General features: G+C 34.4%; 13 protein-coding genes, 1 long non-coding RNA gene and 1 pseudogene across 18 annotated transcripts; 4 read left to right on the top strand and 11 right to left on the bottom strand.

The window, feature by feature from the left end:
• Positions 1-3,795: 3,795 nt before the first annotated feature.
• LOC104888445 (inactive protein RESTRICTED TEV MOVEMENT 1) lies at positions 3,796-6,082 on the bottom strand. Its single transcript, XM_010673421.4, has 3 exons — positions 5,930-6,082; positions 4,865-5,143; positions 3,796-4,249 (listed from the first exon to the last, which is right to left on the bottom strand). The coding sequence occupies exons 2-3, from the start codon at positions 5,096-5,098 to the stop codon at positions 3,926-3,928; spliced, it is 558 nt and encodes a 185-aa protein (XP_010671723.2). The 5' UTR covers positions 5,099-5,143; positions 5,930-6,082; the 3' UTR covers positions 3,796-3,925.
• A 3,188-nt stretch (positions 6,083-9,270) lies between these two features.
• LOC104888444 (inactive protein RESTRICTED TEV MOVEMENT 1) lies at positions 9,271-15,231 on the bottom strand. Of its 2 annotated transcripts, none has more exons than XM_010673420.4 (3): positions 15,056-15,216; positions 13,497-13,714; positions 9,271-9,842 (listed from the first exon to the last, which is right to left on the bottom strand). In XM_010673420.4, exons 1-3 carry the CDS (start codon positions 15,096-15,098, stop codon positions 9,513-9,515), a joined length of 591 nt encoding a protein of 196 aa, XP_010671722.2. In that variant the 5' UTR covers positions 15,099-15,216; the 3' UTR covers positions 9,271-9,512. The 2 variants fall into 2 exon arrangements, with proteins under 2 accessions (XP_010671722.2, XP_048496905.1); XM_048640948.2 differs by lacking the exon at positions 9,271-9,842 and adding an exon at positions 9,849-10,037 and having other exon boundaries at positions 15,056-15,231.
• Positions 15,232-25,834: 10,603 nt separating this feature from the next.
• On the top strand, positions 25,835-26,921 carry LOC125495449 (uncharacterized; annotated as a pseudogene).
• Positions 26,922-32,921: 6,000 nt separating this feature from the next.
• On the top strand, positions 32,922-34,657 carry LOC104888443 (UDP-glycosyltransferase 88B1). Its single transcript, XM_010673419.4, has one exon. It carries the CDS (start codon positions 33,032-33,034, stop codon positions 34,481-34,483), a length of 1,452 nt encoding a protein of 483 aa, XP_010671721.2. The 5' UTR covers positions 32,922-33,031; the 3' UTR covers positions 34,484-34,657.
• Positions 34,658-38,243: 3,586 nt separating this feature from the next.
• LOC104888441 (probable N-acetyltransferase HLS1-like) lies at positions 38,244-44,529 on the bottom strand. 2 transcript variants are annotated; one of them, XM_010673417.4, is made up of 6 exons: positions 44,304-44,529; positions 44,155-44,205; positions 42,012-44,060; positions 40,638-40,771; positions 38,815-39,334; positions 38,543-38,707 (listed from the first exon to the last, which is right to left on the bottom strand). In XM_010673417.4, exons 3-6 carry the CDS (start codon positions 42,210-42,212, stop codon positions 38,693-38,695), a joined length of 870 nt encoding a protein of 289 aa, XP_010671719.1. In that variant the 5' UTR covers positions 42,213-44,060; positions 44,155-44,205; positions 44,304-44,529; the 3' UTR covers positions 38,543-38,692. The 2 variants fall into 2 exon arrangements, with proteins under 2 accessions (XP_010671715.1, XP_010671719.1); XM_010673413.3 differs by having other exon boundaries at positions 38,244-39,334; positions 44,304-44,528.
• A 2,797-nt stretch (positions 44,530-47,326) lies between these two features.
• Positions 47,327-48,599, bottom strand: LOC104888440 (uncharacterized). The gene is made up of 3 exons (XM_010673412.4): positions 48,103-48,599; positions 47,963-48,013; positions 47,327-47,854 (listed from the first exon to the last, which is right to left on the bottom strand). The coding sequence occupies exons 1-3, from the start codon at positions 48,229-48,231 to the stop codon at positions 47,498-47,500; spliced, it is 537 nt and encodes a 178-aa protein (XP_010671714.1). The 5' UTR covers positions 48,232-48,599; the 3' UTR covers positions 47,327-47,497.
• Positions 48,600-54,465: 5,866 nt separating this feature from the next.
• On the top strand, positions 54,466-62,539 carry LOC104888439 (uncharacterized). Its single transcript, XM_010673411.4, has 13 exons — positions 54,466-54,926; positions 56,011-56,197; positions 56,480-56,552; positions 57,671-57,818; positions 58,890-58,999; positions 59,688-59,828; positions 59,907-60,048; positions 60,126-60,269; positions 60,727-60,887; positions 60,987-61,061; positions 61,223-61,361; positions 61,649-61,918; positions 62,171-62,539. Exons 1-13 carry the CDS (start codon positions 54,576-54,578, stop codon positions 62,321-62,323), a joined length of 2,094 nt encoding a protein of 697 aa, XP_010671713.1. The 5' UTR covers positions 54,466-54,575; the 3' UTR covers positions 62,324-62,539.
• Positions 62,540-62,604: 65 nt separating this feature from the next.
• Positions 62,605-66,370, bottom strand: LOC104888610 (UPF0481 protein At3g47200). 2 transcript variants are annotated; one of them, XM_019248547.2, is made up of 3 exons: positions 64,960-66,370; positions 63,866-64,693; positions 62,605-63,241 (listed from the first exon to the last, which is right to left on the bottom strand). In XM_019248547.2, the coding sequence occupies exons 2-3, from the start codon at positions 64,688-64,690 to the stop codon at positions 62,735-62,737; spliced, it is 1,332 nt and encodes a 443-aa protein (XP_019104092.1). In that variant the 5' UTR covers positions 64,691-64,693; positions 64,960-66,370; the 3' UTR covers positions 62,605-62,734. The 2 variants fall into 2 exon arrangements, with proteins under 2 accessions (XP_019104092.1, XP_019104091.1); XM_019248546.3 differs by lacking the exon at positions 64,960-66,370 and having other exon boundaries at positions 63,866-64,952.
• A 139-nt stretch (positions 66,371-66,509) lies between these two features.
• On the bottom strand, positions 66,510-74,625 carry LOC104888438 (aldehyde dehydrogenase 22A1). Its single transcript, XM_010673410.4, has 14 exons — positions 74,297-74,625; positions 74,158-74,201; positions 73,562-73,657; positions 73,122-73,249; positions 72,138-72,260; positions 71,587-71,740; positions 70,054-70,157; positions 69,900-69,978; positions 69,415-69,510; positions 69,169-69,306; positions 68,694-68,909; positions 68,248-68,439; positions 67,323-67,466; positions 66,510-67,241 (listed from the first exon to the last, which is right to left on the bottom strand). The coding sequence occupies exons 1-14, from the start codon at positions 74,406-74,408 to the stop codon at positions 67,083-67,085; spliced, it is 1,785 nt and encodes a 594-aa protein (XP_010671712.1). The 5' UTR covers positions 74,409-74,625; the 3' UTR covers positions 66,510-67,082.
• A 3,258-nt stretch (positions 74,626-77,883) lies between these two features.
• LOC104888437 (universal stress protein PHOS32) lies at positions 77,884-79,901 on the top strand. Its single transcript, XM_010673409.4, has 4 exons — positions 77,884-78,338; positions 78,996-79,105; positions 79,211-79,329; positions 79,602-79,901. Exons 1-4 carry the CDS (start codon positions 78,158-78,160, stop codon positions 79,669-79,671), a joined length of 480 nt encoding a protein of 159 aa, XP_010671711.1. The 5' UTR covers positions 77,884-78,157; the 3' UTR covers positions 79,672-79,901.
• A 591-nt stretch (positions 79,902-80,492) lies between these two features.
• LOC104888436 (mitochondrial import inner membrane translocase subunit PAM16 like 2) lies at positions 80,493-91,057 on the bottom strand. The gene is made up of 4 exons (XM_010673408.4): positions 90,797-91,057; positions 90,601-90,688; positions 81,036-81,169; positions 80,493-80,913 (listed from the first exon to the last, which is right to left on the bottom strand). The coding sequence occupies exons 1-4, from the start codon at positions 90,797-90,799 to the stop codon at positions 80,788-80,790; spliced, it is 351 nt and encodes a 116-aa protein (XP_010671710.1). The 5' UTR covers positions 90,800-91,057; the 3' UTR covers positions 80,493-80,787.
• A 2,494-nt stretch (positions 91,058-93,551) lies between these two features.
• On the bottom strand, positions 93,552-96,081 carry LOC104888435 (hypothetical protein). Its single transcript, XM_010673407.4, has 4 exons — positions 95,718-96,081; positions 95,375-95,484; positions 95,164-95,282; positions 93,552-93,942 (listed from the first exon to the last, which is right to left on the bottom strand). The coding sequence occupies exons 1-4, from the start codon at positions 95,890-95,892 to the stop codon at positions 93,852-93,854; spliced, it is 495 nt and encodes a 164-aa protein (XP_010671709.1). The 5' UTR covers positions 95,893-96,081; the 3' UTR covers positions 93,552-93,851.
• A 2,389-nt stretch (positions 96,082-98,470) lies between these two features.
• Positions 98,471-99,569, bottom strand: LOC130590690 (uncharacterized). Its single transcript, XR_008968538.1, has 3 exons — positions 99,330-99,569; positions 99,198-99,243; positions 98,471-98,607 (listed from the first exon to the last, which is right to left on the bottom strand). It is a non-coding gene; the product is annotated as an uncharacterized LOC130590690 (long non-coding RNA).
• A 15,619-nt stretch (positions 99,570-115,188) lies between these two features.
• On the bottom strand, positions 115,189-117,575 carry LOC104888434 (albumin-2). The gene is made up of 2 exons (XM_010673405.4): positions 117,451-117,575; positions 115,189-116,193 (listed from the first exon to the last, which is right to left on the bottom strand). The coding sequence occupies exon 2, from the start codon at positions 116,162-116,164 to the stop codon at positions 115,448-115,450; it is 717 nt and encodes a 238-aa protein (XP_010671707.1). The 5' UTR covers positions 116,165-116,193; positions 117,451-117,575; the 3' UTR covers positions 115,189-115,447.
• Positions 117,576-121,182: 3,607 nt separating this feature from the next.
• On the bottom strand, positions 121,183-125,756 carry LOC104888433 (jasmonate-induced protein homolog). 2 transcript variants are annotated; one of them, XM_010673404.4, is made up of 3 exons: positions 125,600-125,756; positions 124,622-125,008; positions 121,183-121,518 (listed from the first exon to the last, which is right to left on the bottom strand). In XM_010673404.4, exons 2-3 carry the CDS (start codon positions 124,994-124,996, stop codon positions 121,357-121,359), a joined length of 537 nt encoding a protein of 178 aa, XP_010671706.1. In that variant the 5' UTR covers positions 124,997-125,008; positions 125,600-125,756; the 3' UTR covers positions 121,183-121,356. The 2 variants fall into 2 exon arrangements, with proteins under 2 accessions (XP_010671706.1, XP_010671705.1); XM_010673403.3 differs by lacking the exon at positions 125,600-125,756 and having other exon boundaries at positions 124,622-125,082.
• Between the last annotated feature and the right edge of the window lie 1,824 nt (positions 125,757-127,580).

Here is a 127,580-nt window from a genome sequence, read left to right as displayed (position 1 = left end):
TTTTTTTTGGGTCAAAAGGGCTGCGTTTTTTACTAAAAACGCTGCCCTTCATGCTTAGAAGGGCTGCGCTTTTACCTAAAAACGCAGTCATTCACTTGTAGAAGGGCTGCGCTTTTAGGTAAAAAGCGCAGCCCTTTTAAGCATGAAGGGCTGCGTTTTTTGTTAAAAGCGCAGCCCTTCGTTGTGAACGGCTGTGTTTGAAAAACGCAGCCTTGCTTAAAAAGTGAAGGGCTGCTATGAAAAGGGCTGCTGTCAAAAAGCCAGCCCTAAGGGTCTTTTTTAGCGTAGCCCTTCCTTATTTTTCCACTAGTGTTATGACCTATTTAACCGGTTAAAAGAAAGGAAAAAGATCCAATTTTTTTTTTTCGTTTTTAATATTTCTCATCTCTTCTCTCTCCTCCCTCATGTCCTCCTTCTCTCATCACCTCCTTCCATGGACAACCACCTAACCCCAACTAGCCTTAACCACCACACAACACCAAACCCTCGACCCACAGCTTCGCCCAACCCCACGTTTGCCCAACCCCCGTAGCCCCCACCCCCACCCTGATGTCGCCTTCAGTGCACCAACCACCAATGCTCTTACTTGCAGCTCCGCCGATGAGCATCACGGCTGCCGCCATCAACTAGCTATACGCACCTGAGAACAGCCGCAACCTCGTTGCTCCTACTTCCTTTCTTCTCTCTCTTGCTCTGCTCCTCTGCTTCGTGTCGCGCTGCACCACCATGTTGCGCCACCACCCTGTTGCTAGCTCTGCTCCAATCACGCATGAGATTCAAATCACGCTATTCCAGTCACATTGGCGGGACTAAGAGGGAGAGGGAGGGGGTTTCGGGGCTGAGAGGGAGGGGGAGGGGGAGGGGGTTGCAGGGGATGGGGGAAGGGATGGAATAGGTGTTTGTAGGGAGTAGGGAGATGGGATGAGGAGGTGTTTTCAGGAGGTGAGGGGGGAGTTGGTGGCCGGCAAATGGGGTGGGGGACTGGGGGAGAGGTGGTTGCAGCAAGGTGGGGAGGTGTTCACAGGTAGGTAGAAAGTGTTTGCAAGGGTGGGGTAGAATAACCGGTTGTTCCCTGCAGTAGCAGGTCACATTGTAGTCCAACTTGTTTGATGCTTAAATATACAACGCGGCCTAAAAAAATAGTGTAAATTCTCCAAACACAAGCTATCAATGTCTGGTGAATTAATTAATGTTTAGTTATATATATTTTGAAGGATTAAATTAGGTTACTATATTTACATATCTTAGTGTATATTGAAACTTCAATGAGATCACTTTGTCTTGCGATGAACAACGTAAATATTTAACTCTTTGTTTTGTACTACTCTTTTGAAATCTTGTTGTCATATACTCATATACTCCCTCCGTCCCAAAATATAGTTCCCATTTTCATTTTGGGTGTCCCAAAATATAGTTCTCATTTTCATATTTAATTCCACATTTTTCCGTAATTTGTCTAGAAAAATCGTGTCCCATCATTTATTTGCTTCTTGAATTTTGTTTTTTCCTTTGTTTATTCAACCAAAATGTTACAATCAATGCTCTTTCACCAATCATCTCCATTCTCTCTCCTAAAATCATCTTTTTCCATACAACATTTATTTAAATAAACAAAAAATCTTTATTATCCCAACTTGCATAAATTACCGTGAAAAAAAGGAAATGAGAACTATATTTTGGGACGGAGAGAGTACTATAATCATACTAAAGAGGTAGTGTCTACTTGTCTCGGTTATATGTGAAATTATTAATTTATTCCTTGGATAATGCAAAAGTGGGTTTTAATTCCCAATATATGCCCAAAAAAAATAAAAATTCTCTGCGTACCGTCCACGTACGACGGCACGCGAGAATTTTTTTTTTCCAACTTAAGTAAAATCGCTACTTGAAGTAGCGGTTTACAAGTGCCGAGAAATTTTTTTTTTCAACTTAAGTAAAACCGCTACTTCAAGTAGCGGTTTACAAAAAAAAAATTATGTTGTGTAAACCGCTACTTCAAGTAGCGGTTCATTAATCAAGTTGAGTTTGATATGTGCTTGGAATATTTTGCCCAAGTAAACTGCTACTCAGAGTAGCGGTTTATTACTTTGAGTAGCGGTTTATATTTATAAACTGCTACTCTGAGTAGCTGTTTACCTGGGATAAAACAAAAAAAAACAGTTTCTCGCGTGCCGTCCTATGTGAACGGTACGCAGGGAATTTTTATTTTTTTGGACATATTTTGGGAATTAAAACCCACTTTTACATTATCCAAGGAAAAAATTCAAATATGTAGCTACATCAAAATTCTTGTACGATATCGATACACCCCCGTTACTTTCTTTTTGTTCGCAATCCCTATGCTGATATTTTTTTTTGAGAGATCAAGAGTCTAGCTATAACGATATCCATGTATAGCTAATAAGTTCATATAATTTTTAAAAGGGAAAAGCTAAATGCAGCCCTTAGGGCTGCATATAAGAACCTATAAATGAAAATTATTTTGTAAAACAAGCATTAATGACCTTGATAAATGCATGCTCTTTGTCATAAATAACCAACTTTATACTAGTTTAGGAAAGGTATTTAATGCTTATATGCAGCCCTAAGGGCTGCATTTAGCATTACCCTTTTTAAAATGTGGAGGAATTATAACAAATTAATTTAAAATAAATATAATTTCTAAGAGAAGGTATTGTGTCAGACTCGCCTGACACAATACAACTGGTCGGACCACATCAGTTAGTCTTAATTTTTTTCAGTTAGTCTTAATTTTTTTCCAGTTAGTCTTAATTTCTTTTTCAGTTAGTCTTTATTTTTTCAGTTAGTCTTCATTTTTTTCAGTTAGTCTTCATTTTTTTTTCAGTTAGTCTTAATTTTTTTTTCAGTTAGTCTTTATTTTTTTCAGTTCAATTTTTTTTCAGTTGGTTTCAATTTTTTTCAGTTGGTTTTAAATTTTTTTTCAGTTGGATGTAACTTAGGTCTAAATGAAAGTAACTTAGGTCTAAATGAAAGTAAATTACCTCTAGGCTCTAAATGAGAAATGAAAGTAACTCACCTCTAAATGAAAGTAACCTACCTCTAAATATTTCTGAAAAGAGGATTTCACATAAATCATCTAAAAAAAACCCCTCAGTTTCTTCAAATTCAAAACTACTCTTCTCTTGCTTATTGCCAAAAAAACCGATACTTTGCGGCAAAATTTCATCAACTTCGATCAAATTTCTAGGACCTCCACCCTTTCTTCCTGCTGCACCTTTCTTTCCTTTACCACCTGCTGTATCCATTGTTGTTTTTTCTCTCTCCTTAATGAAGTTTATATTATCTGGAAAAATTGTATGTATGTATGTTTAAGAATTTTGAGTGTGATGGAAGATGAATGAAAATGGATGATGATGAATGGTTTGCTTTTATAGCGGGCTTGCTTTTTTTGGGGGTTGTGCTCAGTTTTGGGTTTTCACCGTTGGATTGGATATTGGAGTTTCTAAATCTACGGTTTTGAATGTGTTTGTTTGCGGCAAAATTTCATCAACTTCGATCAAATTTCTACATATTTCCAGTTAATTTGCAACTGTGAAGCTTCTTCTTCGCACAAATTCAATCATTTGTAACAGGTCTGACAATTTCTAGGCTTCAAATTTTGAGTATTTTGAGCGAGAAATTTTAGTATTGGGTTGGGCTCGTCCGACCATAACTTATGGTCAGACGGTCTGACCCAATACTTTCACAATTTCAAAACATAACAGCATTATTACAAAGTAAAAATTCAGGATATCGTCCGAGCTGTACACTAGTTTTTTTGTGATACATAATGCATATCTTAGCTCATTTTCTTTGGCCTTTGAATAGAAGGAGAGAATACAAATTAAATTCTCTATATCATTGTTTGTGCAAGTTTCCTAACATGTTGCCATTGATACCTTACACATTCATTTGGTATAAAATTTCAATCAACAGATATGTTAGTCTTGTTTAAAATGGCACCCAAATCTTGGACAGGCTTCACATAAACTCCAATGGATGTTATAATGTGAGATGAAGAAGTGCCATGAAATCCCCCAAATTGATCTTCAAGTCCCAAGCTAATACTGAATAATCCGTCCTGAAATTGTGGCTGTTTTGCACATCCAAACGGCCCGTAGGTTGCTTTATCCGTTTCAATTGTCAATGTTGTCAACCCAAGTTTCATAGTAGGGCCTCTCTTACCCCACACACCGCTAATTTTCGTGATATAAGAATACTCTTTATCACTTCCGCCCATGAATGTCACCTGTTTACGGTGATGTAATCAGGACTTTTATAATATATATATACCAGTCTCGTATGCACGTGATGCGTGCGAAAATAAATAAAAGGTCAATTGTGTAATAATATATACAAAAAATTTTATTCATAAAGTTCATATTTTTTAAAAACCAACAAATCAAGGATGATGTAAATATTTTGTTAATTGAGGATATAATGGTAAAAGATGATGAATTTGTATTATGATTACTTAAGATATAAAAGGGTTTACCATTTTTGGTATCCCATCTTCTTCCCTTGTATAATAGAGATAGATATATTTTTTAATAAAAAATATATAAATTGTGGTCCGATCGGTTCAAAATCGGATCGGAATATTCCGGTCCGGTCCCGTCTAAAAAAAATCGAATTTTTGGACCATTGCACACCCTTACAGAAGACAACAAGCCTAAAGACTCACTGCCACTAGAAATAAATGTGAATTCTGACATATTATTGGGATGAGGATTCAAAATGTCCTAAAATTCGAGGTTGAAACCACGAAAATTATCATTAAAAAATCATCACAAAAAGTAAAGAAAAGTAGAAATAAGAAAACTAAAATGAAAAAAAAGAAGAAAAGCATTAGAGAGATACATACAGTATCAAATGTGGGACTGTCGAGATGTTGGGAACCAAAAACAGGAGAAAGCGTCAATTTGCCATCTTCAATGTATTGAAATGCAAGGGAGTTGATGTAATCTTCGTCGTAAGATATAAACATTTGTGTAAGTTTGGTTTTACCTTTCTCATCCCAAACCACTATTTTGTTGCTTTCCTTGGCTTCTTGAGATGGTTTATGATTAGGACTAGGAAATGGACCCACTTTTAACATTACGCTTTTGCTTTTCTTCCTTTTTATGATTAATCTATAGCTTCACTGAACATGGAAAAAAAGGAAATCACAATAATATACAACCGGAATCACCAACAAAAATTTTAAATATAATACGCGCTTAGAATACTCAATGAATTTGGTTATTTTGAAAGTATATATCGAGACGAAAATAATAAAATCCCTACATGATCGACTACAATTTTCCTTGCGTAAAAATTAGAAAAGATAGTGAAAGCAGTTTGGTGGATGAACTGAATAGTGTAAAAGTTCCATTGTTGCAATAGATGGAGGATGTATATAATTATTTGTTTAGAGGTATTATGTTAAGATCCTCTCACTTTCTTTTCATCAATTCATATATGTACTAAGACTAATAATGAGATATTGAGACCAACATACTTCCTCCGTTTCTAAATAAGTGCAACACTTCTCGTTTTCATGTTTGTCAATGCATTATTTTAACCATTAATATCTTCAATTATCAATAAGTAAAAATTATAAAAAGTTAATATTAAAAAAAATTCACATTCAAACGAATCTAACAAAATCCCACATGACTATGTTTTTCTTAAAATGTAAATCACCAAAGCTAATTAAAGTTTAAACTGTGAATAGTAAACACTATGCAAATATTGCACTTATTTAGAAACGGAGGAAATATATAATACCTCTTAACAAAAGCGTACTAGATAATAGTATATACTATATAGTTCTAGCGAAATAATACGATCAAACTATAAAATTCAACACCTAAGAAGCAAACTCTCTATGACAGGAAGTATTAGTTTATGAAGATAGATTCAACATAATTTGGGAAAGAGATTGCACCTTTGATGTAAGATTGGAATGAACCTGAGCTACATGCGTAAGATTGTAATATTGATCGACGATAAGACGTATTATATAGAGGGTTGAGCAACCGTTTAGCTCCATGCACTAATGATATAAAAAAAAAAAAAGAACGAAAGTTTCAAGTAAGAGTAATTCAAGTAAAGCATAATTCGTTCCCTTAAGAGCAACTCCAATGGTATAGCAAAATGAAAATTGGCTTAGAGTGCCACATAGATTTTTCTAGCTAACTTCAATTTAAGCCAAAACTTCCCCAATGGTTAGCTAATATGAGTAGGTCCCACTTGAAGTAAGATAGTTTTTTTTCTAGAGAAAAGTATAGAAATTGCTCACTAAAATTCCCACATGGGCCCACAATTTTAGCTCAAGCCAATTGGCTTAGTTAAGCTACATTGGCTAGCAAATGAAATTCTAGCTACTCACTCCAATGGTTGGGCTAATTGCTTAACTTTTTATTTATTTGCTAGCAAGTCCCTAGTGTTCACCATTGGAGTTGCTCTAACAAGACGGTATGTACGAGATTTTGTGATGAATCGAACCATTTTTAAAACTATATAGGCTATAGCTTTTGAACTATCTTTTCCAACAATACAAGAATTCACAACATTCTCATATAATAAATACAAAGATATCAAAAAAATTAAAGCAACAACCTCATTATCTACTTTAAGATCAATATTACCAAGATCTAATAATAAGAAAATATTTAATTGATTTAGATAGTCCCTAAGATACATACCTTCCAGTATATGCAAGTTGGACAGATATTATATTTCAGAAGCAGCTTATTGATTGGTTAAAGATTTCGTCATATACAAACTTTCAAGCTTTAACTAGAATAATGACATCATTAGCCAAACATAGAAGTGCATGAAAATCTATTCCATTAAATTCCTAAATTGGCCATGCCTGCTAACTGGTCTCGGGAAACCCACTATGCGATAGACATTGTCCTTGATTTTTAATACTGCCAAAAAAACTGCCTTTTTTGAAACATCATAGAAAATTTTGTTTCATTTGACGAAATATCATACGGGATATAAATACCTTATTCCCCGTTGCTATCTAAAATGATCACCACTTGGATGATTCGATTTTTTACATGCTTGATTACCAACCTAGTATTGTTACATAAACTAGATGTTGGTCGGGTCAATATTTCTCAGTGTCATCACTGGTGTACAAACCTTTAGTCTTATATTGTGATTCAATAGACCGGAACATCTAATGGTATTTAGGAATTCAATGGAATAGATTTTCATGCACTTCTAAGTTGCATTTTTCCTTAGAAATTGCATTTTCAAACTTAAATATACTCTATTAATATCCCGAGTAATTTGGACAACACATGATCATTCACAATCTCCATTATCTTATGAGTCGAAGCAACAATCTGTACTATATCGATACTTTGATTTATGGAGTTGTAATGGGGTTGATTTTGCACACCAGTTGGGTTGGGTTGATTTTATTAATTTTGTTGATATGGAACAATATCTAGCATATATGATTATGTAATGGCTTAATGCGAAGTTGATGCGTACCTACTATTGCTTTGTGTAATGACTTAATTTTTGTTGTTTTACTTTTTTTTTTGAAAAAACACGAAAAAAATAAACGGATCAAATTGAAGGTTGGCACATTTATCATAATAAGGTTGGGTTGGGTTGTAATTTCCAACTCGTTTAAGTTAACAGGTCGGGTTGGGACAAGGGGTTCTCAACCCGTTAACCTACCAACCCAACCTGCTCTTGGCCCAACTCGACCCATTGCCAGTCCTAAGTGTAACTCATTCAATTTTGATGATCTAAGGGCCCATTTTGATGATTATTTTTCATTTTAAAATGTGGTTAGTTCTCATCAGATCTTGATCATATTTATATATTTATTTATTAGGAAGCATAAATTTTCATTTATTAGGATGAAATAAGAAAAATCTAATAATGAGAAGGATGATGACCTTTTAAATTTTTTTTTAAATAATGAATGAAGATTCTGTTTTTTTTTTTACTAAATATGCAACTTTTTTTTATCATGCATGCCATTTTTCAAAACTGAATGTGAATTTTTTTTCAAGAGCATATATTTTTATTTATGAAGGGACTAGAACATACAAAAAATATGCACATAAATTCTTGTTACCCTTCTCATTTTATTACCTTCTCATTGGATCTGAACGCAGTTTTCATCAAATTGCAAATTTGTCTTGAAAAAAATAATAAAGATGACTTGATGATCCGTGAACACAATTTTTTTTTGTCTTACACTCTTTTCAATTATTCTAGTTTGACTTTTGTAATATTTACTACACGGATTTAACCATATGGTATGATGGTAGGGATGATAATCCAATTCTAGTCCGACTCTGATTTGCTCCGAGCCAACACTGGAAAAAAAATCCAAATCCGACTTTGAGTTGGAGGAGTGTCAGAGTCGGATACCATAAAAAAACCCGACATTTGGATCTGACTCCGACTTTACGGCAATTAGCCTTTTTTTTTATATTAATGTATTGTTTGACACCAACTTTGAGACAATCATATTATATAAGATATTTCTATCGAAAAGATTATTGTTAAAAAAATATAGTAATAATTAGATTATTATATTGTATAAGATTTTCATATGATTGTTAAAAAAATAGTAATGATTAGATTATTTGAAATATATTAAATATTCTATTTATAAAAAATAGTGAGGAAAAAAAGTCAAGTCAGGTCAGGTCAAAATTGGATGTTATGACTTATTTTAAGTCAGATTGGATACGAATTTTTGGAGTCGAATGTAAAGTCCGACTTCATGTACGGTCGGACTCACATCATTCGAGTCTAGAGATGGCAGAAGCCTATGGATGCAATTGAGGCTTGTTTATTTATGGTAATTGAGTACAATCTTGGGAATGAGTATTTAAGGGGGGGACGAGTCTAGCCAATAATCTTCTCAAAAAAGAGTATTTTCTCCATTGTCATTTGGCATTATATAAAGGAAGAACGTCATTCCAATAAGAAATTGTGTATCTTTAGAAGGGTGACATGTATATGTCATTTTTAGAATTGTTCGTCATTTATGAATAGATTGGGTCATTTATTTTCATAAACTTAATCTCATTTTAACTTGAAGTAAGTTATATCAGTTATTAGATATTCAAAATCATTTCTACACAAACCTATACATGTAAGTACTTAAATTTTAGTTTTGGATCCATTGTAACATAAACCTATATATGTTAGTTTTCAAATGTTCCATGTAATTTTAAAATAAACATGCAAGTGACTGGAAACAAAATTTTAACTAAAAGAAGACTATTATGAGACACTAAATTAAACAAACATGATAACATCTTTTATAAAGATTGGTTGAAGTTGGTTCATAACATCAAAAGCACTTAAAAACTCTAAACCGTTCTTAATCTTCATGAACATAAACAAGTAAAACTACTTGAAAAACAGTTCTCCATAGAACATATAAAAAAGCTACACTGCCTACTTTTTGGTAAAGATCAAGTTCTCCGTTTAGCTTTTTTACGTAATAAGATAACCTAGCTAGCCATTCTCGTCTCTTGTCATCCCGACTTAAGATATACTCCTATGGACCCGAGCACATTAGAAGGAGGATTATCCCATCCCCAGGATGCTGGGTTATGGAAAGTACCATAAAATCCACCGAATTCGTTGCCTGGACCAAACTGAAAGCTGAACTCTCGTTCACGGCAGGTCGGTCCAACACGTCCAAAAGGTCCAAATGTGTTTTTGTTGGTTTCAATTGTTAATGAAGTGATTACTGAAATGTCCATAGTTTCACCTTCCAATAATGTATTAAAATCTTCATATGCAGCATGCTTCCAGCAACCACTAATCCCGGTGATGTACTCGTTATCACTGTCGAGTGTTATCTGTCCATTTGCTCATTTGAACACAATTGTAAGTTTGATGAAGTTGACAAGTTCACAAGTAGCATACTCACAAAGAATTGGATAATGACTTAATGGCGGTAATCTATACAATATATTAAAAGGTATTCCTAGACAAGGAACGGCACCACGTGAGTCGTGACACTCTTCCTTAGATGTTTTACAACATGTAATACACTGTACACATACAATAAAAAAAATAAGAAAATGTCATGTATAAGATTTGATCTTGTCACTTCAAGTTTATATACTACAATCATAACCACTAAACTAATTTATATTTGATGTTATCATTTCAAAATAAAATATTAATAAATGAAAAATATAATTATTTGAGACATAACCCGAGTCTAAAAACTAGTTAACTAATTAATGTGTGATTCTCTTATGTACCTACGGCTATATATGTAGGCTCAAAGCCTTCGTACTGCTCTCTTTTTTGCAAAATTAATATTTGCACATTCACATTTTGCTCATTTCTGTAACAAATGTATAAAAAAAATGTTTGTGCACCGGAAGCACCTAAGAAAACATGGTGTAGGCTTGTAAAGAAATAAGTTGGCTACTACTCCCTCCGTCCCATAATATAAGTCTTGATTCTGTTTTTACGCGGGAATTAAGGTTAAATGTAATCTTGTTTTATTTGAATAAAAAATTTATTTTTGTTGAGAAACACTTGCATTGTTTTTTTCTTTTTAACAAAAAAATAAAAACTGTCATTTAATGTTGCATGGTTTATTGTGTAGAGTAGTTCAATGGGGTAAAAGATTCCATTTTGTCATTAATAATGGTGCATTGGAAGCTGAAATTATGATGACATTTTGGGAATTAAACTATTTTCATGACGGTATTTTGGGAATAATTATTGATTAAAAATATAAATAAGACTTATATTTTAGGACACCTTATAAGGAAACAGGACTTATATTATGGGACGGAGGGAGTATTAATTGATAAAAAAATCAATCGGAATCGACTTACAATAATAAAAGATTATGAAAAGAGAGGATAAATGCACTTTAATATTTAAAGTTACCATCAGATTGACAAAGTCAGACCAATTGGTCAATTGGATCAAGCCGTATATGCATATTTAATCAAATTCATGAAAAATTGGTTAAATTGTTTGATTGATAATGGGGAAGTTAAATTTTCATGAGAATTTCTACTTAATTAGAAAAACCTAGGTAAGTAACTTTCTCCATTTTGTAGGAACTCAAAATTCAATTAGTTATTTTGCTATTTTATTGTCAACCAAATAACTCATCAGATTTTAAATTCCTAGGACATTCTATTTCTCAAGTTTTCTCATATCAACCAAACAATTAATTGAAAATACTTTTACTATTTGTTTTCTTTCCTAAGAAATTAAGAATTTCTTTTTCCTAATACGTTTATGAAAATCAATATGGGTAATGTTATATGTAGCCCTTAGGGCTATATGTAAGCATTAAATACATTTCTTAAAATGGAAATAATTTAAGAATTCAAGACAAAACTTCACATCATTTGAGATAATAAATGCTTAATTTGATTATTTATTTTTATTTTTAACACCTTATACTAACATAGTCCTAAGGGCTATGTATATCATTTTCGCACCTTATATCGACTCTATTTCAAAGTAGATGTGTTTACTAACATCACATCTATACTAGTACTCAGTATTTTAACGAAGGAAAAGTTTAATTCATTATATGGATTTAATTCAAAATTTCAATTTTCTTAAAACCAGCGATTTATTGTCTCTAGGTTGTAATTCAATTTCTCAATTATGGTACTTTAATTAAAATTTTAATAATAACATAATGGACAATAATACAAATATTTATTGAACATGAATTATTTAGACCTTATTTGACCTTATATTATTGGACCTTATTAGACCTGATTGACACTTATTGCACGTGATTGACACTTATTGCACCTGATTGGAACTTATTAGACCTAATTAGACCTTATTGCAACTTATCTAAGCTTATCTAAACTTATCTGAACTTATCTAAACTTATTGGACTTGAAACTTAATTTTTTAAAATTGAGGAAAAAAACCTAAATGGAGCTTAGAAATTCCATAATTTTTGATTTTTTTTTTCAGATTAAAACAACTCCAATGGTGAGTATTAGGTACTTCCTCTATTTTTTTTATCTTTCTCACTTAGAATCTTGGCACTATTCATACTTAGAGAGAATCTCCTCAATTGTTTTCAATCTATAAGAAAAAGTATAGTCATGTAGGGTCTTGTTTCATTCATCTCAATTAATACATTATTAATATTCAATTGTTATACTTCCTCCGTTTCCTTTTACTCGCTACACTTCTCATTTCACGGACTCCTAGGCAATTTTTGGAGAAGAGAGAGGTAGAGAGTAAAAAGAAAAGGAACCCATGTGGGAGGAGAGAGAGAGAGTTTATTGCCCAAAAAAGAAGTGTAGCAAATAATGTGAAACTTCCCATAACGAAAAGTGTAGCGAGTAAAAAGAAACGAAGGAAGTATAATTTTTACTAATATATAAGAATTTTTTCCTTGGATAATGCAAAAGTGGGTTTTAATTCCCAAAATGTGTCCAAAAAAATTAAAATTCCCTGCATACCGTCCACGTAGGACGGCACGCGAGATTTTTTCTTTTTTAGTAAAACCGCTACTCGGAGTAGCGATTTGCAAGTGCCCAGAAATTTTTTTTTTTCAACTTAGGTAAAATCGCTACTCGGAGTAGCAGTTTATAAAAAAAAAAAAAAAAAATTTTTTTTTTTTATGCAAACCGATATCTGCTTACCATATTTTGCGCAGGTAAACCGCTACTCAGAGTAGCGGTTTATATTTATACACCGCTACTCAGAGTAGCGGTTTATATTTATAAACCGCTATTCAGAGTAGCGGTTTATATTTATAAACCGCTACTCAGAGTAGCGGTTTATTTTAAAATTAAACCGCTACTTTGAGTAGCGGTTTCCGTGGGTTAAAACAAAAAAAAAACAATTTTCTCGCGTGCCGTCCTACGTGAACGGTACGCAGGGAATTTTAATTTTTTTGGGCATATTTTGGAAATTAAAACCCACTTTTGCATTATTCAAGGAAAAAAATTCTAATATATAATGAAAGATATTTAAGTTCAAAGAAATACATTGGAAGATGTGCATAAAGTGAGAATGATAAAAAAAAAAAAAAAAAAAGAGGGAGTACTTGCTAGCAAATAAAAAAAAATTAAGCAATTAACCCAACTATTAAAGTGAGTAGCTAAAATTTTATTTGCTCGTCAATCTAAGCTGTGGACCCACGTGAGAATTCTGATAAACAATTTCTATATTCTTCTCTATAAAAAAATTTACCTTATTTCAAGTGGAACCTACTCGAGCATCAAATATAGTAAGCTCAATACTTAAAATACAATTTAGTCCAATAATGATTAGATTATTTTTTTCAATGACTAGTTTAATTCATTCAGTTGACTAGATCTACTCTTGTATTAAAATTAAACCGTATCTTTTAATAATTTTTGTTAACCATTATGAGAATTTTAGCTTAAAGTTGAATCAACTCCAAAACCCTAGGTGACATTCTAAGCCAACCTACATTTTACTCTACTATAAGAGTATTACTTTAAGATGGGTAAAAGTGTGAGGAAGAAGAGTACCTGTCTAAATTTTGATCCACCAAGTCGTTCAATATACACCGGAGAAAGCACAAAATTTCCATCTTCCACATATTGAAACTGGATGGACGTTATAGACTCCGGTTCATACGATATATATATTCGACTGATCTTCGTATGCCCTTTCTCATCCCAGGCTGTAGGGTGATCATTCGTTTCAGTAAGTCCAGCTGGACCTACTTTTATATATTTTGTACTGTCTTCATTACCAGATAAAAAATTAAGCATAAGTCAATAAGTTGCAATTAAAAATTTAAAAGACAAAATTAGCATAAGGTAATTCAATCCAAAAACATTATGATAACATTGTCCTCATGTAAGCTAGGGTTTTTGTTATTTTTCTTTAAGCTTTTTTTCGAGCATAAAAAATTAGAATTCCTAAAAAGTAAATATATATACTTCCTCCGTTTCTACATAAGTGCAACATTTACATAGGATTTACTATTTACAGCTTAAACTTTAATCAGCTTTGATGATTTAGGGTTTAGGAAAACCTTAGTCATGTAGAATCTTGTTAGATTCGTCTGAATGTGAATTTTTTTAATATCAACTTTTTATAATTTTTACTTATTGATAATTGAAGATATTAATGGTTAAAATAATGCATTAGCAAAAGTGAAAAACAAGAAGTGTTACACTTATTTAGAAACGGAGGAAGTATATTGTTGTTTAATTGGTAAAAACAATAGAACTTCTCAAAAAGTTTTATTTCCTACTATAAAACGAAGAAAATAACTTACTTAGGCCCTAAATTATAGAAATTCTCATGAAAAATAGAAATTTCCATATTCAACCAAACAACACTCCCTCGAACATAAAATTTCATGGACAATGTAAATTTATGAAAAATAGAACTTCCTATAAAGTTTTATTTCCTACAAAACGAAGGAAATAACTTACTTAGACCCTAGATTGTGAAAATTTTCGTGAAAAATAGAAATTTTCATGTTCAACCAAACAATACTCCTCGAAAATAAGATTTCATGGACAATATAAATTCATGATACTTTTCAATTTCGGCCAAACGAACCCTTTATTTCCTATATTTGGTATGATACTCTAGACATTTCTTTTTAATTTACTCATTTCACTTTAGAGGAAAAATAAAAAGGAAAGTCCAAAATTATGAAAAAAGGGAAAAGTGAGAAAAATAAACTAAAAAGTGGAAAAAAAAAAATAGATAAGATATGTTACTAATGATAAAAAAAGTAACAATATGTAGACTAATAAAAAAATGTTTGTAGATCTAGAAGAAATGGAAAAAGTACATGATGTATATTATTTGTTTGGGGTAATTGATCTGAAAGTTGATTGAAAGTCTTATGATATGCAAACTAATTCCATGAAAAAATGGAAACAGAAGAGAATTAAACACAGGGCTTTTATGATAGAAAGATGTAATTTTCTGAACTTATTTTTATAAAGATTGAAAATTATGTGAAAGGAACATTTAGGCATTTAGCCTATTAACAATATGTTAAAACCCTAACATATCCTAAATTCCCAAAATAAAATTTTGAAAAAGACAAAGCTTCACTTACCTGAATCTACGCGACTCATGATAGTGGTTTCTTCGGTCGCCATTACAAACCTTTCGAAGTCTCTGACAGGAGGTAAAATAGAAGAGGGTTTTACTTTACTCGTCTTTACTCATCTTTATCCTTTTCTTTTCGTTGCTTTTTCTTGTTCTTTTTACTTTTTCATTAATTTTTTTCCTTTTTTATCCATTTATGGAAACAACCTAAAAATCCTAACTTATTTCACAGCTAAAAAAAATAGATTAGTCTAAATAGAAAGTTACTCCTAACTCATTACCATTAATGTTGATCAATTGATTATGAAATTTGTAATGGTGTTGATTTTGAACACTAGTTGGGTTGAGCTGGTTTTATTAATTTTGAAGATATGGAACAATATCTAGCATATGATTATGTAATGACTTAATGCTAAGTTGATGCCATTATTGTTTTGTTTAATGGCTTAATTTTTGTTCTTTTACTTTTTTTTTTTGAAAAAACATGAAAAAAAATTAAACGAGTTGAGCTGAAGGTTGCCCCATTTATCATAAGGTAGGGTTGGGTTGTAATTCCCAACCTGTTTGAGTTAACAGGTTGGGTTGGGTCCAGGGTTCTCAACCCGTTAACCAGCCAACCCAACCTGATCTTTGACCCAACCCGACCCATTACTAGCCCTAAGTGTAAGTCATCCGATTTTGATGATCTAAGAGACCATTTTGGTTTTTGGTTCTTATTTTAGAGTGTGATTTTCACCAGATTTTGATCAAATTTATATATTTATTTATTAGGAAGCATAAATTTTCATTGATTAGGATGAAATAAGAAATATCTAAAAATAAGAAAAGTGATGACCTTTTTAATTTTTTTTAAATTAATGAAGATTATTTTTTACTAAATATGCAACTTTTTTTTTCATCCATATCATTTTTTAAAATTGAATCTGAATTTTTTTTCAAGACCATATACTTTTATTTATGAGGGACTAGGGAGCTTTAAGCTATGTTTAGTGCACCTGAAATAATTTTCTTATCTGAACTTATCTGATCTAATTAGATCTAAACTTATTTTTTCTGATCTGATCTGATCTGATTTACGAGATCTTATCTCTTATATTTTCTCAATATATAAGAAAAATTATAGTCATGTGAAGTCTTGTTTGATTCGTCTCAATGAGTACTTTATTAATGTTCAATTATTATAATTTTTACTAATATGTAATGAAAGATATTTAATAGTAATAATGATTTTTAAATATAAGCATGATCTGAATTCATCTGATCTGAACTTATTTTTTCCAATCTAATCTGATTAAATCTGAAATAAGCAAAAATAAAGTAAACTGAAGATAGTCTTACACTACTAAAAGATGATGCATCTGGCGGTGCTTACAACCTAGTACTAATTTCCAAAGTTTGTTCTTCACAGTTTATAGGTTTTTCAAGCAAAGAAACCAAAAGTAGGATAGGGTTAGAGTTTTCAATTATACTACCAATAAAGTTCTGATTTACAAGATATAAGAGAATCTTGAAAATCTTCGCTTTTCTCACAGCTCTTGCCAAGTTGTCTACTGCAGTCTGCACTCTGCAGTCTCCTTTATTTGCATGATTCCATCTAACTAGTACATGCATGAGCAATGATATGCCCATATCTGATATGGGTTCAATATCATAGCATTTATGTAATTTTTATGACAAAAATAATGTTAAAAAATTATAATTTTTTAGTTTTTTTTTTTTTTGGGAGCTTGTTAGTTGAAATCTTATACCATATTACCTCCGTTCTTTTTTAGTTGCAACGTTTGACAAATTGCACTATTCATGTTCTCTTATTTGACCACATTTATTGATTTATATGTTAAACAAAATATAGTCATGTGGGGTCTTGTTTGATTCGTCTCAATGAGTACTTTATTAATATTCAATTATTATAATTCTTACTAATATGTAATGAAAGATATTTAATAGTATAATGATTTTTATATATAAGCATGATCTGAACTTATTTTTTCTAATCTGATCTGATCTGATTAGATCTGAAATAAGTAAAAATAAGGTGAACTGAACATAGCCTAAGATTAGCTAAAAATAAAAGATCTTTAGAACAACTTTAATGGTTAGTTAAAATAATACTTGGCTAAAAATATCACATTATTTTCCTTAGCTAATTCTATCTTTAGCCAACTTTCCTTTAGTTACTTAGCTAAATTATTTTGTTACTTAGGTAGGTCCCACAATCACCTTTTCTTTTTTTTTATATATAAATTATCACTTATTGAAAAGTTATTGTTGTGTGGGACCCAACATTTTGGCTAAGACAATTTGCTCTATAGATCCAATTTTCTATTTTATGATGACGTAGCGGAGGTTAGCAGCATGATTTGCTCTACAGATCCAATCTGCTTTTTCTATTTCTCATGTCAAGCGTGCGGGGAATTGTGTAGCTCATTTAGTTGTTAGATGGGAGATCGATATGGACTTTGAATATGTATAGTTTGGTTCGTTTCCCCAAAGCATTTTAGCTTTGGCGGAAATAGATTTAATATATTTCTAATCCGCTTTTCCCCTAAAAAAAAAACCTCTGCTACGTCACATTAGTAAGAGCTTGAGCTTACGTGAATAAGAGAAAGAGAAAGAAATATAATTTTGTCATTACTTTCTCCGTCTCATAATATAGTGTTCACATTTCTTTTAGGGTGTCCCAAAATATTGTACATGTTTTATTTTTTATCAATTTATCTAAACTAAATTATCCTTCATTTCTACATAAACTTTTCAAAATACCTTTATATATTTTTTAAATATGTGTCTTTATTTATTGTTTTACACCATTCCATTGAACATTTATTGCTTTTTTATTTTAATTTAAATGAAAAAGAAAGTAAAGAGTTAGTTCCAAGACAGAGGTATCAAGAAAGCACTTACTCTTTACATTTTCCTTAATTCTTGTGAAAAAATGGGAAGATGAGATGGAGGAAGCATTTTAATTGCCCAAATACAATCATTATGTAAGCTATTTATATCACTATAACTCTACTTAATAACTAACTACAATGTATGCATACTCCAACATGTATATGTATAATTCCTAAGATCAGTGGGTATCATTTCAATAAGAAGATAATTATTGTATATGTGTTTATGTATACAAAGGAAAAAATTAAGTGATTTGTCATTTCAGAGAGGGGATGTGTCATTTTATGATCGAACAACAATTTATATATAAATCTTATGTGTCATTTGTGAGCGAAAATTATCATCTATATCTATATAATCTATACAAAGATATTAAAAGGCATGCATAAACAAGAAACTGTGGCACGTGGTACTCTTCCTAAGGAGTTTTAGTTCATGTAATCCATGTACAATAAAAAAAATTTAGAAATTGCGTAATATAGGGTTTAATCCCGAGACATATACTGAAGTTTTAACCATTAGACTAAGTTGTATTTAGTATTATTATCATAAAGTATTATAGGGTTTAGTTTCTGTCACTTAAGTCTCTCACCATTATTTTTGTCTTTTTGTTTTTTACTTTTCAAAGTTAAATTCTATGAACAAAATTGAAATTTTATTGAATTTATTTATGATTTATAATATTATAATTTTTTAGTTGATTTTTGAATTAAGTACAATACTAAATTCTAAACACCATAAAAAAGTAAATATTTTTTTCCTTGTCTAACTTCTAAATTCTGATTTCACTACAAATACACCTCTATTTTTATCATGACCCACCGTTAATTGTGAATGGTTCTAGAGAATAGTGATTTGTAAGTAAATTTTTGTAAATGTGTTTGTATGTATTGACATTCTAGGTTATTAGTTTTAGTTTGTATGTTAATTTTAAGTTTTAATAAAGTTTCTCGATTATTTGAGTGATTTGCGTGATTTTTATAATGTGATTTTCTCAATTGTATGAGTGATTTGTAAAGTTTCTTCTTTTAAGTGATTTGTGAATAAGTGTTGTAAATTAATTTTCGGTAGTTTTCTTAGAGTGTCGATTTTGATTTTTGACATTCCTTTTGTAATTTAGAAAGGGAAGGGGGGCAAAATAGGCATTTCAAAAGAGGACACCATTGCTCACCCATTCCCTTATATAATAGAGATGTGTAATTGTTTTTTTTTTTTTTTAGGGGAATGTGTGATTGTCATTTCATAAAACATAATATAAAGAAGAAAATGTCTATTTCTATAGAAAGTAATATGTATGTCATTCATCATAGAATTTTATGTCATCTTTATGAAGAGATTGGACCATTTTTGCATAAATTTATTGTCGTTCTAAAGTGAAATAATTACTTATTTCAGTTTTTAAATGATTCAAATCATTTTACTACACTAAATGATCTAGTTTTTAGAAGGTTGGATTCATTGTAACATAAACCTATGTTAACTTTCAAATGTTCCATGCCATTTTAAAATAAACATGTGACTGTAATGACTAATGAGACACTAATTAAACAAACATCAATAACATTAATCTTTTATAGAAATTTGTTGAAGTTAATTGGGAAACATAAAAAACACTAGAAAACTTTAAAAATTTCTTAATCTTCATGAAAATAAAATAGTAACACTACTTGAAAAATTGTTCTTCATCGAACATATAAGAAAAGTACACCACATCTTCCTCGATCAAGTTCTCCATTTAGCTTTTTTCTTGCAACGACATAACTTAGTCATTCCTACTTGACATATACTCCTATGGACCCGAGCATACTAGGAGGAGGATCATTCAAGCCCAAGGAAGAAGTTTTATGGAAAGTGCCATAAAATCCACCAAATTGATTGGTTGGCCCAAACTGAAAGCTAAACTTTTGATGGGGATGATTGTAGGTCTCTCCTCCTGAACATTTAAAAGGTCCATATATCCTTTGATTGGTTTCAATTGTCAATGCAGTGATTACTGACAACATGTTCAAATTATAACCTTCACTTAAATCCGATGTACAAGATGGGGAATTAGGGATCCTGTTTTTATAATGGGCAAAATTTGAACTATTGTCATAATAATCGATGGAGAGCATCCAACCAATTAGACCAATCTTAGCTTCATTTTTAACTAAGCCAAACTAATTGTATCAAGTCAAATGTATAATAATCTAAATAATATATACTATGTTTAATTTCAAAGTAGATATGTTTAGGGTCTTGCTATTTGACGCCCTGATATTTCCTACTAACGACCTAAAGATAGTATTTTTATACTGTATATTTATACCTCCATTATTTTCTCTCTTCTTTACTTCCCCTCCCCTCTCCCTTCACCACCATTGGAGCCGCCACCACCAACACCTCCGCCACCAACACCACACGGCAAACCAACACCGCTGCAGATTATGAACACTTGTATTTTCAATTCCCATGTACTGTGTTCGCCATATGTTCATAGTACAAGTGCTGAATTGAAATCTGCATAAAGTTGCAAAATAAGTGCTCATATGTGGTGTGGTTTTCATAGTACATAAGTTACTGAACATAGTGAAGAATTTTTCAGCGGAAAATTTTATAAAATGCAGATTTTATAACTTATGTAATATGAACACTACACCCACATATGAACACTTGCGTATTTTCCGCCAGAAAAACTAATTTTATAACTTTCTGTAGATTTCAATTCAATAAATCCATATTCCTCTGCAGAATAATGAAAACAGAAGCTTTATGAGCACTTGTATGAACATAACTTTGCAAACTCAACAGTACTCACCAAATTAGGAGATGAAGAAACCACCAGGAGGCTGATTTTTTTTAAAAAAAAAATTATATACAGGCGTCCACCATGGACGCCCCACCATCGGTGGAGGCGCCCATGGCAGGCGCTCCACCACATGGTGAGGCGCCTGCCATGGGCGCCTCCACCGGTGGTGGGGCGTCCATGGTGGACGCCTCCTTAATTTTTTTTGAATTTAAAAAAAAATTAAGGAGGCGTCCACCATGGACGCCCCACCACCGGTGGAGGCGTCCACCATGGACGCCCCACCACCGGTGGAGGCGCCCATGGCAGGCGCCTCACCATGTGGTGGAGCGCCTGCCATGGGCGCCTCCACCGGTGGTGGGGCGTCCATGGTGGACGCCTACCTATTTTTTTTTTTAAAAAAAAAAATCAGAAAAGGAATAAAAGAGGAGAAGATGGTGTGTGCTGTGTCGGTGGTGGTGCAGTGGTGTGGCGGCAGAGGTACGGCGGTGGTGGTGCGGCGCTGGTGGTGCGGCAGCGGTGGTGAGCTTTGTCAACTTGTTTGGTTTTTTTTTTCTTTTTTTAAAAAAATAAATTATGAGAGGTAGTAGTGTTGGTGGTGGTGGAGGGGCATGAAGGTGATGGTGTGGAAGAAGAAGGGGGAAGTGAGGAAAGAGGAGAAAATGGAAAAAAAAAATACAAAAATACAGTATTTTATACAAATACAGGGCGATACCAGGAAATTTTAGGGCGTGATTTAGCAAATGAGTATGTTTATGATCATAACATTTAGTAATTTACTTCATATTAGTAGTATTTTACCGCAGGATGATAAGTTTAATATATCATATTGATGATTATTAGATCATTAGATGTAAATGTAATAATATAACCATTCTTTTAATTTCTTTGTAATTCAAATTTTTAATCTTCCACCTCTGATTTGTCGTCCCCTGGTTGTAATCCAATTTTTCAATTCTTATGTTTTCTGCATTTTAATTTGAACCCTACGTGTTGCTCTTAAAGTAGGTTATCCTTCCTCCAAAATTATGAATCTTTTCTCACCATGTAATCATGCACATATTATATCAAGATAGTAAACAATGTAAAAGCATTAACTAATTTTAATTTGGAGGAAGGATAACCTTTGCTACATTATTGATTTCCATGTAGTTTATAGTTAATTATTGGTTTACTGACTTAAAACTTTCCTACTCCCTCCGTACCAAAATATAGTTTCATTTCATTTTGCATAGTCTCCAAGACGTACCTTTGACCTACGATATCTTCTATTTCTTATTAGTAAAAAAATATAAAAAGTTGATATTACGAAATTACACATTGAGACGAATCTAACAAGACCCCTCATGAATATATTTTTTGTATACATTAGTGATTAGTAAGAATATTTGGTCAAAGTTTTTAAAATTTGACTTCTAAAATAGAAATGGAAACTATATTTTGGGACGGAGAAAGTAGGCTCTGTTTGGGGAGGCATTTTAGGTGCCTAAAGTGATAAGTTGCTAAAACTTTTAGGTGCTAAAATGAATTAGGTGTGTTTGGGAAATATCTAAAATAAAATTTCAGTTCCTAAAATGACTGATTTTGACAAGGTAAAAAATATAACGTTTGAAAATCAGGTACCTAAAATCCGGTACCTAAAATCGTGGAATATAACGTTATTAGAGAAATATTACGTTCACAACCAAATTCTCATTCTCTCTTGTGTTCTCTACTCTACTGTCTTCGTCTCTTCGATTCTACTGCATCTTTCACAATTTCTGCAGCAGGTACATCCAATTTCATTCTTCATCTCCTTGAAATCTCCATGTTAATTTTCTTGCAATTGTATGCAAATCTGTTGTTTTTTTTTTTGAATCGAATGCAAATCTGTTGTTTATTTCTCTGGGTTTTTTTAATGATTTTGGTTTTATGTTTCCTCTGTAGTTCGATGTAGAGAGGAGTAGACAACATTCAATTGAATGTTCAGATTTGCGTGTTATCTGCTGCTTTTGACCATGTTATATGAAGGATTCCTTCATTCTATTAATTAAAAAATCATTATGTTATAAATAAATTAAGTGCAATGATGCTAAGATCAGTAAAATCAAATTTTATCCTTAGTTGTTTCATGGGTGAGGGTGACGCAAGATAATGTATGGCATATGATTGTGTGAGTAATGACTTTGCAAGGTGTCATCTTCCTATTTTTGTTGTCAATCTTCATGTTCTTATTTTGACTTCTTAAGTGGTATTATGTTATTCATCTAATCACCTCATCTGTGTATGAGTATATAACACTTTGTATATGATTATTTGAATATATATTTGAAGGGGAGAAAGAATTGACTGCCAATGAATATGATATAAGCATTGTGAATATAATACCATGTTTTGTGGTTTGTGATGCTTGTAACTTGAGAACCTTATATGTAATTGTCTTTATTTCGGAAGATTTGAATTTTTATTTTTGGTTCTTAGTTTTTTTTTATATATATAGATGACATGACGCCAACAAATGATAAAAAAGAGGGGAATTTCATATGGACAGATGATGACATGATAACTTTTTGTGACATTTTGATCGCCTCAACGGATGAAAAAGTAAAAGGACGTGCAATAAAGTGGGTATTAGTTCAGGGTGAGTTTGAGAAAAGAATTAAACGGAAATGTCCAATAAAAAGTATGAAGAATAAGGGCCTGTTCTTTTCGGCATAAAACAGCTGAACTGAACTGAAATGAACTGAAATGAACTTATTAGAGCTGATCTGATCTGAACTGAACTGAACTTATCAGAGCTGAACTGAACTGAACTGAACTGAACTGAACTGAATTGAATTGAATTGAATTAAATTGAAATAAACTGAATGTAATAAATATATTAATAATATTTTAAACAATAATAATATGAATATTAAATAATAATTATAATGATAAGTAATAATAATGAATAATAATAATAATAGTATTTTGGATATTTTAAATGATAGTTATAAATAAATAATATTAATAATCATAAATTAATAATAATAATAATAATTAATGATAATAATGATAATTAATAATAATTATTTTATATTATTTGTATTAATATATTAATACTTGATGATGATATATATAACAATAATATTAAGAAGTAAATTAATATTACTATTTTAATAATTAGATTTAATAATATAAAAATATTTAGTAATAAAAATAATGATTGGGTTGGACCGCAAAAATTACATCATAAACCGTCTTGACGCGATTTGATTGGTTTATGGGCTAAAAAAAGTGGGTTTATTTGTGCTTTAACCTAAACCATATTCCTCCTAATAATAATAGTAATAATAATGAGTAAAGATATAATAAACAAAATAATATATAGAAACAACAACAACAACAACAACAATAATAATAATAATAATAATAATAATAATAATAATAATAAAAATAATAATAATAATAATAATAATAATAATAATAATACTTAATAGTAATGATATATATTTAAATAATAATAATCGTAAGAGTAATTAGTAAAATAAATTATACCAACATAATAATAATATTTAACAAAATGGTTATAAAAGAATGGAGCTGAACTGAACTGAACTGAACTGAATTGATCTGATCTGAACTGAACTGAACTGAACTGATTGGAGCTGAACTGAACTGAAGAGAGCTGAACTGAACTGAACTGAACTGAAAATAAGCTGGGGAGAACAGGCCCTAAGTATGATTGGATGAGGAGAGATTGGCAGCTTTGGAAATTCTTAAAAACAGGGGAAACTGGGCTTGGGTGGGACCCTACTACAGGAAAGATCAAAGCTTCAATTGAATAGTGGGAAAAGAAAATTATGGTGAGTATCATATTACTACATCATATTAATTTTTTGAATAAATTTATTTTGTATAAGTTAAATTTATAATACTACCTTTGCATTTTGTAGGAGAAACCTGAAGTAAAAAAGTTCCGAAATAAAGGAATAGCTCCCGAGATAGAAGATTTATGGAATAGGTTGTATCAAGATGGATATGCTACTGGTGAACATGTTGTGTCAACAAGTATTGACCCGTCGAGTGTGATTGTGGTTAATGTAGAAGATGAAAGAAGTGGTCAGGATAATGATGAGGGTGTTAATGAAAATGATAAGAGCACTCAAGATGGTATTTACCCTGAATATTATCCTGAATTAGATAATGTGGATAGTCAAGGGCCAAATTTTTATAGCAATTTACTAAAAGATGTCTCATCCCAAGTACCTAGTTTTTCTGTTAGTGGTGATTGGGGTATGCAAGCATCTGATTTAGGTGTTAGTGGTAGTTCCAACACTCACATTCCAAATGCTGATTGTCAGGATACTACTGCAGGAAGTGAGCCCTCCAACCTAAAGGGTAGAAATGGTACTAGATGCTCTAAGCAACCTCAAAAATGTAGTACAAGAACTACAAAACTCATACCAATGAAACGTAAGGGAAGACAATCTAGTGGATCGTCTATGTTATCTAGTCACATTAACACTATGGTAAACACTTGTAGTCGAGCATTGGAATTAATGGAGTCAGATGTTGATCATCTTGGTAGTGTAAAAGCACAACGCACTTATAATGATACTAGTATTGCTACAGCAATGACTATTATTAATGACATGTGTCTTCTGAATGTGGCCTTAAAAAAAATAGTGAGTTATGGCGTTGTTTAGTTCGTTTGATCGAGGACGGTGCGAGAAGAGAAATTTTCATAAAAATGGATGACGATGAATCAAGGATGACTTGGTTGGGTTACATGCATACTCAAGGCATATGAATGGTTTTCTGTTAGACTCATTTAGTTGCTTTTATGTTTTAGTTTCATTTCGAGATTAATAAATTAATGTAGTCAATATGACTGGTAGTTTGTATTAAATGTTTTTTTTATTAGCGAATGTGAATGACAAAAATTGAATTATGTTTTTGTGTGTTATAAAATTATATTTAAGTTTGATTAAATTTTTGCAGTTTTATTATTATATGGTTACTAGGTATACAGATGGACATTGAAAGGAGAAAGAAGAAACGACAAAAATTATTTTGGGTGCTCATGACATGTAATACATGTGCTATAGAACATATTTTTGTAAGTATATCTACAAAGAACCATGCATGACTTCCAACCAAACAGGAGAAGACTGGATGAATGACGTTTTAAACGGACATTACATACGATGCATCAATGCTTTTAGGATGGAGTCAAGTGTGTTTAGACAATTATGTGAAGAACTACATCTTACATATGGACTGGAACCGAGTAAGAAAATGACTGTTGTTGAAAAAGTCGGTATATTTATCTACACTCTTGCATTGGGTATATCTAATAGAGAGGTAGCAGAACGATTTCAACGTTCTGGTGAGACTATTAGTAGAGCATTTCATGAAGTTCTAGAAGCAATTAGTGGCCGAAGTAGGGCTTATATGGGTCTTGCACGTGATATAATAAAACCAAAGGATAGAAGCTTTTCAGATATACCATCCCAAATTGAACATGACTCAAGATACATGCCATATTTTAAGGTATGACTTCATAAACTCATGTTGAGATTTTATAATTATACAATGTAATTAAATATTGGCATAATATTACACCCTTTATCATATCACTTAAGCTTATTTATCTTTCATTATTTCTAAATATAATAGGATGCTATTGGGTGCATTGATGGCACTCATATTGATGCATGCATTCCTGAAGCAGAGCAACTGCGTTATAGAGGAAGGAAAGGGATCCCTACTTTCAATGTCATGGCTACATGTGATTTTGATATGTGTTTCACTTTCATTTCTGTTGGATGGGAAGGATCTGCTCATGACACTCGTATTTTTCTTCATGCACTTCACACACCAGAATTAAACTTTCCAAAACCACCTGAAGGTATATAGGATTTTTTTTTATAATTATTACTTGAAGTTATATATTTTTTAACCCATTGTTTTATTAATCTATTACAGGTAAGTATTATTTGGTTGATAAGGGATATCCAGATAGAAAAGGCTATTTGGTACCATATCCAAAGACAAGGTATCATAAGGATGAATATCAACATGAGCCACCAACTAATGAAAAAGAAGCTTTCAACCGCTCCATTCTTCCCTTCGAAGTTGTATCGAGAGATCATTTGGAGTTTTGAAAAAAAGATGGAAAATATTACGGCAAATGCCACAGTTAGTATCAATACTCAAATTGATGTCATAATGGCCACCTTTGCCTTACACAACTACATACGAAAAAGTTCAACAAATGACCTTATGTTTAGTATGCTCGACAATAATCCGGATTATATGCCAAATGAAGAAATCCCGGACGTTGCTGATTACAGAAGTAGCGAAACATCAAGAGAGACTTCTAAAGAGATGGATTTGGTTCGTGACGGTATTGCTAATCAAATATGGAGTAGAAAATAATCTGTTATTATATTTTACAAGTATCGTATTTTTTTTGTATTATGACGATTTTTACGCATAATATGATAGTATAAATTTAGAGAAATGTGTTGCATAATTGCTTATGGAGAATTAGCGAAATATTTTTTGTTCAAGTGAGGTACGATTTCAAATATTTATATTGTTTTTTAAAATTCAATTACATTGAAATAAATTAGTGTTGAATAAATATATATATATATATATATATATATATATATATATATATATATATATATATATATATATATATATATAATAAAAGAATTACAAAATCTAAATAATGAATCAACTTATGCAACTAGTTCTGCCAAACAGTTAAACTAATCAGCTACCTTATCAGTTTCAGCACCTTATCAGTTTCAGTTGTACCTTATCAGTTTCAGCTACATTTCAGGTAGTATTGCCAAACAGAGGAGCTTATAAATTCCTTTATGGCCCGGTTAGTAGTTGGTCACAATGGGAATGAATTTCTGTGTATATTTGTGAAAAATATCATTATTCATTCTCATGGTAATGCTAATTTATCCTAAAGTGTCCACTTTTATTCCTGAATTTTCATTCCCATCCAATACCACCTTGTAGGTGGTAATGAGTGGTAATGAAAATTGCTTCTCCTTGGAGACAAAAACACAAGTTTAGGGGTGAGATTGCTTACCCATGGAGAAAAAATGTCTTCTCATAGAGATTTTAAGAATGCTTCCCTATTAAAATTACACTTAAAATTCATTTCCCTTATCGCAATTTATTAACGACTATCAAACAAGCCGTTAATGTTTAAGAGTGTAAGGAAGAAGAAAAAAACCTGTGAAAATTTTGATCCACCAAGTTGTCCATACACCGGAGAAAGCACCAACCGTCCATGTTCAAAATATTGAAACTGGATGGACCGTATATATTCGAGTTCGTACGATATATATATTCGAGTGATATTCGTATGCTCTTTCTCATCCCAGGTTATAGACATATCAGCCTCTGGAGTGACTCCAGCTGGACCTACTTTCATGTAATCTGACATTATGTATAACAACAAACTTATTTGATTAGAACCAAGGATATCTTGGCCTAGTGGTTAAGATTGAGGTGCTGTGAACGATAGGTCACAGGTTCGAATTCCCCTCCCCTTCTTTGTACTTTGTACTGCCTTCGTGGCTCATATGGATCAAAAAAAACAAACTTATTTGATTAGCAAAATGTATCAACTTTTGCATTAGAGAGAGTATACTGTCTGTGTTATAAAATATAAAAAAACTAATATGAACCCGGTGCACACTAATTAGTGTGCACCCGATCCATATCACGTGAGTTTATGATAGTGTATATTGATATGATATAGTGTATGTTAAAATGATATAGTGTATATTAAAATGATATAGTGTATGTTACAGTGATATAGTGTATGTTAAAATGATATAGTGTATGTTAAAGTGATATAGTATATGTTAAAGTGATATAGTGTATGTTAAAGTGATATAGTGTATGTTAAAGTGATATAGTGTATGTTAAAGTGATATAGTGTATGTTAAAGTGATATAGGGTATGTTAAAGTGATATAGGGTATGTTAAAGTGATATAGGGTGTGTTAAAGTGATATAGTGTATGTTATAATGATATAGTGTATGTTAAAATGATATAGTGTATGTTAAAATGATATAACGGGTCACGTGCTTGGACCTGGTCCACACTATTCTAGTGTGAACCGGGTCCACGCAAGTCGGATGACTATATCTATTTTTATATTAAAATTAGTCCGTCTCTTCTAATAATTGTTCTAAATTGAAAACGCTGCTTTAAAAAAGTTTGCTCTCAATTATAATAGATAAGCATTTTGTTTATTTAAAAATAGAAGTATATAAATTTAATTTAAAAGAGATAAAATTAGCATACGGTAACACAATTTCCACATTTAAAAAAGAGAACGTATTGTGTCGGACTCGTCCGACCATAATCTTTGGTCAGGCGACTTTCAGGTGGTTCCAATTTTTTTTCAGTTAGTCTTAATTTTTTTTCAGGTAGTCTTCATTTCTTTTCAGGCAGTCTTCATTTTGTTTTCAGTTAGTCTTCTTTTTTTTTCAGTTGGTTTTTGTACTTTAGTTAGACTTACTTTGGGTTTCAGTTGGTCTTTATTCTTTTTCAGGTAGTCTTCATTTTTTTTCAGGTAGTCTTCTTTCTTTTTAGGTAGTCTTCATTTTTTTTCAGGTAGTCCAACTGAAAAAAAACAAAGTTCAACTGAAACAAAACAAAGTCCAACTGAAAGAAACACAAAGTCCAACTGAAAGAAAACAAAGTCCAACTGAAAGAAAACAAAGTCCAACTGAAAAAAAAACAAAACACTAACCTCTGCTTTCTCTCACTTTCTCCTTCTTCTTCATTCCTCTTAGCTGATACTCCATACTCATGTTCAGAACACCACCAGTCCACCACCATGTCGCCTCCAAGAACAGCTGGCCCATTGTTTATCCTCTGATTTCCATAATAAAACCTCATCACTTTCTTGGATATAGAAGGAACCCAAAATTGCAGTTTCGTTTACTATTGTAAGTTATCGCTATTGAATTTTATAGTTCCGAAGTTTATAGTTTTGAAGAAGTTTATAATTATGGGAGCTAAAAAAGAGGGAGATAACGAGGGTTCAAGAGATGGGAGAAGAAGTTATTTATCCTCCTTGATCAACTCTTCTCTATGGGGATTCCTATGTATTATATACTGATATTTTGAATGAGAAGACATCAGATTTTGCCGTGCTATTATCATTTTGTCATGGTATCAAGAGCAAGTTAAGTTCTTGGGGTTTCTCAATTTTTTTCTCTCCTGTCGGTGGGGGTGGATGTCTGGTTTATTACCCCCACCGGCCGGATATTCCGCTGCGTTCTTCTGTTTGAATCTCTTGGCCATTTTTTTTCCTTTCACCAAAAGAAAATCCTTTGGAAGTTTGTTTTTGTGATGATGTTCATTCCATCACAAAATTTAAAAAGTTTGTTTATGTGATGATGTTCATTCCATCACAAAATTTGAAAGTTCATTTCTTGATGATGTTCATTCCATCAAAATTGTTACTTTGTTCGTCTCAATTTCAGATCTGTTCCAAAACAGATTGTGAGTCATGTTTCGGGTCTCCCTATGTCGTGAGATAGGGTTTATTGGTTCTCCTTGTACCGTGAGACAAGGCATATTGGTTCTCCTTGTGCCGTGAGACAAGGTTTTTTTTTAACTGATTTTAGTGTGGTTTGCTCTGAAAACCAATATTTGATTGGACCACGTTTTTGCTCCGGAAAAACCAAAATACGACGAGTTCGAGAAGAAGAGCTGTTTTCGTTGTAATGTTATATTTGCAGGATCGAAAAGAATGACGTTCCTGTTTGATCGATGATTGATGGATCGTTCGAAAAAGATGAACGTTCTCATCATTTAAAAAAAAAAAAAAATGAAGATGACATTACCAGATTTGTGCATCTCGATTCTCGACTTCAACCAAGAGCAGAATTTCCAATCGTAACGTTCGTCTTACTGTCGTTACGATTGTGGGAGGGTGTTAGAGATATTTTAGGTATCTTGACATATTCTTGTCGATAATCCTTCCTATCTTTTAGGGAAGTTATTTATCCTCCTTGATTAACTCTTCTCTATGGAGATTCCTATGTATTATATAGTGATATTGTGAATGAGAAGACATCAAATTTTGCCGTGCTATTATCATTTTGTCAGAGAGTGATGTTTTAAAAACGCAAACACTACATCATACATCAACACAAAGGATATATATCAATTTATGCACACTATTTATATTTCTATCTACCATACCATAGCGGCATTAGCTTGTTAGGCTGTTAACAATACATTAAAACCTCAAATTGCTGTCAACCAAACAAAAATCAGAATCAAAGACGAGTAGTTGTATTGTATATTATCACCTCAAGTCGTTGTCAAACAAAAAAAATCTGGATCAAGTAGTTGTAATCAACTAGGATCTAATGCCACTTGGATCACACAATTAATTCACACCACCGGCCATCTTATCCTAGGACCTCAAATCTCAATAGGCAAATAATCTTACTTATACTTTGATTAAGACCACCAATTTTAGTGTGGTCACTCATCACAACCTCACAAACATTAACAAACCTTACAAAAATATATGGGATTTGGGCTCGGACATTGCTCCGAGTTAATACTATTTTACAAATTTGATACTATATATTTTTTTCCATTCCTATTAAAATATATTAGGGAAAACTCAACATTAAAAAGGTACATATATTCTTTCAAAAAAAAAAAAAAAAAAGGTACATATATAATAACGTGGACACTAAAAACATGATTAAAAGTTGATTGAGATGGTAATTGTGTCATATATAATTGCAAGAGGTTATGGGTTCAAATCTTGTTGGAAGCAAGCTAATTTTAATTTTGTTAATTAACATAACTTGTCACTTGTGTACACATTGGACAATTCCAGTGGAGTAACAGAGGTGTCACTCAGCGTGTATGCATTGCGTGGAGGTGCCACGTGACGTGTATACATTGTCACGCACGCCTTTGAATATATTTGTATAGATACTCCTTCCGTTACTAAACTATATTTCATTGCATTTGCCAAGCAAGCTTGGCCTAGTAGTTGAATTATGGCACTCAATTTTAAGATTGGAGATTCATTTTCCACTTGAGGGTAGGGATTTTCCTTACCCTCCTCCCTTACTTCTAGTGTCTAGCCCCCTAACCCGGTTCGGGTTGACATGTACGAGGTTCCATCTCGATTGATAGGGCGATTTATGATAGAAATTTGGAGGTCACGCAAAAGTTTTAATGGATTCTTCATAATATAATATAACAAAATTACATTTTATTGATTACATTCATAAGAATTGTACAAATATATTTGTGAGAGTCCATATCTCTCACTATTTATTTGGTAGAACCATTGTTTTCACCCCTAAATTATTTTGTAACAGGTCTCTTGATTAGTTCACCTTTCAACTCATGCACATACAACATATTTATAGTTGTTGTATCCTAATTTCTAGATTTCTCTACACTTGTCTACTTGTCTAATATATTTGATTTGTGCAAGATGTTTCTAAATACATCAAACTTGATGTTTCATTACACATTTAGATTTTTCTAAATTAAACTCTAACAATTAATCTTAAAAAAAATATTTTATTGCATTTTTGAGGTTAAAGTAAAAAAACTTCGCCATATGAAAAAATATAATCAGATATAATTTTATTAGGATGATTTAATATATTAAGAATATTGTTCTTTAATTTATAACCTTAGAGACAGAATAAGTCTTGTGTGACCAAAGCCATACATGTACCTTTGCTTATAAATATAGTCCCTCTTTTACAATTTTAAGTACTCTAATCTACTATTTTCTCTATTCTTCTATATAGTGAGTAGTGCCAAAAAAAAAAATCATACAGTCACCATTTTTTACATTAGTTTATTACTTTAATAAAAAGTTATACGTTATAAAATAGTAAATTTTTTTCTCTTATAATTAATCACCCTTTACAACATATAATTACTTTTTCTATATCTACAACATTTTTTATAAATCATAAATACTACTACTAACATTAGGTGTACATTATCAAAGATGTATTGGCCTAGTCGTTAAGATTGAGGTGCCGTGAACAATAGGTCACAGGTTCGAATCCCTCCTCCACTTCTTTATACTTTGTAATGTCTTCGTGGCTCATATGGATCAAAAAAGAACATTAGATCTACACTAAATTTAGATTGCTTGAAAAATGCCTCTTTAGTGAACAACTTTAAAACATGAGGCAATACTCCTAATTTCTCACACTTACTTTTCCCCTTTCTATTCCCAACTAAACTTGTTCCTCCATCTTTTCTCACCACATACTAAACTTCACAACAATGGAGAAAGTAATCCTCTATCCATCACCATTCATAGGCCATATAATCTCCATGGTTGAGCTTGGCAAACTCTTAATAACACAATCTCCTACACTTTCTTCCATAACCATCATCATCCCAAGTTCCCCCTTCAACAACAATGACTCTTATTCCTCATATATCTCCTCTGTTTCTTCATCTTTCCCTTCCATCACCTTCCTCTTTCACCCTTCTATTCCTCTTCTTCTCGGCGATCTTTCGAATTACGACGATCAAGAACATATTACGTACGAAACACTTCGCAATAATAACAATAATGTTCTTGAATCTCTACAATCAATATCTATATCCTCCACTATTACTGCTTTTATTATTGACTTCTTTTGTTACTCTGCTCTTGAAGTTTCTCAATCTCTTAATATACCCACGTACTTTTTCATGCCATCTGGTGCTTCTGTTCTTGCTTTTTTCCTTAATCTTCCTGTTTATGATAGAAAATTTACTGGTTCTTTTAGAAATCTTGATGTTTTGCTGGAAATTCCTGGATTGTTTTCTCTTCCTACTGATCATATGATTGAATGTATGCTTGATCGTGGGGTGAGTTTTAATGAGTTTGTTAAATTGGGTGAAACTTTTCTTAAATCAAATGGGATTATAATCAATACTTTTGATTCATTAGAGGTTAAAGCTGTTATGGGTTTGAAGCAAGGGGGTTGTCTTCCTGGAACTCCAATTCCTCCTGTTTATTGCATTGGTCCTTTGATTGCGCCAAGAGGTGGTAGTAATGGTGGCGAAGGTGAAGGCGAAAGCGAAAGAGGAGGAGAAAGACATGAGTGTCTAAGATGGCTTGATGATCAACCAAGTGGAAGTGTGGTGTACTTGTGTTTTGGGAGTGAAGGTGTGTTTTCTAAGGAGCAAGTTTGTGAGATAGCTATTGGGTTGGAGAGGAGTGGGGTGAGGTTTTTGTGGGTGGTTCGAGCCCCACCTAGTGAGAATAAGGTTGATGTGTTCTTTCCCTCTTTGCACGAACCGGATTTGGACTCACTCCTTCCTGAAGGATTTTTGGATAGGACTAAAGATAGGGGTCATGTGGTCAAGTCATGGGTTCCACAAATTGAAGTATTAGGGCATGTGTCAATAGGTGCGTTCGTAACTCATTGTGGATGGAACTCGACTTTAGAGGCGGTTTGTGCTGGTTTGCCTATGGTTGCTTGGCCACTCTATGCCGAGCAAAAGTTCAATAAGATATTGCTTGTCGAAGAAATTAAAATTGCGTTACCAATGGAGGAGTCTGAGGATCGGTTTGTGAATTCGAATGAGATTGAGAAACGGGTTAAGCAAATCATGAACTCGAAAGAAGGTGATTATGTAAGGAAACGAGTACTAGAGATGAAAGACAAGGCGAAAATTGCCCTCAATGAAGGAGGCTCATCTAATGTAGCACTAAAAATGTTAATTGAATCATGGCAATGAAGACCTACCTACAAACATTAGGGTTACCTTGAACTATATTTTTAGTTGCTATAATTGGTTTTAAGATTGGTAGCTAAGTATGGGGCCAATCTCACCATTGGAAATATATATTGTGTTAATCAATTTATAAGTTCATTATTAGAATATATAATAAAAATATGTTTGAATGATTAAGATTTTTGTCTAAATAGGCATTGTATAGTAAGAATGATATATTGATGTGTGCCGCATGATTTGGATGTTCGCAATCATGCCAAGAGCAGAACCTAATCGCTGTTGTTTTGTTCTCTTATTCTTTCTGATTGGAAACCAAGGTATGCATTTTGTCAACTAAGGAAAAACGTAGCAAGAGTGGGCTACAATTGTTGAACTTTAAGAACATTTGTTTGTGTAATGTATGGTTGGACCACCAAATTTTTTCATATTATTGGACAAATTGACAGTTTCTGTCTACATAGACATTAGTAAATTTTGTCTACAATTTAAATTGGAAGTACTTGTTGGAAGTTATAATAAATGCTTTTAAAGGAAATTCAAGAGTTGCTTCAAAAGAGAATGTGAAGAGTCCCACATTGATAGAATAATAGGTAGTGTAAGGGGTTTATATACATTACACTTTCTATACCCATTGAGTTGTGTGACAAAAGGACTTTTAGTGGGCATGTGATGAGTGGAGTTACCACACGCGCCCGGTCCGGGCCAGGGCCATGGAAGGCCCATTTTGGGTCAAAAATTTGTTGTTTTTAGCCAGTAATTTTTCGTAATATTGAAATTGTAGAGAGCTAATATGGTCAAATCGAAAGGTGATAAAAATATGGACTATGTTCACCCGATCTTTCTCATCCCAGAGGTTATGATTCTTGTCATCAAACAAGGTGCCTGCTGGACCTAATTTCACAAACGACGCCATACTCGTACCTGTATCACTGTGTGACATGAGAAATCTAGAAAATATCGAATGAAACATTCTTACTTTATAGCTTATTAAACCATACAATTTTAATCATACACACGACTACACAGAATACATTATGAGTATGGCACATTCAAGAGTATTTTTTTTTTTGCTCATTGCCTATTTAAAACCTGTAAATAACCTTTCAAACAATTTGAAAAGCTCCAGGTTAGCAAATAAGCAAATAATATACTATACGCATGGTAAATTAGGATGTACAACAATTTTAATCATACGAGTATACTATGATTTGATCATGATTGAAAGGAACAATCACATATAACATTGTTGCGCCTATATACTTCATTCGCTTCCATTTAATTGCAACACTTTCACTTTTGACATTATACACATTTTACAATCACTCGTATAAACTAGCTTTTGTGTTTTATATACATGAAAAAATATAGTCATGTTCGATCCCATGTAAGTGGTGGATTCTTCTTAATGTGTACTTTATTCATATCTAATTTTTATAAATTTTACCAAAACATAATTGAAGTCCAAAGAGATAATCTAAATTATGCATTGGTAAGCATGAAATTAGAAGTGTTATAATTTAATAGGCGTGAAGGAAGTCTATACTTGATACGAGAGTTATCCTTTGAATTAATCAACAATATTTAAGATTATCGTTCTAGTAGTGTTTAGTAGTTTTTAATAAGATTATCAAATTTTCTAATAGAGCAAAAACTTAATATTTACTGATGGAGAAACAGAAGTACAGAACTCTTATAGATTTTTCATACTCTTCATATGACAGGTAACTGTATGATGATTCTAAATAACACATGTTCATAGTTTGGAATAATAGAGTACATAAAACATTACAATTAGTGGCACATAAACGTTTTTAATCTCCTTTTTTAGAAATTTCCACAACATATTTTTATATCCCAACGAAAAATTAACAAATATATAAAACTTAAATATTGTTTTAGAAGAAAACATAAAACAAAAATTATTAAAAGAAACGGTCTAATTTTAATATAAAAGTAGACCTAATCACTAAATGGATTCAACTAGTCACTGGAAGAAATTAACCTAGTCTATTGGGCTAATTTTTTTTTAATATTGAACTTACTATTGCCTAATTTTAATTTAAAAGTAATAGTAAACTCTAAATAAAATGAAACAAATAAGTTGTAGTGAGCTTACCACGTCGCGTACTCTGAAGAAATTGAAGAGACCTCTAACTCTCAAAGAGAAGCTTTTTTTTTTTTAGGACTGAAAGTCTTAATCCTCTTACATAAGTAGTGAATATGGAGACTTTTGGAATATCATGATTTTATGATAGTATCGTAAATGATGGATTAATGGAATGTAATTACGTAAACATTAAAGTTAATTAAATATATCTCTAGTTTCAACTTTCTGCCTTCTGGGGACTAAAAGCTTGAAACTTGACCTTTTACCATCTTTGACCTATCGCTTGGACTAATGCGATGTAATTTTTATTTACGTCGCAACATCATTTTGTGGTAAACATGGTTTCTCCTGCTTTACATACTTCTACATCGACGTAGTTCTAAATATTTCATACTTTCTCGATTTCGTTTTAAATGCAACAAAAGAATATTATATATTTCAAAAAAAAAAAAAATACTCCTTTATTACATTTAAAATAAAACAGGGGAATTATACATATTAATTTTTGGACAACGAAACCTACTTGGTAAAACTAGTTAGTGATTATCCATGTGGTCAAAAATTATTTTGACCGTGTTGGCGTGTTTTGTAATTATATATACATGATATATAAAATCATATGTTTTCTCAGTTTCATATGCATTTTATTTTATCATTATTTCACAATTTTTACTAAGTACTAGAGGTGATCATTTTGGCCCGGCCCGGCCCGCTTTTTGGCCGGGTTTTGGGTAGAATTTTTGGGCCCGCGAGCCGGGCCAGGCCCGCTCGGATTTTTTTTGTCTTTGGGCGGGCTTTGGGCAAGCCAAAAACGACTTTTTAGTCTATTTTTTGGCCCGCAAAAGCCTGCTAATTTAGGCCCGAAATAGCGGGCTTTGGACACAAAAAATTCGGCCCGAATTTAGGCTCGGCCTGGCCCGACCCGACCATTGGGCAAATTTTTTTGGCCGCGGCCCGGCCCGAACCCGGCCCGGCCCATGATCACCTCTACTAAGTACGTCATTAGATATATTACTGGATAAAGTTGTGCAGCATAGACACTTAAAAATAAGTGACTAGTTTTTTTTTTATGAAACGGAGGATGTACTTCCTCCGTTTCTTTTTACTCGCTACACTTCTCATTTCACGGACTCCTAGGCAATTTTCAGGAAAAGAAGAATAGAGAGTAAAAAGAAAAGGACCCATGTAGGAGGAGAGAGATAGAGAGAGTTTATTGCCCAAAAAAGAAGTGTAGCAAGTAATGTGAAACTTTCCATAATGGAAAGTGTAGCGAGTAAAAAGAAACGGAGTAAGTAGTTAACATTTAGCAACTCAGCTGTACCTCACGCGCAATGGTGAGAGTTTTTGGTCATATTATAATTGAAGGCCGCAAAACTAGTTAGTGAGCAGTGATGAAATATATGCACATTGAGGTGTAGTTAGTTTTTGGAAGTTTTTTGAGTGGTTACAATAAAATTATAGTCTACAATTACTTAATCCGAACCCTCTATTTTTAGTGACTCGTTTTACCCATTGGTTTTGCTATCCTTCAAAAAAATTGTCGGAAACCAGGTGAACTTTTGTTATGGATCTATTAATGTATAGACATATAGTAGTTACTATTTAGTTTTAGTTTTTGGTTTGATTGTAACAATTTGACTCGGACGATACGGTAAGTTACAATAAACGAATATGTTATTATACTTTTCATAATTGAGTTACAATAAACACAACAGCACTTTTGTACCAATGACGAGATTAAACATCCCCATAATCGACATATCACCTAATACACCATAACACACAGAGCTCCAATACATAATATCAGATCTACAAGCAGGACTGAGAACTTTAACCGCTTTTTATACTTGTTTTGTTTCCCTGCCTAAAAATCTCTTGGATCAACAAACACATTCCCTAAAACACCAGATAATGCCATTGTTATCTCTTCATTATTACCACCAACATTGTCAGTGTTCTTGAAGTACCAAAGATCCTTGATGCTCAACATGGAAGATCCTGAAGGAATATGCTTTTTAAGGGGATCAGAGTCACCTACCTCCGTCATTACCAGCTTACAGTCAGCATCTTTAGCTAACTTAGCTGCAAAGTTCCACGCCGTCTTATTAAGCTCCCTCAACCTGTTTCCCTCACCCAAAAGTCCATACAAAAAAAGAAACCCGAAAGGTTTTTGAGATGAAGTTTGGACTAATGGTAGTTTTATGCAAGGAGAAATGACCTCACTTACACAGGTTAAAGCTGCGTGTAGAAAGTACGAGAAATGACTGAACCTTCGTATTTGAAGCTTGTAAACCTCACGACTATTCCATAAGCTGAAAACAATCCAGGAGCTCGGTTTTGTACTGATTATTGTCTCGGTGTTCTGATCTTCACTCACATGCAGACCTTCCCAAACCTCATCATTGAAATAGCATACCCATGTGCCGAGGCTTGGATTCCCCCTCAATATTGCTTCAATATCGTCTGGATATAGATCTTTGCATTTGAGCTGATATTTATAGAAGGATACTGCCTGGTTGACCTGCAACTTCTCTATATATACGTTCGAGCTCAGTTTCTTAAGAGGATTATCAATAGGAAGTACATATATCTGCAAAGGACTCAATACTTTATATTGGCATTTGAGAGTGAACAAGTTTCGAGAGGCAGCATTGTTTTCCTCAGTAGCTAGATACATATACTCTGCACCATTTCTTGTGAGCCATTCTTCAATTGCTTTCATCAGGTTGAGTCCAACTCCCATCTGTCTGTACCAAGTACAAATAGCAGCATACTCACCACAATCAGGAACGACAATGACATTGATAAGGATGCGCACTACTATAACAGTTAAAAAAAAGGAAAAGTGTTTACGCATCTCAAAGTTGTAGAAGCCTCGTGAATTTAGCATGAACTCGGAACTTAGTGTCATGCTATGGATGCATAATATCTGTTTTTAAGTATTCTAGACCATACGTACAATGGTTGGTTCAGTTGGTAAGGTTCTTGATGCAAAATTGAACCATCTTAAATTTCTTTGTTAGGTTTGTTGCATGGTTTTACTTTACTCTTAAAGTTTTACATGTAACCAAAAATATGTCTTTTATAGTTTTATTGTTATTGTTAGTTAAGTTAGTTAGTTAAAGTAACTTAATTAAAATAAAAGCCGAAAATTTGAGTTGTAATAGCTTAGGCTCAGGCGTGTGGTTTAGAGTATAAAAGGCGTGTGGTTTAGAGTATTTAAGTTAGAGCTATTGTTTCCTTATGTTCTAGCTAGATTCTAGACTTAAGTTTAGGGGAAACTGTCCTAAAATACTGATTAGTTGGCCGTGTGATGTAATAGCTTGGAGGGTAAGGTCTTCTTGCTTCTCCTTCTATAAATATAGGCGCCTAACCACGATAAAGGTAAGAGAGTTGATTTGATTATTGAGCGTTGCTTATTTCGGTTGTTAACCAAAACAATACTTGTTGCAACTTGTATTCATCTTCTAATTGCGATTAGGAAGAGACCCTCTAATTCTTGCGAGAATCAAGAGTACTATCCTTTGTTTTACTTCTTATTTTCAGTTTTCACTCGTAAAAATACCATTAAAACGTCACTTAGTTTCTAAGGCAAACATTGTTAATTTTCGGACTCAAAATTCATATCAGTTCTTCCCTCCTATCCATGAGATCATGGGTTCGGTGCCTGCCAATTGAGGACACTTGAGGCTCGGTTTTCCCTTACCTCCCCACCCACCCCCAAGGCCAACCCTGCTAGCAAAAACTAGTTTAACACACCATTAAGGGTTGTCCGTCAGGGTCGCCAATCTTTTAAATAGAAAAATTATGTACATGGAGTCTGATTTGTACTCACTTTAGAAAGGGGGTTCAAGAGTTCTATGTCCAATCTAAATAATTAAAAATACAAAAATGTGTTTGTACAATCATGGAGGATCATCAAATAAAGGAAGCGTCAAATTAAAGAATTTGCACTATGAGCAATGCTAAAAACTTCTGCAACAGCAATACTGTGATTGTACTACAATTAGCAATGATTAGAACAAAAATGTTATAAAACTAAGGGAGCACCTGTGTCTTGGAGATACCCGAAGACCCAATATACATCCCATCTTCAAATGTGAACTCCTGAGGGAAAACCCCAGCTTTTTTATGCACCCTCGGACTACTCCAACAAGCTCCTCATGGTTTGCCATCTCTGCGACCTTTAGGACAGTACAAAGCACATCCATTACATAACTCGTCTATACATAATCAAATATTCAGGAAAGTACCAAACCTTCTAAGGAGGATATGATAGTAAACATATTAATATGAGCCCAACAACAAAATCATACAGCTAAAATTTAAAGAACAGGAAGCACGGCGTGATTTTAACTTAACAAACTTTTTTTTATTTTTTTGACAGGAACTTAACAAACTTGAATCAGCCCCACATACCAACATTATATGAACAGGGTAGAATCTGATCCTACATAAAGGGTCACCCATCATATCACAGAATATAGACAAATTCTTATTTGAGCCTACTGTGCAATTCTTTTCAAGCCTCTCCACATTTTCAATATCAGTTTCTGCATTGAATTCCCTAACAATCAGATCCTTGCTCATGGTGATGCAGAAGTGGGAGTAAGGGATGACAAATATAGATGGCATGCACTATACCTGTATACCATGTGTGCAGCTCCATTTATATAGGGAACTACATCTGCACTTGTTACAAAGCCAGTCTTTTCTTTTGGATCTTCACTACAGTACATATCTACAAACATTGATCATTGTACTACACCAAAATTGTGGCGGAGAATGGCAAAGATCTAATTGTGTTTCTAACAATTATAGTATGATTCAAATTATTGGAGCTGTTGAGCAAAAGACATGAGCAAAAAGGACAGCTTAGCAGAAAATATTGACCGATAACCAGGTCTCAGGAAAAATTGGGAATTATGTATTTGACCCACTGTTGTACTACATGTTACAATAGCAATGACGACACATCTAGAACTGTAATTAGTCACAGAAATGGCCTCGTTTACTTTCATGAGTGATATACTACTTTACACAGCACACAAGCTGATTCAATTATCCGAGTTTTAGTCATCACTGGATGAGCAGCTAGCAAAGCATAAGCTATTTGCTTTAATACTAGCTGCCTAGAGATAGTAGATGATCTTAATCAAATAAAAAATCACGCAGAAGAAATTCAAGAGAATTGTGAAGAACTGCTACTAAAATTGCCTGAATCACAGTGAAATTTGTTCTATAAAAAGGCTCTGGAAAGATCTTCTGTTATCAGAGATTTCCCTACTCTTTTCTGCAAGTGACATTTTGACAGGAAAAGGTCAGAAAGAACATGTGAAGCTGATGTGATAGTGCCGGTTAAGTATATATATGTCCACTTGTGTGAGAACTGAGAAGCACTAGAGTATAAACACATCTCCGTACCTCATACCATGTAGTCTTTGTGTTTATGATTACATTTTGTCCTCCTCTGCAATGAGAAGCCCACATACTCTTAGGAGTCATTTCCTTCCTGATCAGTTCCATCAACATCAGTGATTGGCCTAAAATTTTCGCGATAATTCCTCGAAAAAAGCAACAGGAAACTGCATGTTCTGGATTCAGCATATATTTGGCTCTATCCATGTTCGCCTGAAAACATAACAGCTCCACCACAAATTTTTTGAGAATAATCAATGTGAAGAGCCCTCCCCTTCGCCCTCACCCCTCCTCCCCTCCCCCCCTCACCCAATAAACATTATTAAGTTTGCATGCATTATAATACATATACGGACAGATGTTGTAAAACACTAATTTAGAAATGCAATAATCAAACATTTGTGTGAACAGCAAGTATACCAGAGATCAGCTGCTGTACATCACTGCATCACCAAACAATGGTAAATTTGGATGCCAGAGAATCTTGAGGATAAATTTATTGGAAAAAATTTCAGTGAAAGTTTAGAGAGAAAGATGCTGGCAATGTTTCTCCACCTCTCATAAATCATACCAATAAAATCATTTGGTAAAATTGATACAAATATCCTTAAACACTTGTTACTTGTGGAAGACTAATAGATGGAGTCCAAAAGGGACAAAGCTTGGTAGGTTTGGTTCGGGTATTACTAGTTATTGGCACAAAACTAGCATGATTCACTAGTTGATCAAGCGCAACTACTCAAACAGGGGAATCTATCAAGAGCTCATGTTCTAGAGAAGCTTGACTTCAGAGACATCATAAAGCCATAAAGCACATAAGCGTCAAAAAAATAATGTAACATTCGCTCTTAACATTAATGAGCACACTGCTGTAAGCGGTTTCATAGCTGGTCGTTAACAAAAAAGGGCTGTTATAGCTGCCTACATATCCAGAAAGTTTTAACCAATACACTAAGATACTATTTTCCTGCTGTAATTATACGAAATCTCCAATAAGCTTGCACTATAGAACCTGGACCATGACAAAAAAATCATGCAAGGATGAGGTCCTGTGGATCTCTAGACAAAAAATTTGTGATTCGTTTATTATTGGCCTTGTACCAAATGTCCAGCGCCATATCGTATTGGAGACTCCAACGATTTTTATATGAACTCTGTAAACGAGTCGGAACATATACTCCGAACATCCAATCATTACATATATGAACTCTTTTTTTTCACTTTTGTGGATTATTATCAGTCTACTAGTCCATTATATCTCTCACTTGGTAGTGCAAAAGATGATGTAATTAGGCTTAGTATGCTTTAATTACTTCATTATATACTACCACATTTGTCCAACTTAAATCATATGTACCGTGTACTTTAAATTAAACCACAATCATATACTCATATACAACACAAAAGGCAAAAAAGTAGTAAAGAACCCATTTTATTTACTTGAAAGAAACATGTGTAATATCTCATACTGACATTTTCACAAACACATAATGAGCAACTTTCCCTACAATCTCTTCACATCAAAACTGCACAAAAAAACCATGAAACCCCAAATCAAAGAACCTATTCAATCTCCTCACAAAGAAAGAACTACTACTTTGTGATTTTCATTTGGACATATCTACAAACACCTAGCAGGCAAACCTCAATCAACCAAAACTCGAAAACAACGAAAAATGGCGTACTCTTAAACCAAACAAGCAGATAATCCAATCTCATTAATGTTCCTCCTCTTTTGGCTCTTCATTGACCTGGGTCTCGTCGAATAAACCATGTCAAATACCTTCTTCTCCTTCACTTTCCTCACTCTCTTCCTGGGTTTCAGTTCCTCCAAATGAACACTCCCATTGTTATCGTTATCGGTGTCGTTATAAGAGAGAGACTGGAAGTGCTGGACTGAGAATTCTTGCCATTGAAGAGTATCAAGGTCATCATTTACTTCATCAATAGTAAGATCGCCATTGTTAAAACTCAAGGTTTCATCCAATGTTGAACGATGAGAATTTATGAACTCATCAATTCCACTCAATGCTTCTAGAAGACTAGAACCATCTCCTACAAAAATATAATATATATTATCTAGATTTCAATTTCACTATTAAAATTCATCATTCATATTAACATGCAAAATTGAATTGAAAATGTGTACCTTGCGACGGTTTTCATGATTAAGCTTGTAAAATCCGTGAATCTGAACAATCTTTTGCAAAAAAAAGAGATGATGAATCAGATCGATCATATTATATTTATCTGTACTGACACTCTAATAGTAAAAAAAAAAAATGAAGAGAGAGAAACCTGATTGAGTTGGTGGAAGTTTAATGTAGAAGCAGAAGAGACGGGATTGTTAAAGAAGAAATCATAGTTCTCAAAACGAAGAGGTTTGGGCAGAACTCTCGTCGCCATTTTCTCTTTCTTCCCAGAGTTTTGCATCGTTAGTTCTTCTTCGCTTTCTAATTACAGCGTTTTTTAGGACTGTTGAAGTATTTGGTTTTATCTAAAAATGAAATTTTTTTCGTTTATTTGAAACTGATAGAGGTACTCATAATAAAGGTAGTTTGGTTAGGGGGTTTCAAAAAAGGGAAAGGAGATTAGTTAATTCTATTCCCTTAAAACTTATTTGGATGGGGGGTTTTATTTCCCTCCATTACCCCAAATCCCTCTATTTTGATTCCCTACTACCCCTCCACTTAGAAATGGGGGAATGGAAAACCCTTTACCATCACCTTTGACCACAACCACTTTGCCACGGGAACCACCACCCTCGAACCCCTCCATCGAAAACCACCACTCCACCACCTAAAACCACCACCATCAACCCGAAACCACCACCCCACCACCGCTCCACACCCGAAACTACCACCCCACCTCCGCTCCACACCCGAAACCACCACCTAAAACCAACATCCCACCACCGATCCACACCCAAAACCACCACCTAAAACCACCACCTCTACCCGAAAAACCACCACATCCACACGAAAACCACCACCATCCATGAAAAACACCTCTCCCTTATCGAAAAAATCTAGATCTACAAGAGAGGAGGAAAGAGAAAAGATTATTTACCGCAAAAATCAGTAGCCCAAAGGGAGGGAGAAGGGGTGACGGAGGAGGGAAAGGGGCGGCGCGTCGGCGACGGAGGCAGAGGGGAAGGGGCGGCGCGCCGGCGACAGGGAAGGGTAAGAGCGACGGCGGCGGCATGGAGGGAAAAGTGGAGGAGGGGAAAAGTTGATTACATGGGTGGTGGTAGTTTTAGGGGAAAAGTTGTGGTGGTGGAAGATACTAGGGTTTCCTTTGATAATATCTAAACAAACAACTTTGAAAATCAAAGGGTAGACCTTTCCATTTTCCTTGTAACCCTTTCTCAAATCCTTTCCCTTTCCACTCACCAACCAAACGCCCCCTAAGTTATAACCACCTTTCCTACTTTCTAAACCTCATATCTTATATAAGTTTGAGGTATAGGTTTTAAATCTATTAATATATTAAACAAACATTAAATATGGCTATTATTCATTATAAACACATACCTCATATCTCGATGTGATTACGGGTCGGGTTGGGTCGAGCTTAGGCCAACAAATAGTCTGTTTCGAGCCAAAGTCGATGGTGGGGCCGGCCGAATCGAAATTTAGATTTTTCCAAATCTAGGTTGCCCATGGTCCATAATTTTTGCCCAAAAAATCAAATCGGGCCGAAAGATTGTGCCCAAAACTCTCCCATTTTTGAGCCGACACGCAGACCGGGCTCAAGTTGATCACCTCTACTCATACCAAAATCATATGAAGCAAATGCTCCCTTAATAGGATGGAGAGAATACCATACAGTATGCATGTAAATTTACCTAAATTCAGCTAACTTGTCCATGAGTAATCGCTATATTGGCGCCTAATTTCAACCCTGATCTTTTTGACTTATTTTCAGTTCATATGAGTTTAGTTCAATTTCAGTTTCAGTTCAAAAGAACGGGGAATTTGTCTCTTAGAAGCTAGAAGAGATCTTGGTTCGAATGTTTAGGGAAACATTTCGTGGAAGGAGGTAACTCCCACAAAGTTGGGGACTTAAGATGTACAGAGATAGGTGGCTCATATCAAGCCTGCCTACATATATCAATGCGAAAGGAAGAAAACTAACTTACTTTTTATAAGCGTGAATATTAGTTAAATGGCTCACATCTTGGATCAAATGAAGTATTTTATTAAGTGTCTTTTAGTTACCATACTTGAATGTAGTGTGCGATTTGCACAATTGACCCGTCCTAACTTCTAACTTCGACTAGGTGATATTTTGTTGAATAGTTGTCAATTTCTTTGCATAACAACAATATTCTATATGTCAGTTCAACTTGTAGTCAAATGGTGTAGACAATCTAGAGATAAAAACCTTCACATGGTCAATCATTTGAGTCTAAATTCAATAAATCTCCGACATCTATAACTTACAAGAAGGAATCATGGACTTAAACTAAACGCACATATTTGAAATATGGACAACCAGATTCACTGGGAGAGAAAAAAGGAGAAAAGGTTTAGGGTTGCCAATTAATGAGAAGTAGGGCAACATTTTGACTAAGAGTTCCCTAATCCATATCTATGAACTTAAAATCACTTATTAGGAGCAAACTCATCTTGAAAGTTGGAAACCCTTTCACTTAGCACTTGAGAATCTCAATGGAAGTAACGACTATATACCAACATCATATCTTTTGGGAAACAATCGGCATGATATCTTATTAGACAATGCTTATACAGTAGCAACTATCATGGAAACATGGGGATAAATTACAAGCGTTGATGTGGAGGAATTTGTGGTTGTCGTTTCTTTTTTTACGGTACTGTAAATATTTTAGGAAACATGATACTCTCTGTGCCAACGCCATGCCACCATCCCACGAGGTCACACGACGCATGAGTGCTATATCACTAAGTGCTTGTTCGGTTGACATTGTTTAATATGGGAAATTAGAATTCCTATGATTTGGAATTTTTTAATGTTGTTTGGTTGACAAATTCATGAGAAGTAGAAATTTCTGTAAAGTTTCACTTTCCATAAAATGGAGGAAATTACTTACCTAGGGGTCCTAAGCAAGTGGAAATTTCCATGGAAATTTTCATTTCTCATAAATCACCAAACTATTTTTAGCAAATCCTAGAAAATATAATTACATTAAAAAATAAATTTCTAAGGAATTCATACTTCATACATTCAACCAAACAAGCATTAAATATGCTCCGACGAACACTCCGGCCAGCGAACCACTGCTTCCATCATGTGGGTGGATAACCAACAAATCTATACAATGAACTAAATAAACCACATGACAAAACTCACAAACATTATCAATTTATCAATCAAAAGCCATTAAAACATTTTACTAGTCTCATCTTTAATTTCTCGTTAGGACATATTCACAAACATCTAGGATGCAATATTCTCATTACAAACTTTCCTACTACAACAACAACAAAAAAAAAAAAAAACTAAGTTAATTAAGCAGACATGCAAATATCAGATAATTTCTTCTTCTTCTGAATATTCTTCTTCGATCTAGGCTTAGTCAAATGAACTGGATCAAACACCTCTCTCACCTTCTTCTTCCTCCCACGCTTCTTCTTAACACACATTTCCTGCAACTCAAAATTTCCTTCATTTTCGTCAACATTTCGGTCAAAGGAGAGAGATTGAACAGATTCAATTGGGAAATCACGCCATTGAAGTGTATCAAGGTCATCATTAACTTGATCAACAGTAAGTGGACGATTATAAATCGATAGATTTTCATTCAATGTCGAACGTTGAGGATTCATGAAATCTTCTATCTCACTCAATGCATCCAGTACATTCCTCTACAAAATCAAATAATAATAATAACAATACGAAATCATTATTGATTATTACTCCAAAATTACAAATACTGTGATGTAGAAGATTGAAGAGATAGAAAGAAAGAAGACCTTGCGTAAGTTTTCACGACGAAACTTGAAAAATCCGTGCATATGGATTATCTAAATGGAGATATAATGTCAGATTATTATAGTGAAGTAGTCATTTTAGATGATTTTGAAGAAAATTGTGGAGAGAAGAGAGAGAAAACCTGATTGAGTTTGTCAGTGGTTAAATTAGTGGTTTTAGGATCTTCAACATAGATATCGTAGTCTTCGAGTTGGAGTTTTTTGGATTTGAGGTTTGTTCCCATTTTCTCTGTTTTTCCTAAGCTTTGCATCCTTTTTTTTCTTTTTCGGTTATTTGGGGTAGTGTAACTAGACTGGCGGAGAGAGAGGAGAATCGGGAGAAGAGACTTGCAAAATTGAAGAGAAGTTTTTTTTAATTGGTGGTTCTCGTATAGGGTCACTCACCCGACCCCAAAGGTGTAACGCCCCGACTCCTAAGCATCGTTAATTCATTAATTAACTCTTACTTAGCAGCGGAAGACTTAACTTAGTCGGTGCGTTACTGCCGTACTTTCCTTTTGGAAAATACAAGGCAACATAAGTTCGTTAAAGAACGTAACTTTATAAATATTAAACTTCATAACTAACTTAGAAATGCGTAAATAACTAGGTGAAACATAATTAAGGTTCATAAACTAATGTTCTCAAGCTTAGAATACATATTAATAAGAGTCTGCATAATTTAAGTAGTAATTATTCCTCACTGCTACGCCATTTCGTCATCCCCGTCATTACCTAAAACAGAAAAACAAAACGTCATGAGCCGAAGCCCAGTAACATACTACTCTAACATCGTAAATTCATTTCAATTCATTTTAGTTGCAAACAGGGAGGAGAGAGAATAGAGTAAAAACATTTCGTAAACATTTTATGTAAACATAAATTCATTATTATCTTCATAATCATTATCATAATTATCTTATTGGTATCTTGGCGAGTATAACATACAGGGACGTCTCCCATCATCATCATCATCATCATAATCATAGGGCAATAGCCACCAGGGACATCGTCCCTAACCAGAAGGTGGCATAAAGCCATGCATAGTGCGGTGCCACCAGGGACAATTGTCCCTAACCAGAAGGTGGCGTTTCCGCCATAGAATAGAACGGTACGTGCACGACCAACATAACATCGTACTGCCAAGAACCATCTTTCACTTTTGTTTATCATGTTTCATTTCTTTTTATTCATACATTATACGTCACAATCATCATGGAAATCATATTCTTTAATATTTCGCAATCCATCATAAATTACGTAACGTCATGAAATATCATGTTCATAAAAAGTATTTCATATCCCGCAATCCATAAAAGCATACATTTAACATAAACATTATAAATATCAACATAAACAGATATTTAGAAAGGGAATGTGGGTGTTAGCAGTAGACGTTACCTCAAATCCTGCTTAGTAACTTTGATAGCCGGGGGAGGCTTGTAATATCCCTTTTTCCTTAATCTAACCAATAATTGATAACGAGACGATTAATATCGTAACATTCCTCATATGTTATTATAGTTATAAGGTTGACTCGTTAACCATAATAATTGCGGAACTATGTATATTCACTTATTTACTAAACTTTATAAGTACCGTCTTATTACTTAAATAATTATTACTATTATTATTACTATTGCATTAGCTTTTATAAAAACTTGTCATATTTAAATATTGATAGATTAAGGTTAATAATATGAACTTAATAAAATAAAGGATAAGATTACCTAGTATTATATTTGCTAAACTTGTTTCACCCAACTTGCCAATTAATTACGCTAAGTCATTTACTTAGATTTTACATTTAACATTGTAGTAAATTAGTAACTAGTTGTAATTTTACGTATTACTTCCAATAATATAAATGGGTAGTCAATAGGTACTAGTATCAACATTTCATAAACTTACGTGAATTGTTTTTAGTAAAATATGGTTAGGTACATTAGGCCCAAAATCACTAATCAAGTTCAATTATTAAACAATATTAATACTTATCTAAACCTTAAGACTTATCTCCTATATATTTTTTTTATATGTCTTTGCCTACATTACTTATTGAGAAATTACATGAAGTCATATTATTATCATAACCTCCTTCATTTAAAATAATCATTTCATTTTCGTACATCTAACTCACATTAGAACTTATTCTGATTATCAGTAAAGTATGCTTACCCATGATTTAGTGGATATGTATGAGTTACGAGTTTCCGCATGTATGTAAATTAAATCAAATTTTATAGTAATTAATTTATCTTGTTCACATGACAATAATTTAGATCAAGTTTTTATGACTAACGTTAGAGTTGAAGAATTAAATAGTAATATATATGGTTGATTACTTTTAACAAGTTTGTACATGGATTTATGATATAATAGTTAGACCTTAAGATGCATTAGCTTATCTAGACTACATCTTAATATGTTTGTCATATTTTAGGCCCATATATCAATAATCAGGCTCATATATTAAATGAGCCCACAAATCATCATTAAACTAGCAGAATTATATCAAGAGAGAAATGAAAGGAAACAGAACATGGTTCATATAACTTGCGGCAGAGGGCGTGCGACAGCCGTGCTTCGCCGGAAATTGAGAATGCAGCGCGGCACTGGCTGAGGGTCGAAGTGGCGGGCCGCGAAGGTGGTTTCGTTCGTGGTGGAGGCTCGACGCAGGTGAGGGAGAGAGAAGGGAGTGCGTGAGAGGCGAGGGTGGTCGTGGCAGCTATGGTATACGAAGTCACAAGTGGTGATGGTGGTGTTGTGTGGTGCGGCACAGGTGATGGTTGGTGGTGCCGTCGTGACGGTGCGGCGCGTGGTCGAAGAGGGAGAAAGGTGCTGCGAGAGAAACGAAGTGCAGGTTGAACGGTTGCTGGGTAGGTGGAGGTCCGTGGGTGTTCGGTGTTGGCTGGTTGCGGGGCGACGGGTGGCGAAGTGGTGGTGCGGTGGTGGTCGCCCAAAAACAGAGGAGGAAGCAAGCAGTGGTTAATTTTTTTGTATTAGTTTTGGCTTAAATTAACTCCAAAATTTCTGATTTTCGGTTTTGTTTTGTGTTGGCAAAACTTGGGAATCAATCGGTATTTATAGAATTGTTGGAGGTTGCCATTGCCTTGCTGTTCAGTTTATAATTCAAAGCTTATGAACTTTGGTCAAGTTACTTAATGAGGAAGATTGAAAATTCAAACTTTGAGGCTTCTTCCAGTTTTGTGGATATTGTAGAAAATTTTATTGACTAATGAAGAAAATTTCTGACATGGGTGTTGAAATGTAATGGTGAATATTTGATTTCATGTGTGAACATGAAGATATGTCGAGAAAGAAGGAAATTGGAGGAGGAGAAGTAGGCGTGTAGACTCAGGGACATTTTTGTATTTCTATTTTTACTTAAGTATAAGTACTTGTTTTATTGTCCACAAGTTAGATTAAATAAAGGAAACTTAAAATAGCTTATTATACATTTTAATATCTATAATTCTTGTTTTTGTTAGTTTGGAAATATTTAATTTATAATTAATCCGATAATTAGTATTACTTAAATACGGGATATTACAAAAGGTCTAAGAAGCTTCAAACTCTCCTTTCTCCAATAATATAGAAATTTATACTTGAGAGTTGAGATATGAACTTTGATCTCCCATGTGTGAAATAAGAAATTATATCATTGAAAACCAAGGGTCTTTGATACTAAATTATTTACTAAGGCTATGTGCAGTTCACCTTATTTTTGCTTATTTCAGATCAGATCAGATCAGATCAGAAAAAATAAGTTCAGATCAGATCATGCTTATATTTAAAAATCATTATTACTATTAAATATCTTTCATTACATATTAGTAAAAATTATAATAATTGAATATTAATAAAGTACTCATTGAGACGAATCAAACAAGACCCACATGACTATATTTTTTCTTATATATTGAGAAAAATCTAAAAGATAAGATCTTGTAATCAGATCAGATCAGATCAGAAAAAAAATAAGTTCAGATCAGATCAGATCAGTTCAGAAAATTTCAGGTGAACTAAACATAGTCTAATGCCTTGTTTGGTTGTATATGGGAAGTCATACTTCCTAGGAAGTTATTTTTTCCATGTATTTGAAATTCCTAGGAAGTGTAAAGTTGTGTTTGGTTGATAATGGGAAGTAGAACTTCCTATGGGAAGCTCTACTTACCTAGGGGGACCTAGGTAAGTAACTTCCTCCATTTTGGAGGAAGTATAACATCCTAGGAAGTGCAAATTCCCATGATTTTGCCAACCAAACAATTTCATATACTTCTACTTCGTATGAATTTGCACTTCCCATGATTTATTTTGTCAACCAAACAAGGCCTAAGAGCATCAATATTAATTAACATCCCCATAATTTCTCTCTCTTCATTTCATTCGTCCACATCATTTTCCACTAACTTTATCACATACCCTTCTCATTTCACAATTCCACACCTACATTCATTAATCTCCCCATTTACCTTCTCTCTCCTACTTTTCCATACCCCACCTTCTTTTCTCTCTTCTACTTTTCCATACCCCACCTCCTTTTCTCTCTCCTACTTTCGATATCCCACCAATATCAATAAAATAATTTGATTCATCACATTCACCCATTTTTCCTTTGCGGTTTAATTTGACAATTACATAATTACTAATTATAATAATTTACTACGAAAAAATCGTAATTTGCATTTTGTTGATATCTATTTCTATAATTAGGATGATTGGGATCCATAATTATCAAATAAGATTTATGAAATACTTAATGAAAAATTTTGGATTTTTCGGACTGTTGAAAATATATCAAGATTGGTCTCTATTTATAGAGGATAAAAAAATATGACCGTTGGTATAAATTTTTTTTGTTCATTATATATAAAAAGTTATGGCATTTTTAATCAACGGTAATATTACCGTTGTAAAAGTTAAAGCAGCGACACATGGCGTGTTGTGGTTGGTTCAGACGTTGGTATTTGCAGCATGACACATGGCGTGTTGTGGTTGGCAGACTGATTTTTTTTTCACAAATAAAAATTTGGGGAACGGCTGTTTCATGCGGGATTCTTCCCATTTGTCTTCCACGTGGCGACGCACATAGGCCACCATTATTGGATGGTTTCCTATGTATTGGTATTCCACATTCTTGGGTCACCTATTTACATTCATGGGAAGGTTCTTTTTTGCATTTTTTTTGCAGTGGAAAACCTAAATACCCATGAATGTGGATGCTCTAACACCCTAAATATATTTTTAAACTGTATATATACCTCTATTCCTTTTCATCTTCCAATTTTTTCTTCTATTTACGTTTCCCCAACACCAAATCCATAGAAGCCGCTACCACCAACACCGCCACCGTCACCACCACCACAATAATAAGAAATGCCGCAACAGTCCAACATTAGTAAGAAATATCGCAACTTTTGAAATATTTTTTAAAAAAATATGATGGGGAGTCCACCATGGACGCCCCACCACAAGTGCATGTGCCTACCGAAAAATCTAATCCGCAAAAGTTACAGGTGATGTGACTGGAGATGATGTTGGAGAAGTGGGCGAGTAATAACGATGCCAGAGAAGTGGTCGGGTGATGATAATGTCGTTCAACTTCCTTTAATGGGTGATGAGAGAGAGTGAGAGTGTGCAAGGAAGTATTAGAGTGGGAGAGTGAGAGTGTGCGAGGAAGTATTAGAGTGGGAGAGTGAGAGTGTGTGAGGGAATGGGTTTGGTGGTATAAATACATGTGTGTATTTTAGGCGTTAGTAGGAAAAAATAGGACGACGTTTAGCAAATCAGTTAAAAAATTAGTAACGTTATATAAAAACTTACAAATGTTGCACAAAAAATTGAATGCAGATTGGAACAATTTTTTGTTTCACCCCGGTTGAATTAGACATAAGTTTAAATTGCATATTCTAATCCCTAGAGGTTAATTGACGTGATAAACAAATGGGGTCAAATTATTTACGTATTCATAAGAATCGAGTGGTAAAATCATCAACTTGAACTTGACCTATTTATTAGATTGGTTGGAAAAACAATCCCATCAAACTATTTATCAATTTTTATTAATATTTCGGCCAAACTAATGGATTGGTATAAATAATGAGTTGCTTGCGACTTCGCGACATATTGGTATTAATTAAAAAGCTACCAACGCCATATAGGTATAGAAAATAGAGGTAATTTGACAAATTGATATATAAAAAAACTCTGCAATCATATATACCTAGATTTTACTCTAATTTAAGACTTTACTGTCGTGTTTAACTAGAACTCGTGCTTAAATCGTAACAAATAATTTTAAATCTTATATGTACTTTGTTTTCCCCATCTTTCTCTTTTATAATGGCACAATAACAAAAACAGTAATTGTTATAGGTTAGTGGTCAATTGTGTCTTTGTGAATTGTGAATTTTTGATACAAGTTTTCCCCCAAAACAAAAAGTAAGAAAAATTATATTTACGACGTCGTTTATTGTACACAAATGACCTAAACTCTCCCATCACATAATTTTCCCGCGCAAATCCAATACTTCGGCTGCCGAAATCCAAAACTCTTTCTCTCTCTTCATGCAAAGAAGAACAATTACCCAATCCGCTCAATTCCACATCCTAAATGAATTTATTCAGCAAAAAAACCTCCATTATCAATGGCATAGTAAAATCTTCCTCCTCCATGGATTTAGACGATACACAACTTCAATTTCGAGCAATTACAGAAAACGAACACGAAGATCAACAGCAACAAGATGATACGGATCAATTTATCAAATTCATTGATTACGCAAGGACAATTCTCTCTCCTTCACTTAACGATGAAGATGAAGAAGGCGAAGCGACTTCCGATTCAGAGGAGAGAGAAAGAGAAGGGCCTGGATGGAGTTGGATAGCTTCTCGTGTACTCAAGACTTGTATTTCTTATTCCAGTGGTGTTACCTCCGCCATTCTCTTATCTGAACTCTCTCAGGTAAACTCCTCTTTTGTCATATTTTTTTTTTGTAGTTTTGATTGCAAGAATCATACGATTTTTATGAAAACTTGCGCTAATGGCTTAAATCCGTAGTCAATTCTATCTCCGATAAGATTAGTTGAAAATTGAATTCAGTTTTCAGATTAGATTGGAGAATGTATGTACGCTTGTATGAAAGCATTTGCTAATGGCTTAAATAAATCTGTAGTCAATCATATCTTCGACAAGATTAGTTGGTGATTGAATTCAAATTAGATTGGAAAATGTACGCTTTTATGAAAGCATGTGCTAATGGCTCAAATCTGTAGTCAATCGTATTTCCAATAAGAGTAGTTGATAATTGAAATTGATTCCGATAATTGTTTTTGTGTTCGTGATAGTCAGAAAAGAAGTTCTTGCTCCAAGTTGTTCATGACAATAGTGTTGTTGTTATTTAGTGAGTGTAGCTAAATACTTTCTCCGTTTAGAAATAGTTGTACCATTTGTATAGTGTTTACTATTCATATATTGCACTTTGATTGTCTTTAGTGATTTATATTTTAGTAAAAACAGTCATATGAGATCTTGTTGGATTCGTATCAATGTATATTGTTTTAATATCAACTTTTTATAATTTCTACTTATTGATAATTAGAGATATTAATGCTTGAATAATGCATTGGCAAACGTGAAAACATGAAATGGTGCAACTATTTTTAAATGGAGGGAGTATGTTTGAAGTCTAATGGTGGAGTTTTGATTTTCAATATTTTGCACAAAATCAAATTAATATCCACCTTCGTGGAAGTTATATTACTAGTTTTTAGGATAGATTTTATGTTTGATCTCATGCTTATATTCTCCAAAATTGTTGCGTGGAATGACAAGAAAATTTGTACTACAACATCAATTATTTTGGCAGAGAATCTCATGATCATTTTTGGTAGTAAGTAGTGTAGTCATGATTCTAGGTGACACCTTACAAAAAGAGAGAAGTTTTATTCAAAAAATTAGGAACAAAATGCTTAAAAGTCTAAGGTGATTAAATACAAGAAGTTTTTAATTAATTTTAGTTGTGTATTTGATTGATTGGAGTTGGCAGGCATGGAGTGAACAGAGGAAAACTAGCGCGCCTAGGAAAAGGCCAGATTGCATTAACCAACTGAAGAAGAAGAACAAGAGAGCTAGGCTGCTGAGTACAGTCACAATCGACACGATTTATGAGAAGAACTTTTTGTCTCTAAATAGTGTTCTAGAAGCTGTAGTTGTTGATACCTTTGTTCTTCCAGGTTGGTAGTTATTGTGATTTGTGGACTGGTTATTTATGTGTCTGATGATAAGTTAATAAGCGAAAAACTGAACCTTACACACACTCACCTTTCTGCAACTTTGAAGGGATTGAGAATTTGGGTTAGCATTCCCTCTTACTTCTCTTAATATAAGTCCGGGGTCAACATCAACACTTCCATGTTGTCTTATCCTAATATGCATTATATACTTTTTGGTTGTGTGAAACAGTAGTTCACCACTATATATGTAATTGATAATTATGTCTGAATACCTGTTTTCAGGCACCAACATTTACATGATTACCCTGGGTGATTTTTGGAGCTCAAATACCATTGATCTTTATCTCCATAGAAGGTACGTCTCTACATCATGCTCCCAATAAATAATTTCCTCTCGCTGTATTCTTTAATTCAATTGCCTTGTGCTACATATATCTTTGAGAAACGGACTCTCATCTTTGCTTATGGTTCATCATACCTGAAACTTTTTCTTCCTTTTACCAAGGGGGTGGCTTTGCCAGCTTGCTAACTCAGGTCATGCTCCGTTTACTTCCCGACTCCTATATTTATTAGCCCTCAACTCCATGTAATGAATTGGAACTCTGCAATTCACACAAGCACTCAAGGTATTCTCAAAATTGTTCACACTCAATAAGAACTCAAATTCAGCAGCCAGAGAGAGAGAATTGATTATTGAAAGCAAAAATAATTACAAGCTGTTCTTGGCATTCGAGAGGCCAGATCTCTCCTACTAGTGTTTCCCTTACAATTTTCTGAATGCCTTTCTCTCTCTTCTCTTTTTCTTTTATAGCTACAGCAGCCACACTCACCTGACACATGAGTGACACCTCAGCAGACAATTAACATAATTTGTTATGCATTCCCACTCCTTTGATTCCTTCTGCCACGCCTAGAATAAGTGAGCACTATAGGAGGCCTCTCCCTAGCTGGGTTTGTTACACTCCACTTGAACTTATATTAGCATTAGAATGAATTTATTTCATCGTCTCTGGATTGAACTTATCTTTCAGCTCTGAATTGAAATTCTATGTCTGAACCTGAACTTACTGACCATGAATTGGACTTATCCAAATCTCTTTGCCTTGAATTGAACATTTGAACTTATCCGAATCTCTTTGCCTTGAATTGAACTTATCTAAATTGTTGACCTTAGATTGAACTTATTAGACTTGTAACTCAATTGTAATGGTGAAAAGAATAGGGCTTTGTTACCCATGAAACCTGCTATATTTGCTGGTAGTGTTTAATTGGAGGCGTAAAGGAATACACTCTTGCTACATCTTTATGATTACCACATGTATGAAGTCTTGGCTTCTTTCTGACATCGCAAATCAATCTCTTCACAGTGTTTGTTAAATATCCTTAAATGTATAGAAATTGACATAAGATAATGAAACTTGCTTAAACGTATATGTGGAATGAGTTAAAATTCTGCTCTACAACATATTGCAGATATTATGATCTGGTATCTCCTGCTAATGGGATATTAAAGAAAGGGAGGGAAGTCTTTCTCACAGGCTGCTATCTTCGAAGTGCTAATGAAGGGTCTGTCAGTCCTCGACTTTTGCCAACAGATTATTTGGTCATATTGTTGGATGAGGTAATTGATTGAGCTTTCTGTTATTGTTTAACTCCCTTGTAATGTTGATATGTTAAAGCTGGCATGCCATACTTGCTACAAGACTAGATGCTTGCTTTTATGAAACAAGAAACCATTTTTGCAGGATTATGTTAGAGGTCCATTAAAAAGTCATAGATTGTTTTGATAAGACGTTATTTTGTAAGTTCGTTACGATTCTGTTTTTTAGTTCTGTGTCCTACAACTATAGACAAGCAAATTAATGACCACTAGAAGAGGAAAATTACGGTTTGTTGTTGATTTTTTATCAGACATATAAGGCTCATTTAAGAATAAGAAAGTATGACTGTATTTAAACACTATCTCCATTTGATCTGAAGCCATTCGTACTTCATCAGTCATTAATGTACCTTCTTTGCACATATCTCCTCCTGAGAGTCTCCTAGCCAATGCATAATTTCATGTAAGCTTTTTCCTTCTTTTGTCTGTATCGGATTTAAAGTAAAGCACTGCCAGAATAAAACTGTTTATATTGAATATTACGAGTCTGTTTGTAGAAAGGAAAAGATTTGTCAAGAATAGTTGTAAGTATTTGTGGGAAATATTTTGTCAAGAAGAGTTGTGATTATTTGCGTAACTGTTCCCATCTTCAAGTGCATTTTCATTGTTACATTCTTGGATACAGCTAATGCAGACCAAGCATCAGTATCTTATATAGGAAGATGTATGCCTATATTTATGCGTGAAACAATGTAAACAAACTGTTGCATAATGTGGCACTTTGGTGCTGGGAGAAAAATGGAGGTAACATGTGAGGTTTTTTATACAAAAAATATGCAACTGGTCTTGGCTAATTGTCTTCTGGAGGAAGTGTAGGCTTTGCAGACAGTTGCTACCGTGGTTTCTTTGCTAAATATGCCACATGAGCTTTTTATTCATTGGTTTTGAATAATCAATTAAATCAGTAGAGTACTGTTCGGTTATTTATTAATTTGATTCTTGACTCTTTGGTGTTAGTTCTTGCTTTATGGCGAGTTCTGATCATGGATATTGTTAAAGAACATGAATTTGCTAAATATTGCATAATTGCAGGAGCAAGATGATGATGCCATGCTATTAGGAGCTCAATTTTGCACAGACTCCTTTTCCTCTGTTTCTTTGGATGTTGCAAATGAAGGGATATCCTTGTCGTTATACGCTAGGTAAAGGAACATTCTTGGCTTTTGTAATTGTTGATTTTGTCCTACTGCATGTGCTTTCCAAAGAAAAAGTTCGCTAGTTCAGATTGATTTCTTATTGAACAAGCATGCACCAAACCCCAAATGTGAGTATGCAAATACAGTTTTAGCAACTTACAATTTGTGCTCCCGTACCCCAAGTCCCTGACACTTTGTGTCTGATATCTGTAAGTTTTGTCACTGCATGTGCTTTCCAAAGAAAAAGTTCCCTGGTTCAGAAAGATTTCTTATTGAACAAGCATGCACCAAACCCCAAATGTGAGTAATTATGCAAATACAGTTTTGGCAACTTACGATTTGTGCTCCCGTACCCCAAGTCCCTGACACTTGTGTCTGATATCTGTAAATTTTGTCACTGCATGTGCTTTCCAAAGAAAAAGTTCCCTGGTTCAGAAAGATTTATTATTGAACAAGCATGCAACAAACTCCAAATGTGAGCCATTTATGTAAATAGAGTTTTAGAAACTTGGAGTTTGTGCGCCTGAAACCCAAGTCCCCAACACTTCGTATCTCATAATTTATACTTGTTGAACTTGCGTTGAAATATTTCTTTATAATGGGGATGTCAACATTTTTTCTCCTGACGTCATTTGGCAAAATGTGGCTTTGGTTGGCATTAAGTTCTTTACTAAAATTATCATTCTGTATCTAGGATTGAATCCGTAGGGCCTCTTGAAATACTGGAGAAGTTTGGTGGTACACAGAGGAAGCAGATTAGGTTAGTTGATAATGATAGCTCCAAGATGAATCTCCTCTTATGGGGTGAGCAAGTTGTGCTGGCTAATCTATTTAGGTAAAACTCTGTTGTTTCTGCTGCTTTCTTTGTGGCATATGTCTATGTTTTATTAACAGTAGCACAGTATTTGCTCAGCGTTGGAAGTATGCTTGCGATTGATCAACCATTCATTGCAAGTTCTTCAGAGAGTGATGTTGAAACAAACGAAAGCATTTGTCTCGAATATGGCAGTGCAACTCAGTTATATTTAGTTCCATTTGTTGGCCAAGGGGAACAGGTACGCCCGTTCTTCTTTTAAAGCATAATTACGTTGCACCAGTCTAGACGCAAGCAGTTATATATCTCTGGACTCAGGTATGTGTAGGATTGACGCCAAATAGATTGCGAGGATCCAAGCTTGGAACAGCTTCTTGTCCTACTCAAGCTCCTAAAGCCTCTCAAATGACCCTACCGTGTGACTCTCAAGGCTCTGTTGATTTTAGTAATTATCCTTTCCAGGTGAGCTGTCTCAACATTTTGCAGGTAGTTTTTGTCTTTTTGAAGTTATGGGAATAATATGTGCCATGCTGCTGCTGCTTGCCTGCAAGGCTGCACTTATGTGACTCACAGATAACTAAAACTAATTTTTTTAAGGACGTCATGTTTCATGTAGTTCATGCTCTATGAATACTTATCAGTACATGTAGTAAGACTATTAATTTGTGTACCCTCGGTGCTCAGTCCACCTAGCCATGATACACTCAACCGCAAATTGGTAGGCCCTTTCGTATAAATAGGAATCAGTATACATGTATCTTCCTTCAATGAGAGCGTATCACATATCACAAGCATAAATTTTTCTTATCCTATACACCATTAGTATCACCTCTATTGTGTAATCTGCTGTAGATGATATATTATTTCAACACAGTTTTACTCTAGTCTTCACCAATGTCTTACTTGTTCAGTCCTGCAGTCTTTTATAAGTGATCTGCATGAGAAGATGACTGGCATCAGCATCTACGGTGTTGTTATGGACATGTCCAGAGAAGCAAATACTACAAAACTTATCTTTAGCATGAGACTTCAAGACCTAACTGGAACTATCTGCGTAAAGCTGCATTTTTCTGAATCTTGGTATTGTTCAGCCTATTTGAGTTATTTAATGTCAGAACTTTTTGTTCAGTTGAGAATCAACTTTTTTGTTGGTTAAATTATCTTAATCATGTTCTTCAGGTCTTTGGGGAGATTAAGCCTTGGTCACACTGTGTACATTTCTGGTTTGTCATGCACCAAGATGAAGCATAAACGGTGATTAGTCCATCTTCTTTTCTTCCCTCTAGATTCTTTATACACGTCTAGTTTAAACATATTCTTTGATTATTAGCTTCTCTGATTGGTACTTGTAATCTGGTTTGAAATTGTATTCTTCTTCTCTACTCAGATTGTAATATTCCTAGTTAATTTTGCAGTTTAGAAGCACAATGGTTTCAGAATGATCCTGGAACTTCCTTTGTAAACCTAAGTTGCTTGCCTGCAATCCTGAACTCGTCCTGTCTTCACAAGCCATCCTACCTAGTTGATATGTCAAGAGAGAACACCGGCACACATGTATGGCTTCTTCTTCATTGCCATTCATTATATCGCCACTCGCGTGGCTACTTATGTGCTTTTTAAACATTTTCTGCTGGATTATCATTCATCAATTTGATAAACTTGCTCATACGTAAATGGTAAATAGCATAGAGAATGTAATCTATATTTCTTGTTTTTCTCTCTGTGATACTGCATTATTGTTTTTGTTTAAAACCATGCTTTGGACTAACTTTCTGTGATGACTGGGTTATAGTCTAATAACTTCTTTCCCTGTATCTTCTTTGGCCATCAAATTTATGCAGATTTGCAGAGTATGGCTGGACCAAATTGAACACTGTCATGTTAACACAAGATTAGCACACGTTGATTGTGGTCATTTTGTCAAGACAACTGCATCTGGTTCTGTGGAATGTGAGTTTTGCTGCTGCAGCTGTGAGATGATAACTAGGCGTGCTTTCCATCTAAAAATAACTGTGGCAGATGAGAGTGGCAAAGTTTTTGCATGGTGTACTGGTCAAACTGCCTCTGAAATTCTGCAAATATCTCCAGATGAATTCTATGAATTGCCTGAGGTATTCTTCTGCTTCACCAAATTTCTTCACCTCATAAACAAAATAATGAAAAAGGAAACTTTGCTTAATATATTCTTTTTCTCAAATTATTATTGGCAAAATTGTGCTCCACAATCTAAACTATGGCAGATTATTGGAAAACTTTTAATCTTCTCCTAAATTATTGGCAAAATTTGCTGAACATAATTTTTTGCCTGTTTGTTGAAAATGCAAATCATCTGACTGTTGCTTCCTTTGGCATTCTAATATCAGGAGGATCAAGTTATCTACCCGTGTTCTCTTGAGAATGAAAGATACATGGTAGCAATTATACACTGTGGTCAGCAGGAAACCCTTTTCAAGGAACGTGTGACAGCGGAAAATGACATGATCCCATGGGAGATCACCCGTGCCCTTAAATTATGAAGGTTCAACTTCTGATTGTACATTGATCTTTAAAATTTAGAAGTGTTGTCAGACATTTTTTTAAACATTCAACAAATGCACAAATAGCATGTTTATGTACCCAGAATCATGTAAATTTCAAGGGAAACTCACTCATGTTATGACAAAAGTGAATGGTGGCAATGCTCTATGTTTGAAATAGAAAAGACGCCATATTCATATACCGAAGTTTTGTGATTGTTAATGTTATTACTTGCAGAAAGCTTATATGTAATGATATAGACGACACTTGACAGGATCAATGTTTCAGGTAAATATTGAACTAATTGGAACAAAGCATGTCTAATTCTTTTGAAGATTCAATTCTATACACTTGTTCTTATATAAATTGAAAACTCGATTAAAAATAGGTACAATTCATCGTTGAGTTGTCTAATGATGACGAGATATAAAGAAATAAAGTACTATAACCAAAATCCCAATTAGCACAGAAACTAAAACTAAAACTCCCAAAGTAACTCTTGAAACTTTACATTGAATTTCTCGAAACTTTTGTTGCATTTTGTAATACAAAACCTCCCACCTTGTTCTTCCAGTTGCCATAAGCTGCTCCCACATCCCCTCATAATAAAATTTATCCAAGTCTATATTGCGGCACAAATTTCTGAATAAATCAACTAAATCTCCCTTTTCTCCAACATAGCTTATGAAAATTTCTCGTCGAAAAAATAGTTTTACATCATCTTGGGAATGAATTAGGCCTTTCATTAAGTAGACGTAGGAAGTAATATGCTTCATTTTTCCAGCATGGCAATGTTCCATTGCTATGAAGTTTCTAAATAAAGCTTCCATATAATTATGGATCTTCAAACTTGGGATTATAAGTACTCCTTTTATAAATTTTACATCCAAAATGCTTTCTGCTTCTGCTGCTTTTACCTATTTCAACTTAGGCATAGATGTGTATATTAGTACTTCGCCAGTCATATCTCATAATGAAAAATTGAACAAGTAAAATATGAAGATACCGTGCAAATATATTCTAACATTTTTATCCAAAACGGATGGGAAAACTATGGAAAATCAAGTAGATATGAGAATAAAAACTAATTAATCATTGTCATATATATATCATGACCTTACAAACCAAACTAATAAAACATAACAAGAAGCAATAGGGCCTTTGCCATTATTGAATTAATGGTTCGAGATTTCCAAAGAGGTGCGGTACGAGTTGTCTCATGATTTTGAATCGGATAAAACTTGGTTTATCTAGTGGGTAGTTTACCTACTACTAATAGAACTTAATGTATGGTAGAATCAACTCACCAGTCACCATTAACAATTATTTTTTAATAGTCTATTAAAAGTGGGTAAATCTACTGGGTAGATGTAGTTATGTCCATCTATTTGTTCTTCTAAAACTCATACAGTACTTCAGAAGTCTTACCAATCATTATTTTTAAACAAAACTATGGAAAATTAGTTATCTCGAAAATAAAGCAACACTTTAGAATGATAACATGTTCTCATCTTGTACTAGATTAACAACTCAAAACTTACCTTGATTCCTACTTTTCGAAGTTTAGTTGCGCTATGCAGATGTTTCCCAGAGTCATTGCCTCTACCCATGGGAACTTTAGAAAACGATGGGAGGTGAGCTTTCCAAATCAAATCAAGCAAATGACTACTACCTTCAAAGCTGTATTTTTCTAGTAATAATTGTACATTTGTAGGAATCAAAGGTTTAAAAAACCTTAAACTAAGCTCAGAAAGTGATCCATCACATTCTCTAGGAAGTGGAACAACACTAAAAATCCTTTGAAGGACAAAAAATGGGATTTGATTCTCCAACAAACTCAAGTCATTTCTCAAAACATGAAACTTTTCAGGTGATCTAAACAGAGCATCATCTCTCCTTCTTAAGCCTCTAATAGTATACCTTAAGAAGAGCTCAATGATGAAACAAGCATCAAGAAGAATCATTCTTACAAACTCATCGCTTTCGAAAGAAAGGTTCCCTTGGTAACATGCTCTAATTTTGGGCTCCAATTCCTTCAAAACCTTTACACATGAATCTAAGGTGGAGTCTAAGGTGAAATTTCTACTTAGCAGAGCATTTAGATAATCCCACTTATGATTTTCCATGTGTAGTAAGTGGATTTTTCCATGATGGAAGGGTCCAATTGAGATTATCTTAGGATAATAATGTGCATGTTCGCCTTGACTCGAAAAATTGTTTGGGACATGAAAGATACAACATGGAAAGGAAATGGCCTCTAGTTTCTCTCTAATGGAGGAAGTGAGGTCTTCGGCTGGTCCTAATGGTGTGATTTCAAGCGCGATTTGATCTCCACTCTCTTGCTTCTCAGTATCATCTGCTTCCATTGTCTGTATGTAACATTCATGTAAATACATAACAAGAATCAGATACTACAGTAGTATAAACAAGATATTCCAAATTTCATAGCATTAATGTGCAAAAATAGCAGCATATGAGAACCCAAAACACCCCACATTATTCCCAAAAATACCCAAATGAGTCCACTGGATTCCAATGGGGATATGCATTTCTAAGTACACGATTATATATTAGGCAGCCTTCACAAGCAGGCATAATTTATAGCATAAATGGTAAGGAAATCAAACATACTAACCTGGATATGTTGATCACCTAACAAGCATGTATAAATTTAGTACGATGGAAGATCATATACATGTTAGCAAGTGGAATCTTAAGGTGACTTCTTTTGGTGGAAAAAGGAAGAATATTTATGAAACTGAAAGTATACCAGTAACATAAATTGTAGGACATACGTAGCTACTAGCTACCATGTATGAAGAGTAATGAGATACATGCGATAACTTGAAACACAAACTAGGAACTAGTACCATTTCACTAAAAACTGGACGCAATTTGCAAGATTCGTATGTAGATTTAAGATTTTTCATCTTCGCCTTTACTCGACCGAATTTCTTACTTGAAGCACAATCTAAGAACTACTGCCATTGCACCAAAATTTGGACAGTATTTTCAGGTGTACATAGTTTAAAGACATAGCTGCACTTTTTACGATCTCCTTTTGAAGGTCGCTCAGGCGAACCATTTATATATACTTCCTTCGTTTTGATTTGCTTGCAAAGAGGCACAATGATCTAGGTGAGGATAGGTAGAAAAAAGTGATCCATATGATGAGTACAGAGTCACAGAAATAGAGCAAAAGAATATAAAAAAAAGATAGTGTTGCAAATAAATTGAATATCCGGAATGATGAGTGTTGCAAGTAAATAAGAACGGAGGAAGTATATGTTACTTTGGTGTATATCTTATGAGGAAACATAGTTTTCATACTTCTACCACTTTCCATGAGATTTAGCAAGGGCCGCAAAATTCATAACTCTTGTAATAAAGTTGGTTTATATTTCGTAGAATTCTTTTTAGAGGCGGCAATTGGAAACTCTGAAGTATGAAGGAACCTTTGTGGTCGCTGTTGGGCCCAGATTTTATACATTGGCGGCAGAAGGCATAATTCGAAATCATGGTTGCTAAATGCAACCTCACTTTACTAACGCAACCTAGTATCATGGGACCTTTATATAACTTGACGGTGTACAAAGCGTGTGAGCTAATTGTATTGATACATGTGTACCGACAACAACATCATTATATTGGATTAGTGATCAAGAGTGTCACCCGCGGTCTTTCCCATTCGTTAGATTTTCCGCGTCGACAATTGTTTGTGTTCTTATTCTTTTATTTACATTCCCGTTAACTGCTATTTATTTCATATTCATTTAAGTATATTGTTCTTGTTGTCGGCTCCCCAATACCTTTAGCGTACTTGGTACAAAATCGACATAAACTGCATATGTCCAACCACCAAAGCCACCTTGAATTCTTTTTACTTGTATATCAATCACAAATTTTTCAAAATTGAATCACAAATTTAATGTTCATAATGGTTTATGACTTGTGAACAAAAATTGCGGTACAGGTCAAGCTCCTATATAATTACTGCAGAAAATCTCTGAATTCAATTATTTGTCAGAGCCCTGATGTTTTGATCTCCTGCACGAACTAATTTCCTTTTCTTGACCTAAAAACCTATAGTTCTCAAATATATTCCATTGTATAGCTCATATGTGAAGTACAATCCATAAATAGGATCAAGATTGCCAGCATGGCAGCATTAGAACACAATTTAACTTGAGAAAACATCAACTTATTATATTTCATCAACTTTTTCTAAATAATTTATGTATTTTAAGACAGAATATTTTCGAATTGATTCCATTATCTATAAAGAGCAACATCATCATCTGACTATTGCTCCTTTGACATTCTGATATCAGGCCGGAACATGCTAACTCAAGAATGGAAAATAAATGACAAACTGTAGCCAAACACCAGCAGGAAATCATCTTCAAGGAACACATAACAGCAGAAAATGATCCTCCTCTGGAACATACCTGAGCTGCCGAGCCCTTATATTGTGAATTTTCGTAACTGACATAAGCAGTGACCAGCAATTTCAATGAAGCTTAGAAACATCATTCCATTTCATAAGTATTTCCATTTCCGAATTCCGAACGGTCATTGTATCTGAATTCCGAACCTAAATATATGTGCCATCTGCTTATAAGCAGCACCTAGAATTCCAAAATTAGTAGAAAGACTTGTAAGTTGTACCAATGAGCCTCTCTCTTTACAAAATTGCATCATCAAACTCAGATACTTGCTTCCCTTTAGACCTAAAAGTCCATGAGACAAGTGACTCGCCTAATTATTCCTTCTATTGGTACCAGCACTAGGTGAGTTATGCTCAGTTAGAACCTTGATGACATTAACTAACGCTCGCAAGCGGTCCCATATGTTCAAACCATAGAGTGCTTCAACGAGAGATTGCTGAAATTCAAAGGCATGATCTGCAACAGGATACTGCAATTGGCAAGGAAACATTTAGTTAAAGAATTACAAAGGCACCTGATGCGAACAAAGTGTCAGAAGTTCATAATTTACCTGAATGGGTTTTGGTATTTTGGTTTTGATGTATGGCCACCACCTATCTTCAACCACTGATTTTATGACACAGCAGGCCCTAAGCCCCTCAATACCAGCAAATCTTCCAAAGCCACTGTCCTTTACCCCTCCAAAAGGTAGGGACTGCAAAGGATTTTAAAGGCATGTCAACCAAATTGGAAAACAAATTTAGAGAAACAAAGACACATGTAACTATGTAAGGTACCAACTATGAACAACCCCCCGAGTAGGTTGTAATAAATGGTGGTGATAGTAATAACTAGTCCCCCCCATTTTATTTTTTTGTTGTTTCAATTGACTTTGTACGCTATTCACATCCTAGTTTGACCATACTTTATTAGTTTATTATGTGAATCTTTCTCAATGTATATTTTCAAAACCAGAACTTTTAATAACATTTAGTCTTTTATTAATAAAAGGTTATACATATTGATGGTCAAAGTTATTGGTAAATGGCAAGTCAATGTGGAACAGCTAGGAAAAACATAAATAGTATGTATTTTGTATGGAAAGTCTCACGCCAATGTCCATCATAATGCAACTCCATCCCCAAGTGTCCTTCAAGGATGTGTTTTTCCCTATTACTTTCCCTTTTCATGCTTTACTACCTCTAGAGGTGGTATTAAGTGGTAATAGTAATTCATGAAGAAAACAAATACTTACAGATGGAGAAACATTTTGGAAAAATTGTCAAGGAACTAATAATAATTAAATATATTACCACTACCGCGAACCAGACTGGCCTAATAAGTAATGAACAATAAGAGTATAGTATGTATAGTGAGAGGCCCCAGCTACATGTATAATAAGTACGACAGTTGGTGGAAACAAAACTAAATAACATCTATTACGCCAGGATCCGAAATTAGATACTAAAATTTGATTATTACGAAAGTAATGGTACCTGACACATATATGAAGATGCAAAGTCATTAACCGCAGCAACTCCACAATGTAGTTGAGATGTAATCCTCTTGGCTCGACTCTGACTCCCAGAAAATACTGCGCAACCAAGCCCATACCTAGAGTCATTTGCCAGCCTGATGGCTTCCTCATCAGAACTAAATTTCATGATGGGCATAATTGGTCCAAAAGCCTGGAAAACAGCAAATACTATACAATGAGCTGATTACCAAGTGACGAATGAGAATGCGATAAACTAGTGCAGAATTAACATATAGTTCGTTTAAGACCTCTCGCCACTATCAGTACAACTATCAACATCTACACTTGCGTGATCAAACCTCACAAGTAAAGCACATGCTTAATCAAAGCTTATGTTCGTAATGAAGTTTACTAATTTCAAATATCATCTGATCCTGATCTTGGTACGATATATGCGTGAATTACCTCTTCTTGCATAATTTGCATGGAGTGGTTCACGTTAACTATGACAGTTGGTGGAAAAAACTGATCAACAGCATCAGTACCCAAATTCCCGAATCGCCCACGACCAGCAATTTCTGCTCCTTTATCCAAGGCATCAGTTACAAGGCTTTGAAGCTTTTCTGCATGGTCTTGCATACAAATGGCTCCCATATCATATTTTCCTGCCAGAGGTGGGCCCTGCAGAGAGCCAAATTGAACTTCAAGTATGAGAATATCTATCAAAGTTGTAAAGCATTAAATAAGACGAGAAGAGTTGCCATTATGGAGCTACCATTTACAAAAGGCTCATGGAAAGCTCATTTTCTGTTAAAATTAATCAGGTCCTTCAGTCAGGGTAATTGAAAATATCACGATGAACATCAGGCATCAGCTACTCAATTACTTGTTACAACTACACAAAATAAAATCATTATAGAGTTTAAAACTGCAAACCCACCGCTGTAACAGATTTGACAATCTTCACCACCTGAGCGACAAAAGCATTGTAAATATCACGATGAACATAAAATCTCTCAGCCCCTGCGCAATTTTGTCCACTTGATTGAAGAGAAGCCCTAACAGCAACCTGGGCAACCTACATCATGAATGTATAGGTCAATGAGCAAACCAATCATGTTGGAGTTCAAAGCAGATCAATTTGAAAATGACGTAGCTCATCAGATACAAAAGAAAGCTTCCTTACATGTTCCACATCTACATCTTCACACACAATAAATGCATCTTTCCCACCAAGCTCAAGTGTCACCGGTATAAGTGTCTCAGAAGCCTTTTTCATAATCTGGTTATGAGGGGAAAACACATCAGCAAAGCATTAAGACTTTTGGATAACATGAATTTCTTTCTCCACTCAGAGTGAAAAAGGACGATAAGCGTTGCAGACTAAAGAGAAAGCAGATCCCCATAAAGTCTTATCTATGACATCAAAAATGCTTTAGCCTAAAAAAAGATAGCCAGGCGAGCATTCCCAGGTAAATGAAGAATATAAGATGAAAATTTTAAGTTTTGAAAGTTTAGTTCTCGATCACACTAGTAATACCTGTCTTAAAGTTAAACACATAAAGAATAATAAAACAGTTTTAGAAAGCAATTATACAACATAAAGAGAAGAAAAAGAAGAAGACAGAGAAAAAACTCAGTCCTAGAAGCATCCAGATGTAAATAACATACCATCTTACCCACACCAGGTGATCCCACAAAAATGATCTTGTCTACTGAAGACACCAATGCTTCCCCTGTTTCAGCAAACCTGCCAAGAGAATCACAGTTAGAGATCTTAGGCAGTAAAACACAAGCTAATTGAACAATAAGAAATAATGCATACCCTGTTATAACATCAACTAGATTTTCAGGAGCTCCCACTGCAGCCAAGGCTGTTTGTATTATCCGATAGTAGAAACAACCAGACCAACTGGCATGCTCCGAAACCTAAACCAAAGAGAAAATTGCTGTGATTAAAAAGGTTTGCATAAAGAGTGCCTCTTTACTTGACATAATTCAATTCCCAGAAATCCAATTTTATGGTGCAAGAATAATTGTGTTTGTGAATAGCATGCACATAAGCATTTGATAGCATGAAAAGTAGCATTGGGACTCAAGAACAAAAACTATCACAGAAAATCGAACTTCAAAGTTTGAAATGAGAAGTCAAAAGCAAAGGACATATCCAATTGTAGAGAAAATTAGATATGTGTTTGTCTCCGTCCATTGTCTACCTCAGCTTCAATTCTTTGGTTATAAGCAAATATAAAAAAATATATGAGCTCTGGTTTCTAGTTCTAGGATTGAAAAAGGCAGTCCCTGTTTAGAGACCAGCGGGATAATGGCCATAGGGGGGAGGTGAGCAGGTCTCACATGCCCAACTCAAGCATAAACCAACGACAGCATTTGAACAAGGGGATTAGGGGAATGCTGATGCACCAAAACTGCAGGTTCTCTAGGCAAGTTTCCTATCTGTGAACATGATCTGGGAGTTGATTGTCATCATCACTAATGCAGTTGTCTACAACTAACCAATATGTATGTTCATCAGCTCTGAATTGATAAAGAAAAGGTCTATAAAACTCCAACCACCCACTCACCCCAAGTCTACAGGAAAGCGAAGAGTTTTTGTGGTTTCAAGATTTTTTATATGGTATAATACCTGTATTCTAGTTACAATTTGGGTCAACTCAGAACATAAAAAATCAGACAACTTAGCAACGCGGGTGCTGGTAGTTCAATACAATGGGAGTATAGGAGCACTCAGGAAGTTTCACAAAGTTAATATTGTTTGAGGGTAACCACTTTCTCTTTATCTTTCTTCCATTGATTGTGGGGAAATGGATGAGGGAAGGAGACTTGGACAATACCCTTTCACAGACTGAGTTTTGTTCTCAGTATACAGGCTGATGCCTTTCTATTGACAACAAAATACTACAGAATGGGTTTTTTTATTATCAGATTGCTTATATCAGTCACGCAAGGGCACAATGCACTTCCTAATACGGCAACAGGTCCATACACGAGAAGAGAAGATAGACCTTATTTCAATGGAATTTCAAGTATATCCAGTTTCATAAAAGGTCCACTATATGACTTGTTAGCTTCAGATTTATCTTCCATTTCAAGAAATTGCCACTTCCAACCTATACCTATAAGGCTTCACTTCAGGTTAGTCATATGAAACAAAGAACACAAATACTTTTGTTCACACACAAAACCAGGCTGAGTCCCCTAATTGAAGCTCCGAAAAAATCAAAGGAACTAGTACATCTGAGAGCATAGGAGGTATGACCGTATGAGTAATAAATGCACCAATCCCTTAGGTCAAAACTCAAAAGTTAAAATATAGCATCCTGCAAATACAGTTACTTACCTTGATAACGATTCCATTTCCTGAAAAGACTGCAGCCAGCATTGGATTAAAGATATTATGAAAAGGATAATTCCATGAGACGATAGCACCAATGACTCCTAGAGGATAAAATTCTACTTTGGATCTCTTGTGAAGCATTGACCTTCCAGAACTCCTGAAATCCAAGATGATAAAGGAGAGTCTCAGCAGAGTGAGCTCTGAAACGGTAAGTTCAAACAATTGCTAATAGTTGATATGACAGGCATCAGCTAGTGGGTTCAGATGGGTTTAGTTTGGCTTCTACTTTTCCCCAAGAACCAGTGCATCTTTGATGGGCAAAAGTAAATTGCAACAAAAGTGAGAAGCATGTCATGGCGATAATAACAACAGACAGTAATCACGCCGTCCAAACTTGAGTTTAAAAAAAAAATCTCCACCTCCACCAAAAAAAATCTTATCATCTATCCATAAAAAGATTATGTTTGCCTGACATTAGAGTGTTGAAGAAATTCAGAGATTTTTTTCCAGCTAGCATAAGATAAGAAATAAAAACCATCATGAATGAAAAATACCTGTATTCTGGCTTCAGCCACTTTTCCCCTTCTGATATAAGCCAAGTTAATTTCTCACATGTTGTCATTATCTCACCCAAGGATGCGTCAATCATTGTCTTTCCAGTATCACGAGAAGAGATCCTGCAGTCAGCATACAATAACAAATTTAAGCACACCCTAACAAGTACCAAATCGAGCCCTAGATCATAAGTACAATATTCACAAACATAGTGTTCAGGTGTTGTGGCATGGAAGCCTATATGTGGACTCTCTGTCACATTTTTTTCTTCTCAATACAAGTTCAAATACACAGACTAGGCTACACGAAACCATAAAACCTTAGACACCATAACAAAGCTCAAAACTTGCAGATATTCAGAGAATGTAAAGGCACCTTACCATATAATATTATAGAAAATCCACAAAAATTCTTCGTGTTCAAGAACTTGAAAATCACATTCTGAATTAAAGAGAATACACTTGTCACGGTATTATGTAAGGAAATACCCCTTGTAGCTGTACAAGACAAAGACCACATCTTTTCTAATCAGATCCTTAAACAAAGCTATACAGAATACAAGATATGACAAGCGGACAACTTGATCTTCGAATGTTATCTGACAATGATATGTGTAGTGTAGAGTCTTAGAAAAAGGAAACAACAGAGGAACGCTTTTTCCAGTGTTAGAGTTGTTACGCAGCTTGAAACTCAACAGACTCACAATGAACTGAAAGAAAACAAGTAACCCTTTAGATTATGGTGCAGGCAACACCACTCAAGATATCTCATATTCAAGTTGTATTCCACACATACGAGTATATATACCCAAAATTACAAACATTATGTGATTCTAAAGCTAAAAGTTTATACAGACATGAGACATGAGAACAACTTAAGAAATGATCGTACTCTACAAAACTAAAACAGTAATCTTTAGGAACAAAATCAAAGACTTAAACTCAAGTTAAACTAAGAAAGTAGGATAACTAAGAACATCGTACTCGCATATAAGATCCTGATGCTCAATTATATACTTTAGAAGTATACGCAAAAACTGTCGTCTTTGCTTAAAGCTACTTTTGGCCCAAATCTTCTGTGCTTTCCTTGCTTGTGCAACACGTTCTTGGACCTAATGACATCAATAGAATTTTTATGTAATCAATAATTAGTAACTAGCACTTGAAAATTAATAATCTACTCTATTAAAATAGTTACTACACTCTTAAAAGACATCTCAGAGTAACATTCATTAAACATATCCCAACGTTATCATATCAGTCCATCAACAAGCATGTTCCCTGGAGCCCATGGATTTACAGTTTAACAATTGGTTGGCTTGAATTTAATATCAAGAAGATTGCATAATCACTACAAGGAACTCATTCTAAATAGAATACGAGGACCAGCTAGATTAACACAGCACTAACAGTCTAACACTGACCTCATCAGGCCTCAATGCCGGAAAGAATCCCAAGTATTTCATTGTCGCTGGTTCATAGCATTGCACTTTATCCTTCTGTCTTCCTCTTGTTGGTATCTGCTCAGATATTAAGACCAATCATAATTGAGAAATTGCATCATTTACTACAACGCTACACCTAATCTAGCTAGCAAGAAAATATACTAATCATAAATGTGTGATCCACAAAGTATCAATGTCAAACAGTTCACAGTTTAAGTAAGTTTGGCATGCTTATACTTCTGCTATCGAGTTGCAACATGTAACCACAAATCATAAATTAGGTTACCGGAAGCCAAAGCAAAATTCGAGATTTGATTCACATACGACATAGATTTGCTTGTTCCATATTCTTCACTTCAAACACAATCATTTTTTTTCCATCAAAAGTCAACCGAACAAATGATACCACGCCAAATGCTTCCACAACTTACTCAAAACAAAACAACAAAAGCAGCAATTCATCCACATTTCCAAAATACAGTCCACATTTCACCAATTCAACTCCAAAATTGATCAACAACTAGCTAAAATTAGGAAGAATTGCAAAAATCAAAGCGAATCAATTCAAAACTCACATAAATAAAACTGTTCTCCTTAGTCTGACTTCCATCATCAACAACTGCAATTACATCAACAACAAAAATCGAAAATCAAAATCATGAACTTCAAAATACGAAATCAAATAAATTGAGGAGAGAGAAAGAGAAAGTGCACCGTCGGAGACATCGACATCAATAGAAGGAACATTGGGAGGGATGAGCATTAATAAGAATTTGCAAATGGCGTAAGCTAATCCAAGCACCAACAATGGCCACCAAAACGCCATTGTTGCGATGATGATCTTCTTCTTCTACTACTGCTGATACTAATTCAAAGGAATTGGTAATTTCAATTTTGAAAACCTAAAACTAAAAAAAAAAAAGATGCAATGTTTTTTTTTTTGATCCAGATAGATGCCTTTGGCTGTGTTGTTCGATGATACTAGTGTCTAGTACTAGTTGACAATAACAAACATGCTTCCTAGACTAGAGTTTATGTTTTGGAGCGATAAACTATGTTGGCACTTGACGGTAGCACTCTTGTAACACAAATTAGGGTGCGTTCTATTCTACTTAAAAAATTAAGTTTTAGATCCAATAAGTTCAGATAAGTTACAATAAGGTCTAATAAGTGCAATAAGTTCCAATAAGGTCTAATAAGGTCCAATAAGTTCCAATCAGGTGCAATAAGTTCCAATCAGGTGCAATAAGTTCCTTTCAGGTCTAATAAGGTCCAATAAGTTCCAAATAGTCAATGTTTAATAAACATTTGTATTATTGTCCATTATTTTGTTATTTATAATTTCATATCACTATTAGCGGATTATGTTGTTATTATAATTTTAATTAAAGTACCACAATGATTATATAGTATTATACTTGTATTAGTGTCTATTATTTTATCATTTATTTGTATTATGTCTATTATTTCATTATTTATTTGTATCATGTCTATTATTTTATTATTTATTTGTATTATGTCTATTATTTTATTATTCATACTACTATTAGCTTATTATTATATTATTAGAATTTTTTATTAAAGTACCACAATGTATAGTATTATACTTGTATTATTGTCTATTATTTGATTATTCATATTGCTATTAAATAATATTATAATCATGGTCAAATAATTAAGGTTAATAATAATAATAATAAATGTTAATTAATTTTTGATTTTCTACTAGTGTTTTATAAAATCAAAACAAGATTATTAGATATATTAGTGGTGAAATTTATGTATAGGCAAATATATAAAGAGTAAATTTTTTTTCTTAAATTAATTATCATAAGAGATAATTAATAATCATTATTTTTTAAAGGACGGATTATAATAATTATTACTCCATAAAAAATTTGAAGGGTAGTATTTACGTTAGTAATAATATTTATGTTATTCATGGTCAATGTTTTTGTCTAATAAGGTCAAATAAGTTTCAATCAGGTCTAATAAGTTTCAATCAGGTCCAATAAGGTCTAATAAGTTTCAATCAGGGCCAATAAGATCTAATAAGTTTCAATAAGGTCAATAAGTTTCAATAAGGTCCAATAAGTTCCAATTAGGTTCAATCAGGTCCAATAAGTTGAATCAAGTCCACTCAGGTTTAATAAGTTCCAATAAGTTCAGTTCAGGTTCAATAAGTTCAGTTCAGATAAGGTCTAATAAGTTCAGGGCCAATAAGTTGAATAGAACGCACCCTTAGATGATAGACACGGGTCTATCATGAAAATGGTAGACACAGTCTACAATGTATATTTGTAATTGCACAGTGCACACCATATCAATAGATCATACACTCGGAGCACTCACTTAGTTCTTAATTGCGTAATCTTACAATCAAAGATCTTTGGGTTTGACGGTGTCGTTTTTTATCTCACACATGGAAGACCAAGGTGTCGTTTCTTGGTAGAAGTGAAAATTTCAATGTGATAGAGGGGTTTGGGTTGCTTTGTACTCACTCCGTCCCATAATATAGTGGTTATATTCCATTTTGGGTGTCCCAAAATATTATGCCTACTTCATTATTTACTACTTCCTCCGTCATATAATATGGTGCTTGTTCTTTTTTATACGATGTCTAAGAAAAACATTTGACTTTCGATATCTTCATCTAACAAGATCGTACATGAATATGTTTTTATAAATATACAAATGAGAATATTTCGTCAAAAATTTAAAAATTTGACATCAAAAGAGAGAAACAAACACTATATTATGAGACGGATGAAATATTTTGTTTTGTCTAAATTATTCTTAATTTTTTATACAAACTTTTCAAAAATATTCCTACACTAGTTTTAAAATGTGTGCTCCTATTTATGCTTTGCTCCATTCTAAGAAAAATTTATTGATTTTTGATTTTTTTTTGAAGGAAAACGAAAACAAAAACAAAGAAGTAGTTCCAAGACAAATATACTTTATTTTTTTTAGAATCCTACTAGCCCTTCAATTCTCCTTAATTCCTGTGAAAAGAGAGAAATAAGCACTATATTATGAGACGGAGGGATTATTTTTTCTATTATGACACATATGATCTTTCTTACTTATTTTTCTCTACCCCTCTTTTCTTTTACATTTTTGTGTTAGTTTTAATGTTACATGATGTAAAAAAACCGAATAAGTATTTAATATTTATTATTGCTTCAATCCCAGATGGAAGTTTTTATTTGTATCTTCACGATTTATAAGACACATATCTGCTCAATTATATATTTAGAATAAACAAGACATTCTTGTTTGAGAAATATAAGTTGGTGAAATTTTACTCTCACGTATCACTATTCATCTGTTCATCTGTTTTATGTTGAAGAGAACATGCTCTAAGAAAAGTAAATTGAAAGTTTATTAAGAAGTAAAGAGTACTTTTTTTTGAGATGAAATAGAGGTGAAACATCGAGAATAAAACAAGAAAGAAACTAACTAAAACAAACACATCAACAAAGAGAAAATAACATAAGAAAGAAAAAACAAAGAAAGAGAACGAAAGACAAAAGTAAGCTACTGCAAGTCTGCAACTACTACGGGGAGCTATCACATAGTAATTGGCACCATTCCTGACATTAGAGTACCCAAAGGAGGTAGAACAGGATGTAATGATGGATTTGGAGGATTCTAGTGAATGAAAATGGCTACTTTTCTTGTAAAAAAAAAAGGGCATGAAGATCCTTAAGGACCTTTAATAATAAGAATTTTTGCTCCAACATCACCCTGAAATTAGCCAATTAGTTAGTCGCTTGATTAGCTTCTCTGTAACATTCAAATCCTATTAAAGAATCGTGCCACATGGTACTCTATTCAAGTTTCTAATACACATGTTTAGGAATCGCACACATGACCTTTGAAATAAAATATGAAAGTTTAACCACCAACCCATTACAATTTCAAAGTAAAACATAATAAACTCTTATAATTATATGTAATTATTAATACATAGATGAAGCCTTTTGATTTGTTACACTTTTATTAAGGTAATCTCTTATCCTAGATCCATTGACATTTTTTTCCATCCCCAAGTCCTTGAAAGTTTTTTTAAAATGATTTATCACGCTATATTAAAAGCTAATAGAGCCAATTATGAAACTTATGAATAATTATATATTTGATAATTAAATATTATACTTGAGATGATAACACTAAATATCACTTGGTCTAGTGGTTAAAACTTTAGTATATAAACTTAAAGTCATGGGATATCGAATTCTACACTATGCAATTTCTAATTATTTTTTTTTGTTATATGAGAATGACGTGGAGTAAAATGACCTTAAAGGACGTAGCAGTTAGCACCTTATATTAATATGGGAAGAATATAGAGTGAATAAGAAGGATATAATTCTGACGCGAATCTGTCGGAGAAGAGAAAACGAGGTACTTAATTCTGTCAGCTTCTCCACATATTTCTCACGTAAAACTCTAGGAACAACACACATACACTACTTTGTTGTTTTCTCGTTCCATGCACTTTATTTTGATTATTATCGTTAATATTCATCACATAGAGAGAGGAGAGATCAAAGAGGAGGAAACACAAACATGGCAGAAGAAGGGAAGAGAGTAGGTGTAGCCATGGACTTTTCACGGGGCAGCAAGAAAGCTTTGAGGTGGGCATTGGACAACTTGCTTCGTAGCGGTGATCATCTCATCCTCATCGTCGTTCGCCCTGAAAACAGTTACGAGTCCGGCGAAATGCAGCTCTGGGAAACCACCGGCTCTCGTACGTACATATTCTTCATCCCATCCCCCTTCTTTAATCTTTCGTTGTATATCACTTGTAACTTTGTAAGCCCACGATAATGATTGACTATCTGGTTAATAGGTAAGGGATGTGCTATATACGGCAAAGAAAAAACTGAATACAACGTACAAAACATATTAAAAGACTATTCTGTCCTTAGGGGGTCATCTATGACAAATGACCCCATAGGTGGTCATCTATGATAAATAACCTCATTCCCGCCATACCCCTACCACGTCAAACATATAATATAACCTGACACGAAAACTTTAGACGCAGGCTATTATATTAGGGAATGCGATAGCCCCATTTCAGAATATTTCCCAACCCTAACGCATCCAACTTTATAAATAAACTTCACACGTTGGCGTGCGTGCACAAGTACTTATGGTAATGTATTTTGCTGCATCCCTGTGTACGAGATTTCTTTTTTTTATTATTAAAAAAAAAATTAAAATTAACCATGGTTAAGTTAGGAATAATTTCAAATGCTTTTGGCTTTTTTTTTTTTGTTGTATATAGCACTTATGAATAAATATTCAGAAAATCGAAATTCAAGTATGGTGAAATTATCTCATACATAACAATATAGCTCCACAAGCTCTTATCATATGGATGTTGTGTAAATCTCAACAGCTTTGATCCCTTATGACGACTTCTCAAACCCTACAATCATGAAGAAATATAAGATATCACCTGATGCAGAAACACTTGATGTGGTGAAAAATGCAGCTCAGGAGAAACAGGTTTTTTTTCTTACATTTTATCCTTTAGTTATCATATACTCCACCCAAAACAGCCTGTTCCCTTGATACTGCATCATTTATGAGATTGAGCTCTTCATTGAACAGATTACCCCACTCTTGAAGATCTTCTGGGGAGATCCTCGTGAGAAGCTATGTGAATCAATTGATAAAATCCCCTTGACCTCTCTTGTCATCGGAAACAGAGGACTCGGTCCACTTAAAAGGTTGGTTTTAGTTTATAAATATCTACTTTGTGTCTGCAGACATTGGTCGCGATCATATAACGAAATTAAATTTACGTGAAAAAAGATACTTCCTCCATTTCAACAAAGGAATATTTTACATCTCACAAAAAATATCCCTCTGTTGCATTTAAAAAGAAACGGAGGAGGTATATGAACAACCCAAATCCCTATTCTGTCTTAAGACATAAACAAGGAAGACAGATGGAAACAAGCAGGCTTTCTTACTTGTTCTTCTTGTTTTCTTTGTGCAGGGTTTTCTTAGGTAGTGTAAGCAACCATGTGGTGAACAATGCGACATGCGCTGTAACTGTCGTGCACTAAGCGATTTCATTTCCGACTAAATCTGATCTGCTGTTTGGTTTGGTGGTGAGACGTGAACATCCGTTGGCTATTCCGAGTAGTCTAATGCTGTTTGGTTTGGTGGTGAGACGTAAAGACATCCGTTGGCTATTCCGAATAGTCTAGCAGAGTTCTATGTAATAAGTTCTGTTGTTTGTAGAAATGTGTCACAGTAGAAACTTTAATCTGGAATAGGCATGCTTTATAATCAATTACGATTCTAATTTCTAATGTAACTAATGTTTCAGTTTACCCATGGAAAGGGGAACTTCTTTTATCTCCACTTGTGACAATGACATGTCTTTGTTTAAAATGTTCAAATAAAACTCACCTCACTTGCTACAGATTCCAGTTAAGCTTCTGGCCTTAACTGCATACTTCTTCCTTTGCCTTTTTCTTTCATCTCGTCAATCTTTTTGACCATCTTTTCCAACACTTACTCTAATCTTTCTTTTGTTCCCTCTTACCAACCTCGGTCTTTAACTTTACATTTAACAATTATTCTTAATCTCCATGTTAATTTCAAGCGTGAAGTTCATTTAGAGACAAAGGGATACATATACCCTATGAAGCACGAAAACATCCTGGGCCTGAAATATCCCCATTTCGGAAACCTTGATGAACTGGAAACTCCAACTGTTTCCATGTTAATGAAGGCCCAGAATGACTCGAATATGACGTTTCCACGTTTCAAAAAGTTCCTGTTTCTGAAAATCAAACCATGTTTTCTGCTACAGCATATGCCCAAAGTTACATTAGAGCATACATGCTTAACTCATTGTTTGTCCACGTAGTTTTGCTAATTCAGGCCAAATAACATGTTCATGTGTATATATAGAAAATGTGAAGTGCACCAATCAAATTATAGGACATCTTTCTTTAGAAAAGACGAGCTCTGGCCACTTGAAAGCAACTCCTCTCAAAAATTCTACGCAGCAAGTGGCCACAAAACTTTCAGATGGAACTATCGAAGGGATCAATCATGGTACACTAGCTACAAGAAAGAATGAATATAGTTCAAACATTACCATTCTAGCTATCAAGACTACACTGGTGCAAAATCAGCTTGGCTCAGGAGTGAAGATCCCAATGTGGTTTTCAGCCAGAGTTGCCCTGGCCTTTGTTTTGATATACACCTTCCAAATACTCCTTTGCTCTATGGACCTTTGATTGGAGGTAAAAGCTCCCTTGCTTAGCATTCCTCTCAAACAAAACATCGTATTTCTGCATAAATCCAAATATTGATGACAAGGAGATGTTCAGATTATCAACATATATTTCTAACTTGAATATCATAATTCTGATTTTGAGCAGATAAATTGTTTTAAAAGACAAAAAACACTGACATTTGAAATTTCTTCCCAAGCAGCATTCTCAGGAACTCCAAGAATTTGTCTTGCTTCTTGCTCGGTTATAGCTTTACTTGCTCTACGAACTGTGTTCTGCATTGCTTCTTGTGCAGCACCAGTTTTAGAGGCATCTGCAGTAAACAGTTCCAATAATTTTGTAAAACCATAATAGCTAGAAATGTTCGACAACATATATCTTTACATGTCTATATTTCTTCACATATATCCTAATATAAGATAGTGTAGTAGTCAAACAACAAACTGTCAAAATGACAAGCCTGTCTGAAGTTTAAAAATGCTAGATCTAATATACTCATGATGCAACCCTTGCCTAAGCTGTCTTTAGCATATAGATTGCTTTTTCAATATGAGAAGCAACGACAAACTACTTCTAGTCTTGGACAGAAGGCCTATCATAATGCAGCAGAAAGTAGCAAAGAGAGTTCGGGAGGAAGCAATAACAAGCCTGCTAGGTTTGTTTTACAGAATGGAGGAAAGAAAGTGGTAATTGGAGGTGCAGGAAGAATTGCAAGAAATTGGGACACATGGTCGAAACATGCTGGAAACTTGTTGGTTTTCCACCTCACATCAAGAATAAGGGAAAAACATTGCAGCTATTGCTCAAGGATATGAAGATTCTGCAGAAAATGTCACAAGCATTTCAGAGGAGCAATTTGCCAATTTAATGAAGCTCATTTCTGCTCAGCAAACAGAAGAGCCTTCAATTGTTGCAAATGTCGCAGGTACATGTCTTCTCACTTGTCCTACTTCCAAATGGATAATAGAAAGCGGGGCCACAGACCACATTTGCACCAATCTGGACTCATTCAGTTCATATAGTAAGTTCAACAAGGTTCCTAATACATTACAATAGCAGATGGCAAGCAAGTTGTTGTTGATCACATTGGCAAAGTTGATTTTGTTGGAGATATAATGCAAATAGAAGTTGTGGTATAGACTAAAAGGGCCATGTTGTATCTGAGAGTTCAGATTTATGAAACTTTTCAGTTACAAAGTCTATTCCACTCTGTTTTAAATGTGCTGTAACAACTGCTTATTTCTCTCCCCTAAATCTGTTTTCTTTCCTTAAATATAGAGAGCTTTTATGGATGATTTTTCTGGTTTAATTTGACAGATTTAGTTTGGCAGATTTCTCTCCTAAAATCTCTCTTCAGTTACACTTTGTTTTTGGCTATAAAAAGTGTTTGTTGTCCTCAGAAATTTACAGAAAAACATATATTCTTCCTCTCTTCTTTCTGATTTTCTCTCTCTAGTTCTGAGCATTTCTATGAGTTCTTAATTTCCCTTGTTTGAGTGCACATTAAGGGGAATAGCTGTGTAAAATCTTGGGGAGCAACGCCACTTCCGATTGCACCATAGTCGGGGCGAATTTTGCTTCTAAGACAGTGTTTCCAACACGTCACAGCTTCTATCACATTAATCTTTTTGGCCCACATTGTTATCCATTTTCTGTTTTTGCAGAGCTATATTTTTCTACAATTTAGAAGCAAAAATTTTCATTCATCTGCAATTTCATATCATGGATTCATCCTTGTTCAAAACTCTTCCTGATCTCTCCAAACTAGAAGCGCTTGATGGTACTAATTACAAGCGGTGGGCTCAAAAGCTCTTGATCTTCTTTGAACAACTCGAGGTTGATTACGTCCTCTCAACTGACTGCCCTCAGCAAGCCACTCCAGCCACTGCTACTGTTGATGCTACACATTCTGATCTAGATGGTCAGATCGCAAAATACGAAAAACACAACAAATTCGTTAGAGGTCATCTTCTGAGTCATATGACAAATGCCCTATTTGATCTTTTTATTAATAATAAGTCAGCAAAATCAGTTTGGGAGACCTTGGAGAAGAAATACGGGACTGACGATGCCGGAAAAAAGAAGTATGCCACTGGAAAGTGGTTACAGTTCAAGATAGTTGATGATAAGCCAATCATGGACCAAGTCCATGAGTATGAAAATCTAGTTGCTGACATCCTAGCTGAAGGTATGAAGATGTGCGAGGTGCTGCAAGCCAATGTCCTAATCGAGAAGCTTCCTGATTCATGGTCTAACTACCGCAACCATCTCAAACATAAGAAGCGAGATATGTCGCTAGAAGAATTAGTCAGTCACATGAAGATTGAAGAAGCCAACAGACTAAAGGATAAGGACTCTTCTTCCTATGAACTTTCTGTTAAAGCTAACCTTGTGGAATCTTCTGTTTCTAAGAATGACAGGTTCAAAAAAGCTACTGCAAACTTCAAGAAGAACAATCAGAATACCTCTGAGAAATTAGGAGTCCAGAATAAGAGAAATGGAAATTTCAAGAAGAACATCAATGGAAAAGGTGTGCTATGTATGTGGAAAACATGGTCATAAGGCTTTCCAATGCTACAACCGTCAAGATGCTGCAAAAAATGGACAGAAGCAAGACAAGAGCAAATCTCAAGCTCACCTAACTGAAGATCAGAATGAAATTATTGCTGCAGTGGCTGAATTGAACCTAGTTTGCAACAAAGCAGATTGGATCATTGACACAGGAGCTACCAAACACTATTGTGCAAACAAGGAGCTGTTCGAGACCTTTGAAGAAGCTGCAAACAGCGAGCAAGTCTTCATGGGAAACTCTAGCAGTGCTGAAGTCTTCGGTAAAGGAAAGATCTCTCTCAAATTAAATTCTGGAAAAACTTTAGCATTGCATAATGTGCTTTATGTGCCTTCCCTACGTAGAAATCTGATTTCTGGTGGACTCCTTAATAAGGCTGGAATTAAGTTAGTGTTTGAAGCTGACAAACTTGTATTGACTCGTAATGGGGAATATGTGGGGAAAGGGTACATGTCGGGGGGATTATTTGTCTTAGAGACTATCTGCGTTGTTGAGTCCATTAATAAAACTTCTACTTCTGCTTACTTGCTTGAGTCCGTCGATCTTTGGCATGGTAGGTTAGGACATGTAAACTATAATTCTTTGAAACGTTTGCAAAACATGTCTTTAATTCCTAATTTAGTTGGGAATGGCCAAAACAAATGTGAAATATGTACTGAGGCTAAACATTCCAGAAAACCTTTCAAGACTGTCACTAATAGACAAACTGAATTACTTGAACTGGTGCATACGGACTTAGCTGACTTTAAAAATACCATGAGCAGAGGCGGTAAACGCTATTACATTACATTTGTTGATGATCATTCTAGATATACGAAAGTGTATCTTCTGAGAACCAAAGACGAGGCGGAACAAAAGTTTTTAATTTTTAAGGCAGAAGTAGAAAATCAATTGGAACGTAAGATAAAGAGACTTAGGTCCGATAGAGGCGGTGAGTACGGAACAACCTTTTTAAAGGAATTTGTGAGAAAAATGGAATTATTCATGAGTTGTCTGCTCCGTACACTCCCCAACAAAATGGCATTGCTGAAAGGAAAAATAGAACTCTCAAAGAGATGATGAATGCTATGTTAATAAGTTCAGGCTTGCCAGATAACATGTGGGGGGAGGCTTTACTCTCTGCTAACTATGTGTTAAATAAAGTACCCCATAAGAAGCTAGATAAGACCCCTTATGAACTATGGAAAGGCCATGGACCCAACCTAAAATACCTAAAGGTGTGGGGGTGTTTGGCCAAAGTGGGTTTACCTTCCTTTAAACGGGAAAATGTTGGACCTAAGACCTTTGATGCTATATTTGTTGGTTATGCTGAAAACAGTGCTGCATATAGGTTCATGCGCATAAATGATAGATCAATGTGTGAATCTAGAAATGCTGATTTCTTTGAGCATGTTTTCCCTTTAAAGAAAAATGTTACTTCTCATGAGTTGCCCGTGTCCACTCGCACTTCCTCTTCTATGCCTTTAGTTGTTGTTGAAAGACGAAAAAGCGTAGAATTGAACTAGCTCGGGACCTGGTTCTTTGACTACCTTTCTGACTGAACTCAATGATGTGGATGAATTAGATGAACATGTTGTATGCTTTCACTTGTTTGAAGATGAGCCTAAAAATTTTGAAGAGGCTATGAGTTCTATTGATGCTAGTTTTTGGAAGGAAACCGTTAATAGTGAAATCGAGTCGATTACATCTAATCATACATGGGAACTTGTTGAGTTACCTAAAGGTAGCAAAGCTATTGGCTGTAAATGGATCTTTAAAAGGAAAAGAAAACCTGATGGTACAGTTGATAGGTACAAGGCAAGACTAGTAATTAAAGGTTTCACTCAAAAATTTGGTGTTGATTTCTTTTACACTTACTCGCCTGTGACTAAGATCGCCACTATCCGTGCTCTTCTTGCATTAGCTTCAAGTTATAAGTTGATTGTACATCAAATGGATGTAAAAACTGCTTTTTTGAATGGGGACTTAGAGGAGGAAATTTATATGGTACAACCTCCTGGTTTCGTAGTTCCGGGACAGGAAGAAAAAGTGTGTAAGCTAAAGAAATCTTTGTATGGATTGAAACAAGCTCCAAAACAATGGTATGAGAAGTTTCATAAAACTATTTTGAGTTTTGGATTTGTCGTGAATCGTGCTGATGCGTGTGTGTACTCAAAAATGTTTGGTCCAAATTGTGTGATTGTGTGCCTATATGTGGATGATATGTTAATTTTTGGTACACACATTGATGTTATAAATGAAACTAAAATGTTTCTTTCTTCTAAATTTGAAATGAAAGATTTAGGTGAAACTGATGTAATTTTAGGTGTTAAAGTCACCAAAACTATAATGGGTTCTCTTTGTCTCAAGCTTATTATGTAGAGAAGGTGTTAAAGAAATTTAACAGTTTTGATGTTGTGCCCGTTAAAACTCCTTATGATCCTAGCATTCACTTAAAGAAGAATAAGGGTTATAGTGTATCACAATCTGAGTATGCTAAGATAATTGGGAGTTTAATGTTTCTAATGAACTATACTCGACCTGATATAGCCTATGCAGTTAGTAGACTTAGTCGGTATACCATAACCCTAGTAAAGATCACTGGAATGCTCTTAGGCGTTTGTTAAAATACCTTAGAGGTACCATGGATTGGGGTTTGCATTTTGTTGGGTTTCCTGGAGTATTAGAAGGTTATTGTGATGCAAACTGGGTATCTGACAGTGATGAGGTGAGTTCCACGAGTGGATATGTATTCACTTTATGTGGAGCAGCGATCTCTTGGAAGTCTTCTAAACAAACTTGTATTGCCCGGTCCACTATGGAGTCCGAGTTTATTGCTTTGGACTTGGCCGGGCAAGAGGCGGAATGGTTGAGAAACCTACTAGCTGATATTCCATTGTGGGGGAGACCTGCTCCCTCTGTATCTCTGCATTGTGACTCACAAGCTGCTATTTGTGTTGCCAAGAACAGTGCTTATAATGGCAAAAAGAGACATATACATGTTCGACATGAATCTGTGAGATCTTTGATAGAAAGTGGTGATTACTATGGAGTATGTGAGATCTGAGAGGAACATAGCAGATCCATTGACTAAGGGACTAAACAGAAGACTAGTCCTAGATACGTCGAGGGGAATGGGGTTGAAGCCCGTTAGTTGAGGAATTCATGGTGGATACTCGGCTTTGTTTAAACAAGGCTTCTTGTGGACTAACGAAGCCATGGAAAGACTCATTTCTCTGTACTCTTCCCATTCCTATGACTTGTACAATTTGTGAGGTTAAGCTGTTTAAGCTTTTAATGAATTCATATCCCAGGGTTTGGGTGGTCCTATTGAGACGGACTTGATGAATTCACCGCCTTTATGTTGAGAGGTTGAGCAAAAGCTCTTAATGATTTCATATCCCAGGGTATGGGTGGTCTATGTGATAGGCTTGATGAAATCACCTACTTGAGTGTGAAGGTCTGGCCACCTTCTATGAAAAGACTTTGGCAAGTTTTTCCTAGAGCACTCATGAGCATCCCAAGTATAATGGCCATTGTTGGTAAGTTGGTTATCGCGGAACTCATACTGTTCAAAGGTGAGATATGTGTTGTTGGGAGTTATTTCTTGGTTAAGAGAGTTCCAGATTCGTTCACTCTCTTGATAAAGAAGTTGTCCAAATTTCACTATGTGTTGGTTCAATCGCTAGATACCAACACTTAAGTATCAAGCCTTTTAGATGCTCAGAACTGTTTTTGTTTTCCTTTGCATTAGTGGGGGATTGTTGGAGATATAATGCAAATAGAAGTTGTGGTATAGACTAAAAGGGCCATGTTGTATCTGAGAGTTCAGATTTATGAAACTTTTCAGTTACAAAGTCTATTCCACTCTGTTTTAAATGTGCTGTAACAGCTGCTTATTTCTCTCCCCTAAATCTGTTTTCTTTCCTTAAATATAGAGAGCTTTTATGGATGATTTTTCTGGTTTAATTTAACAGATTTAGTTTGGCAGATTTCTCTCCTAAAATCTCTCTTCAGTTACACTTTGTTTTTGGCTATAAAAAGTGTTTGTTGTCCTCAGACATTTACAGAAAAACATATATTCTTCCTCTCTTCTTTCTGATTTTCTCTCTCTAGTTCTGAGCATTTCTATGAGTTCTTAATTTCCCTTATTTGAGTGCACATTAAGGGGAATAGCTGTGTAAAATCTTGGGGGGCAACGCCACTTCCGATTGCACCATAGTCGGGGCGAATTTTGCTTCTAAGACAGTGTTTCCAACACGTCACAGCTTCTATCACATTAATCTTTTTGGCCCACATTGTTATCCATTTTCTGTTTTTGCAGAGCTATATTTTTCTACAGATTTTGGAAATGGTATTACACCTGAGAATGTGTTACATGTCACAGAATTCAAGTTCAACCTCCTATCCACCTATAGACTGTGCAAAGATATGCATTGTGAGGTGCTTTCCACTCCTGAATTCTGTTTGCTACAGGATCCATCACTTTACAACTCCCTGGTTCTTGGGAAGCTCACATCAGGGCTGTATGTTGCTACTGAAGATGTTAATAACCAGCAACATTATCTGAAGAAATCCACTGATTCAACTATTCTTGCTCAGTCTACAGATGCTAAGCTATGGCATCTCATGCCTGGACACATGCCTTTCAATAAATTGCATCTTGTTGATCCTAGTCTTGCTAATAATGAAGCAAGTGATACTATTTGTCAAGTTTATCCTAAGGCTAGACAGACTAGACTACCTTTTCATACTAGTTCTAGATTTACAACTAGTTGTTTTGAATTGGTGCAAGTTAATACTTGGGGACCACATAAGTCCAAAACTCATGATGGCTATTCTTGGTTTCTCACCATTGTTGATGATTTCTCAAGAAATACATGGACTTTCTTAATGAAGCATAAAAGTGATGTTGGTATACTTAGCATATTCTCGAACATGGTTCAAACTCAATACCATGCTTGTATACAATGCTTCAGAACACATTATGCAAAAGAATTTTGTGAGGGAGATATCTTAGATTTGTTTCACTCAAGGGTATCAAGAATCAAAAGACTTGTGCTCACAGTACTCAACAAAATGTTGTAGTAGAAAGAAAGCATAAGCACCTATTGGAGACAGCTAGAGCTTTGCTTTTTCAGAGTAAAGTTCCAGTTAGATTTTGGGGTGAATGCTTGCTATGTGCCACTCATCTTATTAATAGGATGCCATTACGCATAGTTGGTTTCAGTTCTTCATATGAAAAACCGAATGGAACTAAACTTAGCCTTGCTCATTTGAGGGTACTTGGATGCTTGTTTTCAGTTTCAACTTTAAAGGCTCACGGACCCAAGTTTGATCCAAGAGCAAGCTTTTGTGTCTTTCTTGGATATCCTCTTGATCAGAAAGCTTCTAAAGTGCTTTCACTTGAAACTGGTAAAATCATCATTAGGCGGGACATAATCTTTCATGAGCATCATCTCCCATTTCACTTTTCAACCAATCCTCAAAACACCACCTCACCTGTCTATCTACCTGCAGACACACCATTTACTTTGGATTGTGATCTTGATATCCCTAAACCTTTCTCTTTTTCTACTGACACACCAACACCTTCATCTACTTCTTCTCAGCTTCACTCACCACAAAATTCACTTAACTACTGTGAGCCAGCATCACAAAATCAGTCAGCACCACAAAATCAGTCAATTGAGCCAGAGCAAACACCACAAAAATAACCTCGACCATTGATACCGGGAACATGGTACGCGGCCTTCCACGTTCCAGGGGATGCGTCCCGGTACGCGGAACGTGGTACGCGGTCTAGGAGTCCATCTGGTTTACTCTAGAGGCTGCGTTCCACGTTCCCATTTCCATACCACGCTCCAGAACATTCTGCGTTCCATGTAACAATGACCTAGACACTCTACAAGAATTACACACAAACCTGCCTACCTAGACACCTATGTTTGCAATGCCCACAATGTTACTGAACATTGGTGTAACTTAGTGCAATTTCATCAGCTCCCTCCTCCTATGCAAGCATTCATTAATCACACAGCTGAGATCAGTGAACCTGTCAATTACTGGGAAGCTTCTCAACATCCAGGATGGATTGAAGCTATAAATAAAGAGTTAAGTGCTTTGGATGCTAACCATACATGGGATATGAACCTGTCAATTACTGGGAAGCTTCTCAACATCCAGGATGGATTGAAGCTATAAATAAAGAGTTAAGTGCTTTGGATGCTAACCATACATGGGATATGGTACCTCTACTTAAGCATAAAAAAGCAATAGACTGCAAATGGGTGTTCAAAGTCAAGCTTAAGGTAGATGGGTCACTTGAAAGGCTTAAAGCCAAGCTTGTAGCTAAAGGCTTTACACAAAAGTATGGCTTGGACTACAAAGAAACTTTCTCATCAGTTGTCAAAATGACAACTATAAGATGTTTTTTCTCTGTTGCTGCTTGTCATAAATGGTCTCTTCACCAATTAAACATCAATAATGCCTTTTTACATGGCAACCTTCTTGAAGAAGTTTACATGAACGCACCAGATGGCATTTCCAACCCCAACAACCTTGTTTGCAAGCTCAATAAGTCCTTGTATGGCCTTAAGCAAGCCTCAAGGCAATGGTTTGCCAGGCTACATGATGAGTTGGTTCAGCAAGGTTATAAACAGTCTCAGAATGACTACTCTTTATTCTTAAAACAGGCAAACAGCACAACTCTTCTCTCACAGTTGCAGCCATCTACCGATCTACGTAGATGACATCATCCTCACTGGTTCGATGAAAGAGTGAGATTATGAGATTAAAGCAGCATCAAATTCTTCTTTCTCTCTCTATTTCTCTCTATTCAATTTTCTCTCTACATTCATCATAGAAATGAAAGAAGTTGTGTAAAACTTCTTTAAGGATCAAATCCCGTTTACATCAATTGCCCTTGTAGCTCTCTCTACCCCAAACGAAAACTATACCCCTAGAAAAAGTCGCAAATACTCCATAAGCTCCATTTAGGAACCCACTTACATATCTACCATCCCATCTGATTCTAAACCAACCCATAAAAAACATATTTACCCAATATCATACAGAATTGGATAACAATTGGGAAATTTTCATCAAGCAATAATAATGAATTGGGTAAAATCATATTGTTTGTAAAAATCAGAAGATTAAAAAAGTAAAAATTGTAATGAAAGAAGAAAACTTACTGACAATAGCTTGACGATAAGCTTGACTAACTGCACGAATTAACACCCCAGAACCCACCACAAGCAATTGGGCGATTATTCTTGCTGCCTGTCATCATATTAATCAAAACAAATTACCCAAAAATTAACAAAAGATAACAAAAAAGAGAGAATTTTCCTGCGAAAAGAAGGATTTAATTGGGAGTGAAAAAGATACCATTTTTGGCTTTGATTTATCTCTCTCTTTCAATCAGTGAGCAAATTTCGTAGTAGAATAGAACAGAAGACGATATAAAATCTCAAAGATTGTTGAAAGTTAGAAGAAGATGGATTATAAATATAGGTTTTTTTTTTTACAGTTTTCTCTTACTTTGATGTTCTTCTCTTCGTTTTACTAGTGTTCTGGTGCGAAACTTGGCGAAAGGGAAGCGAATAGAGAGTTAGAGACTATAGATGTTGGCTTACTGAGCCGGCGCGCGAGGGTGGAAAAGAGTTGATTTTATATTTCGTTTTTCATGGCCAGCCCTTCTACGAGGAGGGACGGTTTATCTCGGAGATGTACAAACTTTGAATATCAAGTGACATTTTCATAATAAAGGTCATTGATATTAAGTCGTACTCCCTCCGTCTTAAAATATAATTTCTATTTCTCTTTTTTCACGGTAATTTATGCAAATAGAATTTAAGAAGGATAGTAAAGATTTTTTGTTTATTTAAATAAATATTCTATGAGAAGAGACGATTTTAGGGGAGAGAATGGATAGTAATTGGTGAAAGAACATTTATTGTACACATTTTGGTTGAATAAACAAAGAAAAAAATAAAATTCAAGAAGGAAATAAATGATGGGACACGATTTTTCTAGACAAATTACGGAAAAATGTGAAACTAAATATAGAAATGGGAACTATATTTTGGGACACTCAAAATGAAAATGGGAACTATATTTTGGGACGGATGGAGTATGAGTTTGATATTGGCCATATTTGAAAAATGGCCTTTTCATTGGCTATTGATTTTTCAATTTGGTCAAACAGTAAAAAAAAGTGTTTGATTATTGATTTTTTGGTTGGTTAAAAAGCTGGCTTTTAAGCCAAAATGAAAAAATTGTCTGAGTATCTCTCTCTTAAATCATTTTATTTTGTTGGGAGTTAATTGTATTTAAGTAGTCAATGCTTCAATGTTTTTTTGTGTCTTTGCTCACAAGAAACTGCTAAAAACCATTCTTCGTATCTTTGATTTTTTGTTCTAGGAAAATTCTTCGATTCTTATTTTTAAACTCTGTACTTTGAATTTCGGGAAATTTATATAAGGGAACTTTGTACTTTGGCTATTTTTCAAAATGATCCGCGCGTTCTTGCTTCAGATAACCCCAACTTGTAAGACGTAATTAAACTTAACGATATCCAGGACACATTATAATAATATACAGTCTTATATAACTACTTACTACAATTTTCGTTTCTTTCAAAAAAAATTGTTTGTATAACCTAATATCATAAATATAAAAAAATTAGAAAAAAGTGAAGTAAGAAAAAATTATAATGTGTTTATTTGAATTTTCAAAAGTTAAAGTGGATTGCAATCAAGCATCTTAGTTGTGGCTGGTAGGTGGTCTCCATAAATTTTTTTGACACATTGAATATAAGCATATGTTGTATCAAATATTTTAAAAAATTTGTTATGTAATGTCGTAATGATAAGGATTCGACTTTTAATATAATGTTCAGGGTTCAAAACTTGGCCTCTTAAAATTTTCGTCCAAGATCAGGAGGTAATTATATGTTATAGGATTATTTACCTATGTGACGTGGTCTCCCAAACTGTTAACTTCAATGACAATTTTTAAGTTCATAAATCATAAATATCTAAAAACATACCTTCTAATGTGCGAGTCATCATAAAAAATGATATAACCAAGGATGTCTTGGCTTTCGTGACTCATATGGATTAAAAAAAATCATAAAAAATGTCATAAAAGGTTGACTTATATAATTTCCCATAATTTATTGCTCCATAGTCCATTGTAACATCTTTTTATATTTTATTGGTAAGAAAAATATACTTCACGTTGAGCGAAGATGGATCATTCATCACATAAGTGTTGGATACTCTGCGAAGGTTACCAAAACTAGCTTTGATACTCAAGACCGCGGCCCGTAACAACTAACAAGTGGCTGATCCAATAAACAACTCACTGCAGTCGAACATGCCCTGGCCGACAAGTGCTAGCTCAAAATTCACAATTATTTAGAGGTACTCTTATGTTGACGTTTTGATCAGTTTTGTATTTGACTTTCTATTCATATTTCCTTTGTTTCTTTTTGGATGCAATAAAAAAATATTATTTGTGAGATATAAATATTTCTTTATTAAATTTAAAACAAAACGGAGAAAGTATATAACTTTTGTAAGTTCTCACTTTTTTTTAGCTAAAAAAACCATAAAAACGTCATCTGTTATATTTACATATAAAATCCCCTCAAAAAAAAATAAAATATTTACATATAAAAAGTACCAAATATAACTTACATAGAGACATTGACATGTCAATAAATTTTCATTTTTTTATAGTGGATGACTCAAAATTGAAGGATGATAATTCTCAAAGAGCCGTGAATAACAGCCAGTTTTCCGTGACAATTTCTAGTGGGTCGTGAGCCTTTGACTTTGTTGTATATGACGACAATTTATATGTGCACATAGTTAATAGCTTGTTCCTCCCTTCTCATCACAACACCACTATATCATCCCCTTGTCAACCCTTTAACTCGCCCTCATTTCCTATTATTAAGGTGATTTGATTTTTATTACTCCCCTAATCCATTACCTCTAATTCAAGCAAACCTTAAAAAGCCTATAAATTACAATATGGGTCTATAAACATTAGATTTGAACCCTAATCGAACCAATAATGTGTCTAATTGGACCCATACCCCTACAACTCACAATAATCACAATTATTTACCATATTGGAAGATGAAAACACCATTTTCCCTTTTACTACATGAGGAATTACAAGTAGAAGTAATACATTAGCATAACAATTGACATCTTCTAGTTGTTCTGATCGCCGAGGGGATCCCTAAAGCCTAACTTATTAGCAACAACATAACAGCAAATTATTAAATTTGGTTAACTCGAAAGAAACATCCTCGAGTTGAAAGAGCACGAAGCTATGAACAAACAGGCAGCTAACAAGACAAAGACCTTAGCTTCAGCATGATACTTAACCAACAACGTTACATGAAACCACTGTGTCTGTAAGTAAATCAGGCCTTGTGAACTCCTGGTTCTTTGACAATGGTCACTGGGATATGAGCGTTACTCATCACATAATTCGCCACACTCCCCATTATAATCCTGCAAAATTTTGGCCAAATTTACAAATTCAATATGTTAATTAAGGAATAATTCCTTTAACCAAACTAAAGGCTGTAATTAAATACATGGGCTGACAAATGAATAGCAAAGAACCTTCGTATGTGAGAAAAAATTGCGTGGTGATCTACTTTCTCCGTTTCATAATACTCGCTATACTTTTCATTGTGGGAAGTTTCACATTACTTGCTACACTTCCTTTTTGGGCAATAAACTCTCTCTATCTCTCTCCTCTCACATGAGTCCCTTTTTTTTTTACTCTATACCTCTCTCTTCTCCAAAAATTGCCTAGGAGTCCGTGAATTGAAAAGTGTAGCGAATAATATGAAACGGAAGAAGTAATTTTTGCATGAAGTTTTTCAATTTATTGGATCGTCTAGCTTTTGAAATAAACCACATAGATTATACCCATATTTCTTCCCATTGGTACGTACTATAAACTGCAAAATGATACATCATCTTAAATATTTTATCGGCATCAGATGAAAAGGGGAGTTAGGTAGTATATCTTAAGAACTCTTCTTATAACGTTTTTGGGCATCGATGCAAGGAGTTTTGGCTACCACAAAGGTTGTTATATACCAAGTTGGATTCAAATAATTGGATATGATCAACACTTTGTTCCATGTACAGCCTATGCCAATTATCCCACCTCCTTAACAATGTTTGATATGATGAACTAGACCGTCACATGAGATGTGATAGTTCTCGAGTCTCAAAACTGAGCTATCCCACAATCTTACCTCTAAACCACAAATAATCTGAACATATCGATACACCAAGATCCACACCCGACCTAGACCCATACTATTCAAATTAACCCGTCTCAAAACCGTACCAGCTAATGAGCTAAACTACTCTCTAATCCCCATGTGTGATTTGTCTTCCAATACTATTCTAAGCAATTGGCCAATCTTTGTAAAATAATTCTCTACCAAAAAAACCCTAACATTAAAAAATGATCTTTTAGTTCACTTAAAAGCCAAAAATTGATCTGATCTCGTAGCAACCACAAATTCCAGAACTCACAATATAATAATACTCCACAATATCACTCTCCAATTAGGATCTATGAAACAATAAATTATAATTTCCCAAAATTTATAAGATGCAAAAAAACATGCATCCAAATCATCTCCTCCAATACAAATCATCCAACTAATAAATTCTTAAATGAAGTGAAATTATAAAAAATAAACATACCTTTTAAGACCAGTAAGTCCCCTGCTACCCATGACTAAAGTATCCAATTTCAGATCTTCAATTGCTTCCATCAGCTTCTCTCTTGCATCTCCCCAGTATACTTTTGCTACTATAGTAATCTTCATTAATCCCAAAAAAAAAAAAACCCCTCAATTTTCACAAAATAAATTATCATACTAAAAATAGTAAGTCCAAAAAAATAAATTATTACCTCTTTTTGACGAGAAGCAGTATCACACATATCAAGAACTTCAATATCAGTCTGAACATCGTATTTCTTCAAAATATTAGGATCTCTGAACTCCACCAATGGAATAAGTGCTGCAAACAATCAAATCACAATAACAACTAACATATCAATCACCACATTAAATATATAAGATGTGACTGATCTAGAGGTGGTGATTAAATTATCACATAATAAGTAGAGTTACATTAAAATAATCAAGGTTGGAGTAGTTGGTTGTCTTTTACAAGGTGGGATCGCCAATTTCCCCCTTTGCGACGGATATTTAGGTGAACTTAAAAAAAAAGAAAGAAGTAGAGAGACATACGAGAACCAGATTTAGCCCAAAGAAGGTGGCGAGATTCATCATGAGAATGAGGTTGAACATGGATGATGTATAAGGTATCACCTTTATCAGCTAAGTTATCTATAGCCCATTGAAGAGCACATTTGCTGCTCTTTGAGAAATCAACTGCTACTCCCAATACTTTAGCTCCTGGCATCTTTCTTTGTTTTTAATTTGCTTGATTTTTGATATCTGATTAATTTGATTTTCTCTCTCCAATTCCTTTTCTGAATGAATGAATGAATGGATATCTGATATTTGAGTGTTTATAAGTGAAGAAGATGGGTTTGTTTTGTTACTTCTTACTCTTGTGTTGTTCTAGATGCTTTGCTTTAGCTTAGTTTGGACACGTTTTGACCTTTTTGCGTGTAAGCAAAAGCCAAAGTTTATTCAATTTATTCTTGTTTATCTGATTTTAAGAAAATTTATTTGATTTTGAACTTATTAGATTTTATCTCTATTATATAAGTCAATGAAGGAAGTATGGTGTCCTCTTTTGAAATGACTAAAATATCTTTAATGATCTAATTAATGAAATGAAAAAAATTACAAAAGCAAATTATTTAAAAATTCTCATTCCAACTTGACATTTAAAACAAGTTTAAAATGGTATATGCATCAAATACTTCAATCAAAAATTAAATGGACAAAATATTTATACTTTATAAAAAAAGATGGCATACATAATGTGCACATGAAAAGTCTGAATCTTCACTACCTTTGATACTCTTTAATTCAGTTAAAGCAACTCATTATTTTTGTTTTTTCTAGTTCAATATTCATTCACAAAAAATTAATGTTAACCATCACTCACAACCTTTTTATTTTTTTACATTAAATATATCTAAATTCATCTAACTGTTGAACTTTTAACATTTAAGTTTAATCATAAATAAAGTACGAATGGAGTATCTAATAGAATAACAAATTTTGAAATTAACGCACACATTGCGTGCATATGAAGGCTAGTTAGTCTTTATTGGACTTTATATGAGTTTATCTGATCTCATTTTATGAGTCTATTGAAACTTATTTTGGCGGAACTGAATATATTTGAACTTGTTAGACGTTATTAGTCCATATTATACCTTATCTAAACTTATTCATTCTAATAAAAAGTGCGTGAACTGAGTAGGCCCGTAGACTTCAAAAGTTATATACTCCATCCGTTTCCTAAAGATCTTCCCTCTTTCCATTTAAGGGTGTTTCCAAAAGATCTTCCCTCTTTTGCTTTATTCCTTATTTGGCAAAACAAATTTCCCTATTTACCCTCTCATGTCACTATCATATGGTCCACCATTACATTATTAATTCAATTTTACTCCCTTTCTCTCTCCTACTTTAACCCCTTTTTATTTGTTTATTTATCTTAACCCCTTTTTCTCTCATACTTTACTCACACCATGCCCCACACAACTTGATTTTCCTTGGCATCTGTAGGAACAGTAAGTGGGAAGATCTTTAGGAAACGGAGGGAGTACTTGTATATATGTATATAACATAGGTCCGAGAATTAAATTTCAATTAGAAGTTAAAGAATTAAGTTACATTTAATTGAATCATTTTAATGGTAAATAACACGTACTCTAAAATGAGTGGAATTCCATGTAAGAGCTTTTTAGACGAGTGTCTATTTACTTTAGAGTTGACGAAGTATTCATTAATGCTATGTTTGGATAGCAAGATTTCATTTCAAATCCTGGATTTGGATGAAATCTATTGTTTGGATGGCATGGAATTTGAAATTATGGAATTTGTCCAAATTCTTATCAAAAGCCTATATTAATAGAATTTCAAATTCAAGCTATTACCTTGTCATTTGAAATTCTCTTCTCAAACATATCCCAACTCCATGAGTAAACCCACACTTTGTAATATTTATTTCTCTCTCCTTTAGTAAACCCACACTTTTTCTCTCTCTCCTCCATTAAACCTCTATTTCTCTCTCCTCTATCAAACTCTTTTACAAAACAGTGATTAGGAATTGAAATACAAACTTTAAATTCCAGATTTCAATTCCATTATTTGAAATGAAATATAAGTTTCCAAACACTACCTAAAAGGTATTGATTTAGATATTTATAATGAATTATACCTTAATAGTATTAGTAGTATTTTTAGTTATTGTTATTTTATTTTTTTAATGTATAGCTTTTTTACATACGAAACTCAAGATTAGAAAATGATTGGGGGGAGGAAATTAAAGCAAAACATGGGCCGTGGAAAATGGGGATTCGTTCGTTCATTCCGATGTGTTGCAATTGTTTACGGGTCAGTAATCACGTGATGTCTGTTTACTGTGCACGACATTTTCACTTGGAATTGGATACCTACATACCTTATCATTTCCACTGGAAAGGAATTTGGCTAAATACTCCCTTCATTTTCTTTTTAATCAACCCATTTTTTTTGAGTTAAGTACACAGGAGGGTACTCAACTTTGATGAAAGTTCCAGTTAAGGTACTGAATTTTCATTTGTACCAGTTAAGGTACTCAAATTGGACGGCCGTTAGTCTAAGGGACTAAACTTTGTTTGTTGCCGTTAACAGCCCCTAAATTAAAAGTAAAATGTGACATGGCAATAAATACATGGTGACGTGGCACTAAAATACGAAATGACAGTTAATTCAGTACCCTTTAATTCAAAAAAGCCAGCGAAATTCTTCAACGGTAACAAATGAACATATATATTTAAAACTGAACCATATTAACAGATATATTAACATTCAAAAAATCATCTCTCTCAAGAAATCAGGAGCAGCAAAAAATAAGAACTTCCACAACACGAAAAATTTCTGATATTGGTGTTCTTCCATCAGCAGCAAAAAAAAAATCAAATTCATCACCTTCCATTAATCAGGTACAAAGCAACTGCATTAATGAAAATTAAACCTAATGTTAATTTTTTTGCCCTTTTTTACCAATATGAATTTTAATTCATAGTATTTTGTTCACCTAGGCAGCATAATGTCAAGAAATAGCTATGGTGGTTCCATGCCCCCAATTCCCAAAAGATGTCATTGTGGGTTTGTTGTAACCAAAATCAGAGCCTGGACAAGGGACAACCCTGGTAGAAGGTTTGTAGCATGCCCTGACTACGATGCTGAGACTGATACAAGGGGGTGCAAGTTATTCAAATGGTGTGATGTTGAAGAGCCTATAGAGTGGCAAAAAAATGTGATTTTGGGGTTAATGGAGGAGAAGCAGGAGCTTAGAAGGGAAGTGATGTTGCTGAGGCACAATTTGAAGACAGCAAATGAGAAGGCAAGGAAGAGTGAATCAAAATATATCATGCTGAAAATGAAGAAGGGTGGATTTATGTGTGTTAGGCTTGGATTTGTGTACTCCTTGTTGTTCTTGTTTGTTTATGGTACAATATATAACTATGTAAGGGGTTTATTTAGGACTCTAATTACTATATCAAGGCATGTAGTAGCATATATTAATTAAATATAAGTTACCTTTCAACTATTTTCTCCTTTGCATCCTTCTAGCCATTGCTAGGTCCTGAATATATATAAACAAACTAATTCAGAATACATGTGCAGATTATAAGTTAAGAAAATGTTAGCTAATTCAATCAAATCACATACCTGTAAGGCTTGGCTAGTTATTGTTTGTGAAGCTTGTGAACCCCCTGGTTGTGATTGGCTAAATGAGTATTCTTGGCTGAATGAATATATGGTCTGCTCACCCTCATAATCTGAATAACATGCTACTCTTCTTTGTGGGATTGTGTGATTGAGGGGTTGAGTAGGTGGCTGCTGTGGTGGCTGATGTTGCTGTGGTGGCTGCTGTGGTTGGAGAGTAGCAACTCTTTGGTAGCCACTTGGGTAGGTGTATACACCTCACCTCTATGGTGCATGGGAGGTACATTCTGTGCACGGCTACTAGTTGACTCACTTGCACCCATGCGCACAGACTCTGTAGGTACATTCTTGCAACCTCTCTTGTTATGCCCTTGAACACCACATAGGCTGCATGTCATTACTGAGCCTGTTTTTTTCAATTTCCCTGAACTTGTAACTTCTCCAGCTGCCTTCCTTCTCTTCACTTGGCGCCTATTGTGCACTTTCTTGAGTTTTGGTGCATTTACCAAAGTTTCTGAACTAGGCCACTCTTCGCTCCATTTATAGGCTCCAACAAGTAGTCATATGCCTTCAAATACACTGATTTGGTGAAGAATAGGTTAACATAATGTTCTGGTTGATCAACTTTGTTCCAAATTGCAACCACTACATGTTTGCATGGAATCCCACTTATTTGCCATGTATTACAGCTGCAAGTTCTAGCTTCCAAATTCACAACATATTTTGTTTGTGTTGCCCCTTCTCTCACCCCATAAGAGAACCCCCCATCCCAGAATGCATTCCATTCCCTAGCACCAATCTTGTGCTTCTCAACTTGCTGTTGTATTCTTGGACACAACAGCATCTCTTTCTTCCCTATTTCATCCCTCTTCTTGTGTAGCCTCTCCATTATCCCCTCCCTTATGTCTTCCAACATAGTAATTATAGGTTTATGCCTTGAGTTCAATATGTAGGCATTGAAAACCTCACTCATGTTGTTATCCACACTATCACAACAAGATAGAGAGTGCAGAAGGCTCTACACCATTTCTTGTAGTTCCTATTTAGGAGATCATCAGCAGCTGCATTAGATATTATCCTCATCTTCTCTAAGTTAAGGAAAAATTCATTTTCTGTGGTGCTCTTAGCCATGATCCAGAACTGCTTCCTATACTCTAAGCCACCACCAAACACCCCTCTGAAGTTACAATAAACATGCTTGCACATACCCTACTCTCAGCTTGGGGAAACACATCTGACACAGCCTTCAATAAACCTTTCTGCTGATCGACATGAAAGTGTAACCAGCACCTTCATTTGATAATAAATCCTCCCCTAAAAATGTCAAAAACCATGTCCAACTAGAAGTTGATTCAACCTCTACTACTGCCCATGCAATTGGGAACTTTGGTTGTTCCCATCCCTCCCAACAGCAACTAAAAGTTGTCCACCATAGGGTCCTTTTAAGAAACATCCATCAAGAGATATAAAAGGCCTACATCCAGCTATGAACCCCTTTTTCAGTGCCTCAAAACAAATGTACATTCTTTCAAAAATATTTCCATCCATCTTAATTATCACTGTATTACATGGGTTACTTTTTTTTATCTCTGCAGCATACCTTGGCAGCAAGGTATATTGCTCCATATACTCCCCTACAATCAAACTTTGCCCCCTCCTCCTAGCTCTGTAAGCTACACCTCTACTGACTAATCCCCCACTCTAGCCAGACTGTCTCTATTATATCTTGTAGCCTCAGATAAGGATTTATTTTGAACTTGCTCTTGTAATTTTTACAATCCAAGTAGCTGTCATGTTTCTGTTTTTAGGGGCTCTTCCACAAGTGTGCTTGGGCACCAAGGTTTTCACCATAAAGTTTCTCTTAAACTTCTCCAATGAAGCCCAAATTCTCCAAGGACATCCTTTTTCCTTGTTCATGCATCTAGCACCTACCCTGTTGGGGTCATTCCTAGTGAATGGTAGTTCTCTCCAATCTCAATTGAGTAGTCAATTAATGCTTTTCTGAAAGTCTTTGCATTCTCAAACTGTTGTCCTACAAAAAACTTACACTCAACTCCAACATCCCCTCCATCTACCCCTTTGCTGCAACTGGCTGTTATTTTTTTTGAAGGTGCAGCTTCTAAGTACCCATACTCCTCATCTTCATCTTCACTATGACTGTCAAGATCAGTATCACCTTCAAAGTCACCATCAAACAGATTTTCTCCTAATCCCTTAGTTGCAGATACTCTTTTTAACATCTCTATTTCTTCATCATAAGACTGTTGTTTTTTCTTTTCATCACTGACTTTGGTCCTGTCACTAACTAATTCATCATCATCCTCATCTGTGCCTTCTGTATCATAGTCTATATCTACATGGGGTTGGGGTCTAGTATGGTCAGTATTTTGAGGAGGGACCAATGCCTCATCTCCATCACACAACAATTGCACAAAGGACCCTTCACCACCTAAGGACCCTTCACCACAATGAATTGACCCAACTCCACTCCATCCATTACCCACCCAAATGGCCTAACTATTGCATGTTCTGTGTACACATGTACAAGCTTGTATTGTAAAAGTAGTGCTAAAAATGGATCAAATAATTGCTTAGCATAGCCCAAGAATCTAATACCAGTACTAAAGTCTTTCCTAGGATCAACAAAATGCAGCTTAATGATGTTATTATAACCCAAGTTGTCTATGATTTGTTTTACATATGAAGCATCAACATTATCGGTAAGTTTTCAAACACACTTACTGACCACCTTCGTATCTAATGTCACCATGTACAAACCACTCTCCACCATGGTGCACACTTATGCAAGGTTTTATTTCCATAAAATCTGTCATACAAAAATTTATATACTAAAGTAAGTGCAAGGAATGGAAGAACACCAATGATATTGTAGGATCCATAAAACCATTCATATAAATTTATATAGTAACGAGTAAATAGCATTCATTACTACAAAAATTGGCAAGCTCCAACCAATTACATAACATACTAAAGTTTTTTTGGAGCTTGCATTCATATAATATAAACAACAAAACAAATCTGTCATAGCAGTGACAACCACCCTAAACAAAGCCAGTGGCTGTCACATTCTACCCCTCCTATAGCTATGACAGAGGCAAAACAAACTTAACCCAACCCAAAAAAAAAAACACCAACATCCTTCATCTTCAATCCTCTTTGAACAACCATGGAAACCCATCAAAGTACTGAGTCATGTCCTTGTTGATCCAAGCATGGAGGTCCCTCCCATTGTTGTAGATAATATCATCTATTATCCACTTCTCAATGTGCCTACGATCATTAAGCCAGAAATAAGGACAACTCCCATAAGTTCTGAGTCTCCACCAAAGCCCCCATTTCTTACAAGTCAGCTCAAGCGAGTACTGATCCTCCCACCTTACCCTAGAGAAAATGTGGGTCACTAGGATATCTTGATTCGAACACAAAGGGTGTGCATGGGTAAAAGCTTCCATGCCTAGTCATTAATAGAAACATAAAAAATTAATTAAATTTCACTTAGCCCTAATTTGTATAAATTATACTTTAAGTTTAACAACTAAACTTCATAAACAATTAACACTCACACAATCTGCAAAACCCAAATCCCAATTACAAAAAAAAATTATTTTACTAAACATCAAACCCTAAGCGTCATCAACATGCAACAAACAAATCCAACAAAAAATAACTTAAACTAGTTCCAAAAATCGCCTTTTTAAACAAGAAAACAACCAAAAATATCCTTTTTGCTCCAGTTACACACAACAACCAAAAAGGTAACCAAAAAGTACTAAAAAGGAAAACAAAAGAAATAAATGAAGTTCTGTAAAAAAAAATAAGGAGTAAATGAAGTTCTGTACAAAAAAAAGGAGTAAATGAAGAAGAATATACCTTCTTCTGAAGTCTCTGTAATTCTTGGGAATTTTTGAGGTTTTGGTGTTGGCCACATACTATGATTATAAATGGCGTAAATGAAGAGGACAAAGAGTTGCAGTGATTTAAATAAGGAGAGTGAAAGAAGGAAAGTAAATATGAACAGTGAAAGAAGGAAAGTAAATAAAGACAAAGAATACAGAGAGTTGAGATAAATACCCGCGAAATAAACCGCCTAATTAGAAGTAATCATTAGGTGGCGTTTCGTGTTGCACACGCGCCTAGGAAAATGTACCAAATGGTGCATTTGACAGAAATTCACCCAAAAGTAACGGCCATCCAATTTCAGTACCTTAACTGGAACTTTTGAAAGTTCAGTACCTTAACTGGAACTTTCATCAAAGTTGAGTACCCTCCTATGTACTTAACTCCATTTTTTTTAGTCGTTTTTTTTAATCTACATATTGGTGCTTTTTTTTATTTTTGGTAACATATCACATCTATTTTCTTCTCTTTTTCCACCCATATCATTTACTTTTTAATATTTTAACCCACTCTTTTGTCTCTCTCCCACACTTTTCAGTTTCTCTCTCCACCTTTTCAGTTTCTCTCTCATACTTTTGTACTTCCTCCTTGATTCTTCCCAACAAGTGAAATGAGTAAATCAAAACGAAACGAAGAAAGTATGAATAAGATTGTCATTATTTGTGATCTGTACGGTTTATTTTTCCTTGTGATAAATGATAATCTTTTAGTTTCTCGTGAATTTCTATTCAAATTCTTGATTTTTTTTTTGAATTTTTATTGAGAAATTTGAGTGTGGGTTGGCGGCTTGTGATCATGTTATTTTAGGACTGTCCAATTAGTCTTCAAAATCAATTAAGTGAATAATCCTTAATTATTTGCAACTGCATTTTCAATATATTAGGGCAGAAATTGAACTGAAATTTACTAATTAAGATTGAAATCTACTGATTAACACTTATTATTTTGACCTCAACTTATATTATTTTAAATGAAGTGAAATGAGATAAATTATGTATTCGTAGGGTGATCCATGTCAAATATAGAACTTTGAGCCAATATATGGAGTAAGGAGGCAAGCAAAAACAATTAGTAACAAGTACTTCTTGAACAATTTTAAAAGAAGTGATCAGCGAGATTTAGTATTAACTTAATTTGTTCATAACTCGTTCCACATTGAGCGAGAATTTATGGAAAACTAGTATTTTTAGCCTGGGCGATGTCCCGGGTAGTTACAATAATCATAAGTATATATTATTACTCATAAGTGTCATAATTGATTTTATTAGTTTTTCATAATTTTCTTTCTGTTCATGTATGTCTCCTATTTTCATGGCATACACACATAATTAGAAGCATTAATAACCAATGTCAAATAATTTTCAATTCTAGTTTTCAACTATTTTCATAAGAGAACTCAAATCAATGACAAGATTATCTAAATTAATACCTAACTTTGGTTGATGAACTCATTTGATAAAATAACAATTTAGCATCAAATATGTAACTCCTAATTCGAGCTCCAACTTTCGTTGATAATATAATATTTAGGGCTAAATCGAGATGTAAAATTGACAACAAGAACAATAATCTTATCAAACCTTAAGCATATAACTCAATAACATGGGAATAGAGACAATGTAGTACATGATATATCTATCTCTAGGGCTCAACTAAATCTTAGATAAAGAGACTACTCGCTAATCATAACAATAAAACCAACAAAATTAATTGAATAGAAGATGAATCTTCAATCTCCAATCTCCAAATAGCATTGTTGGAACCCAAGGGAACACTCAAGAAGGGGGGGTTGAATTGAGTGGTGAAATCTAATCGATTTTCGCAAAAATCCTTTCACAGCTCAGTGCCAGCCTCTGAGCTGAACACTCGAAAATTGCTAATTTGCGTTTTTGCGAATAATAAACTTAAAGGATATTAGATTTGACACAAGATATAACGTGGTTCAATCTCACCTCTGAGATCTACGTCCACAAGAAACAAAAACTCTTTTATTTCTTTGAATCCTATAATATCAAACTCTTGATACAATACGATTCCCCTCACTACTAACCCTAGTAATGACTCTCAACACTTAACTCTAAGTGTTGACTCTCTCTATAATGTAGAAGTTACAGAAAAGAACAATCCTCAAAGATGTGCTTCTTAGTCAAGCAAATAGAGGACGATTACAATTGTGAAATAGTAACTTAAACCTAACCGCTCAGTGCTATGCTCAGTGCCAAGGAAATAGTTTTCAGCTTTTTACTTAGACTCGATTTTGCTCTCTGAAAACATGAGATTTAAAAGTGAATTCTGATTCCCTTTTATAGGCTTGGTTAGGACGAAAATCACTTAAAAAATATTTTTATCTTTTAATCCTTGATTTAAGGGATAAAACTTTATCTTTTTTCTATCTTTATCTTTTAAACAAAAAAGATAAGTTTTCCACATAGATTTTCTTTTTCAACTCAAAGTCTGTTTATATCTAAAAAATATTTTTCCAAATCCTTTTAGAAAATCTGAAAACATGTTTTAATAAAATTCTGTTTTATAAAAATCTTTTTATTTAAAACCAGTTTTTATCAAAAACGATTTTTATCAAAATCTTTTTTCAAAAACTCGTTTTTATAAAACTGATTTTTATTAAAATCTTTTTCAAAACTCGTTTTTATCAAAAACTTTTTTTATTAAAATCTTTTTCTTAAACTCATTTTCCTAATCCCTTTTGATTTCTGATTTTAAAAACTTATTTCCTTTTTATATAGAAATATAATTTTAATATAATTATTTACTTTCTTAACTCAAAGAAGATAATAATTATATTAACTTTATATTTCTATATTGAGCACATTACATATTACTAAGCATATTACATTTGAATCTAAAGTTACTACTCTAAGAAATTATAAACTCGAACTTCATTCTTGATTCTTCTTTTCTTCAAAGTCTTCGTTTATCAATTTCTTTCTTCATGCATCTGTTGCAACTGTTACATACTTTCATGCTATAACATATTATATTAATTTTCATCATCAAAACATAACATGTGCATAAAACATAACATGTACATGCACAACAAATTCCCCCTTTTTGATGATGACAAACTCATGAATATAATATTGTTAAATAAACATTTGTTCCCCCTTAAAGCATGCATATTGACTTTTGTTCCCCCTCAACCAATGCATGTTTAGATTATTTTCCCTTTTAGAATCTATCCGTACCTTAGATTAATATAGCATTCAATCATTCACTTGTCCCTACATGCTCATTTATATTTTATTCGCATTATCTCAACCTAGGATATTATCTCAACCTAGGATATCATCAAGATTCTAGTCAATATTATATGCTTTCTTTTCCCCCTTTTGTCATTCTCAAAAAGCATCAAAAAGACAAAAAACACACATATACTCAGAATAGATCCAAAATAATCCAATAGCTCAACCAAGTGGGCTAGGGATGCTGGTGCTACAACCAATACCAATTCACAATCATCAGAAACATCCATAAAGTATCTAAAAGTACCAAAGTAATTTCACAAAACCACAAGTTTTACAAAAAACTACAAAGCATCATCATGAGTTCAAAGTAGGACGGGGACAAAGGAAGATGGTCATGGTTTGGACATAAGTTGTCGGTGACGTTGAGCGGCAAGGGTATCACTGGCTCGTAGTCGGGCCACAAGCTGCTGCATTTGTTTTTGCATGTCACGCAAGCACTCCATCATCTTCAAACAGTTTTGACATGCCTCCTTTGGTGTAAAACCCCGAAAATCTTTCTTCAGTAATTCTCCTTCCAGCACACACAAATCCATTTTACTGAGGATACCATCATGCATCGCATCACTACTAGTGACTCCCTTTGAATTTGGAGCCAACACATCAAAAGCATCAAAAATTTTTGTGAGCCACAACCCGTAAGGATAGTACAAAGGAGTGTGGGACAGATTTTTCATATGAAGAACCATGAGGTGAGGAAGGCTAATAGGAATGCCATGGATTAACAGCCATAAAAGAACTTGGTCCATAATTAGACATTCCCCTCGGTTTTCAATACGGGGGAGAACAGATTTTGTGATGAGGTTGCGGAGAAGTTTATGTTGGGCCGAAAGATGGGAAACCGAAAAAATTTGAGCATGTATGGAAGGTTGACCCGATAAAGTACGGCTTATTGTTGCACTGTCAATTCCAGACAAGAGGGGCCACGACTGATGGGGTAAATCCGAAAACCCACTTGTGGGAACACCTAAAATTTGCCCGAGTTCAATCACAGTCAAGGAAATCCCAACTTCATTAACAATAGTAGAAAGAACCAAATTCTCATCAATTGATAGGTTGGCATAAAATTGATGTATCTCAGATTCATAAAAACCTTCATTAAAATTCAGTAAAGACACCCAGCCTTGAGATTGTAACGCATCCAACAAGAATTTAAACTCCGGCCGTGAGACCCAAGTGGTCGGGAAAACACGTCCGGACAGAATCTTGACCGAAGAACCTTTCGGCTTTTTAGAGGAAGACTTACCAGAAGTTGAAGCCTTCCGTTTTCGAGATGGAGATGCGGTGGATGTCGTAGCAGCGGAAGTAGACTTGGGCGCCGGAGATTTATCAGATGCCGAAACCCGGGGTCTTTTAGAGGAGGAGGGAGTCTCGGTCGTCGCAGTAGGTGAACCGCGCCGTTTTCGAGGCGGCGGTGTGTCTGATGTAGTAGCAGCGGAAGGTGTTGGAGGTTTTCGAGAGGATCTTCGAGTGGTCGGTTGTGGTACAGAAGTTTCCGAGACCGGAGGGTTATTTTGTGGTGGTTTTATGGGTGGTCGTTTTGAGGCGAGGGTTTTGACACGGCGTTTGGTGTAAGTAGGAGGTGGAGGATCATGTTGTGGTGGTGGAGAAGGGGTAGGATTTCGGGAAGGTGAGGGCGGTGGAGATGGCGGAGGTGACGGTGTGGGAGTTGGGGTCGGAGTAGGAGGAACTGACCGTTTCGGGGGGAACCGCCGGGTTGTTTTTCGGCCCATGGCTGTGTGGTGGGAGAGAATGTGGTGAGTTTTGGTATTTTGAAAAGGTGGGGTAGGAGTTTAGGGTTAAGTGTTTAGGTTCGAGTCCACTAAGCTCTTTTACTTCAAATGCCTTGCATTATTTTCTTAAAAAATTTTGAAAAACAAATTTTGGAGATCATTTTAGTTTTATCAAAGCAATATCAATAGAGATTTTCGAAAATTATGATACTTTTGTTGAAATTTTTTCATGGAATTTTTCTGAAGCAACTTAGGTGTCAGTTATCAGGACAGCATCAATAGCCTTTTCAGGAGTCTTGAATTAAATCAAAAACATCTGACTTAGTGTAGGTATAATCTTTTGAACTCTTAAGTTTGTAAAGGGATCAAATAAACACATAAATCAACTAGGCACTAGAAATCAACCCCAAGGCTAATCTAAGTTTTTCAAATCTTTCACGAGCAAGAATTTAGTGAAAATATCAGCTATTTGGTCTTCAGTACAAAATAAATTCAAGGGCTATATTACCTTTTTCGACATGATCACGTAAGAAATGAATCTAATTTCTATATTGCTTTGTACGTGAATGTTGAACAGGATTTTTAGAGATATTTATGGCATTGTATTTATCACACATAATGGGCACATTATCAATCAAAACCAAAATCTCTAAGTTGTTGTCTTACCCATAATACCTGTGCACAACAAGATGCGGCTGCAACATATTCAGCTTCTGCAGTGGAAAGAGCCACGGAATTTTGCTTTTTGGAAGCCCATGAGATTAAGCAAGGACCTAAGAAGGTGGCTGTTCCAGAGGTACTTTTTCTATCTACTAAAAACCTGCATAATCTGCGTCAGAAAAACCAATCAAGTCAAAGTTGCCTCCTTTGGATACCATAGATATAAGTTAGTAGTGCCTCTTAAGTATCTAAGGATTCGTTTGAGCTTTGAAGTGAGACTCCTTTGGACATGATTGAAATCTGGCGCAGAGACATACACTGTGAAGAATATCTGGTCGACTGAAGTTAAATAAAGAAGAGAACCTATCATACCTCGGTAGATTGTTTCATCTACTTTCTTACCATTTTCGTCCAGATCTAATTAAGTGCAGTAGGTACAGGTGTAGGATAAGTCTTTGAATCTTCCATACCATACTTCTTCAATAGTTCCTTCACATATTTCTGTTGATGTATCATGATGCCATTATCCAGTTGCTTGATTTGTAAACCTAGGAAGAAACTTAATTCTCCCATCATAGACATTTCAAATTCACTCTTCATTAGTTCAGCAAAATAATGACATAATAATTCTGTAGTTGCTCCAAAAATAAATCATCAACATAAATTTGAACAACTAGCAATTCTTCCCCCTTACTTTTCAGAAACAATGTCCTATCTACTGAACCTCTTTTAAAGCCATTTTCCATTAAAAAGATAGATAGGCGTTCATACCAAGCTCTAGGAGCTTGCTTTAAACCATAAAGAGCCTTATCTAGTTTATAAACATGTTTAGGAAAATTTTGATCAATAAAGCCAGGAGGTTGTTCAACATACACTGTTTCTTTTAAGTACCCATTTAAGAATGCAGTTTTGACATCCATTTGAAAAAGTTTAAATTTTTAAAAGCTGCAAAGGATATCAAAATTCGAATAGCTTCTAAACGGGCTACAGGGGCAAAGGTCTCATCATAATCAATTCCCTCTTGTTGGTTAAAGCCTTGGCACACTAGTCTGGCTTTATTTCGAACAATCATCCCACTATCATCCAGTTTGTTTCTAAAAACCCATTTTGTTCCAATTACTGATTGATGAGTGGGACGAGGTTCTAGATGCCAAACTTCATTTCTTTTGAATTGATTTAACTCATCCTGCATAGCCAAAATCCAATCAGGGTCAGTCAATGCAATTTTATAATTAGATGGTTCAATTTCAGATATAAAAGCATTGAAAGCACAAAAGTTATGAAGAGATGAACGAGTTTGGACTCCCTTTGATATGTCTGTGAGTATTAGGTCAGTAGGATGTGATCCTTGGTGTTTCCACTTCTTCGGAGTGAAAATTTCGTTCTGTGGCTCAGTGCCATGCTCTGAGCGTTCATGTTGTTTTCGTTTTCTTCAGCTTCTGTTGGTTCTGCCGACACTTCTTCTTCGACAGTTTCAGTTATCTCTTCTGCATCTTTTTCATTCTCGTCGCAGTTGTTGATTTGTTCTTCAGACTGTGCCATGCTCTGAGCCTCAGAACTTGTTTCAGGTTGATTCTCATCATGCTGTTTGTCTCGTGACTCTCTAATCAGTCCAATAGAGAAGTCTTCGTCATCATCTACCTGCACATCTTGTAAGCTTTTATCAGATTCATCAAATATGACATGGACACTCTCCTCCATACGCATTGTTCTTTTGTTGTATACTTTATATGCTTTGCTATGAGGAGAGTAACCAATGAACACTGCTTCATCACTTCTTGGATCAAACTTACCCAAATTATCCTTGCCATTGTTGTGAACATAACAAGTACATCCAAAACATCTTAAGTGAGAGATATTTGGTTTCCTACCTTTGATCAGTTCATATGGAGTTTTATTCAAGATGGATCGTACTTTAGTTCTGTTATATATATAGCATGCAGTACTTACTGCCTCGGCCCAAAAATTCACTTTGTAGAAGCATGGTTCGAGACATGTCTTCTAAAGTACGATTCATCCTTTCTACAACTCCATTCTGTTGTGGTGTTCTTGGTGCAGAGAAATTATGATCAATTCCATTGTCATTGCAGAATTTTTCAAATCTGTATTTTCAAACTCAGTGCCATGATCAGTACGGACAGACAGCAATTTACAATTTGTTTGATTTTGAACTTTTCGAATATGAACAAGAAAAACATCAAATGTTTCATCTTTCCCACCAATGAATAATGTCCAAACAAATCTAGAGAAATCATCAACAAGTACCAACACATATTTGCTACCACCTCTACTCCTTACACGCATTGGGCCACAAAGATCCATGTGAATTAGTTCCAAGGGTTTAGAGGTGCTAACAAATGTCTTTGACTTAAAAGATGATCGAACATGTTTGCATCTAGCACATGCATTACAAATTGTTTCCCAATCAAAGTTTATGGATGGTAAACCATCTACTAAATCCATTTTTCTCAATTTGTTAAGCAGTCTAGAGCTAACATGTCCAAGTCTTTTATGCCAAAGTAGTGGATTATCTTGTAGGGCACTCATGCATGAAATTTTCTCATTAGGTAAGGTATCTAGACAGATTATATAGACATTGTTTAATTTTTACCTTCCAAAATTACTTCCCTAGTTTTCATATTCAAGATTTGGCACAAATTTGCCTGAAATTCAACAACATTACCTTTATCACACAGTTGTGATATACTTAACAAGTTGTGTTTCAGTCCATTTACCAACATAACATTCTCGATGGAGTGTGTTAGAGACTTGCCGACATTGCCTATTCCAATGATCTCTCCCTTTTTGTTGTCGCCAAATGTAACACACCCTCCATTGTGGGCTACTAGTGAGAGGAATTGTGTTTTGTCACCAGTCATATGTCTTGAGCAACCACTGTCGAGATACCATAGGTTGCTTCCTCTCACGTTTACCTGCACAAGAATACTTGTTAGTTTTAGGAACCCATACTTGTTTGGGTCCCTTTTTCTTACGTTGAGCATCTAGAATGTCTTTTCTAACCAGATTTGAGTGACATGTTTAATGTTCTTTGCAATTCGATTTTTCTTTTTGTTACAGTCCTCAATTAGGTGTCCATTATTACCACAAAAGTTGCAAATAAAATATTCAGGAAGGCCAACATATTTTCTTTTTCGAAAGTCTCTTTCGAAGGGTCTGGCACTGAGCCTGGCACTGAGTTGCTGGTCAGAATAACCTAATCCTGTTTTGTTCGTGTTGTTTGTGGTGCAAGTTAGGTAATTTAGAGCATTCTTCCCATTGGTCCATTTTTCGTGCATCTTTCGAGCAATAGAAAGTTGTGATTCCAAATATTCAACTGAGGTGTTCAAATCACTACTTCTTTTTCGGGAAATCTCTAAGTCCTTTTTAACCTTATCCAGTTCTTCTTTTATTTTCTCATCACTAGGTAGCGTAAGTGGGACAATTTCAGATTGTTGTCTTGATTTTTAAGTTCATTCAACTCGTGATTTAAATTTTCAATTTGTTCCTCAAGACTAGACTTTTCAGCTTGGAACTCAGTGACTGGCACTGAGTTGTTTACAGATTTCAACTAGAGTCTTTTCTTGTTTTAGTGTGTTTATCTCTAAGTCTTTCTCGTCAATCCTTTTTATTAGAGTTTTGTTTTCTTTCAGCAATTCCTTATATTCTGTTTCTAATCCAATTTTTAGCCTGGTCAAATTTTTTATTTCCTTTTTCATGTTATCAAAATTATCATTCATGTTTTGACAATCATCAATTACGTTTTCAAGCAATATGACAAGCTTACTTTTGGAAAGAAGATGAATTGAAGGTTTTAAAGAAGTTAGACTTACCTCACTATCTTCTTCCTCTTCAAGAGGGTTCGAACTCTTAGCCATCAAGCATAGATGTGAGTCGTCCTGGCTCAGTGCCGTCTTCAGAGTGGTCTGTACAGCATTCAGACATAATTTTGCTTCGTGGCTCTGAGCGTGGCACTGATCTTCGTCAGAATCCGAGTCTCCCCAGACTGCTGCGATCATGGCTTTCTTGTACTCCTTCTTAGACTGCTCTCGTTTTTCTCTAGGCTTTTCTTCATCCCACAGAGGGCATTCTTTAATCCTGTGATCATACTCACCACACTCGTTTGTACCTTCATGTGCCAATTCCAGTGTGTCCCAGATTTCCTTAGCAGTGGTGCACGCAGAGATTCTTGAATATTCATCAGGTCCAATTCCAGATTGGAGAATACTCATAGCTTTGAAATTCTTTTCTGCCTTTCCGTAGTCCACAGAATTGTACTCCTCTTCCTCTTTGTCGAACAGGTTACCTTCATCATCTTTGTTTTGAATAGGAAGAGGTCCAGTCTTTATGATTCTCCAGCATTGAAAGTCAGAACCTTGAATGTAGATCCTCATCCTAGTCTTCCACCATCCATAATCTTTCCCGTTGAAAATTGGACACTTGGAATACTTGTCGCGAAAGTCGTCTTGTGTGTTCATGGTTTCTATTCTCTAGATGTGAGTCTTACGAGAATAGCCTGCTCTGATACCACTTGTTGGAACCCAAGGGAACACTCAAGAAGGGGGGTTGAATTGAGTGGTGAAATCTAATCGATTTTCGCAAAAATCCTTTCACAGCTCAGTGCCAGCCTCTGAGCTGAACACTCGAAAATTGCTAATTTGCGTTTTTGCGAATAATAAACTTAAAGGATATTAGATTTGACACAAGATATAACGTGGTTCAATCTCACCTCTGAGATCTACGTCCACAAGAAACAAAAACTCTTTTATTTCTTTGAATCCTATAATATCAAACTCTTGATACAATACGATTCCCCTCACTACTAACCCTAGTAATGACTCTCAACACTTAACTCTAAGTGTTGACTCTCTCTATAATGTAGAAGTTACAGAAAAGAACAATCCTCAAAGATGTGCTTCTTAGTCAAGCAAATAGAGGACGATTACAATTGTGAAATAGTAACTTAAACCTAACCGCTCAGTGCTATGCTCAGTGCCAAGGAAATAGTTTTCAGCTTTTTACTTAGACTCGATTTTGCTCTCTGAAAACATGAGATTTAAAAGTGAATTCTGATTCCCTTTTATAGGCTTGGTTAGGACGAAAATCACTTAAAAAATATTTTTATCTTTTAATCCTTGATTTAAGGGATAAAACTTTATCTTTTTTCTATCTTTATCTTTTAAACAAAAAAGATAAGTTTTCCACATAGATTTTCTTTTTCAACTCAAAGTCTGTTTATATCTAAAAAATATTTTTCCAAATCCTTTTAGAAAATCTGAAAACATGTTTTAATAAAATTCTGTTTTATAAAAATCTTTTTATTTAAAACCACGGTTTTTATCAAAAACGATTTTTATCAAAATCTTTTTTCAAAAACTCGTTTTTATAAAATCTGATTTTTATTAAAATCTTTTTCAAAACTCGTTTTTATCAAAAACTTATTTTTATTAAAATCTTTTTCTTAACTCATTTTCCTAATCCCTTTTGATTTCTGATTTTAAAAACTTATTTCCTTTTTATATAGAAATATAATTTTAATATAATTATTTACTTTCTTAACTCAAAGAAGATAATAATTATATTAACTTTATATTTCTATATTGAGCACATTACATATTACTAAGCATATTACATTTGAATCTAAAGTTACTACTCTAAGAAATTATAAACTCGAACTTCATTCTTGATTCTTCTTTTCTTCAAAGTCTTCGTTTATCAATTTCTTTCTTCATGCATCTGTTGCAACTGTTACATACTTTCATGCTATAACATATTATATTAATTTTCATCATCAAAACATAACATGTGCATAAAACATAACATGTACATGCACAACAAGCATAGTAAATAATCTAGGGCAAACATGATGAATAAACTCCAGAGAAAACCTAGAATAGAAAATAACGTGAAACGTGAAAAAATGAATGATAAATCTAATATAATTAGAAATCTTCTAATATAAATATATAATATTATATATCTCCTAATACTAGTAGGAAATTAAGTTACAAGATAAGAAAAGTCAAATAAATCATTAAAGGACCGCAATTAGCAAATCCACATGCGTATATGAGGCGTTAGAAAAACAGGGACCAACATACGAATCTCATATCTCCCTAAACATATGAAGTATATATATAGTAGATTATATGTGACATACAATGCATGAACTGTTCCAATATTAGAAGGTTTCCAATATTTTATCATCTGCTTGTATCAAGAACATACAATGTGAAAAAGACAATATACAATGGAGAGGAGGTCACCATACAATTTAAATGAACACAATAAGACTTGTTTAATATAATAATATTATAGAAAAGTATAGATATTAAAATAAAGTTTGTTACGCATACATATACTATTACACAATGACTGGCTTTAAGCAGCATTAGAAGAGGATGAGGCCGGTGTAGCCCCTCTCGTTTAATTATAGCTCATGATCGAAGAGCTTAATATAACCCCTCTTGTTTTATTCCACACATTACATAATACTTAGATCGTGTAGGTCATACATGCAAATCATATATGACACAACTTACGCAATATTTAGTTAATTGGCAACTAATTTGCGGTTGAGATTCTTGCGAGGCAGGATGCTAGCTAAACCCCTCCAAGAGTCCTTAATTTTCCCAGACCACCTTAGCTCATCATTTGTTGCGCCTGGAGTAAACTTAAGGCGTCCATACGAATCACCTTTGAATAAATATGCTTCATTTGGTACATGTAACGCAAAAGCAGCATCAAAGCCATTTTCAAACATGGTACCTCTCAAACAAGGCCAATTTTGACGTATAGAAGTGATTGTAATCAGGTGACCATTAGCACTATAGTTGATACGAGCATACTGATCCCCCTTAAAGAGGTAAGCTTCGAAAGGGCGCGATGACTCGAATGCAGCATCGACACCATTTTCAAAGACGGTCCCCCGTAAGAAAGGGAACATATCTGCGATTGGCTTAGGCCCCGTTATGATCTTGTCGTTCGGAGAGTCTGGAGCGTAGAACCATTTTGCGCAAATGTTGCCGGAGAATATGTATGCATCCCCTTGATCTTGAGATGCGAATGCGCAGTCTATTCCTTGATTTGCAAACACAGTGTCCTTAAGCGATGAAAATACATCGCCTAGGCGAGCTGGTCCGTACAATATCTTGTCATCTTTCGAATCGGGTGCATAATCATCGAGGACGTATTCATTCTTCATGAATATATAAGCTTGATTTGGGTGAATTGATTTGAATGCAGCAGTCACATAGATATCGGTCGACATTTTTCTTTTCTTAATTACTTGATGATCACCTAGATAAGAAGACATGTCGAGTAATTAGAATGATACATAAGTTGATTAAGGTATGAGCAATTAGACTGTTAGCGCATATAGTGATAAAATATTAAAACTTTTACCATATATTCCGGTGTACCTTGAACATAGTATACTCAAGGTTATTTTTGACTCATTCTCATTTTAAATCCTTTAATATACTCAAAAGGGATAATTCTAAATGAGCAAAATTTATTAGATGAGAAACAAAATAGTCTTGGGTATAGGATGTACATAATTAATCCTGATGTACGATAAATATATTGGAAAAAATTCCTGTAACGTCATTTGAAGTTATAATTACTAGGGAATTGCATGAATAACTTTAATTTTCTTTATAATAAATTATTGTTCATTAATCGAGTAATTGATAATCTCCACGCTAGGTACTAGGTTGGATTTTAATCTAAAACTATTATCTTAGACTATGTTTGGCAAAACTGACTGAAATGGAGCTGAAACTGATAAGGTGACTGAAACTGATTAGGTAGCAGCTGAAACTAATTAGGTAGTAGCCGAAACTGATAAGCTAGCTGATTGCATAACCTGTTTGGTAATATTATTTATGACTGTAGCTGAAATTCATTTTTAGACTTAAAAACATAAAAAGAAAATATCTTTTTAGGCTTAAAAAGATAAACAGAAAATAATAATAATAATAAAAAATTCAGCACCTGATCTCAGAAGCTATATTTTACTCCAACTCAATTTCAGTCAAATTTTGGACTTAAATTTTATTTAAGTTCCTCCACCAAATACCACTAATCATATAAGGTGACTTAAAATTGTAACACCTTATCATTTAAGTTACCTGAAATGCATGCTTCCCCAAATAGAGCCTTAGTAGTTGATACTTCCTAAGTTATCGACACTTTTGTGATTTTGACGTCATGCACATAAAAAAATGAAAAAACTTTATCTACTCACTATTAATAAAGACTTGTTGAGAGTTGTGGTAGTGAAATCCAACTCAACATAATAATTATTTTTTAATTTTCTTTTAGCAATAGCTTGTCTACACGGTAGGTAGGTGCAACAATATCCTAGATCATTACTCTTGTTATCACGCATGTCTTATAATGAAAGAATGAATTGTAAAAAATATTGTAGAAGTGGTGGGTGATTACTGAATCACTAAATGAGATGGTTAGACAAAAATATGCACAAGTACTTATGAAATAAAATAGGAGTACTAGTATAAAGAGAGAAGGGGAGGGGGAAGGAGGATCCTTTACCGAATAGTACTCGTGCTAGCTACAGCCTACAAACTCTATCAGATTTGTAATGAGAGCATAATTAATCGCTTTGCTATTTATAGATAGTACAAGGGGTATTAGCGTCATTTCATATTTAAGTCTGTGAATAATATCAACCTCCGAGGAATCGTGGAACGTTACATAGGCCGTCAGTAGCGTAGTGTATACGCACGCAATTTTTATTTATTTATTTTTTTGATACGAACGCAAACTTTTTCGACGATGCCTTCTTCCTCGAACCATGCAAATCTCCCTACGTCACTTTCTTAACATGCCCAGTTCACTAAATTAGGGATAAATTACGACAATTACTATGTTCATTAATTCATTAACTTGTTTGAACGATATTGAGGTGGGTTAAGAAGTCTACTCACCAACTTAATTTGAGTTATAATGAAATAAAAAAAAAAATTAATTTTTAAATGGATCTGGATTAATGTGAGCTAAAGTTACGTTTTTGGTTATAAGAAAGATCGAGGAGAAAGAAGGCTGGAAGGGAGGGTGGGAGAAAAAAGTCGTCTGACAAATGGACCATACTTGGATAAAAAATGCACCTCATAAAGTCATAACGAGTTAAGATGGTAACTTTTAGCAAGTTAATTTTTTTTTAAGCTGCCTCCTTTCCTTTCTCCTTCTCTAATTCTCTTCCAAGGGTTTTAATTTTCTTGACCTCTTAGGCCGGAAATAGTATGATTTCTTTGGAAATCAAACTATTTTCGACCCTTTAATTTCCTTGCTCTATAGGGTTATTTTCTAGTCTTTTCCTATTTCTTTTGTTTTATTGTCTCAATCTATGAGAGTAATTTCATCCTCCAAACCTAGCTAGCAAGCTTCCATCCTAAAATAGATTGACAATAGGTAAAATAGCCTATTAACATTATAACTAGTCTCCACATAAGTCTTTCTCTCTCTATATATATTTCCTCAGTTCATGTATGTGGTATATGTTCACTTTTTATGCTGAATAGAAAAAAAAAAAGATAGAATTTGTTACTAAATTAAAAGAACAATTCAAACACAATTAAAGCTTCATCTATCAATTTTCCCTACTTTTAAGTACAATAAAAAGGCTATATATAAGCTCAACATCAACCAACGAAAACTAGGTAAAAGACTCTAGCTGACCCAGTAACTGACGCCCACTTCACTACTTCACTAACTAAAACAATCGGCTCCTATTATTAAGTCACGCACACTTGCAATAACCAAATCATCCTAAATGATACTAAACTCCACATATCCTAAACTACTGGAACTAATTTTGAATAAGTCACTCAACATTTTACGTAACCAAATATGCTTATTAATCAACAATATATATACATATATGGTTGGGTTCTAGTGAGAACTCTCTTATGGTGAGAACCACTTAAAATGAGCAAAAATTTCCTAAAATGAGCAAAATAAAAAGTAACAAATGAGCAAAAACATAAAATGAGTAAAAAACATTAAGTTATCAAAAACGTAAAATGTACAAAAATGTAAAAAAAGAAAAATGTAAAATGAGTATAAAAAAGTTTAATGAGAAAAAAAAAGTAAAATGAGCAAAAACGTTGATAAATGAGCACAAAATGTTAAATGAGCAAAACCATAAAATAAGTGAAACAAAAAATGAGAGAAAATGTATGTTATGAAATGATCAAAATCTTCGTAAAATGAGGAAAAATGAGTGGTTCTCACCATAAAAGTTGGGTTCTCGTATGAACTTAAACATATATATATATATATATATATATATATATATATATATATATATATATATATATATATATATATATATATTATATATATATATATATATATATATATATATAGTTGAGTTCATGTGAGAAGGGAGTTTTATATGAGAAGTGAGGAGAAATTCTAACCCTTGAATCATGTCTTATTTAATTGGCAAGATTAAAAAACTTAAAACAACTAAAACCCCAAATTGTAAACGCTTCTCAACATAACCTGCCTTGTCTCTCCTTTCGCTTCTCTACGTTAATTTTTTTTTTCAATATTAATTCAGTGAACTTCGTCCCTCATTATTAGTAAATTCGGCGCTCAAGATTACTTCAATAGACGCATACAATATGAGAGAAGAAGGTTAGTATTTTGTTTAATTTTTTGTTTTTTTTAGAATTTTGATTCAGTTTTATATTTCATATTTCATTCAGTTTTGCCTTTTTCGTGCGATAGGAATTATTTTATGTCTCATTCACTGTCCCAAAATATGTTACCCTCAAAAAAAAAAATACTTCTATGTTACAAGTATAGTGAAATATTATGGAAAATACGCAAAATTGGTTGCAATATCATAAACTATGACTTTGGACGCCTAAGTACCACAAACATTAATAGTTGTGAAAATATCACAAATTATTAGCCTTCGTGCAAAATATATCATTAATGAGGTGCCAGGTCAATTTTTTTTGGTTGGAGATTCAAATTTCAAATTGTGCAATCATACAACTAATTTTTTTATATGTACATGAACGACATGTAATGAGAATATGAGATATGTTGAACAATGATTGAGCAGGCCATGTGGCTTATGAACCTTCTCAGGATCGCTTTTTGAAAGATTATATAGAATACAAATTTTAAGATAAATTTGAAATCAGTTACAGATAAAATAGATGTTTTTTGACGGTAAAATGATGGCGCAATTAAGTTAATGGTCATAAAAAAAAATCTCTTAGACAACTATTTGGAACATTGTAAAGATGAACTCCTTGTCATAATTTAGGTGCCACTATGTGAACATGAAAAATGATATTCCCATATCCGGTATGGGCCAATATCATGGCATTTATGTAACTAGAACTTTTTGCACGCGATGCGTGCTTGAATTTTTTGCGAAACATAAACTCGATTTTCTTCGGCATAAGAGTCACAATTTGAACATTAGACATACGAAGTATAATTGTTTTTAGTTGCAAAATTTGATTGGTTTAGTTTATGTCACTTATGTCTCTCACCATTCTTTTTGTTTTGTTTTTTTTTTTTTACTTTTCAAAGTTAAATTTTATGAACAAAATAGAAATTTTATTGAATTTATTTATGATTTTTAATATTATAATTTTTTAGTTAATTTTTAAATTAAGTACAGTACTTCATAAATTGTAAAGAAAGTAGACACTTTGATTTCAAGTCAATTTTTTCATAGGTTGTAGTTTGTAAGTGAATTTTTAAGTTTTTGTAAAATTTCCTCATTTTAGTGATTTGCATAACGTAAATTATGCAATTTTATGATTTTAGTTGACTTGTGAGTGATTGTTATATTATATTTTTGATATTTTTGCTTAAAGCCCCCTTTCATTTGTGAGTGAGTGTTGTAATTTTATTCTCGGTAGTTTTCTTTTAGTGCCAATTTTGATTTTGTAATTCCTTTTGTAATTTAGAAAGGAAAGGGGGGCAAAATAGGCGTTTCAAAAGAGGACACCATTGCTCCCCCCCTCCCTTATATAATAGAGATTTTTATGACAAAAGTAATATTAAAAAATTATAAATTTTTTGTTTTTCATTTTTTTTGGGGTCTCGTTAGTTGAAATCTTATATCATATCTTAACAATATCTTATCATATCAGTTAGCTATTAAATCATATCTGGACTACATCTAATCATATCAAATAAATGATATAGGAAAAGTTGTCCCATACCGGATATGAGACTATACTTTCTCATGTAAACATGTAGAAATTGGGTGATAAACTGATAACTGATATCTGACAGGCTTCAAATACTTGTCGCACGTTTTAATAACAGTATAATAAAATAGAAATGTCTGCGTTACAAACTTAGCAAGAGGACGTTATTGTGTATTTCTAGTAGCTTATTTTACAATGCCTACTTGCAGCATGACTTTGTAGCTAGGTGTGCTCATCTAGCACTTATAGCAGGCTAATTAGAGAAGGAAACCATTAGGATTTGACCGTAGTTTACTGCCAGTGCCTTGCCTCCTAGAACTGTGTCCTCGAATCGACTTGTGGATTCCGATGCATCAAGTTTAACTTCGATTACATCCCAGTTAACTGGTCCTGTTGGCCCAGCTTCTACGTAAACCTGTAGAAAGTTTTTTATTAACGCATGTAAATTAAATACTTGGTTGAAAGCAAATATTTATCTAGAAAAGTATTTTCCTCGCTTTTCACTGTTTGGTTTGGATTAGTTCGAGGTGGAAAAACCGAAAAAGTATGGATTGAATTAACTTCAATTTCTAGGATGGAAAATTCTTTCCCTGAATCAAACAAGACACAATGCAAACAAAGAAAGATTATTGGGTTTAAAGGAAAGTTATTTTACTTGCAATCAAACAAAGAAAAATCAATCTAAAATTGAGTTTTTCTTCTGAAATGATTTTTATGGAAAATCACTTTCCGTTGAAAATATTTTCCGTTCAATCAAACACACCCTAAATGTTTGACCACTTCTATATTGAATTTGGACTAATAATTTTCTTAAATCATGAAAGTTAAATTTATACTCTTTTAGTTTATAAGTTACTCAACCCCTGTAATTTTCAGGTCTTCAACATTAACATATGAAAAAATTTATATTATATCTTGTTCACGAGTACAAAAAGTATAAAAGAATTGATTCTTGAAATAAACATTGAGACGAAATTCTTAACAACTTAATATCGCTTGTAAGAGCAAGCTTATACACTATATCAAATCTTTAGTAAAAGCATGTTGTATGGAAAATAGTCAAGGAAAGAGGATAAGTTACATGGATCGTATAATTAATACTTAGATGCATCTAAATTTGTTCATATTGCAGCACTCCTCGAAAATTCTTTTTCTAGGCTCCGAAACAAAAAAAATACCCTAGGAGAAACCCTAAACATCAGCCGCTCCACCAAGCTCGCTGGTGGCCAACCTAGCGCACAGTCGCCGGCGAGCCTGCCTTCCCTGCTTTTGTTTCGTTTTCCATTCCCTATTTTTTAGATTTGTGTTTCCCCCTCCCCTGTTTCAGTACTTATCTTAGGTTTCCCCACCCCTTCTCGCGAGTTCGAGTCCGTTGGTGACAATCCGCCAGTGCCTTGCAGGTGCCCGTGGAGTGGCTCATCAACGGCAAGTTTCTGTCCCTTCACCTTTGTGTTTGTCGGGCTTCCCTTCCCCATCCCCTGTTACGTTTAGTCGTCAGGCTTCCACCCCATGTTTCATCCGTCGGCTTCCCTCCCCTCCCCTATTGTGTTAATCGGTTGGTGGTTCTTCAGTTGTAACGTTTGTGTCTTCCCCTTCCCGTGTTTGGTCATGTTTTGTAGTTTAGGTTCGGTGTTACGAAGCTAGTGATGTGTGTTTTCGATTTTTTCATGTTTGTTTCTTTCAGATCCGATGGCCCTTGCCTTTTTGTGACTGGTTGTGCTAGCCTGAGTGTTCGTTAGTGGTGATCGGTAGGCAGTTCAAGGCTCTTGGTTTCCTATGAGAAAGGAAGATTCAGGTAACCTGGTAGGTAGAGCCAATAATGCTGGAGTTAGGCATGTAGTTTTTGCCACCTTAGGAATTCAGGTGTTGGTAAAGATGAAAGGAGGTTCTCTCTTACAATCTGTTGCACGTCGGTCTTATGGGTTTGGGATTGTCAGTTTGGATCTTAGGATCCGTCAGTGGGGCAAAGAATTCTTCAATCTAACTCACCCCAAATTCTCATGATAGCTTCATCAGGTGTCATCACACCTGAAAAACACATCTTGTGGGAGGCACTCCAACTTGCTTTGGGACACGTCAAGACCTCCAAGTACGTCTTCCGAGTTTCAGTCTAGTATGACTGCACTCCGGATAGGCGGATACCCTCGCACCAGGGTTAGAAGTCACTAAATTAAAGATCATGACTTCATTTTTAGTTGAATCAGGAGAATCCTAGGAGGATCATAAGGAACCTTGAGATTTCGCGTCTAGTGGACATTGGGATCTACTAGCTGTTGTACGACAATCTCTCTATGAAGATCGTCAGGGTTTTGTATCTCAACATATTTCCTCTCCTATCCAACCTCACCCGCCATGGCTCAAGACAAACTTCTTTTATATTGGACACATAATAGTGATTTCTTTAAAAAGTAAGTACGAGTTAATGTAGTTCTTGTTAGTGTTTGTTGTTTCTGTTTGGTTGTATTAGTATTATGATGTACTTCAATTTTTAATTAATGCAAAGTTTCTCGATGTCAAAAAGAAAATACTTAGATGCATTTGATAAAATTTTTTTGCGTATAGAAATAGTATTTGTGTATAAAAATTGCATTTGTGTGCAAAAGTCGGTGTTTGTATTGTTTTTCTTATATTTTACCAATTTACAAAGCACAAACACAATCTTTTTTTAATATAGAAAGACTAATTTCATACAAAAGTGTTTTGTTAGATAATGTTATGGCTGAGTTTTCGCAGACGACACTGACATGACGACATAATGACGCGATGACACGGTGACGTTTGACATGATGACGTAGCAACTATGGTGTGAAGACGTGACAGAGAACATGAGGCTAGAACTAGCAATTATGCAGTAACGGTTTTGCTAATTAAGGAAGGAGCTCAATAAGGCATAAAATCAGCCGTTGGGGAGCGTGGATTATGACGTTGAAGTGTAAATGAGAAAGATCTCCCATGATCAAAGGACCGAAATTAATGTAATAATTGTAGAATTTATTAGATATTCGTTGGAAAAAGCCAAAGGGAAAAAAGAGGCATACAAAAGAGAAGTAAGGATCATTAGTCAAGCATTACGCAACATTACCAGAATTAAGCTAAGGAGAAAGATATTCTGTAACGATTGTCACTTGCTATGAAAGACAGTCAACCATAATAGATTGGTGGATCTCCATCCACCCGCGGTTTTTACCCATCTTCATTGGGGTTTTCCACGTCACCATTTTTGTGTGTTCATCCCCTTTGATCCCCATTGCATTCATTCATTGCATTATCTTACACATAATCTGATTGAATCGTCCCAAACTTTAATTTCGTCGTAAGAGATAAATTTTAGCATAAACAGATAACACATCTAACTCATTAGAACCCAATCATTTCTAAGAAAGGAGATTAAGTTTTTTTATAATATATTTATTTTCTTTGAAATAGCCAAACTCTCAAATTAGATATGTAGGTTATATATTTTTTGAAATAGCCTATTATTTCTAAGAAAGAAGAGTAAGTTTTTTTTATAATACTACCTTCTTGCTTGGATTGTCAAAAGCCACAAGCCATTTTCGAGCAGTGGAGTTTGCACCATCAGCATAAAGCACTGCCCCCTTAGAGCCTGGTGGAAGAAGCCCTCGGTGCTCGAACTCTGCGGGTTCACGGTGATATGGTATAACCTGGGGGTAGGGCTGTACTGAACTCCCAGACCAATTATGTTGATCAATCATCTGCAATTTTGCATGATCTTTAAGACCATTAAAGATATAGCCATGAGTAACAGCTTGCTTCTTAACGTCAACCTTAGCCTCCAAAGCTATTTTACAACTTGCTGCCTCTTTCAGCTCCTCAAATTTAGCCTTTTCCTCATCAGTAAGCGCAGTTGCTCGGAGTAGTTGGGCTGCAGCCATGGTTGTCTTAGCCTGTTTAACAACTCAAGTATCGTCACATAAGGTTTGTTCTCACGAAAAAATTTATATATAAGGAGGTTCTTACCTATTTTATGTTTTATAAGGTGGTTTTTGACAAAAAAAATCCACTTTTTTACAAAAGGTACTATGTAATGGTCTATGATTGATTTAATTAGAGCGCGTTTTGAAAAATGGGTATTAGTTAATATCCACTTATCCTATTATCGTTTACCTACTATTAGGCTTTTACAGCCTTACTAATACAGGTTAGCTATTGTCAATATAGGTTGTCAATATGATATAAGTTGTTTAGTAGTTTCAGAATCGAATTAATAATTTGTTTGTTATTTATGATCGTAATATTTGCTTTTTATGGTGGATATATACATATACTTTTTTGACGTTTGTACGCACAATTGTGATAAAAAAATTTCTATATTCATTATAACAAATTTTTTTTTTTAAAATGATAAATTACGAATATACAAGAGATAGATAGTCCTGCACCATAAATTTATGCATCGATGTGATCAAGAAATGAGATTCAAAGTAATCCTCAAGGTTCAAACAATCAGTGAAAGAGAAGGTGGAAGTATTTTTTACCTTAGTTGAGAATTCGCGGTACACGTACGATCAGGAGCAAAGTAATGTTGAGAAGGAATATGACTATCAACTATCAACTATCAACTATCAACTATCAACTAGTAGTACGGATTTATAGAACCGGCGGTATATATGAGAAACCACCCACTAAATAAAGTGGAGATACTACCTTTGCCAATGCACACTATTCCTTACTATCGGTGAGGGATTCTTTGTTTTGGTTAAAATATATGGTTGAGATACAACTCTATTTTGTAGAGCTGCATTAAAACTCTATAGGATCTAGACTCGTTTGAGTTCAAATATTGTTTTTGGCAAACTAGAGGTTTTATACATCTCACAAGTTGAATTTTTTTTATTAATATTAGAGAAAAGCTCAACGCAATCCTAAATACCGTATATAAGAAGCTAAAAATAGAATTAAACAAGCATTAACTTATCATTTATTACATATATTAATGTAAACTTTTGTCATAAATTTACAACTAATTTCCACTTTAAACAATGTATTTATATCTTATATGCAGTCCTTCAGAGTTGAATATAGCATAACCCTAATTAATAAGGCATTCTTCATTTTTCCTAGTCATTTTAGCTAGCACAGCCACGACTTGGTTGCTTGTCCTACCTACATGTAAGATTGGTGAGGGATCTTTGTTTCTTAGTTTTTAATCTAATGCCATTATTTTTCAATACACTATATGTGGGATCAACTTTAAACAATCCATATGATTGAATTAATCTTGCCAGAAGACATCTACATGAGAAATTAGTAATTAATTAATCGGCTTTTTCACTAGGTACCTCTGAGATTTCACAAAATGCATCGGGCACCCTCATTGTTTGGGAAATGCACCAAATGCCCCTAAGTTTTGACTGAATTGCACCAAATGTCATTAATGATGAATGACGTTAAACTACTACTATTAGTTTTTATTTACACTACAATTGCTTTAATGTCTTCTTCATCCTCTTTCTCTCTCCTCCCTCCTCCCTAAAATTTTCTCTCTCCTACTCCCAAGAACTAGCCACCATTAATGGAGGTCGAATCTGTGCTTAATCTCTTTGATTCTTACTAGTTTGACCTCAAAATTCTAAAATCCCAACCCTTCTGACAATTCAAACCAAAATTCAGAAAAATCACGCCAATTTTTTCTCCAAAAATCACCCCAAATCCCAACCCTCCCATTTATTACCATCATCTTCTGAATCATTTGGAGTCTTCCTCCTCCATTTGATTTGCCGCCCTTCATACCAATGGACCCATAAGTATCTTCACTCCTCTCACGACACCACCGCACCACAACGTACCACTGTGCGCACCACCCCTGATGCACTGCCTCCTTCCGAACACCAGAAACCCTCTCCAGTCAATCAATGCAGCCGCGACGCACCATAGCGCCACTCAATGTTATCAGGATCGGGATCCTACTTTGGATCGTAGGGGTTGGTAGAATCGAATCGGTGGGATCGAATCGTAGGATCGTAAGATCCTACGATTCGGTGAAATAGAGATAATTATACTAAAATTGTGAGAACATCATGTTAAAAATTTACACATAGTAATAATGAACTTTTTAATTAGCAAATGATGATAGTTTTTCAATAGTATAAGATTGGAGTAACATGCGACCAAAATCTAATAGGAGAAATATAATATGTGAAATTACTTTATGATTTTTATACGGTAGGATCGGATCGTAGAGTCGTAGGATCGTAGAATCGTGTTAAGATCCTACCATGTGAATTTTTTTGGTTGGGCAGGATCGAAAGATCCTACAATATTAAGATCCTACGTAGGATCGGGATCGGTGAGGTCCTCCAGGATCGTAAAATCGTAGAATCGTAAGATCTGGATCGGGATTTTAACAACAATGGCGCCACTAATGCTCCCCTCTCTCCTTCGCACTCTCTTCTGTATCATCTGCTCGACCCAACCCTTGTTTGCTAATGTGCCTCACCGCTACTCACTGAAGACCGA

The sequence above is a fragment of the Beta vulgaris genome, chromosome 3 (genome assembly GCF_026745355.1).
Source record: "Beta vulgaris subsp. vulgaris cultivar EL10 chromosome 3, EL10.2, whole genome shotgun sequence".
Taxonomy (NCBI): Eukaryota; Viridiplantae; Streptophyta; class Magnoliopsida; order Caryophyllales; family Amaranthaceae; genus Beta; species Beta vulgaris.
Note: the sequence above shows the minus strand (reverse complement) of the source record. Positions and strands in the feature narration are given on the sequence as shown.

Excerpts from the sequence above, each read along its gene's own strand:
- LOC104888444 (XM_010673420.4), bottom strand. The coding sequence starts at position 15,098 with ATGGCGACCGAAGAAACCACTATCATGAGTCGCGTAGATTCAG. Across the intron at positions 13,715-15,055 it reads CATGAGTCGCGTAGATTCAG|ACAGTACAAAATATATAAAA; the intron begins GTAAGTGAAGCT and ends CTGGTAATGAAG. Across the intron at positions 9,843-13,496 it reads GTGGATCAAAATTTAGACAG|ATAACACTCGACAGTGATAA; the intron begins GTACTCTTCTTC and ends GCAAATGGACAG.
- LOC104888434 (XM_010673405.4), bottom strand. The coding sequence starts at position 116,164 with ATGTCGACCGATATCTATGTGACTGCTGCATTCAAATCAATTCACCCA.
- LOC104888445 (XM_010673421.4), bottom strand. The coding sequence starts at position 5,098 with ATGTTAAAAGTGGGTCCATTTCCTAGTCCTAATCATAAACCATCTCAA. Across the intron at positions 4,250-4,864 it reads ACAGTCCCACATTTGATACT|GTGACATTCATGGGCGGAAG; the intron begins GTATGTATCTCT and ends CACCGTAAACAG.
- LOC104888440 (XM_010673412.4), bottom strand. The coding sequence starts at position 48,231 with ATGCAAAGCTTAGGAAAAACAGAGAAAATGGGAACAAACCTCAAATCC. Across the intron at positions 48,014-48,102 it reads CCACTGACAAACTCAATCAG|ATAATCCATATGCACGGATT; the intron begins GTTTTCTCTCTC and ends ATCTCCATTTAG. Across the intron at positions 47,855-47,962 it reads GTCGTGAAAACTTACGCAAG|AGGAATGTACTGGATGCATT; the intron begins GTCTTCTTTCTT and ends TTGATTTTGTAG.
- LOC104888438 (XM_010673410.4), bottom strand. The coding sequence starts at position 74,408 with ATGGCGTTTTGGTGGCCATTGTTGGTGCTTGGATTAGCTTACGCCATT. Across the intron at positions 74,202-74,296 it reads TGATGTCGATGTCTCCGACG|TTGTTGATGATGGAAGTCAG; the intron begins GTGCACTTTCTC and ends ATGTAATTGCAG. Across the intron at positions 73,658-74,157 it reads AGGAGAACAGTTTTATTTAT|ATACCAACAAGAGGAAGACA; the intron begins GTGAGTTTTGAA and ends ATATCTGAGCAG.
- LOC104888437 (XM_010673409.4), top strand. The coding sequence starts at position 78,158 with ATGGCAGAAGAAGGGAAGAGAGTAGGTGTAGCCATGGACTTTTCACGG. Across the intron at positions 78,339-78,995 it reads CTGGGAAACCACCGGCTCTC|CTTTGATCCCTTATGACGAC; the intron begins GTACGTACATAT and ends AAATCTCAACAG. Across the intron at positions 79,330-79,601 it reads GGACTCGGTCCACTTAAAAG|GGTTTTCTTAGGTAGTGTAA; the intron begins GTTGGTTTTAGT and ends TTCTTTGTGCAG.
- LOC104888435 (XM_010673407.4), bottom strand. The coding sequence starts at position 95,892 with ATGCCAGGAGCTAAAGTATTGGGAGTAGCAGTTGATTTCTCAAAGAGC. Across the intron at positions 95,485-95,717 it reads TTGGGCTAAATCTGGTTCTC|CACTTATTCCATTGGTGGAG; the intron begins GTATGTCTCTCT and ends GATTGTTTGCAG. Across the intron at positions 93,943-95,163 it reads GGACTTACTGGTCTTAAAAG|GATTATAATGGGGAGTGTGG; the intron begins GTATGTTTATTT and ends AAAATTTTGCAG.
- LOC104888433 (XM_010673404.4), bottom strand. The coding sequence starts at position 124,996 with ATGGCTGCAGCCCAACTACTCCGAGCAACTGCGCTTACTGATGAGGAA. Across the intron at positions 121,519-124,621 it reads TTGACAATCCAAGCAAGAAG|GTTTACGTAGAAGCTGGGCC; the intron begins GTAGTATTATAA and ends AACTTTCTACAG.
- LOC104888436 (XM_010673408.4), bottom strand. Across the intron at positions 81,170-90,600 it reads TTATCGTCAAGCTATTGTCA|ATGCCTCTAAAACTGGTGCT; the intron begins GTAAGTTTTCTT and ends TGTTTACTGCAG. Across the intron at positions 80,914-81,035 it reads CTTGGGAAGAAATTTCAAAT|AAATACGATGTTTTGTTTGA; the intron begins GTCAGTGTTTTT and ends GGATTTATGCAG.
- LOC104888610 (XM_019248546.3), bottom strand. The coding sequence starts at position 64,720 with ATGTATTTACATGAATGTTACATACAGACAATGGAAGCAGATGATACT. Across the intron at positions 63,242-63,865 it reads TTCGAAAAGTAGGAATCAAG|GTAAAAGCAGCAGAAGCAGA; the intron begins GTAAGTTTTGAG and ends AAGTTGAAATAG.
- LOC104888439 (XM_010673411.4), top strand. The coding sequence starts at position 54,576 with ATGAATTTATTCAGCAAAAAAACCTCCATTATCAATGGCATAGTAAAA. Across the intron at positions 59,000-59,687 it reads TCCTTGTCGTTATACGCTAG|GATTGAATCCGTAGGGCCTC; the intron begins GTAAAGGAACAT and ends TTCTGTATCTAG. Across the intron at positions 61,919-62,170 it reads AATTCTATGAATTGCCTGAG|GAGGATCAAGTTATCTACCC; the intron begins GTATTCTTCTGC and ends TTCTAATATCAG.
- LOC104888441 (XM_010673413.3), bottom strand. The coding sequence starts at position 42,212 with ATGGATAGAGCCAAATATATGCTGAATCCAGAACATGCAGTTTCCTGT. Across the intron at positions 40,772-42,011 it reads CAAAGACTACATGGTATGAG|GTCGCAGAGATGGCAAACCA; the intron begins GTACGGAGATGT and ends ACTGTCCTAAAG. Across the intron at positions 39,335-40,637 it reads CGGGTATCTCCAAGACACAG|ACAGATGGGAGTTGGACTCA; the intron begins GTGCTCCCTTAG and ends TACTTGGTACAG.
- LOC104888443 (XM_010673419.4), top strand. The coding sequence starts at position 33,032 with ATGGAGAAAGTAATCCTCTATCCATCACCATTCATAGGCCATATAATC.